The following is a 144,179-nucleotide window of genomic DNA, read 5'->3' on the forward strand; positions in this document are numbered from 1 at the left end:
TTCCTGGATGCTTCAGACCAGTAAGACTGGCTCTTGTTATACTGACCATGTAAGCACATGCGTAGGCAGGAGGGCAAGGTCAGCAAAATCCGGCCCATTGTGACAGACAAAATGTTGATCATGTAGGATTAAGTACTTGCAATTCGCAATTTGATTCCAGAAGCCATAAATATTACTTACCTTCATGTAGCATCAGTGTTTATTATGTTAGAATAAATTTAAAAGGATAAACATTACCAAGTAAAACTTTATCTACAAGAGAAACCGCTAACTTTCTTCTTTGAAAGCAATCTTACAAGCTGTGGTAGACAACATGGTTCCAAGAAGAGCAACATTATTTTATTTTTCTTCCTTCCAATACAAAAACCAAGAGTTTATAAAAGGTTAGTTGGATTACAAACTCACTTTAAGACTCTAGGATCCAATTATAGCAAATTGGAAAGACATTTCTAAATGTGGAAAGTTGGCAATACCTCTGTAATTTTACTGCTCAGATGTGGTCAAAGGAGGAAACACTCTGACTTTTGCGTTCCAGCACCAATTAAGCTAGGACCATTTACATTCATATCCTTTCCCCTGACCTACATTTAAAAGTCGCCCCATTTAATACAAATCGTGTTTATTGAATGCAAGTGTAATAAAAAAAACATTCATAAGGCACACATCATTTAACATGAAAAAGATAATGAAATAACTTTTCTATCCACATGAAAGGCTGCTTTGAAAAATAAAATCAATTGGTTTCTTCCAATTGCAACTAGATCTAAAGCTTATGATTTGCAATTTGGAACCAAAATGTTGGCTTGAAGGAGGAATAGCAAGAAGAAAATGGCAAAGAGGGTTTTTTGGTTGGATATTAAACAAATCGATCAAACGTAACAGGCATATAAGGGATAATTGGCATTTATGAACAAATTTTTACCATTATTTTCAAGTACAATATGGCCAATCAAACAGATTCTATTTATCTCCACCCATTCTATAATCATAACCATCTGATATGAAATGCACAATTTCACTTTTGATTTAACAAATGTCTTTATACTGACACGTAATGGATCATGGTGATACACTGATATCATTTGTACAATTATACCCAAGTTCAGTTTTACATTTATCTGACTAAGAACAATTTTAATCCAGGCACTAAATTGCTTGCTTAGATAAATTCCACTAATGGATTTACTCAATTGCAGTGCAATAATCCTCACTTTTCCTAATACCCATAAATTGTGATTAAAATTAGATATCTTTGTACACTGTAGTCTTTTCCTCCAGAAAAAGCAGAATATTTCCTTTTGTAAGATATAATAAATGTAAGAAAATGATTTAAATACTGAGTTGTAAGAATTTAATTGTTCTGTTCTTGTGCATATGATAATAAAACACTCTTGACTCGTAATATTGTCAAGATCAAGTCTGAGTGACACACAGTGCACTTTAAACAGTACGAACTACAGCAGACAGATGTTCACAATGAAACAGGTTTCTTTGGGCTTACCTTTTAGTGGAAGATATGGATCTAATTCATTTGTCCTATTCAATTAGCTACTCAGATTCTATTACAGGTTGGATTGTTTCTACAAACCAAGATCTAAGTTGATCAGATTGCATGCAATGAAACAACATCTGAATCCAAAATAAAGAAAAATGAATATTTAATCAAAAAATATTTGTTTTGTTTCCTTGCCGAAATATCATGTTTGTTTCCTTTCAGATACATTCCCCTGTAATTCCATGTACAATGGAACACAGGACTACATGATCTCTGTTTTCAGAGCATGTTCAGAGCACAAACCCCCAAGTAATCATTAATAGCAGGTACATGTGTGTTTAATGAATCCCTCCAAAAACAAATGTGTATTCCTGCATATATTTTCTGTACATAAAGGATCTTAGAAATTGAGTTAAATGTGCTGAATGCAATTTTTTATTTCATTATTCTCCAGTTTGGGTGCAACCAACAGCAAGGCCCATGATCTTATGTTGCAAGTGGAGAGCCTAGTCTGAAAATCACTTACATTGGTCTAACTGTCTCAGTCATTCCCTCTGAATGTGGCTTCTCTTCTATTGGAAGCCATGGCATCTTCAAACATTATAATGCCACTAATATCATGGTTATAGATAAGGAAGACCATAGCAGTTCATCTCACCACAACCCTTTCCCAAAGCACTCCCCAAACTAGAAATATCATACAATTTTCCCCTTCCACTGCAGCATTTAATTGTATCTTTGCAGCATCTAGTTGTCGAAATGCAACTGTTTCTCACATTACTAGTTAACCCAGCAATTAGCTTTAAGTGTTGAACTCATCCACAATGCAATAGTAAACATACTTCATTTGTGGCACAAAATGGTTTTCATCCCAGCTGTAGTTCGGTTATGTATTGTAAAAAACAAGAGTTTATAACAATAAAATATATTTGTATCCCTGAATGCAAAAACAAACATTTCATATAAATACTGTAAGACAGTAACAATATGCATGTAGAAAAGGCATAATAGAAGATGACAGTGAGGAATGAGTGTTGATAATCATTAGGCAAATCTGTTTAGTCTTCGCTGCCTTATTTCCTCTTCATTCAGATGTTGTGGATTCCCAACGCCGTATGATCTTCTGCTATTACTATCGGTCCCTGAAAAACATAAAAAGATGAGTGACTCAGATTATAATTGAAACTGACTTGAAACACAGTATGCTTGCTTTAAGACTTCCAGAGTCACTCGGGTTAATTACTACTTGTACCAGCTTCCATTCCTATTTACTGACTAAAGAGCTGCCAAAGCCATTATTCCCTTTGCTTGAAGAACTAAAGACATGTTTTTTAGTGGAACAACATATATCGAGGCTGCAAAATTTGTATAATAATGCACATAGTTCTTATTGCACAAGAACATTGAAATTAAAAAATGAGAACGTTGATTTGTACTTTAAGAAAAGCCTGTAAATCCACTACTCCCACTGCCAAACTTTCCCCTACAAAAGTACAAGAATTTTCACCCCAAGCTATTGTAAAGCAGTAAGTCCTTCAGCTTAGAGGTAAGTGGAAGTGACATCCGACACAGCACCAGAGGGTGACGTTGCCAGATGAACACAAGGTTAATTTCCAACTGGAACAATGAAGATGAACCTTCTGCTCCAGCTGGTGGGCAGAACACAAGGGAACGAGAAAGAGGTAGTGGAAGCATTAATGTGAAGTTATTGGGATGATTTTATTTTCGAAAAATCTGTTGGGAGGCATGGCAAAATAGAATTAAAATATAAACGGGACCACCTTGGTTCCACATTTGGTCGGCTTGGATGAGTTGAGCCAACGTGCCTGTTTTCATGTTGTATGACTCCAAGACTATAAATTTGTCCACTAAAAGGGGCTGTTCCACTGCGACGACCTAATCCGCGAGTTAGGAAGAGTATCTTCGACCTTCAAGCTCGAGGGCACTCGCCTGGAAAACCTCGAGCTGGATCGACCGTCTGCGTTGAAACCGCGAGGTGGATCGACCAACCGCACACACACACACACACATCGCAAAGGCGGGGGCCAGGGAAAGCAGGGGAGCGCTGTCTGAAATTCACACCCGCGATGAAGAGGACGGTAAAAGACGGCTGGCACAGTGTACGGTAAGTCCTTTAGAGAGCACAGGGGGGGGGGTGGGGGGAGAAGGGGAGAGAGCGGGAGAGAAGGGGGGGGGAGAGGAGTGGAGACACTTTTAAGAAGTACTAGACCAAGTGCAGACCCGTTGGGTCTGTTTCCCTAACGGCGTTTGCGGGGGGGGGGGGGGGTTGCGGCATCATACTCACATTAACCACCCCCCAAACACACAGGTGGGGGGAGGGGAGGTATGAAGAGGGGAGGGAGGGGAGAGGAGGAGGAGGAAACGGGACAGATTTGGGAGGGAAAGGAGAGCGGGGTAGGAGGTGAGAGAGGGGGATGGGGAGAGAGACGTGGGGGAGGGGGGGATGGGGAGAGGGGTGGGGGGAGAGTCGGGAAGGAGTGGGGAGAGAGGAGGGGGAAGGGGGGAGAGAAGAGGAAGAGCGGGGAGGGAGGAGGAGAGGGGTAGGGGGAGTGATGGAAGAGGGACAGAGGGACAGAGGGGTAGGGGGAAGGGGGCGGGGGGAGAGAGGGAAGGGGGTGGGGTAGAGAGGGAAGGGGGGTGGGGAGAGAGGGAAGGGGGGTGGGGGAGGGATGAGGAGAGGGAGAGGGGGAGAGGAGTGGGGAGGGAGGGAGGGAGGTGTAGAGGGGTAGCGGGAGTGGTGGAAGAGGGACGGGGGAGTGGTGGAAGAGGAACAGAGGGGTAGGGGAAGGGGTGGGGGAGAGAGGGGAAGGGAAGAGAGAGGGGTGGGGGAGGATGAGGGGTGGGGTAAGGGGAGAGAAGTGGAAGAGGGGGGAGGGAGGGGTAGGGGGAGTGGTGGAAGAGGGACAGAGCGCTATGGGGGAAGGGGGCGGGGGGAGAGAGGGAAGGGGGTGGGGTAGAGAGGGAAGGGGGGTGGGGGAGAGAGGGATGGGTGGGAGAGGGAGAGGGGTGACAAGAGGGAAACATAGAAATTAAGTGCAGGAGTAGGCCATTCGGCCCTACGAGCCTGCACCACCATTCAATATGATCATGGCTGATCATCCAACTCAGTATCCTGTACCTGCCTTCTTTCTATACCCCCTGATCCCTTTAGCCACAAGGGCCAGATCTAACTCCCTCTTAAATATAGCCAATGAACTGGCCTCAACTACCTTCTGTGCCAGTGAATTCCAGAGATTCACCACTCTCTGTGTGAAAAATGTTTTTCTCATCTCGGTCCTAAAAGATTTACCCCTTATCCTTAAACTGTGACCCCTTGTTCTGGACTTCCCCAACATCTGGAACAATCTTCCTGCATCTAGCCTGTCCAACCCCTTAAGAATTTTGTAAGTCTATAAGATACCCCCTCAATCTTCTAAAATCTAGCGAGTACAAGCTGAGTCTATCCAGACTTTATTCATATGAAAGTCCTGACATCCCAGGAATCAGTCTGGTGAGCCTTCTCTGTACTCCCACTATGGCAAGAATGTCTTTGAGCATTGGGTATTGTGACATCACACGATGGAACGTTCACCAGGGGCTGGGGCTGCTTCTATGGGTGAGAAGCCAGTATTTTTTGAAATATTGGGGGGGGGGGGGGGGGGGGGGGCTGCGGCATCACACTCACATTAACCACCCCCAAACACACAGGTGGGGGGAGGGGGGTGAGAAGAGGGGAGGGAGGGGAGAGGAGGAGGAGGAAACGGGACAGATTTGGGAGAGAAAGGAGAGCGGGGTAGGGGGTGAGAGAGGGGGCTGGGGAGAGAGATGTGGGTGAGGGGGATGGGGAGGGAGGGGAAGAGGGAGGGAGGGGGAGAGGGGTGGGGGGAGAGAGGGGAAAGAGTGGGGAGGGAGAGTGGAGGGGGTGAGGGGAGAGAAGTGGAAGAGTGCGGAGGGAGGAGGAGAGGGGTAGGGGGAGTGATGGAAGACGGACAGAGGGATAGGCGAAGGGGGCGGGGGGAGAGAGGGAAGAGGGTGGGGAGAGGGAAGGGGGTGGGGGAGAGAGGGATGGGAGAGGGAGAGGGGTGAGGAGAGGGAGGGGGAGGAGAGAAGGGGGAGAGAAGTGGAAGAGTGGGGAGGGAGGGAGGGGTAGAGGGGTAGCGGGAGTGGTGGAAGAGGGACGGGGGAGTGGTGGAAGAGGAACAGAGGGGAAAGAGGAAGGGGTGGGGGAGAGAGGGAAAGGGAGGGGAAGAGAGAGGGGTGGAGGAGGGAGGGATAAGGGGAGAGAAGTGGAAGAGTGGGGAGGGAGGGGTAGGGGGAGTGGTGGAAGAGGGACAGAGGGGTAGGGGAAGGGGCGGGGGGAGAGAGGGAAGGGGGTGGGGTAGAGAGGGAAGGGGGGTGGGGGAGAGAGGGATGGGTGGGAGAGGGAGAGGGGTGAGGAGAGGGAAACATAGAAACATAGAAATTAAGTGCAGGAGTAGGCCATTCGGCCCTTTGAGCCTGCACCACCATTCAATATGATCATGGCTGATCATCCAACTCAGTATCCTGTACCTGCCTTCTCTCCATACCCCCTGATCCCTTTAGCCACAAGGGCCACATCTAACTCCCTCTTAAGTTCCGATTGGACATATGTGAACATTGGGCATTGTGACATCACACGATGGGACGTTCACCAGGGTCTGGGGCTCCTGCAAAGGCATATGTAAATGAATCCATTCCGATTGGACATCTGTGAGCATTGGGCATTGTGACATCACACAATGGAACGTTCATCAGGGGCTGGTGCTGCTTCTATGGGTGAGAAGCCAGTTTATTTTTGAAATATTGGGGGGGGAGGGGAAGGATTTGATTAAAAACGTGTACTTAAACACGACGAAATGTAATGAGGAGCGGATACTTAGAAAGAAAAGTGAAATCTCTGCCGAAATGGAAAAGATGTCGGCGATTCTGCGTCTGGTTTCGGAGTTGCAGTGAATCAAAGGAAGAAATGCAGCCGGCAGCCGTCCATGTAAATGGATCCATTCCGATTGGACATCTGCGAGCATTGGGCATTGTGATTGGACATCTGCGAGCATTGGGCATTGTGACATCACACGATGGAAACGAATCAAAAGGAAGAAAGGCAGCCGGACGGACGGCAGGCGACAGGCACACAGTTTTATATATTAGATAGAGCATATATTAGATAGACCGGGCATTTTACCTACTGGTCGGTTTTCCCTGGTCCTGAAAACTCCAATGGGCCAATCAAAATGCCCGGTCAGCGAAGGAGATTGCCTACGGCTGCCCTCGACTGCCTGTAATTAAATAGCGACCCCACTCCACTGCACTACTAGTTAAAAAGAACCATGCCCTCCAAATTTTACTCGCGGAAAACCTTCCAACATGCTGAAATTTTTTCCGCGACCCAGCTGAGGCCGCGAGTGTGCGGGAACTTCCCTCGAGCATGAAGGAGAGTTCCAGTGACCCCATAGGACCTCCTAGGACCTTGTGTCGACCATGCTGTGAGTTTGAGTCGAGGGCAAACTCGTCTAAACTCGCAGATTAGGTCGCCGCATTGGGACAGCCCTTAAGACTACTAACAGAATAAAATTACTGCACAGAAAGGCAGCCACATGAAGCATTTGTCTCTCCTGACTTAGAGATTCTCCTCCACCCATTTAATATCCTGGCTGGTTGAATAGTCACAGGTGAAAAATGCAGGAGCAGCAGGTGATCATTTCCTTGGACCTATTCCTGCTCCATCACATATGAAGTGGAAATGCCTTTTTACATGAAAATTCCCAGGTTATGTAATGGCTCCCAGATACTTAAACATCACAGAATTAAACCACAGGTTTTCCATGCAAAATCGCTTAACACTAACTGTTTGCAAACCATGGATAACACTGCTATAACCTCAGAAAGATTGGAATCATATTATTCCATATTATCTGGATATGGTAACATTGTGGTTCAGTTACTGGATCCAGATACATTGGTAGTGACCAATGTCAGATGCATAAATTCAATCTGACCCCATCAAAGCTGAGAAGTCAAATACAACTATTTAAATAAATTTAACAAAATATAAAAGTTTGCTTCAGTAATAGTGCCGATTGTCATAAAGATTTATCTGGTTCACTAATGCCCTTAATGAAATTATATCTGCCATCCTTATCTGATCTGGGCAATATACAACTCCAAACCCAGTAATACAGTTAAATCCTCACTCTCTCTTCAGTTCAGCGACATCCACATCTCATGAATGAAAACACTCTCCATCTTTCCTTGTTGTGAAACCAGATTTTTGGTTGCACGTCAATATTAAATGAAGGCACATCTTAATGTTTTATTTAATGCATCTCCACCATAGTATTGTCCAATAGAAAACAGTAAAACCCTGGGAAATTAATAGTGGAGGAAAAGCAGATGTGATTTTACCAATGACTGCCAAGGATAGGCGGATTGGACTCTGCCTTTTCCGAATAACCATCCGTTGACATTGGGCATCGTAAATCCTATTTGCAGATCGTCAGCCTACTCGAACATTGCTGGTGTCTTCCTGATTTTATCAAAAAGACCCTACTTTATCCGACCTTATCACGGAGAGATCATTGATGATGTTGTGATGAGGTAGTCCTTGGTCCAAGACTGTTCAGAGGAACCCTACCCTAAGGGACTACTGAGGTAAACAACTGAAATTATCTTTCTTTCTGTTTGGTTGCTCCCTTAGTGTTCTCTAAGTTATGCTTTACTTTATGTCAAAGTAATGTTATGTCTGCGCGCCGCGCAGATTATGTCAAAGTCACTCACTTACTTCATCTCTGTAATCTATACATAACTAAAACTCTGATCTTGTTATCTTCCGGTTTGGCGGTTTCCTATTTGCGCAAATATTGCGGTTCGCGATAGTGCTACGATTTTTTGCCAGTTCACTCACCATTCTCTTGTGCTGCGAGTGCACCGTTTCTTTCCGATCAGTTGAATGTCGTAAAATTTAGTGAGGTTTAAAAATCTTAAAAACCGCGCCGCGCAGATTAGTCTCTTCCCCTGTCACTCCCTGGGACGGTCCGTCCCTTCCTGCGCCTTTACTGGAGCTTAGGATGGCCGGCGGAGGTTTCCAACCGGACTTTCGGAGGGACCCGAAGCAGCCCAGCCCCAGGCAGCAGCCCCGCCCCAGGCAGCAGCCCCGCCCCAGGCAGCAGCCCAGCGTCGGAGACCCGACTCAGCCCAGCCCAGCGTGGGAGACCCAGCTCGGAGTGGGAGATGTCGCCAAATGGAAAGTGGAGACTCTGATCCCGGTGTAGGAGAAGGACCACCGCCCGCTGTGAGTCCCCATCGTACCGCCAATTCCAGCCACTACCCCTTCTGGTCCCCCTCGATGGCGCCTCCCCCCTCCCCCTGATGCCCCCCATGGCTCCTCCCCCGTCTTTTCTCCGAGCTCACTCCCTCCCGCCCACACAGCCCCCCCGCCCACACACCCCTCCCCCTACAAGCCCCCCTGCCAATACTACCCCACCCACACACAACCCCCGCCCACACACACCCACCCCCCCTCACTCCACACACCCCGCCGCCCATACACCCTCCCACACATGAACAGGAGGGGGAGGGAGTGCTCGGGGATGAGGGGAAATGAGCTGCGCCTGTGCAGTTAAGGGCTATGGGTGAGTGGTGGAATATTGCGCTGGGGGAACCTGTTGCGTTGGGGGAACGGGTGAGTGGTGGAATATTGCGCTGGGGGAACGTGTTGCGTTGGGGGAACGGGTGAGTGGTGGAATATTGCATTGGGGAACGTGTTGCGTTGGGAGACCAGGCCTCCTGTGTGACTGGGAGCATATGTCCCGTGTAAAGCTGAGTTCATTTCAAAACCCAAATCAAGCTTTGATAACCAGGTTTCTAATAACTACGAAGGCACAAGAGACTGCAGCTTCTGGAATCTGGAGCAAAAAACTATCTGTTGGAGGAAAACTGATAACAATGTTCTCATTGACAGCACTGGTACTGAAGTTTTGCAGTAGTTTATTGATGATTGATAGAAGTTGATAGAAAGATAATTTGCCAGGTGCTTCTGCCTAGATCTGATCAATAGGATCTAGGCTTCCATAATGCCAAAGTGGGAACAACTTGGTCGGATAAACAGCTAGTACCTGAACACGTCATCACTGCCACAAAATGACTGGTGCTTTCAGTCATTTCTTCTTATCATCTGAAAGGAACCGCATTGGCTAAAAATTGGCCACTATGAAGGTGTTATGGCTAAGATTGAACTGGCATTTTGCACTTATGGCTGAAGATATTTGCTAGTTCTTCAACCTTCATAAAATTACGCTGCGACTTTAAAACAAGACATTTGTATTTTGCATTTCATCAGCACATAAATAATTTAGCCACGTATTCTCCCAAATGTTAAGGATTGGAACATCTGCAGTAAAATATGAGCATTTACCCCTTCCCAGGCACAAACCCCCCCCAAATCATAAGTATTTGTGGAGGTGGTCAATATTTCCATCAGTTACATTTCTGAAGACACATTCTTCCCACTCTTACTTTCATTACTTTTGTAAGTTAAACTGAGAAATTAAATTCTTTGCTGGCTGGACCTTTCGTCTGACAACAATGGAAGAAATGTGTACCTAGAGCACTTCCCATAACCTCATGAGGTCTAAAATATTTCATTATATTGTTTCGAATCCTGCTGTGCGCGAGTTGGATAAAACCTTTCTTCATTTCTAAAAATGTTCAACCAGCATGCATAAAATCAGTAATGGGTGGAACGGACTGAAGAGATAACGATATACTAACCCTAGTTCCACAGTTGTAACTTACAGCATAAAGTTGTACTGCAATTTAATATATAATGTGACCTCTACTTATTAGGCCTTCACCACTGAATACGAGGATTAAAAATATTTATGGAAAGCTGTTTGACTTATTTTGATCTATTTACATGGAAAAGACTCTCTCATCCCAATGCTACAAGCTGAATGTTTTTAAATAATTCAAGGATATCCGACTGCACTACTCCATCTTGCAATTCACTAAAGTATTTGTTATTCTTTTGTCTGCTTAATTTCCTAATGTCAGTGCTCATATGCCTCTTAGTTGATTGAAACCACGTATTTTTGTCCTTCACTGTTTACTTTGAGTAAATTCCAGTTTTCTATTCTCTTTTTTACAGCTACAACATTACTTTGTGGACACATTCCACCTCAAAACACTGACATCAGCAATCAATACAAAGTTGATACTAAAGTTCAACTATTTGGTGAAAAGTAACACAGGACCTTCTCACAAAACATATCTTTAACACTGGATTTCTGTGCAAATCAGGGTGGTCCAGTTTGGACTGAGCAACTTTAATGCAACCTCACTAAAGAATGTACCAGTTAGAAGGAACTGACCACCCAGCTCTTCTAGTTTACCATTTAATAAATTCACATATGATCACATTGCAATCTCAATCTCATCACCGTCAATGCTCAGCAACCTCTGCCCCCTTGCTTACCAGGTATCTATTTATCTCTGCCATGAATATTCAAGGATATTGCTTCCATCATCCTTGGGCGATGGGAATGAGATGAGAGGAAGAGAGCTCCAAAGACTCGCAACGCTCTCACAAAAACATTTTACCTCATCTCTTAAATGGGCAAAAATGTATTTTTAAACCGTAACAACTCCCAGATCTAGATTCTTCTACATGAAGAAAAGCTCTCTTCCACTCCAAGTATTAGTCCAGTATATCACTTACATGCAAGTGTCTGGTAATGACAATATCCAACAAGAGAAAATCCAACTATCACCCTCTGACTTTCAATGGCACTACCATCACTATCAGTATCCTGAACTGTTCTGGAGTTGCCATATACAAAATGTGGTGATAGGTGCAGGTCAGATGCTAGGAATCCTACAGTGAGTAACTCACCTCCTAAAGGGCCTGTCCCACTTACGTGTCCTTGGCATGCAAATTACGCGACCTCGTGGTCGTGTTGAGCCGCGACGGTCCCGCGAAGATCACGCGCGATTTCATGCGTACGCACAGCCGTCTGGAGTGCGTGACGTCATTTGAAGATGGACACAAAGCTGGAGTAACTCAGCGGGACCGGCAGCATCTCTGGAGAGAAGGAATGGGTGACGTTTCGTGTCGAGACTCTTCTTCAGTCTGAAAAGAAGGGTCTTGACCTGAAACATCACCCATTCCATCTCTCCAGAGATGCCGCCGGTCCCGCTGAGTTACTCCTGGCTTTTGTGTCTATCATCAATTTTCTTGGCCCCGCTCTGGGAGTAGAAGTGGGGGCGGATCCGGATCCTCAACGGCCGTGAGCCCCAGGCCAAGTTTGGCGATCGCTTGCCTGCTTCTGCTGCTGCTGTTGGTGAGACGTTGCATCGTGCCAGGGTCTTGGGCCTGTCCTACTTTGGCCGTCAGTTCCGCGAAGATTTTGTTCGCTACAAACATTTCGGAGCCCCGCACGATGCCGCGCACAACTACATACCCCTCCGCATTTCTCAGTGGGACCGGCCCTGCGCGGCCATACGATGCCCGTGCGCCTCAATGCGACCACGAAGTCGCGGAATTTGCGTGCCAAGGACACGTAAGTGGGACAGGCCCTTAACTCCCCAAAGCCTATCCTGCATCTACAAGATTTAAGTCAGGAGTGTGAGGGAATCTCCTCTACTTGCCTGGATGAGTGCAGCTTATAAGTAAGTTATGTTCATAAGTTCATACGAGCAGAATTAGGCCATTCAGCCCATCTCATCTACTCCGCCATTCAATCATGGCTGATCTATCTTTCCCTCTCAACCCCATTCTCCTGCCTGCTCCCCATAAGCCTTGAAACCCTTACTGGTCAAGAAACTGTCAATCTCTACCTTAAAAATACCCAATGACTTGGCCTCCACAGCCATCGGTGGCAACAAATTCCACTGACTAAAGAAATTCCTCCTCATCTCCTCTCTAAAGGTATCCTTTTATTCTGAGGCTGAGCCCTCTTGTCCTAGACTCTCCCACTCGTGGAATCATCGTCTCCACATCCACTCTAGTAAGTAAGTAAGGCCTTTTACTATTCGGTAAGTTTCAATGAGATTCCCCCTCATCTTTCTAAACTGCAGCAAATACAGGCCCAGTCCTGTCAAACGGACATCATACGCTTCAATTACACTCAAGTAGCTTGATGCCGTATAGGACATACCAATCTGCTTGATGGGCAGCAGTTCAAGAAGGTAACACCATCACCTTCTCAAGGCTAATAGGAATGGACAATTAAATAAGCTGGCAGGAAGCATTTGTGGAGGACATGGACAGTTATGTTTCAGATTGGAATCCTCCTTCACACTCAGATTTAGCTTTTTATTACCAACTTAATAAAAATCCCCATCCAAATTAATGCAACCTCCAGCCAAAAGATTAATTTTTCAATAATCCCTTCCCGTACCCTCAATGAAATGTCTATAAATCTTGGGTGTTTCATTCATTAGATCCTCGAGTAATTTAAATCCGCTCCTTCCTAACATGTATAACGCCAATAACAAACATCTTAGGATTTTTTTCCGTAAATTACCATGAAAGTCAAAATCATTGGAAGGATTTTTGTAAATATTTCCTTTTCCCCACCACCATCTTTGATTACCACAGGGCACTGATTCCCTGAATTCCATTGTAAACCACAACCAGTCATTGGAAGATAATCAAATCCAATTTCCTGCGACTTCCTTTCACCCACAAGGGGAATGCCCTTCATCTCCATTTCTTGCCCCCTTAAAAACAATATTGGTTGGTTTAAGGGAAAACCTCACAAAAACACAATCACTGGCTTGCAATTTAATGCCTTCTAGCCTCTCCTAATTAATTTTTTTTCCCCCCAAACAAAGACATCCCATCCTGGTCATTCCTACTTCTCCTGCTCCCATCGGGCAGAAGATACAGAAGCTTGAAAGCGCTTATCACCAGACTCGGGAACAACTTCTTTCCCTCTATTATCAGGCTTCTAAACGATCCTTCCATCAGCTAGAGTGCACCCTGATTTGCCTCTACCCCACTGTGGATATTGGACTTTGTCTCTGGAAATGGTCACTGCAATGCTGAGAACTATTTTGCATTCTGTATCTTTTCCTTTGCTCTACCTATTATACTCGAGTTTCGCTTGATTGTATTTATGTATAGTATTATTTGCCTTGAATGGATAGCATGCAATAACATAGCTCTTCACTGTTCCGCAGCACACATGACAATAATAAACCTAAACCATAAGAGGAGGCATGAAAACAATGTTAACAGATTTCTAGTTTAAACAAAGTCAATCAGTGATGGAAGAGTTAATATCTCTACGGTATTTTACATTCTTTGGTTGGAATAATCTGGATTTCATCTGTATGGATATGGAATTCCTGAGGCATTACGAGTGACTTAAGAGTATGTATTGCTGGGTCTCCAGTGGAGGCCCCGTGTTTTGTGAGTGAAGTGATTAGATCCAGATGTTTTCTAGCTCCTTAATTAATGGGAATATATATCTCTCTGCCAAGACAAAAAGGTTACTGTTAGCCACATTGAAAATATTAATCTCACAGTAATACAGGGAAACCCAACTTCTGATTTTTAATTGCAAAAAATATGATGCGCTTCATGTCAAAGCATGTGTTGTGTGTATAATACTGGGTCCACAACACAGAACTAAAACGATTCAGACCTTGTCATCAAAACCACGTGGAACGTGAGTATTTAAAAATTACCACATTGTTCCATGAATCTGGTTCTTTTCAAGACCCAATATATCTTAATCCTTACCCACTCTAAACCTATATCCTATTTTCTATAATGCTTCCTGAATCAGAAATATATCTGTCAAGTGAACACTTCTACTTGCAGTACCAGCCAAGGGTGCAATGTGCAATCCAGTATTAACCATTGCACCACCTTCAGAACAAAGTGCGATTCAATCCTACTAATCTGTGTATACTTCTACAACCTATTATACTGAATAGCTAAAGGTAGGCTGGACAGCAACAATCTTTCCCCAGGGTGGAAATGTCATGGACTAGAGGACATTTCTTTAGTGTGAGAGGGTTGAAGTATAAAGGAGATGTGAGAGGCAAGTTTTTTTTTTGTTGTAAGAGTGGTGCGTGTCTGGAACATGCTGCCGGGGGTGGTAGTGGAGGCACATATAATGGAGGCATTTAAGAAGCTTTTAGATAGGCACATGGATATGCAGGGAACAGAGATATATGGATCACATGCAGGAGAGTATATTAGTTTAATTTGGCATCATGATTGTGGATATTATGGGCCAAAGGGCCTGAATCTGTGTTGTAATTTTCTACACTCAACATAGCCCTTTAAATATTTTGTATAATTTCAATGAAACTCGTTTTTATTCTTCCAAACTTCAAAAAAGATAGGACCACTTTATTCAACCTGTCTTGCAATAGCAACTGTTTCATTCCAGAAGACAATTTAATGAATCTTTGCTGCACCTTTAATAAACCAAGCATGGTCCTCCCTTAGTAGGAATACGGACTTTTACTGTCTCACCAATGTTCCATAATAGTAGTAAGACTTCCATACTTTAATCTCCAATCTCCTTGTATAATGGTTAACAGCTGATGTGTCTTCCCAATTGCTTGCACATTGGCATTATGACTCACTTATAAGGATATTCAAATCCCTCTGCATCCAAAGATTTACTCATCCCTCTTGCTTTAAAAGCAGAATTGGAAAATTTGAGGTCCAAAACATTATAGATTACTGCATTCCGAATGCATATCCAAGTACTTTACAATACAAGAAACAAGAGACTATAGTTGCTGGAATCGAGAGCAAATCCTGGTCCTGGTGCAGGGTCTCGATTTGAGATGTTGACCATTCCTTTGCCTCCACAGAAGCTGTCGCCTGCCTGACCTGCTGAGCTCCTCCAGCAGCACTTTTTAAAAAACATATCCAATAACGTCTGTGCCTGCTCATTTAAAAAAATTTAAATTAATGAATCTGCTTCCCTTTCTGAGGCTATTCATTACAAAATCATGGAATGCAAGCCACCAATTTGAGTAGATTTGGTATCATATAGCTTCCTTGGTTAAAAAAAACTGATGAAATGCATTACTTTCCTCACTCTCCTTCGATCATAACTGTATATCTGTCACCTGTTATGTTTCTCCTATTCCTGTCTCTAATAGATCCACATTTATTTTTTCTAATATATTCCTTAGACAATTCAGTTTTCATATTTTTCTAATTTATTACCATATTCTATTTCATGTTCTAAAAATTCTTTGTCAATCTTTCCCTTATTTCGAAAACCCTCAAAGCTTACATTTTATGGTCTTTTCAGCAACGTTGCGAGCTTCATTCAAACTAATCCTCGATTTTCTTCTGGCTGGTTATAATTGGACTACATATTACTGTGGAGATTGTATTCCAAAAGTGTGTATACATTGGGATTCAGAATTTCTTTACGTGCTCAACATTCCCCAGGTACTACTCTAACTTCTAACTAAATTTCAAAATGTAACCTGGCCAACTCATCCCTTATACCTCTGTAATAAGCTATTAAAATTCATGACTCTAAAATCACATTCTCCCAATCATCCTTTGCTACACGATTAACTATGTTTCACTACAGAACGTTAAATCTGAAATAGCTTGTCCATTGTATTACAGTGCTATTCACTCTAATACAGCCCAGACTTAATCCTGTCACAGTAACAATCCAGTCAGCATATTTCACATAATGCATAAATAGGTGGTCTGTGATGTGAGTACTATCTAAACCAATCAATTTAAGTAACAAACTTAACTGGAGGGCTATAAATAATGAGCACCCATATATTTTCTGCAGAAAATTATTTTTTATCTATTTATTTTCCAGATACCATTGACAATGATCCTACAATAAGAATAAGCATAAAACCTGCGTAATTGCTACCTTGAGATATTCAAAAGTTTGTGAGAATAAAAAAGCAAAGAGTATTTGTGAAGAATCTACCTGGATAGTTCTCTTGCATCACTCCAACAGTAGGTGAAACAAGGACAGAGAGATCTGGCATATGTACAAGTCTTTATTCTGCCAACAGGTGGCAGTAAAGATAGCAGTTTCGGAAATTTAGCTGGAATCTGAGATAACGACAACATCAACAAAGCCTCAGCACAATAAGCAGATTTCATTATCGTTCAAGAAATGTATTCACTAAAGCATCAGAGAGAAGCCAAGGCAATGGACACCAGCAATCAGTGTATTGTTGATCTGGCTGAGCAAATGAGGATGGGATTAGCTGCCCAGTGCCAGCAGTTTCTTTAGGCATTTGTTCATCACAGAATGTGCTGTGGAATGAATGACCAATGAGATCCCTAATAATCCTGATTGAATTGAGAACTCAAACTTGCTGAAGTGGACTAACTTTTAATAACAAAATAAAAAGTGCTACGTAGCCACATTCTGGGATGATGACTAACTATTGGCAAATCCTTAACATGTGCTCTCTTTCACTATATGCACTTGGCACAAATACTTCTGAACCATTTTATTACAGATGCTTAACAACAATGTGTCTGCTCTGTTACCTCAAAAAACACGGCGGTACTATGTTCTAGGGAGGATCAATTTAGGGCAGGAGGTTAGAGACCAGTGATTTTGTCACAACTTAATACAGGTGCACAACCTTTTATCCGAAAGCCTTGGGACCAGACACTTTTCGTAATTCGGAATTTGTCGGCGTTCGGAATGGAACATTTTTGGCGTAGATTTTAATGGCTGGCTCAGTGGTAGAGTGCTCGGCTCATATCCGCAAGGTCGCGAGTTTGCGCCTTGATCCCGGCAGTTCCTCGGTCGCGAGTTTGAGTCTTCAATGTAGTTTTTTCTTGCAGAATAAATGTCTGTATGAAATGCAGTGTGTTGAATGAATTCCTGAATTTGTAAATGTGACCGCAGCATTGAATCACCTCTCGCACTCATGTCACCCTAGCGGGGCTACATGCCCTTAGGCGGCCTAAGGCGACATTTTCACACTCTTATATCCGTGTGCAGCAGAGGCGACGTGCGTTTGGCGCCAAACGTGAGCTTTGGCGTGCCATGTTTAGCGCCAAACGTGAGCTTTGGTGAGCAGACGACATCCTGGAAAAAATGTCCGGTTTCTTCCAGGCAGGCGATATACCCTCCCGGGCAATATACCCTCCACTTCTCTTTTATGAAGGGGATTTAGTTCTTTAGCCCTTTCTTCCAGGACCGACCGGAGGTTCCGCTGTCACCTCTGCGGGCCACCCTCGGTGAACGCTCACTCAACTTTGTCTTGGGATTCCTACTTTCCCGCGCAATGTACCCTCACCTTCTCTTTTATGAATGGGGATTTAGTTCCCCTTTCTTCCAGGACCGACCGGAGGTTCCGCTGTCACCTCTGCGGGCCGCCCTCGGTGAACGTCCTGTCTCCCTGTCCCTGGGATAGTAGGGGGCGATCAAACAGCACAATACCCCCCTCCCCCTCCAACTCCAGAGGAATCCGCTCCCCGATGGGCCGCTACGGCGACAAGTGGCAGTTCGCCCACAGCCCGAGCTGCGCCACCCCAAGAACAAGACGTACCTTGCACACCATCAGCTTCTGCCCCTACGGGGAGCGTGTTCCTCTGGAGCTGGAGCGGGGCTGGGCTGGAGTTGCTGATCTGGGATCTCCATGCTTGCAGTGGGCCTGGGGGTCGGTGTCCCGATGAGGGGGCGCAGCTCGGGCTGTGGGCGAACTACCACTTGTCGCCGTAGCGGCCCATCGGGGAGCGGCTTCTGGTGGTCCTGACGTCTCCGGCCAGTTTGCAGTTTTCCTCTGGAGTTGGAACGGGGCTGGGCTGCTGCTGGCTGTGGGTCTCTGGGATCTCCGTGCTTGCAGTGGGCCTGGGGGTCGGTGTCCCGTTGGTCCTGACGTCTCCGGTGACTGGCACAGACCTGCTGGCATCGCCAACGTGAAGACAGTGCAAAGCCCCCGCGCCGGTGCAATGGGCGGGGAGCTGGAGAAGGGAGGGAAGGGGTCACACACATGGCCGGGAAGCAGAGGGGTGTAGGTGGGGTGAAACTGAAGGGAGCGACAATCTGCTGCTGCCTGCCCGCTGAGTTAAAAAGTTCCCACGCAAGACTCACGATACACTGTGTATATAGCACTACCTGCACTTTAAACTTTCTTTCTGTATTTCACAGATAGTAAGTTGGGCTTATCAGGATAAAAATGGATGGAGTAAGTAGGCGGAAGACAGTCAGTCCCTGGGAATATGGCTTCTGAGTGGCTTGTTATTATCTCAACCCTCAAAAAACAGGTTTGAACATGTTGTGGAACCTTCACAGTCACAAATAAACAACTAGCACAGAACTATGCATGAAATGAAAGTATCTTCTTTGAAGGCTTTTCTGCAGAAATGATCGACACCTTCAGGTTCCTCGGCATTTATATCACCAGCAACCTAACCTGGTCTCATCACATTGACGTGGTGAGTGAGAAATTGTATCTGAAAAGATTCAGAAGTCCAAGAGGATTCTCTTGAAATTCTGCAAATGCACTGTAGAAGTTATTCTGCCAGGATGCATCTCAACTGCTCTGCGATTGACGGCCTGAATCGGCAGGGAGTGGTGAACACAGCCCAGTCGATCATGGGGTTGTTACTTCATTCCATCCAGTCTATCATCACAGTCCATTGCATCAGGAAGGCTGGAAGTATTGGCTAGGATAACCATTCCATTTTCTCCCTTTTACCTTCTGGTAGAAAATCCGACAGCTTGAAAGCCTGAGCATTCAGACTTCAGAAGAGCCTCTTCCCCATTGCTAACACACTCCTGAACCCAATACCTCTTTCACACCCCTTTCCAGAGGTGCTGCTGCTCTTGCCTCTACCTCATGACATTATTCTATAATTGCATTTTAATTTGTTTTGTACAACTTTGGATTGCACCACATGCTTACACCATTCCACAGTTTTGCACTCATCATTGAATTTATTCCATTTTTCAATACTGCATGTAAACTGTTGGCTGTGCTTCAAGTGAACACGAAATGTCATTGCATCCTGGTGCATATGACAACAAACTAATCTGAATCTAATGTTGGGAAGTTGGTCTAGGCGAGAACTCTGAAATTGGTTCATTGATCATGCCAGGAGATTTGGAGGTTGTTGCAAAAACAACGTACTTGGTATATCTCCACAGTTTTAAACAACCATGCTGCAAGTAGTCCATGTCTCTGAAGCTTTTTGGAGTAAGGGCATTACTGCTTCGAGTAGACCGTGAACTTTGTAGGATTTTTGTTCTTGCATACATAGATACATAGGCAATAGGTGCAAAAGTAGACCATTCGGCCCTTTGAGCCAGCACCGCCATTCAAATGCGATCATGGCTGATCATTCACAATCAGTATCCCGTTGCTGCCTTCTCCCCATATCCATTGATTTCGCTAGCCCCAAGAGCTCGATCTAACTCTCTTGAATACATCCAGTGAATTGGCCTCCACTGCCTTCTGAGGCAGAGAATTCCACAGATTCACAACTCTGTGTGAAAACGTTTTTCCTCATCTCTGTTCTAAATGGCCTACCCCTTATTCTTAAACTGCGGCCCCTGGTTCTGGACTCCCACAACATCGGGAACATTTTTCCTGCATCTAGCTTGGCCAATCCAGTGTCACGTTTCTATGATGAAAATACTTTCCAACTATGTTTATAAAAAAGAGTGCAAAAGTAGAGAGGAAGATAAAAGCAGATCAAATACAACAATTTTAAAACAGGATAAAAAGGCAATGAGCCACAAAGTTAACTGATTTACTTGGTTGAAATATCACAGCAGACGGGAAGTTTGTTTTTGAGGAAAGTTATTTATAAAACAAAAAGGTGTTTTAAGGCTAAACTTTACAAGATCTCACTCCTTTTGTGACAATCTAACTGGAGTACTATGGAGAATCAGGCTTGATGAACCACCACCTAATTTGCAGCATTCTTGTGAAAACAAGGATGCTAAAATCACTGTTAAGAATTTGAGTTTTAGTTGACAATTAAATGAGTTTATCGAGCTTGCAACACTTATATAATGATCGACAGGTGGTCAATAGTACACTTACTTACATAATGAGGGTAGTTTCTAGGCACTGTTATTGAAATGTGCCAGCATCCTGTACCTTGTTTCTTGTACTGATGCCAGTGAAAACTCAATAGCAATAAGGCCATAATAGCAATACTTGCTGCAGAACCTTAATCACAATTGTTTCAATATCCAAGAACAAAATTGTAGTCTAAATATGTTACAGCCGTAGCTTCTAATGCAACAAACCATCAAGAATTACAACATAGCAAAATAATGTGAAAAAAAATGAAGCACCAGTTTCATAGTCTGCAGTTCATGGGAGAGTGGAGTTCTCCCCATATTTACACTTCCAGAAAATTGGCTCCTTTATTCTGCCGACGTACTCTTAAACCAATTGAATCAAAATATGCTCAGCAGTAACATCAACAGTTCATTTTAAATGATGAATGCATAATTAAGTAACTCCATTGCCGTTAATGTAGATTAACAGCTATTTCATTGCAAACTGGAACAAGCTGAGTTGCTGGGAGGTAGGAAACCTTTCAATCTCACCAGCGTTTAAACCTGCTTCTGCATGCAATTTGCACTGACAGTTCCTAATGTGCAATCTCCTGCAGTCATTATTACCAGAGAAAGCACAGCAACTCGCAGAACGACTTGTTTAAAGCCAGTCTTCCACAACCCTACCTGCAGCCAGAAAATAGCTGTTGCATCAGCAGCACTGTGATTACTGATAATAAAGTCAAAATACAATGTCACGTCCAGCATTGCGCAAAATGCAAAGTGCTTTGTATTTTGCCCAAGACTTCAGCATCTGCAACTCCTTGCATCTCAGCATTGCACATCCTGGCCCATTCATTAGATTTTTCCATGCGGACATGAGAAAAACAAACAGTAATGAGGGACGGAGAATGAGAAGATTATATTGACAGGGTTAAATGATTTATGCTGCTCTATTTCCAATTTGCGATTATTAATCTCCTCACAAGATTCAAGAAATCAAGATCTTCATCTTTACCATGGACTCAGAACTTTGTGCCACTAATTTTCTATATCTTGATAATGGCTAATGGCAGAAGTGGAAACAAGTGGTCCCGTTGATCCTCTCAGGAAATATCAGTGAAATTAAAGTGTACAGAGTAAGAACTAAGAAGGGCGAATTGGAGTTGAAATATGTGCAGAAAAAGAAAAAGGAGACAAAACACTGGGCTAAGAGAAAAAAAATATTTAAAAATCTTCATATGGATTATGGATAGGAATTAGATGACACATTTAATTGTTCCATTTCCAGTCCATAGAGTAACATGGCAGGATCAAAACCCTCACCAAAGAGGAAGCTCAGTGTACTGTTAAGTAGTAGATCCATAAGAGATTAATTCAAATTTACTGCACAAATACAGCAATTTCTTGAAACTTACGGAGAGTGATTGCAAACTGCTAAATTTTTTTGGGGGGGGGGGGGGGGGGGGGGGGAGGGAATTCAAATTATGCAAAGATTTACAGTGATTCACAACTCAAAACTATATTCTCCCTAAATTCTGGACAATTTGCACAGGACTCACAGTGAAAGCATTACTCTTGCCAATATTTTTCAAAAGATTCTGCACTGACCACTCAAACCATTTGCCAAATTAGCTTTCTTTTGATGTTATGACCCAAGTACTTTGTGTCCGAGACAAATTGTCAAGACTAGTTTGCAAATATGTGAAACAGCCGTAGTTCAACATAGTTAGAGATCAGATGGTGGAGCCACATATATTACAGGGCACCAAGAACTATTTTGCACTTTACAAACTCATCCGTTCTAAAGTGCAGCATGACCTCTCATTTCAGAAAGTGAAGGGGGTGTTGCTGGTATAAATTAAGATGGAAGAGAAAAAACCCGATCAACAAAGATCTGCATTATCCCAGCTTCTGCAAGACCTGCCATTATCCTGTGTTATACAATACAATACAATTTATTGTCATTTGAGCCTCAGTGAGGCTCAAACGAAATTCTGTTTCCACAGCCATACAAACAAAGACAATTCCTAGACATACACACAATTTAGTTCACACAAACATCCATCACAGTGGACCCACTGTGATGGAAGGCAAAGTCTTTTCTCTCCCCTGTTCTCCATGTCTCTCCCGATGTCGAAGCCCCAGGCGGGCGATGATAAGTCCCACGGCCATTTTAGGCCGTGCCGGGCGATTTACGGCCCCGCTCCCGGTCTAAAAGTCACAATGTTGGAGCCCCCGGCGGGCGCTGGAATGTCCCCCGGCCATGAAGCCGTGCCGGGCGATGTACGTCCCCGCTCCGGGTCGTTCCAACCCCGCGACACGGGCTGGAGAAGTCGCGTTGCAGGAGCTCCGGGAAGCGGTCTCTCTCTCCCCCCGGACCCGCGAGCTCCCGATGTCCCAGTCCACCGGACCTGCGGCTGCGTTGCTGGAGCCTCCGAGCCCCAGGAGTCGAGTCGCAGCAGCGAGTCACCACCGCTCCCCACGCACCGAGGCCGGCCAGCCCCACGATGGTGAGTAGTCCGCAGCTCCGCAGTCTCCCGAGCCCCCGGGTCGTTCAGGTTGGAGGCCGCTCCACGGTGCTAGGCCCCAACGACAACGGAGACCCGACAGGGAAAAGGTCGGGTCTCCCGGACAGGGAAGAGATTTTAAACGGTTTCCCCCTCCCCCCCCCCCCCCCGCCCCCGCCCCCCACATATACACATTTAAAACCAGTGTTAAAAAAACACCAAACACTACATTTAACTAGACAAAAAATAAAAAAAAGACAGACAGGCTGTAGGGGCCGCTGCAACGGGTGAGTCGCGCCGCCAATTTAAAACTACAATGAAATTGGGATCTCTCCAACTCCCATCAACATCTATGTTCAAATTATTTTATGACCAGAATTAAGTCATAAATTGATTATACCAGTAGGGATAAAAATGCATTGTTATAGACGTGGGTACATTATTGCACGAATAACTGATGTTACAATAATCATACAACAAGCCTGGGTTGTGGATTGGCTCGTGCAGTTTAGATAACGTGTGTTTGTTGTGAAAACTGTAGTTACTGGCCAGGTAAAAATAAGTTTATTTTCACAGTATAAACAAGACTAAGTGAAGAACACTGAATGTCAGACAGAATAGAGAAGAGTTAACACATGAAGGAGTCAGGAATTCAAGTGTTGAATGAGCGACAGGTGCAAGAAAAATATTTATAGGTACCACAGCCACGACAATAGATCTTTAAGACTACAGAGCCTTTCTGTGTACAAGCTAGTCTTTTCCATTATTTCTGGAAACTCCAGCAGTCTAAAGATTGAATTAAATATTATTGTCATCGGCTCTGCGTCACCTGACAATATATGGAGGAGCCGATGATCCATTTCAAAGTACCTGCAACTACACGTGGAAATTTGCAGAACCACGGGACCCACAATTAAAACCCCACAATTCCATCCTGGAGTCATAATGGAATTCACTTTAAAAATTAAATGGAACAGACGTACAAATGCCTGTAATTAGAGTCATGGAGTCCTAGAGTCAGAGTGATACAGTGTGGAAACAGGCCCTTCAACTTGCCCACACCAGCCAACATGTCCCAGCTACATTAGTCCCACCTGCCTGCACTTGGTCCATCTATATTATTACTAAAAACTCTCATCTTGACCACTTCCGGTTTGCTTTAAAAATAAAAAATAAATTGTGCAAAACGGTACCCTATATCACTAGGATTTATTTACCACCTCACTCACTGTTCTCCTCTGCTCCAAGCGCACCAAGTTTTATTCCGATCGGTGGAATATTACAAACGTTATGAAGGTTTAAAAAATTGTGAGCAGCAGTTTGGTCTTCTCGCCTGTCAGTCACCATGAAGGTAACGCCCCTTCAGGGCGAGGAGAATAAAGTCCCGGAGGCGGGGCTGAGTCCACAAGCCGTGTGGAGTCAGGGGAAGCCGCTGTGTGGGGTCGGGGAAAGCCGCTGTGTGGGGTCGGGGGAAGCCGCTGTGTGGGGTCGGGGGAAGCCGCTGTGTGGGGTCGGGGGAAGCCGCTGTGTGGGGTCGGGGGAAGCCGCTGTGTGGGGTCGGGGGAAGCCGCTGTGTGGGGTCGGGGGAAGCCGCTGTGTGGGGTCGGGGGGAGCCGCTGTGTGGAGTCGGGAAAGCTGGTGAGTGGAGTCGGGCAAGCCGCTGAGTGGAGCCGGGAGGTGCTGTGTGGTGCCCTGGCCGATAGCTGCTGAGTGGAGTCCCTCCCCCCCACACACACCCCTTCCCCCCCACACCCCCCCTTCCCCCTCCCTCTCTCCCCCTCCCCCTCCTCCCCACACACCCCCCTCCCCCCACACACCCACATCCCCCCTTTACCCCCCCCTTACCCCTCCCCACAACACCCCACACCTCCACCCCAATGCAGAAACTTGTCGAATGCCTTACTGAAATCCATGTACACAACATCTACAGCTCTACCCTCATCGACCTTTTTGGTCACGTCTTCAAAAAAATCAATCAGATTTGTGAGACACGATCTCCCACGTACAAAACCATGCTGACTATCCCTAATCAGTCCTTGCCCTTGCCCTTGCCCATCCAAATGGCTGTATAACCTGTACCTCTGAATACTTTCTACTAACTTTCAACTACAGATGTCAAGCTCACCGGCTTATAGTTCCCAACATTTTCCCTGCTGCCCTTCTTGAAAAGAGGCACAACATTTGCCACCCTCCAGTCTTCCGGCATCTCTCCTGTAAATTTCATCCAGGGCTCCCGGTAACTGAACTATTAGCAATCATCTGGAATAGGTGCTCAATATCTCCATTTAAAAGTGCGAAATGTTAACTTAATTTCAATTAAAAAGATATTGATTAATGGATCAGCAAACTGATCCAACTGGGTTGAATGATTCTTTAGGGAAGAAAGCAGTTTTAAAACTATCTGCAATGATCAACAAGGGAGGCACAGTGTCACAGCAGTAGATCTGCTGCCTCACAGCACCAGAGACCCAGGTTTGAACCTGACTTTAGGTGCTGTCAGTGTAAAGTTTGTCTATTCTCCCTGTGACCATATAGGTTTCAGGTGCTCCGGTTTCCTCTCATATTCCAAAGATGCACAGGTCTGTAGTTTAATTGGCCCAAGTGAGTAGGATGTGAAAGTCGGATAACATAGAACTAGTGTATGGGTGATCGATGGTCGGCGTGGACTCGGTAGGATGAAGGGTCTGTTTCCATGCTGTATCTCTAAATTAAACACAAGTTCCACACCAATGGAGTTAATTTAAGTGCCTGCTGAAATGGCACAGGACTGCAATGGTAAAGGTGACATAAATACGTGATTGTTTAAAAGCCATAACCTGAGGTGTTTTAAAAGAGTGAATTTGATCTATGTGGCTGGAGAAGAATCAACAATATTCAAGCAATACTGGAATAGATGAGTGTTCCTAACAAGGGCATAGGTCAATCAGCCTTTGATTTGTTTTGTTTTTATATTCCTGGAGACAATAAGAAACCCTAATGAATTTTCGGCTGATTTACACGCGGTCCATTTAAGAAACTGTATGTCCAAAACAACCAAGTGAATTTGACCTCATGATTATTCATGCTATTGGAACAATGCTCAGCGTCAGCAAACTTCAAGAAAGACTATAAACTTATTTGAACTATTCAGAAATATTGGGGCCCGAGTTGTAATACCTTGAACATGCAAAATTAACACTGTACATCAGTTATAATTAACAATACAATACTATGAAGAACACACTTCAGTATAATGTCCCGGCCAGCCCCACCAGCAGACCTGGACAGAAGACCGAGGTCCCGCCCGGAAGGTAGAGTTCGCCCACTGCGGACCGAGGAAGGAGGACTTGCCTGGCCCGTCTGCCAGAGACCGGGGACTCGCCTGCCACGGATGGAGGATCTACCCGGTAGACCTGACTCGCCCACCGCGGATGAAGGATCCCCGCCCAGAAGATCTGGCTTGCTCGCCTGGAGTGGAAGGAGTCGGACGGAGGGCCAGTAAGCAGACCGGCTGTGGGAGGAAGTGTATTGCATCGACGGTGGAGTGGGCCGCTGGAGGCCCTGCAACAGCCTGTAGATCGGCTGGACCGGGCGCCACTCCGAGGCCAAGAACGTGGACTGCACACAGCCTACAGCGGTGGAGCAGTGGCGGAGGACACCACGGCTACGCTTGGCCAGGCCGACCCTGCGAGGCTGCCATGACAACGGGCCTTCATGGTCAGGACAAGAACTCTGCACTTACAACAACTGGGACTTGAAAATGGTCCAAACTGATGACTCTGTATACTGTCTCAGTGTACTACTGCTATACACTTATACTGTATCTGAGATGCTTATCTAAGATATATCTAAGTGCCTGTGTATAGTGATACTTGTACTGAACTGTATACAAAAATGAATTTCACTGTACCTCAGTACATGTGACAAATAAAGTACCATATCATACCGATTAAATCAATACAAGGTAATAAAGATGAACACAACTGAGTTTAGAGCATTATCCCAGTTCTTACTCAGGTGCATTCTCAGAGACACAATATTGAAATAACTAAATCTTCACAAAGGGGATAGGATGGCTTTGGTAGAAAAACTGCGTGCTAGAAAACAACTGGCAATATCCAGGACTGTGATTTTAACATGTGATGATCAGGTTGGATTTGTTCAGTGTTGAGAGATTTAATGGGTGTGAAACAAATACACCACTTACAGAGCAAATGCCTATTCAATGTGATCATGGCTGATCATCCACAATCAGTACCCCGTTCCTGCCTTCTCCCCATATCCCTTGACTCCACTATATTTAAGAGCTCTGTCTAGCTCTCGCTTGAAAGCATCCAGAGAACCGGCCTCCACCTCCCTCTGAGGCAGAGAATTCCAAAGACTCGCAACTCACTGTGTGAAAAAGTTTTTCCTCATCTCCGTTCTAAATGGCTTACCCCTTATTCTTAAACTGTGGCCCCTGGTTCTGTACTCCCCCAACATCGGGAACATGTTTCCTGCCTCAAGCGTGTCCAAACCATTAATAATCTTATATGTTTCAATAAGATACCCTCTCATCGTTCTAAATTCCAGAGTACACAAGCCCAGCCGCTCCATTCTATCAACATATGACAGTCCTGCCATCCGGGAATTAACTTGGTGAACCTACGCTGCACTCCCTCAATAGCAAGAACGTCCTTCCTCAAATTGGGAGACCAAAAATGCACACAATACTCCAGGTATGGTCTCACTAGGGCCTTGTACAACTACAGAAGGACCTCTTTGCTCCTACACTCAACTCCTCTTGTAATCAAGGCCAATATGCCTTTTGCTTTCTTCACTGTCTGCAGAATCTGCATGCTTACTTTCATTGACTGATGAACAAGGATCCCCAGATTCCATTGTACTCCCCCCTTTCCCCAACTTGACTCAATTTAGATAATAATCGCATTCCTGTTTTTGCAACCAAAATGGATAACCTCACCTTTAGGTCTGAAGTCACATAATGTGCCAGACTGGTTAAGGACAGTAGATTTTCTCCTTGACGGCCATTAACGAATGATATGGATTTTTACTACAATCCAGTAGCTTTATGGCCACCATTAATTAATGTTACAATTATTATTCAAAAATGCATACCATTAATTGAATTTAAATTCCACACCAAAGACAACTCTATTATTAAGCCATGCCTCCAGTTTACATGCAAGGTAATTTAAGCATTGCACCATGCTCCAGGTGCTTCACATTGGGGATGGGGCACCCATTATGCTATCTGCAGATTAAATGTGGATTTTAAGAGAAAATACAAAAGCACAATGTCAATCCCACAATCAATTACAAATATAATGGAAAAATGTTGTAATTGGGCCTGAAAAAAAAATCATTCTATAATTGGGAGAGATGAAGTAACAATCCGAAAAATATTTACCAATTTGTATTACATGACTGGTGCTTTGTTAAAGTATTAACATATCATCACATTCATATTTCATAAACAAATTATTTTGTAATTGGCTATGTGATATGGAAACCAAGTTTAACAACCTAAAAAATAGAAGCAACTATTGGGGTGTACGACCTACTGTCATCATCTAAGCTTGCCCGAATTGCTTCGTCCAATTGTTCCTCTTCGGTCATTCCTCCTGTATAATCATGCCTCTCTGTGTTAGATGCGGCATCATTTCTAGAAGCAAGGTACCCAGAAGAACCTAAGGTTTGCAAAGACAGTCTATTATCAAAACAACACATTGATGCAGGAAAAATTATGTACGTTTTAATTCAAAGTGCAATGAGTAAACCCAAAGATCCCGTTTAATGCCGCTCCCTAGTCAGTGTTGAAGTGATTGATGTGAACCACCTTCTTGAATGACTACAGTCCTGCAATCCTACTGAGGAGGGAGCTCCAAGATCTAGAACCACAGAAGTTCCCACGTCCTCCAAGGACATTGAGATATAGGGAAATTTGCTGATGCGACTTGACTGAGTCGCAGGCTTTAATTAAGTTGTTACTATTGTTGACATTGGTGAGGGATGAGAGGGGAGAAAGGTAGAGGGGCGAGAGGAGAGAAAGGGAAAGGGGCAAGAGGAGAGAAATCTGGAAAGAAAATACAATAGCTTATCTATAGGAAAGAAGGCAAGCATAGTCCAAGTTCAATCTGAAGAGGTAACAGAAGGGTCGAGATATTATACAGCGATTTCAGCAAGGCAGCAACTGCTGGCCTTAACATGTCTTCTCCAAGATGATCACACAACAATTCTTGGGAATATTTCCCCTTTTCCCAATCCCAATTAGAAAATCAAATGTGAAATTATCTTAGGACAGTAAATATAAACAAACCTTGGTTATTGAATCTTGTTTGTTGCCTTGGAAAGCTACTTGATGAAACTACATCTGTCAAATAAGAACAGTAAAAAATCTATTAGGGAGGACTGTGGTTGTAAAACATTTGTGCTAACACCATTTGAGATAAGTTCATTCTGGAAAATGCATTCATTATAAATTGTTCAAAAATACGTAACTAATGCAAGAATAACATGTCATATCTATTTTCAACAAAATCAGGCAAAGGTTAGCTAATCTACCAGTGTTTTATGTTTCCTTTATGACATGAGAAGCCATTGGCCCATCATGTCTACGCTAGCCCTCAGAGTAGGCCCATCAATTCTATTCCTCCACTTTCTTCTCTGTAACATATTTCCTCTCACCTGCCCATCAACCTCCCCCAATTCTCTTGCCACGCACCAATGTCATGGGTATTTTACAGTGGCCAATTAAACAACCAGCACATTGCACTGATATAAGAAAAGCATCCAGGGAAAACACAGGCAGTCAAATGGAGATTATGCAAACTGCACACACTTTCAGGGCTGAATCTGAGTAACAGGAGCAGTGCGATAGCCGTACTACCTGCAGTGCCATTATGCCAAGTGTTCCTGTCAAAGCACTATTTACTTTAATTGACTCCTACGTGGTCTTGCTTAATGGATGAAAAAAAATGTTCCTCCATTAAATAATCAGTGAGATTGAGCACCGGGAACATTTCTATTCACTTAAGTTATGACAGAGGATCTTCCTTAATTATATTCTTTATTATGTGAGTAAAGCTCAATTCATACTATAAAAATAAATGGATTAACAGCTGCCTTAAAAAGGAAGTGCTAAGAGGGATTAGCACCACCATTTCGACAGGCTCCATCAAAAGGTTGATACAAGGAACGGCAGATGCTGGTTTATTCACGGTCTCGCCCCAAAACGTCGCCTAACCATGTTCTCCAGAGATGCTGCCTGAACCGCTGAATTACAACGGCACTATATGTCTTTTTAAAAAATATCAATAGGTTGTCCAATGGAAAATATTTCACAATTGCTTGGAGTGGTGCAGGATTAAATTAAGAAACACAGTCCCATAAACTATTTTACTGCATTTATAAAATTGAAGCAAATGACTTTGTTTTTGTACTGACTTCCTGTGCAGTCTTTAGTGATCATGGATTGCTGTAATATATACTTGAGATAATTATGTTATGTGCAGCATGATAATTTGAAAAGTAGAAAATGCATTCTGGTGACTAATGAAAGGTTTTGAAACAAACAGTGAATTGTACTTTGATCAAGGGTGGAGAATTGTAGCCTACCAGCGCAAATTTGCATCAATTGCTTCAAGGGTCCGTTGATGTATATTAGCCCAACAATGATACCGGAAAGATGGCCAACAAAAGATGACCTAGGAAAAGAAAAGCAAGTTCTTACCAAAAGCCTTAGAATGACACTGATTGAAAACTGTATGCAAAACTGTTACTCTAGCAATTTTAATTAAGTTTCTTTGCTTCCTTTTTTTTAAAAAGAAAGTTGAGCCCATTCTTAGGAAGTCTATGGATCTATTCAAATTGCAATTTAAAAATTAATGAGAAAGTAAAAAACAGATCCTTTCTCTTCCACTAGAGTAAATGATCTGTAGCTACAAATGCTGAACTGTAACACCCACTCCAAGCTGTATAGTTGTATGCATTGTGCAAACAAAAAGAAAGCTTATTGATATGTAGATCTATTTCATTATAATAGGTCATATTATTAACATCAAATGATGCAACACTGAAATACTGTATCGTCAATCAAACATACAGTATATCTTTACAGATTTTTACAGCCACAATTTTGCTATCTTTTAAGCTGAATAATTTGATTTCAGTGGTGATCAGATAAAAATGTAGAGAATATACCGAACATAATTGAAGGTTTCGGCAAATACTTTTCCTTTAAATTCGGAACACCATGTTTTGTATGCAGCTTCATCGTCGACTAATAGTTAGCACTTATGTTTGGCCTTGCATATATAAAATTTGAACAAAATACCGTCGACCAATTCTGACTGCATTACACCCAGCCTTGTCTAAAACCAGTGAAGAAATGACCTTGTTTCAAACCCTTGTACTGTAGCCTTTCAATGTGATTTTTGCTGCATTTCGTCCAAGCTCCATACGCTTGTTAGTTCACAGGATAAACTCCATATATGTTCCCAAAATCCTACAGCTTCAATAAATAATCATGCAAGATTTGGGCGTGTGAATGACCCTGTTGCATCCTTTCCAATCAATCTGCATAAAATATATGTAGTCTCCGCACCAAATATTATCAAAGGGCATAGCAGATATCAGAAGTTTATTCTAGAAAACTTGAAATGAAGAGCATTTTTGAGCTTTCACCTCTCAGGATATGGCTCTTCAATTTAACATGCTCGCCCTCTTCTTGCAAATATATTTGCTCACCGGCTATAGAAATAACCACACACCCACAGGGCTAAACAATGATCTGATATACTGGCAAAATATATTGTGGAGGAACAAAAAAAAAAAGAAAAACGCTCACTTTTATACTTTCCCCAACTGACCAACTCTGTCATTTAAAGGCGTCTCCCTCACTGGAATCCAACAACAGCAGAAATTAAAATTCCATTATGTAGCACATTTCATTTCAACAGTCAACTACGTTTTTTCATGTATTCAGATAAACTCAGTTCCTCTGTTCCACAAAATTATCTTCTATTGTTTTCCTCAATGTTCTGCTACTATATACCCGGTTATATCTATTTTCCTAATCCAGTATTAAATACAAACCCCATTTAATGCATTCTGACAACAAAATAATTGGGACTACACTGTGAAAATATTTGCAATGATCCTTCTTGGAATTGGTGTTAATAAATATAATTAATGGTACCAAAGATTGTGCACTTACCCTGGGGCAATCAGATGAATCGCAACCAACTCAGCCCAACATGCATACTGCTCCCACACTGGGATGCCCATCACATAGGTGAGTCCACCTGGGTTGTAATAGCCGTTCACAACTTTCAGAGCAAACAAAACGCCTGAAATAAACATTTGAAAAAGACATTCAAGCATCCTTCCAAGTCAATACACAATTTGTCTTCTACAGATACCCCACAAGCATACTGGCCATTTTAAACAACATAGAAATTTATGTCATACTGGACCAAGATGGGGGTCTGCTCCCCCAACGCACCCATTCCCTACCCGTAGCCCCCACGGGATGCATGGTCCTCCAACTCAAGCCTTTCCCGAACGTAAGATTCCAGCACTTCCCTGCCTCCCTCAGCAGTGGGCTTCAAAAAAAATTTCCAATTGAATTTCCTTTATTGTCATTCAGACCTTTCAGTCTGAACGAAATTTCGTGCCTGCAATCATACATGCAATCATACATACAATAATACAATAATAGACAACAGAACAGACAGTAAACACAAATTAACATCCACCACAGTGAGTCCACCAAGCACCTCCTCACCGTGATGGAGGCAAAAATCTTAGGGCTACAGTCTCTTCCCTCCTCTTCTCCCTCTGCGCTGAGGCGATACCCCACCGGGCGATGGTAAATCAGTCCCGTGGCTCACCGAGCTCCGTGAACGGGCCGGTTCAAACACGGGCCGGTTCAAACGGCCCGGGGTGGTCGAAGCTGCCGCCCTCCAGTCCAGCGGACGCAGCTGTTGACGACGTCGTCCACTGGCCCGTGGCCGAACCCCGGACTCAGGCCGCCGCCTCAGCCGCTGGAGCACCGTTCCAGCCCCGAGCCGGGTCACTCTCACGTGAGCGTCTCAGCCCCGCGCCAGGCCGCCCTCACGGGAACGCCGTTACCCTCGAGCTGGGCCGCCCCGACGGGAGCGCCGTTTCCCTCGAGCTGGGCCGCCCCGACGGGAGCGCCGTTTCCCTCGGGCTGGGCCGCCCTCACGGGAGCGCCGTTTCCCTCGGGCTGGGCCGCCCCGACGGGAGCGCCGTTACCCTCAGGCTGGGCCGCCCTCACGGGAGCGCCGTTTCCCTCGGGCTGGGCCGCCCCGACGGGAGCGCCGTTTCCCTCGGGCTGGGCCGCCCACACGGGAGCGTCTCAGCCCCTCGCCAGGCCGCCCTCACGGGAGCGTCACAGCCCCGAGCTGGGCCGCCCTCACGGGAGCGAGCCCAGGGTGAGTCCTGACAGGCTGCCTCCGGAGCCTCGAGGTCGCCAGCTCCGCCATTAGGCCTCAGCGCAGACGGAGGCAGAGAAGGGGGATACGACAAAAAAGTCGCATTCCCCCGAAGGGAGAGACAGCAAGCCCTGTTTCAACCCCCCACCTCCCCCCCCCCCACACATAAACACAACCTAAAAAGCCAAAAACTTAGCTAGACAAAACGAAAAAAACAACACAAAAAAGTAAAAACAAACGGACTGCAGGCGAGCCGCAGCCGTTCACCAGCGCCGCCACTTCCGGAACAATTGTACTTGCCCTGCGTGTTGCAATAGCAATTAGCCCTCCACCTCCTGTGAGGTGAAAGGTTCAGCGTGTTCCTGTGTCGCAACATTGTATCAGTGTGTTGGAAGCTGGCAGGAAGGATTTTAACTGTAAAAATCTTGTTAAATTTGGCATTTTTAAAACTCTAATCGCGAATAACTTGTGAAATATAGGATTAAATTTTCAGTGAAGCTGATCACTGCTAGCCGAGCCATTGTGACGTCATCAGTTGAAGCTAGTCGTTTAAAATTCAAAGTCTTTTGATTTAAAAAAAAAAATTTAAACTCTAATCAGTAATGTCGAGAAATAAAGCATAAAATGTTCAGTGAAGGTAATCTCTGCCTAGAGGTTAATCAGAATATGTAAAATGTTATCGTTACCGCGTAATGTTTTTGCAAAGACGTAAAGACTCACACATATACACACAAATATAGTGCATGGGGTGATGGCTGGTTGGTGCAGACCCGGTGGGCCGAAAAGCCTGTTTGTCTAAAGTCTAAAGTTTATATCCAGAAAAATAGACCAGGCCTGCATCTTGCCAGAAGAGGGTAGCAGAAGGATGACTGATTTTCTGATTTCACCTACTACCAGTTAACCACCTCCACGTAGAGTCTTTGACGGCCAACTGAATTGGAGAAACCAAAGTGTATTGATTTTGTAAGTACAAGTGCTCAAACTTGCACTACTCTTACACATCAATTTAATGGAGTTAATATACAAGAAACATTTTTTTTTTTTAAATCTAGGAACTTTAGTACGGTGCTTCAACCCCTTTTCAAAATCCACATTAAGATAAGAAGGCAACCATGATATCAATTATTTTTCCCTGAGGGACCTTGGAGTCCACACCAGAGGCCTACTCTTGTCCAATAAAGATAACATTAACATTCTCATCACAAAATTCTAGCATATTAATCAAGCGTGACTTAATCTTTACAAATAGTGCTCATCCCGATAAACTCTAATTTGTTCGAGTACAGTGACACTAATCTTAACGACAGATAATCCAATAACTTCCCCAGAACTGAATTCAGAGCAGAGGTTAGTAATTAGTTGACTTTCCAGTTCCAATTTTCCTAAATAAATATGTCAACAATCCAGTGTCACATCACCAAAGTTGGGATCCTAGGAAACAGTAAAGAAGCATTTGGAATGTATTCGTCTTTTTTTAGTATCCTGGCATGAAAACCACCATCCTGGAAATTAGCCATTTCCCTTCCTGTCATTTATTTACTTAAATCAAATCCAATACATTTCTCCATTTGATTTAGTTACCTTGTGTCCTGGTTCAATGACATCTTCCAAGATAAATGCAAAACACTCCAATATGACATCTCTATGTGAAGAACTGTACTTATCTTTTACCGAGTCACATTTCCCTTACCCTTCAACATAGTTATAAAATCATTTACTCTCAGAAATTATATCAGTTGCAAGTTCTGTCTCTTTGTATTTGAGTAGTGCAGTGGCACAGCTCATAGAACCACTAACCCACAGCGGCAAAAACCCAGGTTCAATTCTGACTTTGGGTGTCTATAGCTTGGAGTTTGCACATTCTCTCTGTACCTTGACAACAGTACTCTGGTTTCCCCCCACATCCCAAAGGCATACACATTAGTAGGTTAATTGGGCACTTTAAATTGCCTCTAGAGTGTAGGTGAATGGCGTGGGGGGGGGGGGGGGGGGGGGGGAGGGGGAGAGTTGAAGAGAATGTTGGAATATTTTTTTTAATGGATTTAAGTAAGATTAGCATAAATGGGTGGTTGATGTAGGCCAAAGGACCCATTTCCATTCTGTATTTATATAATGGTATATGGACACACTGATCTGTTTTGTGGTAAATGCCTACTTATGTTCTGTGTGCTGAAAGCAAACCAAGAATTTCATTGTCCTATCAGGGACACGTGACATAAACTCACTTGAACTTGAACTATTTCTCCACAAATCTATTCAATTGTCTTTGCAGGTCTAAGAGAGCTTCTTCCCTGACAACAGTACTCAAACTAGATTTGCCTGTGCTTTCCCATAGAGGACACACAGAACTGGTTTACAAAAAAAAAAGACACAGAATGCTGGAGTAATTCAGCGGGTTAGGCAGCATCACTGGAGAACATGGATAGGTGATGTTTCAGTTCAGGACCCTTCGTCACGCTGCAGTCAAAGAAGGGTCCCAGTCCAAAACGCGCTTATCCATATCTTCAGAGATGCTGCCTGACCAGCTGTGTTACTCAAGTATTTAGTGTCTTTTTTCATTCCCATGGAAGTTCTAATTTCCATTGTTCTTGTGGACTAAAGCTGGTGGAACTGTTGTTATCCTGTAAACCAACAGCTGTGCTTGGTCCCGGGTTGCACCAGTGGCTTTCTGCAAGGGACTGGTTAAGCCTGGCTCATTCACAGCTGTCCCTAATAAAATGAATGAAAGACATCAGGCGCTAGGAAAAAGGTTACCCTATTTTCACTGTCTTTAATGTGTCAACTGTTAAACATATATGGTTTTAAATGTGTCCCGCGTGCTATTGATTGTTTGTGAATGTCAAACACATTATGACAAACATTCTAAGGCTTCATGACAGCTGGTGAAATGAGGTCAGGGCCTAACAAGCTGTCAAAGCCATTCATGGCTGCAGCAGGTGACTATACGGAGACAGTCTAATGCTGCCTGCCACCATAAGCACTGAGAGATTGCTTTCCAGTGCAAACTGTGGCAGGGACATGCAGAAAAACTAGAGCGGGCCAAGGAAAGCCGGGGCAACCAAAGTTCTAGTTTCTATCACATTGCTAAAACGTTTTGCGTTTGATTTCCACTTCCCTTTCATTTGTGTTGCTAATTTACTTCACACACATGAAAAAATAATTGGAGTTGTTCGGCAGTTATTTTAAGACTCAGTTGAGAGTCCACCACATGGCTACATCTGGGGACACATATAAGCCAGAACAAAATAAGCACAGCAAATGTTCTTCCCTGGAAGATTATTGAACCAGGTCAACTTTTTGTACGGCAGTCTGGTGACACTATTATCGTCAAAAGCTTTTTATTCCGGATTTATTTAATTATGTGAATATAAATATCCACCCATCTTCTTGAAATTCAATGGTCTCCAGATCAATACTCCAGGTCTCTGGATTCTAGTCTGGTAACTTAACATATAAAGCAAGGCCACTATTTTAGCTTTATAAATCTCTATCATGAACACAGCCACATATTTGGGGGTAGTTTAATGACATGTACTGATCACGTTGGATCTAATATTTTAGTTTAGTTTATCTTATTGATACAGCATAGAAACAGGCCCTTCAACCCACCGAGTGCGCGCCGACCTGCGATCGCTGCTCACTGACACTACTCTACACACACTAGGAACAAGTTACAATTATACCAAGCCAATTAACCTACAAACCTGTAGGTCTTTGGAGTATGGGAGAAAACGGAGCACCCGGAGAAAACCCATGCGGTCACAGGGAAAAAGTACAAACTCTGTAAGGACAGTAACCATAGGAAGGATCAAACCCAGGTCTCTGGCACTGTAAGGCAGCAACTCTACCGCTGCGCCACCATGCAACCCACTTTGAGTACCTCCCAACTTTGTAGGTTTGCCATTAACAATGCAGTGCATTGCAGATTCTTTAAAAATCAGCCTTGAAGATCACACTTTGGTTTGCGACTTCTAGTTTCTCTACCTATAAAAAATGTTCGTCTCACCAGATATGTGTAATGAACGAGGTTTAATAGGTTAGCACACCAAGCAATAAAATATCTTGAATATACATAGAAGTTTAGGGTGAGAGCTGAGTTGGAGTAGTTTTCTTAAATATGAAAAGGGCAAAGATTTCTTGCAGTAACATATCGCGGTGATGAACGCAAGATTCAACCAGTGAACCTACTTACCTGAGAAACCAACTGCACATTGCATTTTATAGGACTGGTCCTCCATCAGTTCTGCTAGGATTGTTTCCAGCAGTAAGTAGATAATTCCAGTCATCACTGAGAACACCGACAGCATGAAGGCAAACCAGTTGCTGCCAATCCTTTGCTCCAGTCGAATTCCTTTGTATAGCATTGACACCATGTTGAAATATAGGTGCCAGTCGTCGGCATGGTGAAATGGTGAAAAGAAAAGCCGTTTCCAGTCATTTCTGTTCCACGTTTCTTGCACGTTGATGCAAACATTCATTAATGGCTGAATCGGTGATAAATATAGAAAGATATTCAGTGCCATCGTCATCAGTGTGACCGGTGGGATATTTTCAAATCCCACATGGAATAGCTGGCTCAGGAGTAGAAAGAGTCCCAGGTTTCCCCCTCGTCGCCTGGAATACATGATTCCCTTTGGTCGATAAACAGTTTGAGCAGTGGTTAGAGTTCTTTGGATTAGTTAAGACTGTAATCAGCTGCAGATTGATCAAATTTACCTGAAATGACAAAAACACACAAGTTATACAGCACACATTAACAGAAATTTTGATGGAGAAATTTTAGCAATACATTGGCAAAAATAAAATCTTGCTCTACTCAATACTGCCATTTCGTACTATAATCTACTTGGCTCAATCTTTTTATTTCTTTTCTCTAAAATATCCACAATGCTTAATAACCATCCATTTTATTGTATAACATCAAAATCAAGTTGAATGAACATAAAAGCCTGCAGTTACTGGAAATCTGGAATAAAAAACAGAAAAAAGGCGCAACCATTCAATAGATCAGACAGCATCTGTGGAAAGTGAAAGAAGGTTAGCATTTCAGGTTGAAGACCCTTCATCAGAACTTGAAAAGGCAGAGAGCAAGTTGACATTGTTGGAGAGAGGGTGGGAGAGGAATGGACAGGAGAAAGGGAGCATCGCTGATAATGTGGGGCCAAGGTTGCCATGGTCGTTTAAATGGTTAACAGGGACATTTGGAGAGTGAAAAGGAACAAAGAATATTATAGTTATGAACTGAGGGCAGTTAGAGAGTGAGAACACAAGCAAGACCAGTTGAGATGCATCTGCAAACTAGACTTAACAAACAATTCTACCTCTAATTGATTTTAAGTCCGGCAATGATTTAATTGCCCTGCTGGTGCACAGAAAAAATGAGTTAGATCGAAAGGTTCAGACTTCAGGAACAGAGAGCTAACATGCTCTGCTGGCAAAAAATCAAGAGTCAACAGATAGTTTAACTGTCATATGTACTAAACAAAACAATAAAATTCTTACATGCAGCAGCAAAACAGATCTGTAATCACAGTACTCACTAGAGAATATAGTAAACAAAGACAATCATAAAAAAATAATATTAGTTCAAAACAAAGCAAAAGTCTGAAGTCCCTAGTGCAATCATGACAGTTTGTAGTTCGAAATGTAAGTGGTACTAGACCAAGTGAGACCCGTTGGGTCCTATCCACCAACGCTGGGGGGGGGGCGGCATCACAGGGGAGGGCTGGTCCCCGAACGCAATATTCCACCACTCACCCACAGGTCCCAATACTCACCACTCGCTAGAGAGAAGGGAGGTAGAGAGGGCGGGGGGTAGAGATGGAGATGGGGCAGAGAGGGGGGGGGGGGGGGGTAGAGAGGGAGGGTGGTAGAGGGGGGGGTGGTAGAGAGGGAGGGGTGGTAGAGGGAGGAGGGATAGAGAGGGAGGAGGGATAGAGGGAGGGGGGTAGAGAGGGAGAGGGGGGGCAGAGAGGAGAGGGGGGCAGAGAGGGGGGTCAGAGAGGGAGTTGGAGGGGGGTTAGAGAGGGAGCGTAGAGAGGGAGGGGTAGAGAGGGAGGGGCGGGTTAGAGAAGGAGGGGGAGGGCGGTAGAGAGGCAGGGGGAGGGAGGCAGAGAGGGAGGGGGAGGGGGGTAGAGAGGGATGGGGTAGAGAGGGATGGGGGGGGGTAGAGAGGGAGAAGGAGGGTGCGTTTTCAGGCTGTTTTTAACAACCTCGACGGGAATAATGTGAGTAGAATGTGTGAAAATGGGAAGGCTGTGGCCTAGTGTTGGAAGAAAATAGGAATTAACCAGATTGTGCCCAGATGACACAAACACACACACACATAGACATACACACAAACAAGAGAAGAGTTTTAGTATAATAGATTGTAGAGTTCACTAGCCAGATGGTTATTGGCAAGAAGCTGTTCTTGATCCTGGAGGTTACTGATTTCAGACTCCTGTACCTTCTTCCTGATGGCAGGAGTGAAATGAGAGCATGGTCAGTGTGGTGTGGGTCATAGATGATGCTGGCTGCATTTTTGAAGCACCACTTCCTCTAGATTCCTTTGTTCGTCAGTCCATAAGACATAGGAGCCGAATTAGGCCATTCAGCCCATTAAATCTACTCTGATATTCAGTCATGGCTAATCCATCTTTCCCTCTCAACCCCATTCTTCTGCCTTCTCTCTGTAAAATTTGACACCCTAACTAATCAAGTACCGATCAATCTCCACTTTGAAAATACCCATGGTCAAGCCCTGTACAGCCGTCTGTAGCAATGAATTCCACAGATTCAAAGACTTTGATGGTGTTCCTGAGCATTTGAGGCTGTGACACAACCAGTCAATAAGCTTTCTATTGTACACCTGTGTTAAAGTTCAAGATAGTATTTGTCAACATACCAAATCTCCTCAATCTTCTACAGAGTTAGATGCATTGATTTTTTAAATGATTGCATCAGTGTGCTGGGTCCAGAAAAGATGTTCAGGGATATCCACACCTAGGAAGTTGACGTAGTTGACTCTCTCCACTACTGACCTGTCATGGATCCTCAGCCTTCCACTTCTAAAGCCAACATTTGCTTTTTGTCTTACTGATATTGAGAGCAAGGTTGTTGTTCTGGCACCAGTCAATCAGATGTTCGATCTCTCTCCGATACTCTGACTCATCATTAACTGTAATTCGCCCAACAATTGAGGTGTCATCGGTGAATTTAAAGTGGAGTTGGAACTGTGTCTGGCTACATTGTATAGAGTGAGTAAATTAAATTTAATCTAAATAAGTATGTGGTATTGCATTCAGTTCAATGCAATTAGGTAAGAAAGTACACAATAAAGAGAAGGATTTTAAACGTTGTGGAGGAACAGAAGAACCTTGGAGTTTAGTGTCTGCAGCTACTTAAAGGGAAAATAAACATGGTGGGTAAAAAGACATGTGCGATTATTTTTCCCTATTAATATAGAATAGAAGAATAGAGAATTATGCTGAACGCGTGCTTGAACACTGCAGTTCTGAACACCAAATTATAGGCAACAACGTAATTGCAAAGGAAATCTATATTATTATAAAACTCTGATCTTGGATGTTTTATGTATTTGTTTGTTTGCTTGTTAATTTGCTTGTGTGTTTGATTCTCTTTTTTGTTGATTCACATCTCCTCGAAAACACGACGAGCTAACGGTGACATTTTTACATATTCCGGTAGAGATTTACCTCAAGATGTCAAAAATCGCCTCATCTGAAAATTGGATTCATTTTCTCTTGAGTTATTTCTTCAAATTCTTCTCAAATCTGAGATCTTTTTAAAATCTAACGAGCTGATGATGTCGCAATGGCTTCCGCAGCGCTCAGCCCCGGGCTCTAGATTGAAGCCGATGACGAGTTACGTTAACCCTCCCCCCCGACTCAGTCATTTTGTCGCCTCCCGACTCACAGACGATTCGCACCGCCCCACCCACAGCCCAGCCGCCCAGCAGCCCTACCCTCAGGGCTCTGGATTGAAGCCGCTGAAATCAAAGTATGCTCGCGCCTCGGCTCGGGTTTCCTGAGAGAACCCGAGTGATGCCGAGGAGCACCCGAGTGATGACGTCGCAAAGAGCCACACGCAACATGCTCGCGCCTCGGCTTCGGCTTTCCCGACAACAATCCTGAGAACTTTGTACTAGAGTCGGGCCCTGTACTAGAGCTCTCTCCTCTCTCCTCTCCCCGGACTCTCTCCGCTTTTCGCAAGCCGCTTCGCCTCCGCCCCTGGCTCCCCTCCTCCTCTCCCCCTCTACTCTCATCTTCCTCCCTCTACTGCTCATCAGCCCCCCTAGCCCTCAGCCTCTACCCCCCTCCTCTCTCGGTCCACCAGCCTCATCCCCCTCCAACCCCGCTCCCATGGCCTTCCCCCCTCTTCCCCACTCCTCTCGTGCCTTCCTCCTCTCTCTCCCCCTACCCTCCCCTCTCTCTCCCCTATCTCTCTGCCCCCCCTTCCCCCCTGCCTCTCTCCCTTCCCCCCCCCTCTCCCTCCCCCTCTCACCCCTTCCCCCCCATGTGTGTGGGGTGGTTAGTGTGTACGTGACGCCGCAGCCCCCCCTCCCCGCAACCATGCGTTGAGGGGACGGGACCCAACGGGTCCCCCTTGGTCTAGTGATTCATAAAGTTGTTGTCAAGATTATGAAGAAAGATTGGATTAGCTGGGATTATTTTCTTTGAAATAGAAGTGAAAGGAGACTTTACGTTTTTAACATGATGAGGGGCCTACATATAGGAAATAGGAAGGAGCGTTTCCCTTAGCAGCATGACACACCAGAAGGTACTGTTTTAAGTAATTAGAAAAATAGAGGGGGGGAAAGGAAAAAAACTCACTGAGTGTTGTGAACCTGGATCTCACTTCCTGAGAAAATTAAAGGGGACAAGATCCTCACCACATTAAAACAATATCTGAATGTGCATTTGAAGAACTGTACAGTATCATGGATCAAGTGCTAAAATGTGAGATTAGGCCAAATTGCTCTTTATCAAACAGCAAGGCCAAGAAATCTCCTTGTGACTCAAATTTTCTATGATCATATGATGGAAAGATTCCTGGGGCTTCCAGATATTTTTTTCCAATATACAATGCAAAGAAATAGAACTATCCAAACTAAAAACTAGAAATGTGCCTGATTACCACTGAGCATGATGTATCAATAAAGTAATATTTTACCATTCAGATAATTCTGCCCAAATCATCTGATTAAATAGGGAGATGATAGATTAAATAACCCCAGGAAGTTCAATTCATGACAGGTGGGAAGAAAGGAATGGCATCTCATCTGTAGCTAATATCCAACATCGGTGATTGGAACAAATTATGTGTGGAACAAAATTAAGAACAAGTATGTTCCGCAGAATTAACAGTATATAAATCTGTTCATTACAGGCATGTATGCTCATTCAGCTCATTGATAAAAACCTGTCTCTTGTTTTCTACATGCTTTCAATTTTAATTCTGGTTCTTCAACATAAGTTCAAGACATTTTTCATGTTAGAACATCTATATTGATTATCTACACCGCGCAAAATGTGGAAGAAAAATAAATCAGAAAACAGGAAAACTATAGCTCTGAAAGATTTCAATGAGGAATGGCTTATGCCTTTGATGCCATCAATTTGTCTTTAAGGAACAGATTTACCCACTTAATGGAAAACTAAAATGCCCGGGGAAATGGTGAATCCACAGCAGATGTGGAGCATTCAGTACTCTGACCCACTCTATCATCATTACCCTTTGTACACAAGACAGAAGCACATTCTTTCCTTTAAAAATAACTATCAGAGTGGACTGGTTTTAGTTTTTGTTTCAAGATACAGTGTGGAAACAGGCCCTTTGGTCCACCAAGTCAATGCCGATCAGGGATCCCCGGACACTAGTTCTAGCGTTATTACAAAACCTACCATCAGCGGTGCTACAGATCTGCCACTGCCTGTGCGTGCGATTCCGGAGGCTTTGGGGGGGGGGGGGGGGGGGATTAAAATGCAGGTTTGTATTGGTTGTCGGAGAGGGATTTCCTCGGGCTGCTAGCTGATGAAGAAAAATTGTTTGGGCACCATTCGCGGGTTTAAAAAAAATAATTTGCTGGACGATTGCGTTGCTGGATTAAACTTAAAAGCGACTATTCACGCCTTCAACATCACAGATCGCAATATCAGGACAAAACAAGTATATCATTTATTTAACATATTATCTTGCTTTTTGGTGTGGCTTCATTTTAATCTTATGAATAAAAATGTTATTTAGGCATGTTACGAATCGGCCATGTCTTGCCAGCCGATAAGAGCTTAAAATGTATGGCAACGGCAACATTCCAATCGATAACATTATAGAAACATCCACTCTCAAGATAATCAAATGTCTTTTTTTTTGCACAATCATGACATAAGAACATCTAAATCATCTATATTTTGTGTTATTGTCTATCCATGATCAATATTTTCATACTAAATATCCACAGTACAATTTTAGTCAGATGTATTGTGCAAAAATAATGATTTTGATTATCTTGAGAGTGGATGTTTCTGGATTAATTTATGGGAATTAAACATTAAATTCCTTCCATTTGGCACATAAATTCATGACAGTGAGATTTAAAAATCATGTTATATTATGAATTATTGTGTGAATGGGATCAGTTTGTTATTTGTTATTTGGATATATTAAGGCTATTTACATTTTTAGCCTTTTCTTAAGAAATGGATAGATTAATTTAATTAGATGAATTGAATTTAGATGAATTGATTAGATGAATTTAATTGTTTTGATGAAACTGATGAATATGAATTTATTGTTGGGTATTTACTATTTGTTTTAGCATTTAACTTTATAATTTCTACCTTATTTTCTAAAACTGCAAATAATAACTTGTTTCTGTTAATGCTGTTCAGTGTTTTTTTTTCTTTACATTTTAAACAGATGTCTCCGAAGAAGAAATGCAAAATTGTCAATCAAAATGTCCAGCAAAAGAGACTGATTTAGACAGCATTCGCAGAGATTATCCGAATTAGGAATACTCCAAATGTGATGATCTACAGGACATTCTTAATGGGAAAGTAGTGGGCAGAAAGGCATGTCATGCGTGGTTTGAAGAGAAAAAACTTGTAGTTTACAATGCCAACATTGAAAAGTTGAGGGAAAAAAAGGTGTACAGAGTTGCTTATTGGTTACAATCTGAGGAGTATAATGATGCTACTGATTATGATATGCCAATGTACCAGCTAGCAACTGATCTTCTCCATAAAGACTTGGTCTTTTGCTAGAAATTGTAATTTCTTTACCTGTCTGTTACGGACTTACAGCATATAATACAATAATATTAAAGTTCTGATCTTGAGAATATCACATTTTTTAATTTTCAAGGCAGTCTGGGTGTTTATTACTATTTCCGTCACAACGGTCAATTTTGTAATTAGTTATAATTAGGTAACTAACTAATTATATGCTTTAATTTCAGTACATCCACGTAAGATGTTTTATATTTGTTTCAGAATGATTCAATCTATAATAACTGAAAATTTCATTGTTCTCTTAATTTTTAAGAAAGTTATGGGCTTTTGACTGTCCTCGATCACAGCTTTTGTGTTAAGTCAATGGAAAAGCAATAGAGAACAAGATGCTAATTTCCGAGTATGAGAGTGCCCATAACTTTTTAAATACTGAAGATATCAAAGTGAATTAGGTATCAAATTAAAGTTATTTTTATGCTTTATCTGATGGAATAAATTACAAGCTTGATTTATAAAATCTCAAAATGTTGTAACTTTCCTACTAGTTCTATGTTATCCCTCTTTCGCATCCTACACATAAGGGGCAATTTACAGAAGCCAATTAACCTACAAACCTGCCCGCCTTTGGAATGTTGGAGGAAACCGGAGCTCTCAGAGAAAGCCAGTGCAATCACAGGGAGAGCGTGCACACTCCACACAGACAGCACCCGTTGTCAGGATCGAACCTTGCACTCTGGCACTGTGAGGCTGCAGCACTTTCACTGCACCAAGTTTGATGGGCTGAATGGCCTAAAGCGTGTAAGTGTTTAATATTGATGCCAGGTGTTATTTTATACTGTACTACAAGTGGCTAATGATATATCATTTCCTTTCAATGTTTGATATTACGTCCTGAACATTATGTTGCTCAAGAAGTTTCTCTTCCAAATAATTGCATTAGCTGTTAGTGCAAATGCGCAGAACAATGAGAAAAAAACTGGCATTTTTGCTGCACAACGAAGGGCGTAATTTAAATATGAAATGAATAAATGTAGAAGTAAACGAGTAATTATTTATACATGTCACTCCCCCTCCCCCCCAACTGGCAAATGCCCAACTTATGTACAGACCCTGCATATGAATGAGTATTTGGGAGATTGGAGATATGGATTTGCTGGCTGCTTGAAGCTGCAGGCATCTCCTGCGTGTGGGAGCTCAGTTCACAGCCGCATTTCCAAAATAAAAACATGAAAGTTAAGGAAATTGGGCAAGTTAATGAAGGTGTCTTACGGACAATCTGTATTACAGTCAAAGAGATGCTAGGCATCTTAAGACGCAAATATAGATACATCTCCTGGGACCAGATCAGTTATATCCAAGGACACTGTGGAAAGCTAGGGGCTACATTGCAAGAGTCCAAGCTGAGATATGAAAGTTCATTAGACACAGGTGAGGTGCTAGAATGTGGAAGCTGACTAATGTTGTGTCTCTATTTAAGAAGGGCTGCAAAGAAAAACTATTCGGTAGTAAGCCTAACATCCGTAATCGGAAAGTTACCGGAGAGGATTCAAGAGGATAAGATATACATACATTTGTAAAGACAGGTATTGATTAGGGATGGTCAATATGGCGTTGTGCATGGGAGATCATGTTTCACAAATCTGATTTTGCTTTTGGAAGAAATATGAAGATGATTTTCGAGGCCTGTGCTGTAGATGTAGTCTGTATGATTTTCGAGGCCTTTGATGAGGTTCTGCATGGTAGGCTGCTCTGGAGGGTTAGATTGCATGGGATCCAAGGAGAACTAGCTAACTGAATGTCGAATCTGCTTTATAATAGAAAGGAGAGTGTGGGGTAGATGGATGTTTTTAGGAGTGGAGAACTGTCACGAGTATTACAGTCAAGGGGGGACTAGGGCACGATCAGCCTTGATCACAATGAATGGTGGTGCTGGCTTGAAGGGCCAAATAGCCTCCTCCTGCATCTATTTTCCATGTTTCTATGAGTAGTGTGCTTCAGCGAATGGTGCTGGGGCCGATTGCTGTTTGACATCTATTTTGACGAATTGGATGAGTATGAATATAGCATGATTAGTAAGTTTTGCAGATGACAATTGGTGGTATCAGAGTCAGTGAAGATGGTTATCAAAAATTCTAGTGGTGTCGTGATCAGATGGGTAAATGGGCTGAGGAATGGCAAATGGCATTTAATTCAGATAATTATGAGTTGTTGCATTTTAGGCAATCAAACCAGGGCAGGATTTTCACAGTGATAGGTTGGGCCCTGGGGAGTGTTGCAGAGCAGAGGGATCCAGAAGTACAGGTACATAGTTTCCTGAATGTAGACTTGCAGGTAGATAGGATGGTGAAGAAAGCATTGGCCTTCATCAATCAAGGACTCAAGTATAGATTTGGTATGTTATGTTACAGTTGTACAAGATGTTAGTGAGGCTGCAACTGGCAAACTGTGATCAGTTTTGGTTAGCCTGCTATAGGAAATGTGCCATTAAACTGGTAAACTGTAGAAAAGATTTACAAGGATGTCATCAGGACTCAAGGGTCTGAGCAATAGGGAGAGGTTGGGCAGGCTTGGACTTGGTGCATAGGAGACCGGGGGTGCAACCACAGGAGATGCAACACCTGTCCCTTTACCTCCCCCCTCGACTCCAACTAAAGACCCAAAGACCCAGATGAGGCAGAGGTTCACTTGCACCTCCTCCAACGTCATCTACTGTATCCGCTGTTCCAGGTGTCAACTTCTCTACATCGGCGAGACCAAGTGCCGGCTCGGTGATCGTTTGGCTGAACACCTCCGCTCAGTCCGTCTTAACCTACCTGATCTCCTGGTGGCTCAGCACATAACTCCCCCTCCCATTCCCAATCTGACCTTTCTGTCCAGGGCCTCCTCCATCGTCAGTGAGGTCCAGCGCAAATTGGAGGAACAGCACATATTTCGCTTGTGTGGGTTACACCACAGAGGTATGAACATTGACTTCTCCAACTTCAGAGAGCCCTTGCTGTCTCTCTCCATCCCCTCCCCATCCCAGTTCTCCCACTAGTCTTACTGTCTCCAACTACATTCTATCTTTGTCCCGCCCCCTCCCCTGACATCAGTCTGAAGAAGGGTCTCGACCCTTAACGTCACCCATTCCTTCTTTCCCGAGATGCTGCCTGACCCGCTGAGTTACTCCAGCATTTTGCTTCTACCGGTGATCTTGTAGTGGTATATTAACAGATAGGTTGAATACACAGCCTTTTTCCCAGGAAATTGGTATCAAGGATTTGAGGGCATACGTTTAAAGTGAGAGGCAAAAAATGTTGTAGGAAACTGATGGGCAACTTATTCACGCAGGGTGCTTGGTACATGGAACAAGCTGCCAGAGGAGGTAGATGAGGCAAGGGCAATAACAGTATTTAAAAGACATTTAGACAGATACATGGATAGGAAAAGTTTAGAGGGTTACAGGACATATGGGACTAGCTTAAATGGGCATCTTGGTCAACATGGACGAGTTGGGCCAAAAGGCCTTTTTGCTTTGTATGACTCAATGATACAGAATCTTTGCAAAATCTGCCCTGGACTCTCCTTTCACTACAAAATGATTGGCTTTATCTTATTCATAAATATTCCTACGCCTTAAAAATTGAAATTCTGCATTCAGAAGTGGTCTACAGGAATGTATGTGTCCCCTTTGTAATGGCATGATATATTGCTATGTGTTTTAAAATGACAGAGATCGGTAATGAATTGAACAATGTAAAAACATAATTCTGCTTCCATAACTTATTTTATAGATATATTCATAACTTAGGTGGATGTGAATGTTTGTTCCAATGAATTGAGCACAGTGCTGCGATAACACAATGATAAACGTATTCAGCAATTCAATCATGGACCATGAAAGGCACTTTGGTTAAAAAAAACCCCATTAGGACAAGACCAGATGATCACAAGGATACATTTAGATACTGGTACACCAAAGGATAAACAGATGTTTTAAAATTAGGAATGTTAGATCATTAGAGTCATAGAGTCATAGAGTGATACAGTGTAGAAACAAGCCCTTCGGCCCAACTTGCCCACACCAGCCAACAATATCCCTGCTGCACTGGTCCCACCTCCCTGCGCTTAGTCCATATCCTTCCAAACCTGTCCTATCTATGTACCTGTCTGTTTCTTAAACGATGGGATAGTCCCAGCCTCAAATCCCTCCTCTGGCAGCTTGTTCCATACACCCACCACTGTCTGTGTGAAAAAGTTACTCCTCGGATTCCTATTAAATCTTTTAACCTTCACCTTAAACCAATGTCCTCTGGTCCTCGATTCCCCTACTCTGGGCAAGAGACTCTGTGCACCTACCCGATCTATTCCTCTCATGATTTTGTACACCTCTATAAGATTCCTCCTCTTCCTCCTGCGCTCACATCCTCTAGTCCCGGCAACATCCTTGTAAATGTTTTCTGACCCCTTTTGATTTGGACAAGGGAATCGAATGCAACATCTCCAAGTTTGCGGATGACACGAAGCTGGGGGGCAGTGTTTGCTGTGAGGAGGATGCTAGGAGGCTGCAAGGTGACTTGGATAGGTTGGGTGAGTGGGCAAATGCATGGCAGATGCAGTATAATGTGGATAAATGTGAGGTTATCTACTTTGGTGGCAAGAACAGGAAAGTAGACTATTATCTGAATGGTGGCCGATTAGGAAAAAGGGAGATGCAACGAGACCTGGGTATCATGGTACACCAGTCATTGAAAGTAGGCATGCAGGTGCAGCAGGCAGTGAAGAAAGCGAATAGTATGTCAGCATTCACAGCAAAAGGATGTGAGTATAGGAGCAGGGAGGTTCTACTGCAGATGTACAGGGCCTTGGTGAGACCACACCTGGAGTATTGTGTACAGTTTTGGTCTCCTAATCTGAGGAAAGACATTCTTGCCATAGAGGGAGTACAGAGAAGGTTCACCAAGCTGATTCCTGGGATGGCAGGACTTTCATATGAAGAAAGACTGGATAGACTCGGCTTGTATTCGCTTGAATTTAGAAGATTGAGGGGGGATCTTATAGAAACTTACAAAATTCTTAAGGGGTTGGACAGGCTAGATGCAGGAAGATTGTTCCCAATGTTGGGGAAGTCCAGAACACGGGGTCACAGTTTAAGGATAAGGAGGAAGTCTTTTAGGACCAAGATGGGAAAAACATTTTTCACACAGAGAGTGGTGAATCTGTGGAATTCTCTGCCACAGAAGGTAATTGAGGCCAGTTCATTGGCTATATTTAAGAGGGAGTTAGATGTGGCCCTTGTGGCTAAAGAGATCGGGGGGTATGGAGAGAAGGCAGGTACAGGATACCGAGTTAGATGATCAGCCATGATCATATTGAATGGCGGTGCAGGCTCGAAGGGCCGAATGGCCTACTCCTGCACCTATTTTCTATGTTTCTAGCTTGATAACATCTTTCCTATAACATGGTGCCCAGAACTGAAAATGTGGTCTCACCAACGTCTTATACAACTGCAACATGACCTCCCAACTTCTATACTCAATACTCTGATTGATGAAGGCCAAAGTGCCAAAAGCCTTTTTGACCACCTTATCTACCTGCGACTCGACCTTCAAGGAACCATGCACCTGTACTCCTAGATCCCTCTGTTCTGCACTACCCAGAGGCCTACCATTTGCTGTGTAGGTCCTGCCCTTGTTCGACGTTTCAAAATTCAACATCTCACAATTCAACTGTCTCTGCCTACATTCTATCTTTGTCCTTCCCCCTCCCATCAGTCTGAAGAAGGGTCTCCACCCAAAACGTCACCCATTCCTTCTCTCCAGAGATGTTGCCTCACCCGCTGAGTTACTCCAGCATTTTGTGTCCACCTTCAACATCAACATTGAATGGTATTAAATTCCATCAACCATTCCTCCACCCACCTGGCCAATCAATCTAGATCATGCTTCAATCTTTCACAACCATCTTCACTATCTGCAAAACCAAATTTGAACAAAGCTCACATTGTGGAAAGAGGGCGACAGAAACTTGCTTACAGTGCGCAGAATGCAGATTTGCCTTAAAATGGATGTTTTAGGCCATTGTTTAAAGCTACCCCTGTTTTGAACAGCATGCCGAGATTAAACAACAATTCAAAAACACTGGGCAAATTGTTTATTTTCTGCAAAAGACTTCCTAAGTCATGCCACCGCCTCCAAATGTACAAATATTAAGAATACCCTTCAAGCAAACTAAATGCCTCGACTAGGCCTGCCACGCGCCTGCATATTTGTTCAATAACATGAAAATAAATTAACATTGGAAAAAAAGAGGTCTATGAATAACATCTGCAGTTTCTTTGCTGTGCACAAAGTGATTTGTGTCAAGCATTTTAAATAATTCCAGAAACATAGTCCAGTAATTCCAGTCCAAAAAATAAACTTCCATCACTCTCTGCTTCCTTTTATCAACGCAATTCTCTATCTATGTTATGTTCCCTGCCAGTTTTCTTTCATAATCTATTTTCCCTTTCCTAATTAAGCCCTTTGTCCTCCTCTGCTGGACTCTGAATTTCTCCCAGTCCTCTGGTCGGCTGATTTTTCTGGCTAATTTGTACGCTTCATCTTTTGTTTTGTACTATCCCTGATTTCCCTTATTCTCCACGGATGCACTACCTTCCCTGAATTATTTTTTTGCCAAACTGGGATGAACAATTGTTGTAGTTCATCCATGCAGTCTTTAAATGCCTTCCATTGCATATCCACCGGCAACCCATTAAGAATCAATTGCCAGTCTATCTTGGCCAATTCACGTCTCATACCCTCAAAGTTACCTTTCTTTAAGTTCAGGACCCTTGTTTCTGAATTAACAATGTCACTCTCCATCCTAATGAAGAACTCAACCATATTATGGTCACTCTTGCCCAAGGGGCCACGCACAACAAGACTGCTAACTAACCCTTCCTCATTACTCAATACCCAATCTAGAATAGCCTGCTCTCTCGTTGGTTCCTCTACATGTTGGTTTAGAAAACTATCCCGCATACATTCCAAGAAATCCACTTCCTCAGCACCCTTGCCAATTTGATTCACCCAATCTATATGTAGATTGAAGTCACCCATTATAACTGTTTTACCTTTGTTGCACGCATTTCTAATTTCCTGTTTGATGCCATCCCCAACTACACTACTAGGTGGCCTGTACACAACACCCACTAGCGTTTTCTGCCCCTTAGTGTTTCGCAGCTCTACCCATATCGATTCCACATCCTCCAAGCTAATGTCCTTCCTTACTATTGCGTTAATCTGCTCTCTAACCAGCAACGCTACCCCACCTCCTTTCCCTTTCTGTCTATCCCTCCTGAATATTGAATATCCCTGGATGTTCAGCTCCCAGCCTTGGTCACCCTGGAGCCATGTCTCCGTGTTCCCAACTATATCATAGTCATTAATAGCTATCTGCACATTCAACTCATCCACCTTATTACGAATGCTCCTTGCATTGAGACACAAAGCCTTCAGGCTTGTTTTTACAACACTCTTGCCCCTTATACAATTATGTTGAAAAGTGGCCCTTTTTGATTTTTGCTTTGGATTTGTCTGCCTGCCACTTTTTCTTTTCACCTTGCTACCTATTGCTTCTACCCTCATTTTACACCCGTCTGTCTCTACGCTCACACATTTAAGAACCCCTTTCCCTTTAATTCCATCCTCAACGATCCCATTCGACACCCCACCCCCCTTATTCAGTTTAAAACCACCCGTGTAGCAGTGGCAAACCTGCCTGCCAGAATGCTGGTCCCCCACCTGTTAAGATGCAATCCGTCCCTTTTGTACAGTTCCCCCTTACTCCAAAACAGATCCCAGTGATCTAAGAATCCCTGCCCCGTGCACCAGTTCCTCAGCCACACATTCAGGTCTCGTATCTCCCTGTTCCTGCTCTCGCCAGCACGAGGAACTGGAAGCAAACCGGAGAAAACAACCCTGGAAGTCCTGCTGTTCAGCATTTTTCCGAGCTATTTTTCTAAAGTCACGCTGCAGAATATTCATCCCCTTCTTTCCGACATCGTTTGTGCCGACATGCACTACCACTTCCGGCTGTTCACCTTCGCCCTTGAGGATTTTCTGCACTCTGTCCGTGACATCCTGGATCCTGGCACCAGGAAGGCAGCACACCATCCTCGAATCCCGTCTGTTGCCGCAGAAACCCCTGTCCGTACCTCTCACAATGGAGTCTCCCACTACAATGGCGTTGCCTGACTTTGGCCTTTTTGGTTTTGGCTCAACAGCCCTACAGCTTGTTACCAAAGATACTAGAGGAGCTCCTCCAGTATCTTTGCTTGTTACTGCCGCTGACACGAAACGTCTCGTTCCTTTTCTCCAGAGATGCTGCCTGACCCGCTGAGTTACTCCAGTTTTTTGTGTCTATCTTCGGTATAAACCAGTATCTGCAGTGCCAAGCCGGGCAAAATGACTCGGCATTTAGGTTGCCCAGCGGCACTTTGGGTGGCCATTGGCACCCGGGCAACCGTTAATTTCGAGCCCTGAACATGTGCAAGGATTTCTTGCTGCGATCATTCCCCTTGAGAGTGTCATGCGGCTGCTCCGAGACGTCCTGCACTCGGGGTCAAGGGAGGGGTCACACCATACTGGAATCCCGACTGCTGCTGCAGAATCTCCTGCCTGCACTTCTAACTAACTAGTCTCCTACCACTATGGCTCTGCCTCACATTATCCTTCCCTGCTGTGCCCTGACTGCTAATGCTGCTCACCCCTGATGAACGGGGAGGGGGGGGGCAATGCTACATTCAAATAATGTGCCCTACTTGATATACCATGCAGTATTTCAAAACACTTCACCAATATGGGGCAGAAGTGGCTAAAATTGTGCAATTGAAAGTTATAGAGATGGGCGGAATTTGAGTGTGATTATGATGCCAGGAGGGCGTTGGAACGTTGAAGCATTGAAGCAGCATGCACCCATGAGATGCTGGAATCTGGTGCAACAAACAACCTGCTGGAGGTACTCACTGTGCGGAGCCGTGGAGGGATGCTTGACATATTGGGACATAAAACACCATAAGGACTGAAAGTGAAGAGGGGAGATGGCGAGTAAAGAGGAGAGGGGGAGTTGTGAGACAGTAGCAAGTGGTGGACCAATGAAGGGTGAAAGATGGGCATAAGAAGTCATATAGGTAAGAGGGAGGGAGGGATGGAATTGGTAGATAGATGATGAATGGCGGCAGATAGATGAGAGGGAAAAAAAGTTGGGGGGGGGTAGAAAGGGGCGGGAGTGAAAGAGGAGAGGGCATGGAGGGAGCGGGGGAAGTGGAGAGAAGGAAAGGGAACACATTTCTTCATACCTAGATTCAATCCAGTCTCCTTTGTCCAGTCCCTTTCCACTTACATTGAGGACATCTCTCATGCTCTCCATCATTTTGACAACGTCTAATTTCTGGTCCGAAACACCACATCTTTACCGTGAACGTTCACTCTCTTGCCACCTCTATCTCCCATCAGGAAGGCTTTTGACTCTTCTAATTCTTTTCCGACATCACTTGTTTCCATCAGCCCATCATCCTCTCCCTATCTCGTTCCACCTAGTCATCTAGTCTCTATCTTAACCCTCCCTTGTACTATTATGTACTGGCAATTATTGCTCTTCTCTCTCAGTCCTGATGCAAGATCTCGACCCAACACATTAATGTACATCTTATGCCTGCACGAATGCTACTTGACCCACTGTCTTCCAATCCTGTTTTTTGTTCTAGATTCCAGCAAACTTCTACAGGTGCACGGTAGAGAGCATTCTGTCTGGTTGCATCGTGGCCTGGTTCGGCAACTTGAACGTCCAGGAATTAAAAAGACGACAAAAAGTTGTGACCACTGCCCAGTCCATCACCGGCTTTGACCTCCCCACCGTCGAAGGGATCTATCATAGTCGCTGCCTCAAAAAGGCAGCCAAAATCATCAAGGACTCACACCATCCTGGCCACACACTTATCTCACCACTGCCATCAGGAAGAAGGTACAGGAGCCTGAAGACTGTAACGTCCAGGTTCATGAACAGCTTCCTCCCCACAGCCATCAGGCTATTAAACACAACGGATAAGCTATGAGCTCTGAACAGCAAAAGACTATTATTATTTGTTATTTGCACTATATTTGTTATTTATTGAACGTTTTCTTTTTCCCCCCCATTATATACAATGTTTACACATTCATATATTCTGTTGTGCTGCAGCAAGTAAGAATTTCATTGTCCCGTCCGGGACATATGACAATAAAACACTCTTGACTCTTTTAAACTGGATAACCATTCAAGTTCCAAAATCATATAAAGTGGGCATTGTAAAAAAAATTGTGCAGGATGGCCTTGTAAAAAAAGTAATGTAGGATTGCCCTTTTATTTTTGCATATTATATATAAAATTAGATTAGCTTAGTAGGCCAGAAGGAAAGGATATTACAGAGGCAGCTATACAGATGGTAGACTTAGTGGCAAAGAAATCTACGAACACTAGACAGTAGATTGAAGTGAGGCAGAGTAGTTTAATGAGAGTGTCGACAGCAGAGAAAAGAGTCTGGCTAAGTATTTTCATTTAGGATGACTTTAAAATACTGTGGTTTGGTAGAAGAACCAATGTGCAGAGCCAGAGCAGGCGATGAATGGTTGCGCCAGCTGTGTGTACATCATTGATGTTTAAATTGCACTTTGATTTGAAGGAGCCAAGATTACTCAAAAGTCATTTGAAAAAGTGAAAGTCACAGTTTCACTGAGGTCTGGGGTATAAATAGTGCAGATAAAGATGTGATCGAGGAAATCCATAGCTGCAAATGTATTGTGCCAGAAGCCCAGTAGAAAGTGTCAGGCAATAATAGGTCAGGCTTTTATAATGTAATTAACAAATCCAGCAATAATACAATGTGAAGAGCTGAGAAATCTATTTATAGTCTATTATGTGAAACTGTAAATTACACATTTAGAAACCCTTACATATTTGAGGGACTAATAATGTGTTTAGAAAAAAGTATGAAATAATATAATTCATATTGTTACCAATTATATGTTGTGCTGTACATTATTTTTGGTATATAAAGAATCAATGAAAAATAAATGTAATGAAATTAACCATAGTAAGTCGGTGTATGTATTTTCTTCATATTACATTACAAAAGTTTCCCTAAAAAGGACACAATCGTTAGCAAACTTCTCAGTCAGAATAAAAATGATGCTCAGAAGTTTAAAGACTAAAGTACAAAAGCAATGGATCGCCAAGAAGTGGTTTGGGGCAAAACCAATGAATGAGACGAGAGACAGAAACCTGTCAAACAAATAAAATATTGCATTCAGATGTTGTATTAAGGCACAAGATCAAATGTCCCAAAAGAGCAACTGGTCATGGAAATTATTCTACAGAAGTGATGAACAAAGGTGTGGACTCATAATCTCTCAATCACTGTGAAGGATGAACAAACATAACCTCTCACTGGAAAGACCAAAAGCTTTATTGTTGAAATATGAGGAAAAAGTAAAGATAACTTAACAGTATTTATGGGTGAGAAGAATTCACTCAATATACATGTTTTTGAAATCCATACAAAATTAGAATTGTTTCAAAATCAAACTATCAGGGGGAAGAAATCACACAGGTATACTTTCTGTCAGATCACCATGAAGTATATTCTCAATTCAAATTGAAAGCCTCAACTCAGTGTGGCTGTTCCCGACAGCCCCATCTCTCCTGTACAAAATCAGCAGCCTTATCACAAATCCCAAGAATTTTGTTTAGAATTGACAAGTAGTAAGGTAAATTCCATCCACTACCAAAGCACGTGAACAGGATTTAGAGGCAAGTTACAGTACACAGACTACAGACACAGTACAGCAGTTCCTCAAATCCTCTGCAACTGTAATCATAAACCCATGTAGGATCATCCATATAGGACAAAGACAAAAAATAAATGGGTAAATTGTCAAGTCAAACAACATCATGGCTTGGGTGTCTAATCATTATTCTTGCATAAAATTGAAAGATATGGAGATAAATTGGGAAAATTGACTTCAAGTAAAAGATCAACCACAACCTTATGGAATGGCACAACACAGATGAGAGGTTATACAGACCACTGCCAAATCCACTGGTTGTTTGCTCTCTAATTGTCCAATGCGTTTGAGTTCTTACAGTTTGTTTGGATCAATGTGAGCTTCAAGGTGAATGAGTTGACTGATCATGGTCTCATTGAAGGGATCTCTAGGGGGCACTGCTTCAAAAAGACAACCAGCATCATCAAGGACCCACTACCACCCCGGCCACACTCTCATTTCACCCTTGCAATTGGCAAGACGATATAAAGGCGAGTCAGAAAGCCGTGACCTCCAGGTTCATTAGCAACTTCTTCCCAACAACCAGTAGGCTCTTGGACACTGCGAACATCAACTAAACTACAAACTGTGAATTGTCTTTGTTGCATGAAGGACCAGGATTTTTTCACCAATATTGGGGTTTTTAACATTGAACTTTTTGTTTATTATGTTATCTATGTTTAGAGACCTGTTATGTTGCTGCAAGTAAGAAATTCATTGTTCAGTTTTCAGTATGTATTATAATTAAACACTCTACTCTCTCTCTTGACTTTTGATACATGAGGCCATTTAAATACATGGGGTCGACAAGATTGTAGTATAGACAGGGACAAGGGTAGAGCAGAATTGAAGCTGTTTTCCACAAGATACAAGAAGTGTTCAGAAGGCCGAGTTGTTTGCCTGCTGCCAGGGTTCAAACATGCAGCCAGGGTTGGAGAGGAGCTCATTGAGGGAGGGGAAACATTCACACATCATGTCTCACACAAAGATAAGAACAACATAAGCAGGACAGAAAAGTTTTACTTAGTTACTGTGATATAGCCTCTGGCAACAATGATCAAAACATAATTTATATTTTTCAGTTAGTTTGAAGAGAATGGGTCCAAGACCAGTACTTTAAACTTAAACTTAAACAAGGACAACTGGTATTTTAAACCAAACCGTGGAAAGATAGGACATGTTGCTCTTGAGTTTACAAGCATTTCAATCAAGTCTCACTTCAAACAAGAGAAACATACAAGATGCAAAGGGTAAAGTGAAGCACCATTTTGCAAAATTCTGACGTACGGTTTAAAAATAAGAGGTTTTCACCTTAAGCCTATGTCCTTTGATTCTTGATTTCAAGTTCAAGTTCGCATTTATTGTCACTTAACCAATTAAGGTACAGAGAAATTTGATTTACCATACAGCCATACTAGGTGAAAAGAACACAATACACACATAAAATAAAATTTAACATAAACATCCACCACAGTGGAATCAACATTCCTCACTGTGATGGAAGGCAATAAAGTTCAGTCCTCCTTTGTTCACCCGTGGTCAGGGCCTTTGAACCCTCCGCAGCTCGCCGCTACAGATGGTCCGATGTTCAGGCCCTCTCGTCGGGATGATCGAAACTCCGACGTCGGGTCGGATCGCAACACTTGGAGTGCCCGAGTCAGCCACTTCTTACCGGAGACCGCGGTTTCAAGTCCACAAGTCCCGCGGTCGGAGCACTTCTTCTGGCGATCCTCAGCAAAGGATCGCAGCTCCGCGATGTTAAAGTCCGTGCAGCGCTTGTGGCTTGAAGGTCCATGCCGGACTCCAGGAAAGGCCGCACCAATCCAGTTGTTAGGCCGCGGGGGGGGGGGGGGGGGGGGGGGGGTGGGGGGGGGGGGGGGTAGATATGAGACACTGAGAAAGTCGCATCTCCGTTGAGGTAAGTGACTGGAAAAAAGGCTTCCCCCTATTTCCTCCCCCCTCCCTCCGCACCTAAACTAACCAAGAAACAATGAAACACACATAATAAAAACAGTGCAGGGACGTGACAAACTGCTGGCGAGGCAGCCATAGCTGGCGCCACCCGATGGTACTCTGCCCTGGGTAAAAGACTGTCTATTCCCTGCATGGTTTTATACACCTCTATAAGATCACCCCTCAGCCTCCTGCACTTCAAGGAATAAAGTCCTAGCCTGCCCAATCTTTGTCTATAGCTCAGGCCCTCAGTCCTGGCAACATCCTTGTAAAATGTCTCTGTTCTTTCCAGCTTAATGACATCCTTCCTATAGCAGGGCCACTAACACTGAATACAATACTCCAAATACGGCCCCACCAACTCTCCCTACTTCTATGACTTTCCAAAATGCAACATCTCACACATTTGCATGAAATTCATTAGCCATTCCTCAACCCATTTGCCCAGCTGATCAAGATCCTGTTGTAAATTTTGATAACCATCTTCATTGTTTACTATACCACCTACTTTAGTGTCATCTGAAAACTCATTAATCATGTTTTATACATTCTCATCCAAAACACCAAACAGCAATGGGCCCAGCACCGATTCCGAGGCACATAACTAGACACAGGTCTCCAGCCCAAAAAACAACCTTCCAACATCACCCTCTGCTTCCTTCCGTGAAGCCAATTTTGTATTCTGTTTTTCAATGTGGATGTTGTGTAAACTGCTGAGAATTTCCAGTATCCTTTTTTAACTTTAGCTTTTCAACTCTAGAAAGATAATTTGCATTTGTTTAGTTTCTTTAACATCACTTTCCATAAACAAACTGTCAACTGGGAAAGACTTAATGGTTAATAACTATCCTGATAAAAACCTTTCAGAAACTGTTTCTCAAATCTCACTATTCCTGGTAAATATAAGGGGCACATAAGGTCATCGGGTCAAAGGGCGTGATGCACGGAGCAGCTCAATCCATGTAGAGGATAATGCTGCCTCGGCACACACTGTTAACACATGGAACACGTACCTTCTTACCTGTTAAAAAACGCCAAAATTGTCATTTTTTGCGCTATAAATATTTGTGGGTACTGTCATTGAAAGCGGGAAGGTATCAGTATCTTTGTTCTGAACCCGAGCACCAAGGTGTAAGCGGCCGAAGGAGCGCATCCCTCGGGACAGCCCCCACTCTTCCCCCGGGGTCAGCGCTCTCCGGCCACGGCCGTCCCGTCTCCATCTGTGGGCCGTACTGTCACGGGCAGTGGGTCGGCAGCGCCCACACACGAGGCCGGGTGAAGCGGGGCCGGGTGGAGTGGGGCAGGGGCCGGGGGGAGCGTGGCAGGGGCCGGGTAGACTGCCCGGGGTCCGTGAGTGTGCAACCAGTCCGGATGCTGGGCCAGAAGAAGGGCCCGCTGTGCTGCCAGCCATAGTAAATGCTTACCTGCAGTTTATCGCGTGTACTCCAGTTGGCGTAGCGTGGCAACAGTACGGGTCACGGGTCGTGACCTCGACTGCGTGCAACCTCCCTATAGAACCACATAGGAGAAAGAATCTGCTGATGCACATTGCCTGTTTGCTTATTTCTTTATCTATTTATCTACATACTCACAATACAGTTAAAATACTTGTTTTAACCCTGCTTCAAGAACTGTTTGAGAAATATGTCGTAATTGGGTTTAAAAAGTGAATTAAATCAAAACTATCTCGCCAAAACTCAGATCTCAAAGGGAAACAGATGTCAATGTCGTTAACAAGACTATTTTTGATGCATGAGAATGCTGAGTATACAATATTTTTCAAAAGCTTGTTTATCAAATCCTTCTCCCAAAATTTGTAATGTTCTCTAATTCCACAAGGCCTCAGAGCTCCTGACCTCTTGCATATCTTTGATTTTATTCACTTTAACACTGGTGGCTGTGCATGCAGGGGATGAGGCCTTAATCTCTGAAATTTCATCTGTTATATTCTATGCCTGCTGCTTTAAGACTCTCCTGCATTTTCGATAAATGATCATATTATATAGTTCACTCCTTTTCCCCCACTTTTCCGTAACACTGCCCATGCAAGTATTTCCGGCACTGTTTATATTTTAGATCTGAAGTATGCATTAAGTTTTACATTCTTTTCCATTCTTATGTGTCATCCCAAATTTTTGCATGATTACATTCCTGTAAGGCACCTGACATTGTTTGGTGACATTAAAACCCTGATTTTGTGTTTTTTTTCAAGAAACTGTTTCCTTTAAACTAATGATCCTCTTCAGAATGTTGTTAAAATGACAAATAGGCATTTATAACTTTCACTTTGAGAAGTTTTACTCAGTGTCTCCTTATCAACTGGTATTTTTAATTTCACTATTTAAACTTTGTCAGCCACCATACTACAGGAAAGATGGCTTTAACCTGGGGGGGGTCCATTTTCTGGGACTGGGAGGCTTGAGTTATGAGAGACTGGATCGGCTGGGACTGTTTCCTTTTACTTTGGTTTAGTTTAATTTAGAGATACAGTGCAGAAACAGGTCCTTCGGCCGACCGAGTCTGCACCAACCAAGGATCCCCACACATTAACACTACCCTGCACACAACACACAAGGGACAATTTTACATTTATTCCAAGCCAATTAACGTACAAACCTGTACATCTTTGGAGTGTGTGTGGAAACCGAAGATCTCGGAGAAAACCCACGCAGGTCACGTGGAGAAGGTACAAACTCCATACAGACAAGCACCCATAGTCAGGATTGAATCCGGGTCTCTGGCGCTGTAAGGCAGTAGCTCTACGCCACCGTGCCACCCTGAAGTGAAGGTTTAGAAAATCATGGTCTTAGAAATGGTCAAAGCCATTTTTCTCAGAGTGAGGGAATCTAAAATTAGGACCTTGATTTAAGATGAGAGGGGAAAGATTTAAATGGGGTCTGAGAGGCTAGTCTTTCAGAGTGTGGTGGATGTGTGGAACGGGCCACCAAACAAAACTGTAGAAGCTGGTACAGTTACAACATTTGAGGCATTTGGACAGGTGCATGGAGGATCTGGGCCAAATGCAGCTGAATGGGACCAGCGTACCTTCGGGCCAGTTCATGGTTTCAAGGTCAGTTTATTGTCACATGTACCAGTTAAGGCACAGTGAAATTTGAGTTACCATACTAAGTGAAAAGCAATAAGACACACACCCACACAAAATAAAAGTTAACATAAACATCCATCACAGTGGATTCCTCATTGCTCACGTTGATGGAAGGCAATAAAGTTCAATCTTCTTCAGTTTTCATGAAGTATTATTCCATGACTCCTAATATGTTATCATTCCCATGTGTGAAAGCTGTGCAGCATTTCTTAAACTCCAGTATGGTTTAAAGATTTTATAAAAAATGATTTACAGAAGATAGACAAAAGTGCTGGAGAAACTCAGCGGGTGAGGCAGCATCTATGGAGCGAAGGAAATAGGCAACGTTTCGGGCCGAAACCCTTCTTCTGTCTGAGTTTCACCCGCTGAGTTTCTCCAGCACTTCTGTCTACCTTCGATTTTCCAGCAGTTCCTTCTTAAACTAATGATGTTCAGATTATTTTAGCAGTTGTTTATGTGCATCCTCAGATCCCGTGCATTAACAGTAGATAACTCGCTGACATCTCTCCCTCATGACAGTATTGCTGCATTAAACGTGGGAGCTCCAGCCTCCGTCCGCTGGCTGCCACTTATCGATTATAATGACGCTACAAATCGATTAGTTGGCGGAAGGGAGGAGGTGCTCGGTGTGCGTGAGGCGATCTGTGGCGCACTTTCCGTAAATAAGGTATCCAAGTAAAACCAGGCGCTAGTTTGGAATTTAAAGAGCGGTACATTTTTCAGCTCCTGTAAAATACAACAACCGGCGGCGGGTTTTACAGGAGGCTGACGACAGCGGGTCGTGATAGTGAAAGTAATGCCAGCCCGCGGCCTACTCTCGAGTCTCGGCCTCGCGTGGGCGCGGGCTCGCGTTAACCGGCGCTGAGGCGCGCGCTGGCAACGGCGGCTGTTTGAAAACACAAACGGTACTCACTGTGACGTCAGAAGGCAGAGCCCCGCCGCGTTGTGTGAGTGGACCCGGGGGGGGGCGTGGGGCGGGGCCGGGGCCGGGGGGGGGGGGGGGCGGGGCGGTGCCGGGGGGGCGGGGCGGTGCCTGGGGGGGGGCGGTGCCGGGGGGGGCGGGGCGGGGCCGGGGGGGTGGGGCGGGGCCGGGGGGTGGGGCGGCGCCTGGTGTTGAGTGAGCCGGGCTGCAGCTGACGTGTGGAGCACCCTCTGCTTCCCCCTCTCGCCCTGTCAGGTTGGACCACGTCAAAATAAAACCGAGGAGACAATTACATCAGCCGAGGATGATGATGGGGAGGGAGGATAATGCTGCATCTCTTGGCATGGTGGAAGGCGAATGGTTTTCTCAGGTAGAGGATTTGGGAAGAAACCCCACCATTAGCCGCTGCTGAATGTTGTTTAAATGACAAATAGGCATTTATAACTTTCACTTTGAGAAGGGTGTAGGCAAAAGGGTGGAAGCATCATACTGGGTGGCGGAAGAGATTAATTGAAAGAGGAAAAAATCTTGAGTTGAGTAGGAAGGAACTGTATACAGATGCTGGTTTAAACCAAAGATAGACACTAAAAGCTGGAGTTACTCAGCGGGATAGGCAGCATCTCTGGAGATAAGGAATGGGTGACATTTTGGGTTGAGACCCTTCTTCAGACTAGTTAGGAAAAAGGGAAACGAGAGATATAGATGATGATTTGGAGCAGGGGCCTCCAAACTTTTCAGACTGAGGGCCGGATTATACATTAAGCACATTATTGCGGGCCGTAGGAAAAGAATAAAGACAGCTTACTAGAGAAAACCGTGCAACTGCAGACATAGACCTGGCAGCGGTCGCTCTTGTTTGACTCCCCAATCACTTCACACAAGTGAATAATTCATTAAAAATTCTATGTGACTGATGAGCTAAAATAAGAGTCAAGAATCAAGAGTGTTTTATTGACATACTAGACCACACGGGAGGCCTGGTCCCCCAACGCAACCCATTCCTCAATGCAATATTCCACCATTCACCCATAGCCCCCATGGGAGGCCTGGTCCCACAACGCAACCTGTTCCCCAACCCAATATTACACGACTCGCCCATAGCCGACACCTGCACAGGGGCTGTTCATATCGCCTTATGTAACCACCTCCCCCCCCCCCCCCCCCCATTTTTAAACTTTAAAAAAATGCATTTGCACGTGCTTGCTAGCAGAACTCGGTGTACTGTGACCTTTTAAATCCATTTGCACTTGCTAGCTAACAGAACTAAAAAAATGCATTTGCACTTGCTAGGGCGAGCAGAACTAAGTGTACTTGGATAGCAACAATGTTGCGAGCAGGAATACAATCCCATTGTGGCGTCACAGCTGTAAGCACATGGAAAAAGCAGTTATTTTTTCCAAGTTTCTGCACATTTGTGAACATTTTCATAAATAACTCGAGAAAGAATGCATGACGTTTTCAGATAAGGTGATTTTTGACCACGGCGAAAATCTCTCGAAATATGTAAAAATGTCACCATTAGCTCGTCGTGTTTTCGAGGAGATGTGAAACGCTCACGAACATCACATACATACAAATACATACACATCCAAGATCTGAGCTTTATAAGTATACTAGACCAAGTGGGACCCATTGGGTCCCGTCCCCTCAACGAACGGGTACGGGGGGGCGGCCTTCGGCGTCACACACACACACAGTAACCACCCCCCTTGATATTATATTAATATTATTCATCCGCTCCTTTTACCCCATTGCCCACCCTATCCACTCACGCATAACCCCCAACTGCGCAGGCATGGCTAGAGAGGGGGGGAGAGAGGGTGAGGGCGGTAGCGAGGGAGGGGGAGACGGTAGTGATTGAGGGGTGGAGGGGCACGTGGCGTCACATGGGAGGGCTGGTTACCGAACGCAATACTCCACCTGAGACGGGGGGGGGGGGGGAGAGAGGGAGGAGGGGCAGAAAGAGGGGGGTAGAGAGGGAGCAGGAAATAGAGGGGGAGGGGGGGGGGGTAGAGAGGGAGGAGGAGGGGAAGCCCACCCGCGTGACAGACGATCGGGCTGGGGAGTCGCAGAGGACGTAGTCCCCCGTGACAACCAGAGATCGCCAGGTGGGATCGGGATCACCAGCGAGGAAAAGGCGTCATGATTCCCCGAGTCCCTGTGATTGACAGAGGAATTGCAGGTCTCAATAGATGGCCTCTCCCAGAGGAAGTAATGGCCACCCGGGACACCTTGCCAATGCGCTGTCCCACACCCTCACCCGCGCCTGCGCGGTGATAACGACCACCACCGCCATGTTCTCGAACTTCAAGTAGCCCAGCAGAGCGCGCAGAACGACCTGAGCAGCAGTTTAAAAACGCTAAGTGACAAATTTAAAGAAGTGAAAGTTAAGAAGCCAAGGAGTCACCTTCCAGAGGGAAGTGATTCAAAAAGTTTATGGCCAGGGTGAGAGGGCTCAGAGATGATCTTACCCGCTCGCTTCCTGGCCCTTGCAGTGTACAGTTCGCCAATGGAGGGAAGGCTGCAGTCTATAACTTTCTCAGCTGATCGGACGATTCGCTGCAGCCTCCGGATGTCGTGCTTGGTGGCTCAGCCAAACCAGATCATGATGGAGAAGGTGAGGACAGACTCTACGACGGCCGTATAGAATTGGACCATCATTGCCTGGGGCAGACTGTACTTTTTCAGCTGCCGCAGGAAGTACATCCTCTGTTGTACCTTTTTGATATGCTTGTTGAGTTTATTGTCATGTGTCCCGAGGTACAAGGAAAAGCATTTGTTCGGTTGTTAGAAGGAATTTCCACCATTCAGTTTGTAGGGTAATAGTTATTGACTGAAGGATTTTATTGAAGACTAGACCAAGGGGGTCCCGTCCCCTCAACTCGCGGTGTGGGGGGGGGGGGGTCGGAGGTGGAGAGGGGGGAGGGTGGGGAGAGAGGGGGGTAGAGGGGGAGGGAGGAGGAGGAGGGGTGAGGGGGATGGAGGGGAGTAGGGAGAGGGGGGGGAGGGAAGTGGGAGAGTGGTAGGGGGGATGGAGGGGGAGAGAGGGGGGTGAGAAGGAGAGAGGGAGGGAGAGGGGAGAGAAAGGGGGAGGAGGGGGGGAGAGGGAGAAGGGGCGAGAGGAGGGGAGTGGGGGGGGAGAGGATGGGGGAGTGGGGGAGAGAAGGGGGAGAGGAAGGGGAGGAGGGGGGAGAGAGGGTAGTGGGGAGGAGGGGGGAGAGGAAGGGGAGGGGGGAGAGGAGGGGGAGGGAGAGAGAGGGAGAGGGCGGACTTGAACTCGGCAAGTGCGCGGCATGGACCGGGCCGACTGCGAACGGGCGGCGGGCATCGGTAGCTCTCGGGACCACTATGGACCTCGTGGGACATCGCGGGACCTCTGAAGCCCTCAGAAGTCCAACCAAATTACTGTGTGTTCACCGGCTTCAATCCAGAGCCCTGGGGGGGAGGGCAAGGCGCTGCGGACGGCCGGCCAGGTGCGAGTTACGCGGGGGGGGGATCACTTTACTCGCAGTTTCTCGCGTTGAAAACTGCGCAGCTGGCCGCGAGGAGCAGAGGCATTGTGATGTCATCCAGCTCTCTTCAGCTTGTTAACTTCAAAAAAGATCTGGTGAACAATTTTAGTAAAAAACTCAGGAAATAATGAATCAAATTTTAAGATGAGGCTATTTTTAAAATCATGAGGTAAATCTCTACCGGAATATGTAAAAATGTCACCATTAGCGCGTCGGGTTTTCAAGAAGATGTGATTCACAAGCAAACAAATAAACATCCAAGATAAGAGTTTTATAATAATACTAGACTAAGTGGGACCCATTGGATCCCAGCATCACACGGGAGGGCTGGTCCCCCAACGCAATATTCCACCTCTCCACCAATTCCAATATTGGTGGCGAGTGGCCAGGGGGGGGCCTGTTGTGCTGGCTGCTCATTCACTCACGGCTGGAGGGCTGGCAGTTGACACGGCTATTCCTTGAAATTCCATTTCAAGCAAGGTGCAAGGCCACCAAATTCAAGTGCAGTTTCATACTATTTCAAGCAGGGTGCAAAGGCCACTAAAGGCAGTGAGTCGTGACCTCTCCCTCCTCCACTTTCCAGAGACTGAGCCACGCCCACACTTCTGGGTTTTAGTCCCTACCCCCCTCCCACCAGAAGGGGCGTGGCCTTCATGGCATGATTGACAGGAGAGAGAATCTCAACATTTTTTAAACATTAATAACTCTTTTATTTTTCATCGGTGGAAAAAATCCTCGGCACCTGATGAGCGGAGGGGGACTGAGTAAGATGGCCAAAAATCACAGCCATACGTGGTAGCGTTTTTTTCTAAATTCAATATAAAGCACAAACAGGACATGGTCAAGATTAGACTTTTAATTATATAGAAGGCAAGGCAACTTTAATTAGGCAAGGCAACTTTAATTAGGCAAGGCAACTTTAATTAGGCACGGTAACTTTAATTAGGTAAGGTAACTTTAATTAGGCAAGGCGACTTTTATTAGGCAAGGCAACTTTAATTAGGTTTAATTAGGCAAGGCAACTTTAATTAGGCAACACAGCTTTAGCATTTCCAAACCGAAAGCGTCATAGCTTTAGCAGTTCCAAACTATATTTTCAAAACACATTAGGGGAACTGACAGGTCAGTAAAACTACTCACAGTTTAGTAGACATGTGTTCAGTGTTATTCACAGCTCAGACTGAGAGACGTGACCCTCTTGCTGCCTCATCTTGCAGACTTCTGGGTTTTATAGTCCCTCCGGAAGGGGCATGGCCTTCAGGAGAGAGAATCTCAACATTTTTTAAACACTAATAACTCTTTTATTTTTCATCGATGGGAAAGTTTTTTCTAAAATCAATATACAGAACAACAGGAAGTGGTCAAAATCAGACTTTTAGTAATATAGATAGATGGTGGCTATTATGAAGGGTAACCCATTGAATGCAGATTTTGGTGAGGACCAGGGGAACTCTTTTCTTGCTCTCTTCAGAAGAGGGTGAAAACTCGTGCAGGAAATAGAGGATATGTTGCCAATGGTTCTGTCAATGATGGTAGAGGGGAAGCCAAGGGTCAGAAAGAAAGAAGACATTGATTTGTATGAAAGTTTCATTATCAGAGATTAAGGGATTTGGAGAATGGAATGGGGTCCTTACAGGAAATGGAGTGGGAAAAAGTTTTGTCAGGATTGTCTTGGTGATCTATAGGCTTATAAAGGATGTTTATTTATATCATATCCACTCAGATGAGATGAAGTGATCCCAAAGGGAAAGAGACGAATGAGAGATGGACTATATGAAAGAGAAAGGAAATTGGAAAGATCTGGAAAAAGTAACCGGAATTGAAGAAGTTGGTTCAATGTGAGAAAGAGTTCAGAGTGATGAAAGATTTTTGGTGTAGGGGAGCTGGTTGAGCCTCTGTTGAAGGAAGAAGCTGTGAGCCACACATAATCCAGCTGTGGGATGGAGGTATAAAAAATGTGCATCTTAATGCTCTGTCAGTTCTGACCAGGCTCCAAATTCTGCTGAAATTGGGAAAGTCAAATTAAGTTTACTATATCACCAATAAGCAAGGAAAGAGTCACATTTTTCTGCTTCAGTTTTCCTTGAAATCGAGGGCAATCCAAAACCATATCTGCATAAACCAAAGCAGGTGTGGATACTTGATATACAAATTCTCTAGATATGAGACCTTGAATCATGTGTCAACTCAATGCCACGGGATATCAGAATAATACATTCCAGTCCTACTAACACTGTTATTGGGACACGCCAACTACAGCTGTTACCTGACATCCACATCATTAGTATGAAAGAAATAAGATGAATTGGTCATGAAGTATATGGAATAGAATTTGGGCAACAATTCTTTAGATAAGCCAACATTTTTACAGAGTGGACGATTGGGAAGTGAGTGATTCCAGATACAACTCCAGATACAACTCCATCCCCAATAATGCCAAGCTGACAGTTTCTACAGGATTTAGTTAATAAATTATTGGAGCTGAATTAGGCCATTTGGCCCATCGTCTACTCTGCCATTCAATCATGTCTGAGCTATCTTTCCCTCTCAACCCCATTCTCCTGCCTTCTCCCCATAACCCTTGACACCCTTACTAATCAAGAACTTATCAATCTCCACCTTAAAAATATCCATTGACTTAGCCGTAACTGCCTTCTGTGGTAAGGATTTCGGCAGATTCACCACCCTCTGACTAAAGAAATTCCTCCTCATCTCCTTTCTAAAGGTACGTCCTTTAATTCTGAGGCTATGGCCTCTGGTCCTGGATTCTCCCACTAGTGGAAATATCCTCCACACCTACTCTATCTAGACCTTTCACCATTTGGTAAGTTTTAATGAGGAACCCCCACATCCTTTTAAACTCCAGCGAGTACAGGCCCAGTGCCGTCAAACTTCCGGTTGTACTTCCGGTTGTACTTCCGGTGGCGCTGGTGCCAGCTGCCTCCACCTTCAGCCCGGTATCTTTTTGTTTTTTTGTTTTTTTTTGTTATGTTGAAGTGTGTTTTTAATGTTTTTTTTAATGTTTTAATGTGGGGGAAGAGGGTACGGTAAGGGGGATACCGTCCTTCAGTCACTTCCTGGAGAGGACGCGACTATTATTCGAGTCGCGTCCTCGACCCCCCCAGCGGCCTACCTACTGGATTGGCGCGGCCTTTCCTGCCTGGACCGACCAGAGCTCCAGCAGCGGCGGGACAGCGCTGATACATCGCCGGGCTGGCGATGCCTTACCGGGGATCGCCGTCTGGAGCCCGGAGTGCTGGGCCTGCGGCACCGACATCCTGGAGCTGTGGTTCGCGGAGCTCCCAACGCGGGCGGCACTGACAAACATCGTGGGGTCCTGCGACTCTGCCCGGCTCGGTCTGCGGACTCGGGAGCTGCGGACTCCGGTGGAAGGCGACTGATTGGGAGGTCCGGGCCGCTGAGGAGGATTTTCACCGTCGGGGTTCGGCGTCGGCGTTCCATCAGCCCGGCGAGAGGGCCTGAGCATCGGGCTGCCCAGGGTGGCGACTGCGGGTGCTCGGAAGGCCCCGACCACGGGTGAACATCTGGGAAGATCGGAGGGGAGGCTGGCAGGACTATGGTGCCTTCCTCACCAACTTTCTGTGTTTGTGCTTTTTTTTAAATTCTATTTTATTTTTTATATGTTTTATTATTTATTATTTATTTATTTTTATTTTTATGATACTGACTAAAGGGAAATTCATTTCGTTGTCTCTAATTGAGACAATGACAATAAATTTGAATACAATACAATACAATACAAACGCTCATCATATGTTAACCCAATCATTCCTGGGATCATTCTCGTAAACCTCCACTGGACCCTCTCCAACGCTAACACATCCTATCTCAGATATGGGACCCAAAACAGCTCACAATACTCCAAGTGTGGTCTGTCTGGTGCCTTATAAAGCCTCATCATTATGTCCCTGTTTTTGGAATCAAGCCCTCTCGAAATAATTGCGAGCATTGCATTTGCCTTCCTTACTACCGATTTGACTTGCAGATTAACTTTTTGGGAATCCTGTAACAGTACTCCCAAGTCCCTTTGGACTTCTGATTTGTGAATTCTAGTTATTTCATTTTCAAAATGATGGTAAATTCTCATTTTTAGGATGTGGGGTAAAGGTACTTGCTCCCATAGTGCTGTTAGTTAGGAAATCCAGTATTTAGCCTGAGTAATGAAAAAATGAAGATATATTTTCTAGACTGCTCTGCTGAGGAATCTGCATTTCCTGGTATTCCCTGCATTTGTCACCTTTGAACGTTTGGAGCAATGGATGAGGTGATGGTCACTTCATCAATTTTGATAAATGTCTTAAATATTATTAGGGAGTGTCTCTCAGCCACACCAATGAGCTAGTACAGCACCACATTTGTGATCTTTGCGTAGGAAGTAGTAGAACCATGATAGAAGCAAGGGCAGATTTTACTAGTCTCACATTGATATGCATGCTCCTCAGTTTACTTTAGTGCCACCCTCTCTACGGTATCTGCAGCATATTGATTCTGTTACTGTCCCAAAATGCATACTGTATATTTCTGTCGTGAATTAAATCATCAATTGAACCTCAGCCCTTAATCCCAGTCCAGAACAGCTGAGATAGGGATGGTATTTTGATTCCGTGACTCCTGATTCTAGACAAATAAACCAGGAGAAATCTCATCAATACATCTGTCCAGTCAAGGCCTGTAAGAATTTTAATTGTTTTAATGGGATTTATTAAGCTCTTTAAAAGTCTGGAGGCAATAGGTACAATCTGCTTCATCTTTTTTCACCAGATCAAACCAATCCATACCAGAAATCTTTGCGGTTCTCTCTCTATTCCAAATATATCCTTTCCTTGGTGGGGAAGGCAAATCCCTGTACAACATTCTGGTTGTGCTCGCACCAGAGCTTTGTCTAATTCTAATGCATCATCATTGGGCTTGAACGAAAATGATCTTGCAAGAAAAGACCACTCATTCTATCATTATGTTATTGGTATTGGTTTACTATTGTCACGTGCACTTAGATACAGTAAAAAAAAACTTCTGTCTACGCTATTCAATTAAATCAGATCATACTATACATGAGTACAATCAAGCTATACATAAGTACAACAGGTAATGCAAAGAGAAAAATACCAGAGTGCAGAATATGGTTTATTGCATTGTGATGTTACAGTTCCAGAGAAGAAATCCCATGTCCATAATGAGGTAAGTTGGAATATTGGGACTACACCTTAGGTTATAAGAGGACCATCAGTAGTCTGATAACAGGAAGCTATTCCTGTTAACAAATATATTAGGTCCCTATGAACACCAATGTTTCATTATGTTCATTTCAATTTTGCACTGCAAAAGAAACACTTTGCATGTTCATTCATTCTATTAAAATTGATGTCATCACATTTTTAACACATATTCTGTCCGGTTATATCCTTGATGTCCTTCTTATAACTACACAGCTGTTTTTCATGTAGATTGTGAACAGTTGCAGCACTTCATAATCACAACCTCCCTATCTGAAAATGATCTATTTATTCATAATTTGTTCTGAACTTTAACCTATCCCTAAACCATGTTTGTACACTACTCATCATCATGTGTTCTCATTTTATTTAATGACCTTTTGCGTAGTGTCTTATCACGCCTTCTGAAAATACAATTACATCATATCCAGTGGTTCTCCCTTATCCTGCCTGTTACAACATCAAAAGACTAACAGATTTGTTAAACATGATTTCCTTTTATAAATCTCTATTGACTTTGCTCTATCCTGTTATTATTTTCTAAGTGCCTTGTTACCACATCCTTAATAATAGGTTCTAACATTTTTCCGACTACTAATTTTTTTTTTTGCTTTCTCTTCTTTCTTAAATAGTGGCGTTACATTTTATATTTTACAATCTGTGGAAACCATTTTTCTGTGAACAACCCCACTCTGATCTTGTAAAGTAGAGAGGTTGATTGAAAAAACAGCTGAAAAACAATTGGGCCAGAAACTCTGTCACAAGGAACTCCTACAGAAATTTCCAGGGCCTGACACGATTCACAATAAACATTATCCACCCTAGTTGTAGCTAGAAATTATTACAGTCAGTAATGTCTTCCCCTTTATTCCCCCTTAATTCAATTTTACCGAAGTTTGTTTCTACAATTTCAGGTCCATGTTGTCTCGATATTAAGGCTAGTCTCGGTATTAAGGCTAGTCTCGATATTAAGGCTAGTATTTCTCACCTCACCTCACCGTGCCTCTGGAATTCCATTCTTTTTTAACCAATTTTGCTGCCGTAATCCAGAGATGGGAGTTCACATCCCAGAACAACAGGTGCGGAATTTAAATTAGCTTAATGAAATAAATCTGGATTTAAAAGATTTTTACTGGTTATGTTAACTGTGAAACTACTGAATTTTTATTAATTCCCATCTGGTTTATTAGTACTCTATCGGAAAGGAATTTTTCCTGCCTTATTGAGTCTGTCTTACATTGACTTCAGATCTACAGCAGTGCCATTAACTCTTAACTATTCTCTGACATAGCCTGGTAAGCCATTTGATTTGAAGATGTTTTGGGAAGGACCATTGGCAGGGATGTATACTGAGGCAAGCATCAACTTTTTTTTTCATTATAGGACTGTGGAGTTTGCTGGCTGAGCCACCATTTAATTACCCATTCCTTCTCAATTGCCCATGAGAAGGCAATGATGTGCTGTCTTTGTAAACCGCTGTAGTCCTAGAGGGAGGGAGATCACGGATTTTGAGCTTGCCATGACAAAGGAACGGCAATATATTTTCACTATCATGTGTCATGGAGGGCTACTTCCAGATTGTGATGTTTGCATGCTATTGCTGCTCTTGTCCTTCAAGCTGGTAGAATTCATAGGTTTGGAATGTGCTAATGGAAGAACATCTTTTCAGTGAAGGACGATCATTGATTTTGTCAAAACCTGTTCATCTTCTGGAGTGGGGAGATTTGCACACAAAAATGCTGCTAAATGGCAAATTCCAGGGTGCAGGAGCATGTGCTAAGGAATGAACGAAAGCTTTTTGCAACAATTGTAAGGGTTCGAAGATAGACAAAAAAAAGATGGAGTAACTCAGCGGGTCAGAGCATCTCTGGAGGAAAGGTGGCGTTTTGGGTTGAGGCTCTTCATGGCACGGACCTCAATCTAGGGGTCCGTTCCATTAACCTACTGCTTAATGGGCTGTGCTCTGTAATAGCCTTTCAAATACATAATTTGTGCATTGTTTAAGGATGAAACATGTGGGTGCTGATACATTGTAACGTATTGAATTGACGGTACAATGAATGTACAGAGAGAATATACTGATATATATTATGAATAAAGAATTTTTTTGTGAAAAATAGGCCGATGACACATGCAACCAGTGAATATCATATCTAGCAATTAAAACTATGTGTGTGTGTGTGTGTGTGTGTGATTTTGCCTTTGATTCACATCTCCTCGATAACCCGACGCCGAAACGGTGAAAATTTTACATATTCCAGAAGAGATTTACCTCATGATCTCAAAAATCCCCTCGTCTGTAAATTTGGTTCATTATTTCCCGAGTTTTATATTAAAATCTTTCACAAATCTGACTTTATTTTAAATCTAACCGCTGGCCAGCTGTTGACGTCACAATGCTTTGCTCGCACCCCACCTGGCTCATGGCCCAGCCCCCCCCCCCACCCCCGGCTCTGGATTAAAGCAGCTGCTGTCAACGCGCAGGCACACTGTTTTCCATGAGTTACATCACCACCCTCCCCCCCCGACTCTCAGTCATTTTTTCGCTTCCCGCTATGCTGTCGACTAGCACTCGCCTGGCTGTCCACAGCACAGCACCCACCCTGCCAACAGCCCAGTGGCTCAACACTAAGTATGCTCACGCCTCGGCTCCCACAGCGCCCAGCCCCGTCCACAGCCCAACCACTAAAAAAGAAGTCTGCTCGCACTTCGTCTCGGGTTCTAGAACATTGTGGCGGCGGCCGTTATCGTCGCGCGGGCGCGAGGCAGCATGATGGGAAGGTGGCCTTGGCGGCCATTACTCCCTCTGGGAGAGGCCATCTATGGAGACCTGCGATTCCTCCATTGATCGCAGGGACACGGGGAATTGTGACTCTTTTTCCTCGCTGGTGATCCTAATCTCACCTGGCCCGTCACAGGGGACGACCTCCTCTCCTTCTCCCCGCCGAATTGTCCGTCATGCTGGTGTGTGCGCTTACCCTCGCACAAGCCACGATCGGCAGGCCCCCTCCCTCCCTTTCTACCCCTTCCTCTCTAGGGAATCCCCCACTCCCCCTTCTTCCCCCTTCCTCTCTCCCCCCTTCTCCCCTTCTGCCCTCCCTCCACCTCCCCCCTCTCCCCGCTCTCCCCTCCCCCGCTCCTCTCCCCCCTCCACATCCACCTCCCTCCCCCTCCCTTCCCCTTCTCCCCTACTCTCCCCCAGTCCCCCGTCCCTCCTCCCCTCTCCCCTCCTCCCTCCACCTCCCTCCCCCCCTCTGCCCCCACTCTGCCCTCTCTCCCCCCTCCTCTCTCTCTCTCTCCTTCCCCCTCCTCTCTCCCCCATCCACCCTCTGCCCCCTCTCACCCCTCCCCACTACCCTCCCCCCGTCTTTTTTCTTTGGCTGTGCCGATTAGAGGATGAATAGTTAGGAACATCCGGAGCCCTTCAGAGGCTTGGAATCTTTTACATCTGCTACTTCCCTCATTTTAGTCCTTCAGTACTGCATTGAAATGTCAGCATAGATTATGTGTTCAAGTCTCTGGAATGAAGCCTTAACCCGCAACCTCTGGTGCTAATCCAAGTGCTACTGCTGAGCCAAGACTTACGCTGCTTCAAATCACTAATGTATAGTGGAAATGAAAATAGTACAGGTATAACTAACTCCTGGGGAATCCTGCTCATGTCTTATTTCAAATTGAAAAATGCACCCTTTTCTGTGCATCCAAATTTTCAGACAATTTACCGGTTAGGTTACCTACATTGTTGACATGTTTAGCCCTTAATTAATGAGGTAGAAATTTAAAGAATAATCTCATGGGTTAGTGCTTGGAGACCCGCTACTTTCTGTGTAATAAAATATAATAGTCACAGCTTCTATAAAAGAGAAAGTAAGATGTGAAAGATCAGGATAACATCTTGTCACTTTAAGAAATCGGCATTTTCACTTCTAAAATGATAATGTTCCTTCAATCAAAGTAAAAAGGGCATACTTTTAAAAGATTGAAAGTCATACGGCCATGTGATAGGAGCAGAATTAGACCATTTTGACCTTCAAGTCACTCCTCCGTTCAATCACGGCTGATCTATCTCTCCCTCCTAACCCCATTCTCCAGCCTTCTCCCCATAACCCCTGAAAATAATGATGCTTCCCAGTCACCGTTCAATTTTTTTATTTGTTGCATGACTATCAACTGAATTTATTTATGGACATAAATAATAGGGATATTTGCATAGCAAAACTTAATAGCCTTGAAAATCAACATTGCATTACAACACACACTAAAATAACCGTGCAATGGACCAATGCCAATTTGATCTAGGGCTAGTATACATATACATTTTCAGATATTTCCACCTTGCCCTAAGATTCACTTGAACTTTCTCTGAAACCTCTCTTTCCTTTCTTGATATCTGGCTCCATCACAGGAGACAGACTATCGACTGACAGCTACGACAAATGCATTGACTCCCACAGTTATCTGGACTTCGACATGTGTAGAGTAGAGAGCATATTGACTGGTGAATACTGCCCAGTCCATCACGGGTACTGACCTCCCCATCATCTAAGAGATTTACAAAAGTCACTGCTTCGAAAAGGCAGCCAGCATCATCAGAGACACATACCACCCTGGCCACACAACTCATTTCACTCCTGCCAACGAGAAAAATATATCGGAGCCTGAAAACTGTAACATACAGGTTCAGGAACAGCTTCTTCCCTACAGCCACCAGGCTATTAATAACTACAGCCTCCAATTAAGCTCTGAACTACATAGACTTGGGGGCATTGGTTTTGTCTTTTTGCACTATTATTTGATTTGTTTGTGTATGTATGCATATATCTATATTACTAAAAGTAAGATATTGACCGCTTTTGACTCACTGCGATGTAATTTCCGAGAGAACGCCGCCACTTACGGCCGTCATTTTTGGCCACCTCGCTCAGAGCCCCCCACCGCCAGACTGGACTGGAGGATTTTTCCCATCGATGAAAAATCAGAGAGATATTAATGTTTTAAAAAATGTTGCCATTCTCTCTGCTGCCCCTGCTGGTGGGAGGGACTATAAAACCCGGAGGTGGTGTGCCTCACTCAGTCTCTGCAAGATGGAGGAAGCAAGAGGGTCATGTCTCTCTGAGCTCTGAATAACACCGAACACATGCCTACTCAATTGTGAGTGCCCTTAATGTGGTTTGAAAATGAAAATATGGTTGGTTTGAAGTAAAAAGGCACTGCAAATGGTTGTTTGGGGGTTTTGGGTTGAAGTAAAAAAGGACTGCAAATGGTTGTTTGAGGGTTTTGGGTTGAAGTAAAAAGGCAGTGCAAATGGTTGTTTGGGGGGTTTGGGTTGAAGTAAAAAGCAACTGCAAATGGCTGTTTGGGGGGTATGGGTTGAAGTAAAAAGGCACGGCAAATTGATGTTTGGGGGGGGGGGGCGTTGGGTTGAAGTAAAAAGGCACTGCAAATGGTTGTTTGGGGGTTTTGGGTTGAAGTAAAAAGGCATTGCAAATGGTTGTTTAGGGGGGTTTGGGTTGAAGTAAAAAGGCACTGCAAATGGTTGTTTGGGGGGTTTGGGTTGAAGTAAAAGGGTACTGCAAATGGTTGTTTGGGGGGTTTGGGTTGAAGTAAAAAGGCACTGCAAATGGTTGTTTGGGGGGTTTGGGTTGAAGTAAAAAGGCACTGCAGATGGTTGTTTGGAGGGTTTGAGTTGAAGTAAAAAGACACTGCAAATGGATGTTTAGGGGGTTTGGGTTGAAGTGAAAAGGCTCTGCAAATGGTTGCTTGGGGGTTTTGGGATGAAGTGAAAAGGCACTGCAAATGGTTGTTTGTCTAAAATTGACAACTTCCTGATTGCACTATATTGATTTTTGATAAAACGCTACCATTTACGGTTGTGATTTTTGGCCATCTTACTCATTCCCCCTCCGCTCATCAGGTGCAGAGGATTCTTCCCATCAATGAAAAATAAAAGTGTTATTAATGTTTTAAAAATGTTGAGAATCTCTCTCCTGTCCATCACGCCATGAAGGTCACACATTTTCTGGTGGGAGAGGGAGGGATTATAAAACCCGGAAGTGTGGGTGTGGCTCAATCTCTGCAAGATGGGGGAGGGAGAGGTCACAACTCTGTCTGAGCCGTGAATCAACTGAACACACTGAATGTCTACTGAACTGTGAGTGTGGTGTTTTGTGTGGTTTTATGGTGGTTTTATGATGGTTTTATGATGGTTTCACCCTGCTTGAAATGGTATGAAACTGCATTTGTATGTAGTGGCCTTGCACCCTGCATGAAATGGTATGAAACTGCATTTGAATGTGGTGTCGTTGCACCCTGCATGAAATGGTATGAAACTGCATTTGAATTTGGTGGCCTTGCACCCTCCTTGAAATGGTATGAAACTGCACTTGAATTTGGTGGCCTTGCACCCTGCTTGAAGTGGTATGAAACTGCACTTGAATTTGGTGGCCTTGCACCCTGCTTGAAGTGGTTGGAAACTGCACTTGAATTCGGTGGCCTTGCACCCTGCTTGAAGAGGTATGAAACTGCACTTAAATGTTGTGGCCTTGCACTCTGCTTGAAGAGGTAAGAAACTGCACTTGAATTTGGTGGCCTTGCACCCTGCTTGAAATGGTGGGGAAATGGATTTGAATTTGGTGGCCTTGCACTCTGCTTGAAATGGAATTTCAAGGAATAGCCGTGAGTCAACTGCCAGCCCACCAGCCGTGAGTGGGCTGCCAGCACATCAGGCTTGAGGGACTGAGCTGCCACCCCAAGAATATTGCGTCGGGGGACCAGCCCTCCCATGTGAACATGGGACCCAACGGGTCCCACTTAGTCTAGTACTGTATATATCTATTTATCTATTATACTAGACTAAGTGGGACCCGTTGGGTCCCAGCATCACACAGGAGGGCTGGTCACCAACGCAATATTCCACCTCTCCACCAATTCCAATACTGCTCGCCAGTGGGGGGGAGGGGGCTGTCTGTTATGCTAGTATGGGTGTTGCGGGCCGAAGGTACTGGTTTCCAGAGGGCTAGTATAGACATTGTGGGCCGTATGGATGCTTAGGCAGGCATCCAACTGTTGAAACAATTTTAAAAGCCAAGCCAAGGCAAACAATTGGGCTGCAGACACCCTACAAACAAAATTCATTTTGTGAACACAAACTTGTTAAAAAAAAGGCGAGGCAAACAATTGGGTTGCAGACACCCGACAACCAAAATTCATTTTGTGAACACAAACTTGTTAAAAAAAGGCGAGGCTATTGCTTTTCTACAAGAGACACATCTGAAACAACAAACTCAGATCAGATTAAGGGCAAATTGGATAGGTCAAACCTATTACTCCTCATTCACCTCTAAAGCAAGAGGCACGGCTATTATAATTCGGAAGGGTATACCTTTTAAATTAAAGAAATCTATATCTGATAAAGAGGGAAGATATGTTATAGTCACGGGAGAAATTTACAATACACCATTAACTATGATAAATATTTACGTGCCTAATTTTGATAACCCACAATTTTTTAGGAAAATAATAGATTTAATCGCAGAGCATAATTATCAAAATATAATAATGGGGGGAGATTTTAACTGTGTTATAGATCCATACTTAGATAAATCAATAAAGCTAGGGAAGCGTCTTGTTAAAACTAAGACCTGTGAATTTTTAAATACTTATATAAAAAATAATAACATAGCTGATATTTGGAGAATAGCAAATCCAAGCGGTAGGGAATACTCATTTTATTCATCAGTTCACAAAACTTATTCGCGAATTGACTATTTTTTATTGGACACAAAATTAATCCCGTATACGAATAAACCATCATATCATAATAGTATTATTTCTGATCATTCACCATTGACTTTTATACTTAAAATTGAGGGAATGCCGAGTATAAAACCTTTTTGGAGATTCAATGTACATATATTAAATAACCCGCAGGGTTATGAGTATATAAAAGAACAAATAAAACTTTTTTTCGAAATAAATGACACGCCGGGTATTTCTGCACCGCTATTATGGGAAACCTTCAAGGCATATATTCGCGGCGTCATAATTTCTTACCAAAGTTTTCAAAATAAGGAAAATAAAAGAGAACTTCAGCGGATAGAACAGAAAATAAAACTACTAGAACTGGACAATGCAACTGACCCAACCATAAATAAACATAATAAGATAACTTTATTGAAATATAAAGTCAATAGAATACTATCGGCTAGAGTAATAAGATTATTCCAAATTACAAAACAAGCACACTTCGAATTTGGGGATAAGCCACATAAACTACTTGCGAGGCAACTGAAGCAACGAGAAAAGGAAAAAACTATTACTAAAATTAAATCGGATAAGGGTGAGTTTTTAACACTGCCTAAGGATATTAATAAGAGGTTTGCCCAATTTTATCACAATTTATATACATCTAAAATAAATACAGATGTAAGTAAAATTACAAATTTTTTAGATAATTGCAAGCTTCCAAAATTGGATAGTTTAGAACAAGAGCAATTTGGAGCACAGATTACTAGTGAAGAAATAAAACAAATAATAAACTCACTGAAAAATGGGAAGACCCCAGGACCAGACGGTTTTAGTAATGAATTTTATAAAAGATTTCAGGAGTCAATTATACCAAGATTATTCAATTTATACACGCAGGCTTATACCGTAAATAAACTACCAGAAACCCTAGCAGAAGCAACAATAACACTTATACCAAAAAAAGATAAAGATTTAGATGAACCGGGTTCTTATATAGCTATTTCACTACTAAATACGGATCAGAAAATTTTAGCAAAGATTCTAGCTAGAAGGCTAAATAATTATATTAACAATTTAATAAATACGGATCAAACGGGATTTATACCCAAAATAAAATCATTTAATAATTTGAGAAGGCTTTTCAATATAATGTACTCTCATAATGAGGACAATGAAGATATTTCAGTTGTCACGCTGGATGCAGAGAAGGCATTTGATCAAGTAGAATGGCAGTATTTATACAAAGTACTCCAAAAATTCAATATGGGAGAGAATTTTATTAGATGGGTTAAACTACTTTACGATAGACCTACGGCAAGAATATTAACTAACAATACGCTATCTCCAAAATTTTACTTATCAAGGGGTAATAGGCAAGGGTGTGCCTTATCACCATTGCTATTTGCCCTTATGATAGAACCGTTGGCCGAAAGGATTAGAAATCACCCGAATATTCACGGATATAACACTAAGGATTCAAAGAATAAAATTTCGCTATATGCTGATGATATTCTTTTATATATTGCTAATACACAAACGAGTATACCCACCTTATTAACACTAATTGAGGAATTCGGCTCTTTTTCAGGATATAGAATAAATTGGAATAAAAGCGAAATTATGTCTTTAAAACCACAGGATTCGAGACACTTACTAAAATTCCCCTTCAAAATTGCAACAGAAAAATTCAAGTATCTGGGTATTCAAATTACGAGAAGACACAAATCATTATTTAGTGCCAATTTTATACCACTATTAAATAAACTGAATGATATGATTAAATTTTGGAAAACACTTCCGCTCTCATTGATAGGTAGAATTAACGCTATAAAAATGACTTTCTTACCACAATTAATATATTTGTTTCAAGCGATCCCAATATATATTCCAAAATATTTTTTCAAAAAACTAGATTCCACTATCACTAATTTTATATGGGATTACAGAACACATAGAATTCAACTAAAGCATTTGTGCAAATCTAAAGAAGTTGGGGGTTTATCATTACCTAACTTTATGTATTACTACTGGGCAGTGCATATTAAGAACATAATGTACTGGCTGGATAGTTCCACTCAGCAGTTGGAGTGGATAAGAATGGAGAAAGAGGAGTGCTATCCGCACGATATAGGAACGATCCTGCTCTCACCGATAAAATTGAATAGTATAATATATAAGAAGAACCCAATTATTCACAATATAATAAGAATTTGGAAACAAATAAAAGTATCCTTGAAATTAAATAATTTATCAGTACTAACCCACTATTGAACAACCCCGCATTCAAACCTTCTCTCATCGACAACACATATCAACAATGGGATAGACTGGGGATTAGGAAAGTAGGGGATATGTATGAATTGGGCAAACTGTTATCATTTCAACAATTAAAATTTAAATTTAAATTGAAAGATAATCAATATTTTAAATATATACAGGTATGTGACTTTATGAAGAAATATACACATAGATTTCAAACTATATTTTTAGACCCTTTAGAAGAAGCAATGAATATTAAGGCTGATTCACAAAAATTAATATCATACTTTTATAATAATATATTATATAGAGAATCACCCTCAACAGAAGCACTAAGGGAAGATTAGGAACATGAGCTAATGATAAAGATCTCGAAGGATAGATGGGAAAAGTATATGATGAATACACATAACTGTTCTATTAATACAAGACATAATTTAATTAAATTCAAATTATTACATAGACTATATTATTCAAAAACGAGGTTGAATAAATTTTATCCAAACGTCTCTCCCAGATGCGATAAATGTTTGTTTCAAAACGCTAATATAACACATTCATTTGTAGGATGTACAAAGTTGAATAAATTTTGGAGTGATATATTTGATATATTTACAAAGCTCTTCAAGTCAAGAATAGAACCCAAAATGGAATGGATTATATTTGGAATAATAGGAGAAGATACCAATTTAAATAAAGACCAAAATGTTTTTTTTAATTATGGGTTAATAATTGGAAAAAAATTGATACTTAAATTTTGGAAAAATACAACCATACCAACTGTTAAAATGTGGATTAGGAATATGATGGACATAGCACGCCTTGAAGAAATGAGACTCCGACTAATAGATAAATATGACCAATTCTTAAGGAGTTGGTCTCCTTTCATCGACTTTTTGGAATCATGTGATGCAGCGGTACCATAAGGATTGCTGATTTCAGTTCATGACGTGGATAGATCTACATCTCCGAATATAGATTTGAAAAATTCTCTTTTAAGGGGCCTTCTCTTCTATTTCTACTTTCCACCTTTTATTTTTTATTTTATTTTTTTATTTTTATTTTTTATATACACACTTCACATTTTTCTACTCTCTACCATCTATTTTTCCACTCTTTCCCCTTTCTATTGTTTTCTTTTTCTTGTGTTACGACTCCCGAATGCAAGTACTTCAGAGCCACGTAACACAAGTCAAAAAACCAGGTTCAGGTTCAAAAACAGTTTTAATTATTCACTGGAACACAAAACTCAAACCTGATATAAACAAGCCAGTCAGGGATATGGATAAACCGACAAACAATTTAACAATGCTCCAGCCAGCCACACCATGGGCCGTCGAACCGGAGATTCCAAAACCTGCCCAAAGAGATACAACCCTGAAACCAAAATACACGAAAACTCTAAGGTCAGCCCTTATCCGTCCCAATACAATATCTGTTAACAAGGAATGGTGAAAATACACAAAGTTCTATGCCATGTGGTCAGGCTGCCTCGGCCCCCACCAACAGACTGCTTATCAGTCAGAGTCCACGACGAAGAGAAGGAATTCTGGGAAGCTCTGGTCTTTATACTCCAGATGAGTCACCCGTCACCTGACGCAGCTGGGCCAATCGGGTACAGGAGCCTTTAACCCCTCGATTCCAGACTCACAGCCACGAGGCCTGTACTTGGGATAGAAACAGAGAGGTAAGTACATAGCATTCACCAGGAGGGGGAGCGCCTAACACCCCCACCCAAAGATACTGAATAAGTTTCTGAAAATGAACAAAAAAAAAACACCACCAAATTTCAGCAACTATTCAGTAGCAGACATCACTGGCGCGACAATGCATCAGCCAATACATTATCTTTGCCACGGATATGTCTGATCTCCAAGTTGTAATCTTGCAGCTGCAAACTCCAGCTCATTAACCGCCGGTTCTTATTCCGCATATTCTGTAAGAATACCAAAGGATTATGATCCGTGAGTACGATGACAGGGACATTCGAGGAGCCAACATAAACCTCGAAATGAGTCAGAGACATTACAACCGCAAGGGTTTCTTTCTCAATGGTGGAGTACCACTTCTGATGACGATTAAACTTCTTAGAGAAGTACGAAACTGGATGCTCCACCCCATCTGGATCATCCTGTAGAAGAACTCCACCAACCCCACGATCACTAGCATCTACTGCCAGCTTAAATGGACGCTCAAAATCAGGTGCCGCAAGCACAGGTGCGCGCACCAGAAGACTTTTGGTCTGATCAAAGGCTTGTTGACACTCTGCGGACCACACAAAAGCTACCTTCGGACTCAGCAAATCCGTCAAAGGGGCAGCCACCGCAGAGAAGTTTGGACAGAATCCTCTATAGTACCCAACCATAGCCAGATACCTACGGAGTTCAGTCCTAGAGGTTGGAGCAGGAAATGCGACGATATGCCCCACCTTTTCCTTGAGAGTGCGAACCTGACCCCGGCCCACTACTTTACCCAGATACGTTACCGTGGCCTGGCCAAACTCACACTTCCCCAGATTGATCGTTAGGTTTGCCTCCGCTAGACGATGAAATACCTCCTTCAGATGACCGATGTGTTCGATCCACGACCTGGAGCACACAACCAAATCATCAAGATATGCCTCACAGAAGGACAAACCAGACAATACAATGTTCACCAACCGTTGGAAGGTTGCCGGCGCATTGCGCATCCCAAATGCCATTACCGTGTACTGAAGAAAGTCATCAGGCGTAACGAACGCAGAGATCTCCCTCGCCCGCCTAGTCAAAGGGACTTGCCAATAGCCTTTTAACAAGTCCAACTTAGACACAAAAGATGCACTTCCCACACGATCCACGCAATCCTCCATCCGTGGAAGAGGATAGCAATCCGGCTTAGTTACACTATTTAATTTCCGATAGTCCGTGCAAAACCTGTCCTCCCCATTAGCCTTCGTCGCCAGTAGACACGGAGAACTCCACGGGCTACATACTAGGTTCAGCAATGCCATGCCGCCGCATATAGTCAACCTGACTTCTTAGACGATTACGCTTGTCAGGGTTGACCCGATACGGATGCTGTTTAATTGACGTAGCACCGGCCACGTCAATGTCATGCTGCAGCACAGACGTCTGAGAAGGCACATCCGAGAACAGTGACACATTTGACTTCACCAAAGCAAGCAGGTCACCCCGCTGACTTCCAGTCAAATGAGCCAACCGCAAGGGAAGCGTCTCCAAAGCCTCAGAGTTACACAGCTTTCCCTGCGTCACTGCCACAGACAACCGTGCCTCCTCCACATCACCACCCGTGTCAGGGGGCAGCACCACTGCAGCCAAAACAGGCTTAGAAGGACATAGCTCCGACCCATCAACCTCCACAGGCTCCTGCTCATGGTACTGTTTCATCATGTTAACATGACAGAGCTGAGTCTTACGCCTCCGATCAGGGGTACCAATAACGTAATCCCTCTCACCAACCTTCTTAACCACCTGATAGGGACCGCTATACCGAGCCTGCAGACTGGAACCAGGAATAGGCAACAACACCAGGACCTTGTCTCCTAGAGAAAAATTCCTACTAGAAGCCTTCCTGTCGAACCAGTCCTTCATCCTAGACTGAGCAGAGGCAAGATTACCCATTGCCAGTTCGCATGCCCTCCTCAGTCTAGAGCGAAAAGTACAGACGTGGTCTAAAATACTTACGTTTTGTATCCTCCTGCAACCATTTCTCCTTCAGGACCCTCAACGGACCACGTACAGTATGCGCGAACACCAGGTCAGCAGGACTGAACCCTAAAGACTCCTGCACGACCTCACGCACCGCAAACATAACTAGATGAACCCCCTCATCCCAGTCTTTTTCAAACTCCAGGCAGTAAGTCCTCAACATAGATTTCAAAGTCTGGTGAAACCTCTCGAGAGCTCCCTGGCTCTCAGGATGATACGCACTGGAGTAACAATGCTTAATATCTAACAACTTCATTACCTGACTAAAAACCTTCGACATGAAGTTGGTACCTTGGTCACTCTGCACAACCTTGGGCAAACCGAACAACGAAAAAAACTTAGTGAGAGACTTAACAATTGCAGGGGCAGTAATTCTACGCAAAGGGACCACCTCCGGAAAGCGGGTAGTCGCACACATAATTGTTAATAAAAACTTGTTGCCCCCCCTTGTCCGAGGTAGAGGGCCCACACAATCAACTAGAATCCGCTCAAACGGCTCACCGACCACAGGGATTGGATATAAAGGCGCAGGAACAATCGATTGGTTCGGTTTTCCTGCCACCTGGCAAATGTGACAACACCTGCAGTGCTGTTTCACGTCCTTTTTCAACCCTGGCCAAAAAAAATTCCGTAAGATGCGGTCATACGTCTTATTGACCCCCAAATGTCCACCCAGAGGACCATCATGAGCCAAACAGAGTATCTCGTCCCTATACCGACGAGGCATCACAATCTGATCAACCACGCTCCAATCATCATGCCCAGATATATCCAAGGGAGACCACTTTCGCATCAGTAAGCCATCCCTTAGAAAATACCCCTTTGCTGTGGAATCCATATCCCCCTCAGGCACTGCGCAGTCGCACAGATCAGATAAACCTGGATCACTCTTTTGCTCCTCAACCAGCCGGTCACGTGACAGTGACACCGGCACATTTCCAGACACTATCCCATCTTGAGATGGAGAAACACCCTTCACAACACAGGATCTATCATCCTGATCCCCAAAAATGCTCTCACTCAGGTCCACCACATCCTCAAACTTCGCCTGGCTCTTAGCCATAGCCCTCGTGACAGCACAAGCTGCGAAGACCTTTGGATGCTGCATAGCCAATCTATCAGGACTCTGCACCATCGGAACAGCCGTCACCTCAGGAGTGACTAAAACTCTACCTCCTGCCAAGTCATTCCCCAAAATCACAGAAACTCCCTCAACGGGAAAACACGGCCGTAACCCAACAGTTACCCGGCCTGAAACCAACTCGGACTCGAGACGCACGGTATGCAAAGGCACTACCATGTCATCCATCCCGAATCCTACCACTGGGACACTTGACCCAACCGATGATTCCCCAGAAAACGGCAGTACACCATCCAATATAAAGGACTGAGTAGCACCAGTATCACGCAAGATGGATACTGGAACTCTATCACCCCCATCCTCTAGAGAAACAAAACCATTCATGATGAACGCAGAATAATTCCTACACTCATCAGACTCAGGCACCTCAGGTACGACAGGTGCCTTCTGTGCACCCACCAAAGCCACAGGCTTTGCATTTTTCTGCTTCAGAACGGGACACGACTTTAACATGTGCCCTCTCCTTCTACAATAGTAGCACACAGGACCTTCATCAGTCCTTACATTTCCGTCAACCTTATCAGCTCGGACCTCCCCCTGTATCAACGTGCTGCCATTTGCAGGCACAGAAACAGCTTTGACACTGCCACCGGCGACACCACCACGATCAACCGGCCGTGCACCAATACTATAGGATCGCCCAACAAAATCAGATTTATGAGTCAATACATACTCATCTGCCAACACCGCAGCCTTAGACACCTCATTCACCTTCTGCTCATTAAGGTAAGTAGTAACCCTCTCAGGGAGACAGTTCTTAAAGTCTTCCATAATTATCAAGGCCCGCAGTAGCTCAAAATCCTTCACTCCTTGAGAAGCGCACCACCTGTCAAAAAGTGCCTCCTTCTCCCTAGCAAACTCCACATAAGTCTGACTATCAACTTCCTAAAGCGCCGGAACTTCTGCCGGTACGCCTCTGGAACTAATTCATAAGCCCTTAATACTGTAGACTTCACACACTCATAGTCCAGACTGCTTTCAACAGATAAAGACGAGTACACCTCCCGTGCTTTACCCACAAAGACACACTGCAATAGCAAGGTCCACACGTCCCTAGGCCACTTCAAGGACAAAGCCACCCGTTCAAACACTGTGAAATACTTGTCCACATCCTCCTCACGAAATGGGGGAACCAGGCGGATGTTCTTGCTCATATCAAACTCCCGTTCCCTAGAAGAAACCCGGGAATTATCTATTTCTTTTTCCCGCAGCTGAAATTCAGCCCTTTTGGTTTCCTCCTCAAGCCGTTTCATTTCAAGAACATGCATGAGCTCTTTCTCTTTTAACAAAGAGGCAATTCTCTGTGACTCAAGCTCCATCTCCTTCAGTTTAATGATGGCCTCCATGTTCTGAACTGGCTGAACAGAAGGTGGGGGACTGTCTGCACCACCAGGCAAAACCCCAGCCTCCACCAACGCAGCCCACAACTCCGATTTAATGGAGTGTTTCTTTGAATGCTTGTCAATAGTCACGGCATAGTTCTCAGCCAGCAAAATCAAATGCTCCTTCGTACATCTATCAAACAACTCCCGACTAGGAGCCTCAACAAATTCTTTCACCTTAAATTCCATTCTAAAGTAGCCCTAAACCACCAGCTAAAACCTGGGCACTAATGCTACCACAAACAGGGAAGAAAAAATTCCCCCACAACACACAGACTTCCTCAGTCCAGAAGCCTACCAAAAAATACCCCCTAAAAACGTCTAGGGTCCTCAAAACTTAGGACGAGCCCCCATTTCGTTACGACTCCCGAATGCAAGTACTTCAGAGCCACGTAACACAAGTCAAAAAACCAGGTTCAGGTTCAAAAACAGTTTTAATTATTCACTGGAACACAAAACTCAAACCTGATATAAACAACCCAGTCAGGGATATGGATAAACCGACAAACAATTTAACAATGCTCCAGCCAGCCACACCATGGGCCGTCGAACCGGAGATTCCAAAACCTGCCCAAAGAGATACAACCCTGAAACCAAAATACACGAAAACTCTAAGGTCAGCCCTTATCCGTCCCAATACAATATCTGTTAACAAGGAATGGTGAAAATACACAAAGTTCTATGCCATGTGGTCAGGCTGCCTCGGCCCCCACCAACAGACTGCTTATCAGTCAGAGTCCACGACGAAGAGAAGGAATTCTGGGAAGCTCTGGTCTTTATACTCCAGATGAGTCACCCGTCACCTGACGCAGCTGGGCCAATCGGGTACAGGAGCCTTTAACCCCTCGATTCCAGACTCACAGCCACGAGGCCTGTACTTGGGATAGAAACAGAGAGGTAAGTACATAGCATTCACCAGGAGGGGGAGCGCCTAACACTTGTCTTGCTTACTTCCTTCTCATAAAAAATTTTTTTTTAAAAAAAGGCGAGGCAAACAATTGGGCTGCAGACACCCGACAACCAAAATTCATTTTGTGAACACAAACTTGTTAAAAAAGGCGAGGCAAACAATTGGGCTGCAGACATCCGACAACCAAAATTCATTTTGTGAACACAAATGTTTTAAAAAGGGCTGCAGCCACTTTACAGCCGCATCAAGGGGACTCACCGTGTAGTAGACGTGCGTTCAGTGTTATTCGCCTCTCGCTTCCTGGGTCTGGCAGAGACTGAGTGAGGCACGACACTTCCTGTTTTTATAGTCCCTCGCCCTGCCGCCAGCGGGGGCAGCAGAGAGAATGGGGAATTTTGTAAAAACATTAATATCTCTCTAATTTTTCATCGACGGAAAAAATCCTCTGCACTCATACGGCGGAGGGGGCTCTGAGCGAGATGGCCAAAAATGACGGTCGTAGGTGGCGGCGTTCTCTCGGAAATCGCAGCACAGTCGGCCAAAAGCGGTCAAGATCAGAGATTTAGTAATATAGATAGATACTTAAAACTCTGATCTTGGAAGTGTGTGGGTGTGTGTGTATAATCACATCTGCTCGAAAAAACGACGCTCTTACAATAACATTTTTACATATTGCTGTAGAGTTTTATCCCGTTGATTCAGAAATTGCCTCATCTGAAAAATTAATGCATTATTTCTCAAGTTATTAATCAAAATGTTCAAAAATTTCATATAACTTAGAAAATGAAACCGCTTTGGCTGACGACGTGACAATGGCTGCATGTTGTGTTCACGCGATGCGAATCACGTGGCCCGGCCGCGCCGCTCGTAAGACCTTTGAAAAAAAGCACGCTGTCTTCTTGCTCACCCCCCCGACCACCCTGACTGCAGCCTGAAGCCGGGAGCGAGGTTCAGGTACCAGCCCTCCCCTCTGACGATGCGCCCCACCCCCCCACCCCCCCAACCCCTCAAACTCTACCCTCCTCCCTCTCTGTGCCCCTGTGTCCCTCTCTGTGCCCCTCCCTGTGCCTCTGTGTCCTTCTCTGTGCCTCGGTGTGCCTCTGTGTCCCTATCTGTGCCACTGTGTCCCTCTCTGTACCTCTGTGCCCCTCTCTGTGCCCCTGTGTCCCTCTCTGTGCCTCTGTGTCCATCTCTGTGCCTCTGTGTCCATCTCTGTGCCTCTGTCTCCCTCTCTGTGCCTCTGAGTCTCTCTGTGTCCCTGTGTCCCTCTGTGTGCCTCTGTGTCCGGCTCTGTGTTTCTGTGTCCCTCTCGTGCCTCCGTGTCACTCGCTGTGCTCCTGCATTCCTCTCTGTGCTCCTGCATTCCTCTCTGTGCCTCTGCGTTCCTCTCTGTGCCTCTGTGTCCCTCTCTGCCTCTGTGTCCCTCTATCTCTATCCCCCTCCCTCTCTAGCCGTGCCTGTGAGTTGGGGGCTCTGCATGAGTGGATAGGGCGGGAGATGGGGTAAAAGGAGTGAATGCATAATATTAATATATTAGTGTGTGTGTGTGGGAGTGGGAGGGTGGTTAGTTTGTGTGTGTGTGAGGGGTTGGTTAGTGTGTGTGTGACGCCGCAGGCCGCCCCCTCCCGCCACAACCGCCCGTTGAGGGGACAGAACCCAACGGGTCCCATTTGGTCTTGTATACATAAAACTCTGATCTTGGATGTGTGTGGGTGTTTGTGTGTGTGTGTGTGTGTGTGTGTGTGATCTTATTGCTAAAAAAAACGACGCTCTAACAGTAAAGATTTTACATATTCCTGTAGAGATTTACTCCGTGAAGTCAAAAATCACCTTATCTGAAAAATTAATGCATTATTTCTCCAGTTATTAATCAAAATGTTCAAAAATTTCAAATAACTTAGAAAATAAATGAGATGGTCTCGCTGATGATGTCACAATGGATCTGCCGTCTGCTCGCGCTGTGAGTGACATCACCCCTGTTATGTCTTTGTACTTCTTGGCTCCTTAACTTTCGCTACTTTAAATTTATCACTTAGCGTTTTTTTTTGTTTTTTTTGTTTTTTAAAAATGTATTTATTAGAAGTAGACATATTATAAAATGTAGTTACATATTATAGTAAAAAAAACTTTTCATATACATCAGTCATACATTATTAAAATTTTCCATTATCAATTACTTCTGCTTCTAGTGTTTTTATTTTTTATAGAAAGAGGAAAAAAGAGAGGGTAGAAAGTTACAAATAAAAAAGAAAGCAAAAAAAAAACACAACAGAAAAACAAGGGAGGTGGAATGGGTTACCTGTAATACATCAATGGAGATAGGTTCGTAGGTTATAAAGTATAGCTTTTCATCTATTCCTGAGATCAAGTTTCAGCTGGGTCCTCGTGCTGTGCCAATCTATCCCTTCAGATAGTTAATGAATGGAGCCCAAATTTTATGGAAAAGATCTTGTTTGTCCATTAAGACAAGTCTAATTCTTTCTAAGTATAGGGTCTCCGACATTTCCGTAATCCACATTTTAATTGTGGGGGTTGTAGGGCCTTTCCAAAATTTTTATATTAATTTTTTTCTGGTTATTATACTGGAATTGAGGAAATTTCTTTGGTTTGTTGTGAGTGTTAAGCTTTGTTCTGATATTCCAAGTATTATTAATTTTGTGTCTGGGTCCAGTTTTGTATTAATAACTTCTGAAGTTATTTCAAAAATATCAGTCCAGAAATGTTTAAGTTTTATACAGTTTGCAAACGTATGTGTTAAATTAGCCTCTAAATGTAGACATTTATCACAAATAGGAGAGATTTGTGGGAAGATTCTATTTAGTTTTATTTTAGAGAAGTGTAGTCTATGTAAGACCTTGAATTGTATTAAAGTATGTCTGGCATTTAATGAACATTGATGTATTTGTTGTAAACTTTCGTCCCACATATCTTTCGTGATAGGATGACCTATTTCATTTTCCCATTTGTATCTATATGGTTCGGTCGGTGGTACCTCGTTATTTAGTAGGGTGTTATAAATATAAGCTATTAGTTTTTCAGTATTAGGATGCTTGTTCAGACATTCATCAAGAATTTCTGATTCCCTATTCCTGTAGACTTGTGTATTAGATTTAACATAATCTCTAATTTGTAGATATCTGAAGAAATTATTTGAGTGCAGTCCATAATTCTGTTGTAACTCTTGAAATGAAAGAAAAGTACCTTTCCCATAAAGATGTCCTATATTTTTGATTCCATAATTTTTCCATTGTGTGAAACCTTTGTCCATAAAGGATGATTTGAATAAAGGATTATTTACAATGGGAAGGCAGAGTGGTATATTATTCAATTTTAAATCTTTTTTTATTTGTTTCCAAATTCGTATTCCACTATGTATTATGGAGTTTTCTTTATAGGTTTTTTTGTGCAGTTTTGTGGGGGCAAATATGATCGGTCCAATTTCAAAAGGTAGACAGTCTTCCTTTTCCATCATTAGCCAATCTGGTTGTTGATCCATTTCTTCCAGCCAGAAATTCATGTTTTTAATATGGACTGCCCAAAAATAAAATAAGAAATTTGGCAAAGCCAGACCTCCATTTATCTTTGATTTACATAAATGTTTTTTACTTATTCTATGATTCTTATAATCCCAGACAAAACTTGTAACAATGGAATCGACTTTTTTGAAAAAAGTTTTTGGGATATATATCGGAATTAATTGAAGCAGTTGCGGTAAAAAAATCATTTTTATAGCATTAATTCTCCCAAGCATAGAAATGGGGAGTGTTTTCCAGTATTGAATATTCTTATGTAGTTTATTCAGTAAGGGTGGGAAATTTAGTTTAAATAAAGAGGTATATGTCTTAGTTACATAGATTCCTAAGTATTTAAATTTATCTTTAACTATTTTAAAAGGGGATTGTTGTATTGTATGTAAATTGAATTTTGTTATTGGCATGATTTCGCTTTTATTCCAATTGATTCTATATCCCGAAAACTGACCAAATTGAGTTGTTAGATTTAATAGGTTTGGAATACTAGTTTCTAATTTTGTAATATATATTAGTATATCATCTGCATATAAGGAGATTTTATTCCTTGTGTCTCTAGTATTGTATCCAAATATTCCTGGATGGTTTCTAACGCTTTCTGCTAGGGGTTCGATTGCAAGAGCAAATAATAGTGGGGATAGTGAGCATCCTTGTCTACAGCCTCTAGAGAGATTAAATTTAGTTGATAACATTTTGTTTGTTAATATTCTAGCTGTTGGATTAGAATATAACAATTTAACCCATGTACAGTACTTCTCTCCTAGTTGAAATTTTTCCATCACCGAAAATAAATATGGCCATTCTACCTGGTCAAATGCTTTTTCAGCATCTAACGAGATAATTGCTAGCTCTGCGTTAGGGATTCTATTGGAGTATATAATATTAAATAATCTTCTCAGATTATAAAATGAATACCGTTTGGGGATAAACCCTGTTTGGTCGGGATGTATTAATTTGCTGATCACTAAGCTATTAGATAGAATCTTAGTTAATATTTTCTGATCAGTATTTAAGAGGGCTATAGCTCTGTATGAACCTGGGTCTTCAAGATCCTTGTCCGTTTTTGGTATAAGTATGATTGTAGATTCATTTAGAGTTTCTGGGAGTTTCTGTTGAGTATATGCGTATTTGTACATTGTCTGTAGGCGTGGGGAAAGCAAATCATATTTTTTTAAATAAAATTCCGAATTTAGACCATCGGGTCCTGCCGACTTTCCGTTTTTTAAGGACTTTATTGATTCTTCAATGTCTTTTATCGTAATTTCAGCCCCTAGCAATTCTCTCTCTTTCTGATCTAGACCCGCAAACTTACAATTCTGTAAAAATGTTTCCATTCCCGTTGATTGTTCTGTTATTTTAGATGAATACAATTTTTGGTAGTATTGTAGAAATCTATCATTAATATCTTTAGGCAGTGTTAATGTTTCTCCCTTGTCTGTTCTAATTTTGTATATTGTTTTTTCCCCGTCCAATTTGCGAAGTTGACGCGCTAATAGTTTTTGTGGTTTGTCACCAAATTCAAAATTTAATTGTTTTGTATGTTGATAAAGTTTTATAACTTGGTCTGAATAAATCTTGTTTAATTTATATTTCAATACTGCAATTGAAGTGTTCCACTGAGAAAGTTTAAAGATTTAAAAGTTACAAAATGGATTCAGCTGTAGAATTAGAAGCAAAATAGCCCTGTCCCATGGTACGAGTTAATTCCAAGAGCTCTCCCGAGTTTAAAAAAAATCAAACTCGTGGTAAGCACGGAGAATGAACGTAGCGGGTACGTCGGAGCTCAATAATGTCTCTTAGCGGCTCGTAATGCTAACGGCAGGTACTCGGGAAGACTCGCTAACGGCAGGTAGGCTTGGGAAGACTTGTGTAGATTTTTCATGTTGAAAAATGTCCGAGAGATCCCGAGATGTTTTCGCCATTTCTCTAGCGAGATAACAGCTAGCGAGATAACAGCACAACTTTTCCTTTATGATATAAACATCAGGCACTTGGCGTACTCTTTACTATAAGATTATAATTTACGTCAATATGGTAAAAAACATATGTTTGATCTGCAGAAAAATAGCCTCTTTAGTTTAACCATATATAGGCTAATCTTTCCTCTCGGAAGAACCTGTCAATCTTAACAAGCAAGAGGCTGCACAATGCTCTGTAAGATAAAGTATTGCTGAATCCTGATTATTGGGGTATAAATATATCTGATTGAACATTATCGGATGAGCTGAAGACCGCCGAGAAAAACATCGCGGAGCAGCGGGACTGTGGAGCGGCCAGCTGCAGGCGGCGGCGCTGAACTTAGGGATCTCTCGCCGAGATCGCTAGTTGTGGAGCTCCATCCGGCGCGGCCTTGTTGGCTTCGGAAGCCGCGGCCTCCATTACGGAAGCAGCTGTTCCAGATGTCCCAAGCCGCTGTGAGGATTCTCCCGACGCCAGAGCTACATCACCCGGCAAGAACGGCCTGGAACATCGGGCCTCCGTAGAGGCAACTGCGGAGGCCTCAATAGGCCCGACTATGGGTGAACTGGTGATGGGGACTGGACATTGTGCCTTCTCCCACAGTGGGAACCATTGTGGGGGGATGTTTTTATGTTTATTGTTAAATCTCTTTAATGTTGTGTCTAATCTTTATCTGTGTGCTGCATGGCAAGACAAATTTCACTACACCATTTGGTGTACATGACAATAAATGTCCTTTGTCCCCTTTGTCCCTTTGATTTGATAAAGGACCTCCAGGTTAATGAGCCATGAGGAGGCAGTGGCCATAACATGGTCAGGTTTAATCTACAATCGGAGAGGGAGAAGGGTAGATCGGAGGTATCAGTGTTGCAGTCGAATAAAGAGGACTACGGGGCCATGAGGGAGGAGCTGACCAAAGTTGACTGGAAAGATACACTAGCAGGGACAACAGTGGAACAAAAATGGCAAGTGTTTCTAGGAATAATACAGAAGGTGCAGGATCAGTTTATTCCTAGGAGGAAGAAAGATTCCAAGGGGAGAAAGGGACGTCCGGGACAGTATAAAAATTAAAGCAAAGAAGTACAATGTAGCAAAGATGAGCGGGAAGCAAGAGTAATGTTTAAAGAACAACAGAAGATAACCAAAAAGACAATACGGGGAGAAAAGATGAAGTATGAATGTAAGCTAGCCAAGAATATAAAGCAGGATAGTAAAAGCTTCTTTTGCTATGTGAAGAATTAATTAAGACCAAAGTTGGACCCTTGAAGACAGGAAAAGGTGAATTTATTATGGGGAACAAGGAATTGGCAGATGAGTTGAACTGGTACTTTGGATCTGTCTTCACTAAGGAGGACACAAATAATTTTCCTGATATAGTAGTGGCCAGAGGATCTGTGGTGATAGAGGAACTGAAGTAAATCCACATTCGGCAGGAAATGGTGTAGGATAGACTGATGGGGCTGAAGGCTGTTAAATCCCCAGGGCCTGATAGTCTGCATCCCAACGTACTTAAGGAAGTGGCTCTGGAAATCGTAGATGCATTGGTGATAATTTTCCAATGTTCTACAATCAGGATCAGTTCCTGTGGATTGGAGGGTAGCTAATGTTATCCTACATTTAAAGAAAGGAAGGAGAGAGAAAACAGAGAATTATAGACCAGTTTGCCTGACATCGGTGCTGGGGAAGATGCTGGAGTCAATTATAAAAGATGAGATAGCCGAACATTTGGATAGCAGTAACAGGATCGGTCTGAGTCAGCATGGAATTATGAAGGGGAAATCCTGCTTGACTAATCTTCTGGAATTTTTTGAAGATGTAACTGGGAAAATGGACAAGGGAGAGCCTGTGGATGTAGTGTACCTGGACTTTCAGAAAGCATTTGATAAGATCCCACATAGGAGATTAGTGGGCAAAATTAGGGCACATGGTATTGGGGGTAGAGTGCTGACATGGATAAAGAAGTGGTTGGCAGACAGGAAACAAAGAGTAGGGATTAACGGGTCCCTTTCAGAATGGCAGGCAGTGACTAGTGGGGTACCGCAAGGCTCGGTGCTGGGACCGCAGCTATTTACAATACACATCAATGATTTGGATGAAGGGATTCAAAGTAACATTAGCAAATTTGCAGATGACACAAAGCTGGGTGGCAGTGTGAACTGTGAGGAGGATGCTATGAGAATGTAGGGTGACTTGGACAGGTTGGGGGAGTGGGCAGATGCATGACAGATGAAGTTTAATGTGGATAAATGTGAGGTTATCCACTTTGGTAGCAAAAACAGGAAGGCAGATTACTATCTAAATAGTGTCAAGTTGGGAAAAGGGGAAGTACAATGGGATCTGGGGGTCCTTGTACATCAGTCTATGAAAGTAAGCATGCAGGTACAGCAGGCAGTGAAGAAAGTAAATGGCATGTTGGCCTTTATAAAAGAGGAATCAAATAGAGGAGCAAAAAGGTCCTTCTGCAGTTGTACAGAGCCCTAGTGAGACCACACCTGGAGTATTGTGTGCAGTTTTAGTCCCCTAATTTGAGGAAGGACATTCTTGCTATTGAGGGAGTGCAGCGTAGGTTTACAAGGTTAATTCCCAGGATGGCGGGACTGTCATTTGCTGAGAGAATGGAGCAGCTGGGCTTGTACACTCTGGAGTTTAGAAGGATGAGAGGGTATCTCATTGAAACATATAAGATTGTTAAGGGCTTGGACACGCTAGAGTCAGGAAACATGTTTCCGATGTTGGGGGAGTCCAGAACCAGGGGCCACAGTTTAAGAATAAGGAGTAAGCCATTTAGAACGGAGACGAGGAAATACTTTTTCTCACAGAGAGTGGTGAGTCTGTGGAATTCTCTGCCTCAGAGGGCGGTGGAGGCAGGTTCTCAGGATGCTTTCAAGAGAGCTAGATAGGTCTCTTAAAAATAGCGGCGTCAGGGGATATGGGGAGAAGGCAGGAACGGGGTACTGATTGGGGATGATCAGCCATGATCACATTGAATGGCGGTGCTGGCTCGAAGGGCCGAATGGCCTACTCCTGCACCTATTGTCTATTGTCTATTGTCTATTACCCCTTTGTGTGGGGATAGAGTGAACCTATAGTCTGTATATTACATACTGTGAGAGTTTACTGCCACACCCGCCTGGCGAAATAATGATTTTACTACTTGATTACTAACTTTATTGCGATTTTGTCTGTTTGAAGTGAAACGAACCTTAACACTACTGGGTCTTCCCCTTCCCACCAGGTGGCCCCAGCTACTCTCCACCCATACAATAGTCCCCATGCCCCGTCCTCTCTGAACACCCACCATTCCCCCACCAGACATCACCTCGGCCTCCATCTACTCACTTGCCCACATCCGACCCCAACCCACAACCCTGCCGTGTGCAAAGCCTCCAACATTATCGTTCCCCAGCCCCGCACGGCCCGATTTTATCTTCTCCCCAAAATCCACAAACATAACTGCCCTGGCAGATCCATTGTTTCTGCTTGTTCATGTCCCACCAAATTGATTTCCACATACCTCGACTCCATCTTATCCCCCCTGGTCCAATCCCTCCCTATCTATGCCCAAGACACCTCACATGCTCTTCGTCTCCTCAATTACTTCCATTTTCCAGGCCCCCACTCCCTCACATTTAATATGGATGTCCAGTCACTCTACACCTCCATCCCCCACCAGGAGGGTCTTAAATCCCTCCGTCTCTTCATCACCCTCAGAACCAGCCAATTTCCATCTACCAATAGTCTGCTCCGCCTAGCAGAGCTGGTCCTTACCCTCAACAACTTATCCTTCAACTCCTCCCACTTCCTCCTAAGTGTAGTTATGGGCCCTTGCTATCCCTGCCTCTTTGTAGGATACGTCGAACAATCCCTGTTCCAGGCATACACTGGCCTTATCCCCAAACTCTACCTCCACTACATTGATGACTGCATGGGTGCTACCTTCTGCACCCATGCAGAAATCACTGACTTCATCAACTTCACCACTAATTTCCATCCTGCGCTCAAATTCACTTGGACCATCTATGACTTCACCCTACCATATCTAGATCTCACCGACTCCATCACAGGAAACAAACTATTAACCGACATCTACTACAAATCTACTGACTCCCATAGCTATCTTGACAATACTTCTTCTCCCCCTGCTTTCTGTAAAGACTCTATCCCCTACTCCCAATTACTCCGTCTACGCCGCATCTGCATCCAGGATGAGGTGTTCAATTACAGGGCATCAGACATGTCCTAATTCTTTAGGGAAACGGGGGTTCCCCTCTTCCATTATAGATGAGGCTCTCACTTGGGTCTCCTCGATACCCCACAGCTCCACTCTTGCTTCTACTCCCCCCATTCATAACAAGGACTGAGTACCCCTTGTCCTCACCTTCCACCTCATCAGCCGTCGCATACAGCATATAATCCTCCAACGTTTTTGCCACCTCCAACGAGAACCGCCTACTGGCCACATCTTCCCATCTCCACCCCTTTCCGCTTTCCTCAGAGACCGTTCCCTCCGAAACTCCCTGGTCAATTCGTCCCTTCCCACCTAAAGCACCCCCTCCCCAGGCACTTTTCCCTGCAACCGCAGGAGATGCAACACCTGTCCCTTTACCTCCCCCCCTCGACTCCATCCAAGGACCCAAACAGTCTTTCCAGGTGAGGCAGAGGTTCACTTGCACCTCCTCCAACCTCATCTACTGTATCCGCTGTTCCAGGTGTCAACTTCTCTACATCGGCGAGACCAAGCGCCGGCTCGGCGATCGTTTCGCTGAACATCTCCGCTCAGTCCATCTTAACCTACCTGATCTCCAGGTGGCTCAGCACTTCAATTCCCCTCCCATTCCCAATCTGACCTTTCTGTTCTGGGCCTCCTCCATTGTCAGAGTGAGGCCCAGCTCAAATTGGAGGAACAGCACCTCATATTTTGCTTGGGTAGTTTAGTTAAAGGCTTCCTTTAAGATGGGAGATGGTAGGGAAGGACATTGACTTCTCTAACTTCAGATAGCCCTTACTTTCCCTCCGCATCTTCCCCTTCATTCCCAGTTCTCCAACTAGCCTTACTTTCTCCAACTACATTCTATCTTTGTCCCATTCCCTCCCCTGACATCAGTCTGAAGAAGGGTCTCGACCCATTCCTTCTCTCCCGAGATGCTGCCTGACCCGCTGAGTAACTCCAGCATTTTGTGTCTACCATATTTACATATTCTGTTGTGCTACCTCAAGTAATAATTTCCTTATTCTGTTTGGGACATATGACAATAAGACACTCTTGGCTCTTGAACTACGTCAACCACCTTTCCTTTTGCAAAAACACTATCCCCTACTCTCAATTCCTCCAGCTCCACTCCAAGGTGAGGCTTTCCAGTTGAGGACATCTGAGGTCCTCTTTATTTAATAAATGTGCTTCCCCCCCATGCTGTCATAGATGGATCCCTCACCTGCATCACCCTTGTGTCCCTTAGTTTTGGTCTCACTTCTTCCCCCTCCCAGATGGAAGAATATAGTTTCCCTTGTCCTTAGATAGACAGAAAATGCTGAAGTAACTCAGCGGGATGGCAGCATCTCTGGAGAGAAGGAATGGGTGACGTTTCGGGTTGAGACCCTTCTTCAGATTCAGTCTATCTTTGGTTTAAACCAGCATCTACAGTTCCTTCCTACACAAACCCAACCCAAGCCTTTCGCCCCCATCAGCCTCTTCATCCAACATATAATTCTGTGACATTTCAGCCAACTTGAGTGTGATCCCACCTCCAGTCATTCCCACCCCTTCCCATCTTCCACGGAGACCACTCCCTCCGCAACTCCTTGGTTCTCTCACCCCCTTCCCACCCAAACTAACCCCCCCCCCCGCCCCGTCCTGTCCTGGTAGTTTCCCCTACAACTTCAGTACTTTGCGCCTTTTTTTACATTTCCAGATCTTTTTCACGGCTGCCCTAAACTGCATATAATTTTGGAAGGTGCTTGTGAATCACAAACCGTTAACTGTGTGATGTAGCTTATTAACTAGTTCCTTAAATGGCATTTCTCAGCTCGGAATTGTTGCTGGACGCGATGGAGGCTTTGGGTGAACAGTGATGAGTGGTGCCAGGATGCACATTGGAACATTAAAGATGACAGTGAGAGAGGTTGGCACTTGGAAGGAGGATCAGATCCTCCAGAATACCATCTCCCATCTTAAAGGAAGCCTTTAACTAAATGTTGATCAGTAACTGGTGTATTGTTGCATCTGAACAGGTATTGTCAATTGTGATATTGATAATATCAATTAAGATAATACCTATAACTTAAATTCAGATACCTGTAACAAATCCAGAAACCTGTTTTGTTTCAATAAGGCTGGCATTTCTCTTCATGGCTTTTGCAGTTTCATACTTGTACATCGGTTGGCCAATGTTGTAGCAACAACATTAAACTTGGATTGTTTTCTCTGTAAATAGGGAGACCTAATAGAAGTATATAAGGTTACGAGAGGCATAGAGATAGGATAGACAGTTAGAAGCTGTCTTTTAAGGTGGAAATGTCAAGTATTAGAGAGCATGGCTTTAAGGTGAGATTTCTACATGGTGGTATGTGCCTGGAAAGAACAGCCAGGGTGGTGGAACTAGATGTGGAAGTGGTGTATAAGAGGCTTTTAGATGGGCACATGGTAATGGATCACATGCAGGCAGAGGACATTAGTTTAACTTGGCATCATGTTCAGCATGGACATTGTGGGCCGAAGGGCCTATTCCTGAATTGTACTATTCCAGGTGTTGCATGACAATTGTTATTGCTTCTGCATACCCAATATTGTACATATGTAAGGTCCTTTATTTGGAAGCTCACGTTATGCATTGCATACTGTAAAGTCAAATTCAATTCAATTATACTTAAAACATGTGCTCAACAATTTAATTTCTCAGCCATTACTTTTTAAACTTTTCATTTGAGACTATCCAGGGCAATTTTTTCAGAATCTGCATCTGTCCCATGCACTTACTTTGAAAAGATATTGAATGTCTTGTCGTTTTTCACTTGTCTGATGTGCAGTGTTCATTAAATGATGTGACAGTCAGGCTCACAAGAACTAAACGTTGAAATTCCACCTTTTTTTCCTCACTGCTTCCATACTTTATATTTAAAAATGCAAATTTGTTGCACGTACAATTATTTTTGTACCCGTGCCTGATTAAAGGACAAAAAGAAAATCTCTTTGAGAAGATTAAGAAGAAGAAAGTATGATTAATATAAGGTTATTTTTCCTTTCAACCTTATCTTTAGCAGTATTCATTATGTTTTATTTGCAACTGCTTTCCAGATACCAATAACATTTGAACAACCACACTTTGCCCATGATTGCTTTATCTTCAATTATCCTCTTAATTTAGATGCCTAAATATTTTTCCTCTTTCATTTTTTTTCATGATCCTTACCACATTTCAAATGCCAGTGTGATTTTCTTTTGTCCAAGCTTGCTCTCCTTTCCCTAGATAATTAACTATCAGGTTACACTTTCTTCCCATTCCTTTCTTGCATTTTCCAGGGCAATCAAATGGAAAGAAGACCATGTGACAAGGCCATTACAAGACCAATTGCAGTGAGACGCAATTCTAAAAATATGCAATTTTCCTTGAAAGCACCCAAGGAAATTAATATTTAATCTCTTAAGGCAATTGGGCAAGTCCCAGGAGTCTGCATTAATTCCCAAGTTCCAAAAATGTCAGATTCTGCGTGTTGAAACTGCTAAAGGACAGTACTCACAATTACTGCTTGCTTCAGTAATCAGTTCTGAAAAGAAATACTATTTCATGAAACAATAACAAAGCTTTCTATTCATGCTTTCTAATTATCCCATCACTTTCTAACTCAAATCAATTGGACAGATTATGTCCTTTTAATCAATTTTATACTACACTTGTGTTTCCCCTAAGCTTGCATTCTGAAGTAAATATAATTCCAGAGTTCTTTATTTCTGTCTCACCAGATCATCTGTGTTGCCCGTAAAAAGGGTCAATCAGATGTAAAATCAGACATGAAGTGCTGGAGTAACACAACGCGTCTGGCAGCATCTCAGAGCCATCAGACTCATGTCACTATCAGAACATGGATAGGTGACCTTTTGGGTTGGGACTCCTTTTCTGTCTGATTGTGGGGGGGGGGGGGGAGGGAGAAAGAAAACTGGTAGAGAGGAGGGGAAGAACAAAGTTTGCAGGTAATAGGTTAATATATTTCAGAGGGAGGTTTTGATAGGAAGATAGTTGGACCAGAAGTGTAAAGACAAAGGGTGTGAGACAAAAGAATTGAAGAGTTGTGAGTGATGAAGCTAGAGGAAGGAATCAGTGGAACGGGAGGAGGAGAGAAACATATGCAAGTCCAGGTGGGGCACAGGAGGGGGAAGAGGTGTGACAGGAAGGGTGGGGAGTGGAGAAGGGAGAGGGGTGGGGGTTGGTAATTAACTAAAATTGGAGAATTGAATATTTAGACCATTGAGTTGTAAGCTACCCAAGTGAAATATGAGGTGCTGCTACTCCAGTTTGCATGTAGCCTCTCTCTGGCACTGGATGTGGCCCAGAGCAGAAAGGTCCGTGGGAATGGGAAGAGTGGTTAAAATGGTTAGCAACCATCCAGAAGGCCTTGGCTGATCGAGCGCAGGTGTTTGGTGAAATGGTTGCCGAGTCTACGGTTGGTCTCGCTGATGTACAGGAGGCCACATTGGATATGGTAAATGAGGTCAGAGGAGGTGCACATGAACTTCTTGTCTCACTTGGAAGGGCTGCTGGGGTCCTTGTTTGGACATGAGAGAGGAGCTTAGGGACAGGTATTATGTCCTGTGCGGTTGCAGGGGAAAGTGCCTGGGAGGCAGGCACGTGCCGTGAGTAATTACTCAGGGTAGGTAGTCTTTTAAAAAAAATGTAAACCGCACATGCGCAGATTGTTCTCTCCGTAAAAAAACAAAACAAAAAAACCCCAGTAACAATTCAATTTGCCCATGGCTTCCTAGTCTCCTTTATTCTGAATTACTGGGGGGTGGGGGTGAAGGGTGATGGCAGGTGGAGAGATGGTGGGGAAAACGGGAGCACAGGGAAAACTTGAATCAGTTGTCATCTTATTGAAAGACAACACTTGTTCAAGGGACCAATTGGGGGAAGAGTTCCTTTCACAGCATGTGGAGAGCCTGTGCCAGGGGTAAAGTTGTGGGGAGGGCAGGAGTGTTGAGAAGGAGGGGGTTGGGGATAATGCCAGTAACTCACTCACTCACCGCTGCCGCAGCTCTCCGGGCGCGAAGCCACCGCACTGTAGCCGGGGATAGAAGCAGCTCGGGGAGCTGCGAGCGGCCGACGGGACCCGACAGCAAAACTGGCCGCCACTTCAGCGCCTTCTGCCGGCCCACTCACCTCTGGCAGTGCTCTCCATCTGAACACCCCTCACCTGCCACTCGCTCATGTCAGCCGCTTCCTGCAAAAATCCTTAAATTCCCACAGCCAAGTAACCTCAATCACACTGTCGGAATTTAAGGACATGAGTGAGGCCAGCGAGTGGCAGGAGAGAGGTATTTAGATGGAGAGCTGCCAGAGGTGAGCGGGGGCCGGCAGAAGACGCTGAGGTGGCGGCCGGTTCCACTGTCCGACCCGGCTACCGCTCGCAGCCACCCGAGCTGCTTCTCCCCTCCGCTTCAATGCGGTGGCTCCGTGCAAGGAGCGTCGCAAGTGGGTTACTGGTCCCCTCCATCACAACGCTCCTATCCTCCCCGCAACTTTACCCCGGGCCAGACTCCTCAAACGCTGTGAAAGGAGCTCTCCCCCCAACCCCCACACCCCGGGAAATACGGTATTTAAAAACATCACCAAGAAATGTACTTACCACATCATTGGTACACGAGCTCCATTCTTTTCTCTCTGTTTCCTAAGATACACTTAAAAATAATGCCAATCCATATTTGAAAACCCCGCCAAGAAACTAGCGCTGCACCTGCGCAGTGCTGCAAAGGCAGAATTTCAGCTGCCTTCAGCTCCCCTTGAAATTGACGGCTTCCAGCAGCGCTGACGGCACGTGGGCTGCACAGACCTTCAAGGGTTACAAGTGCTGCGGATGAAAGGCACGGAGAATTATGCCTACCTAAGAGATCGATCTCTTAGATAGGCATAATTCTCCCATGCCTTTACTATTTATATTTCGTAATTACTATATTATAATTTTAATCAGGGTAGGCAGTGCCTACCTTGCCTACCCTGACGGCACGTGCCTACTGGGAGGGGTGGTTAGGGTGGGAAGGGATGAGTGAACCAAGGAGTTGTGAAGGGAGCAGTCTCTCTGGAAGGGAGAAAGGGGTGTGTATGGGAAGATACAACTGGTGGAGGGATCACATTGGAGGTGACAGAAATATCGGAGGATGATGTGTTGGATGCGAAGGTTGGTGGGGTGAAAGCGGAGGAGCAGGGGAATAACCAAATGCCTTTCAACCCCACCTCATCTGTATCAACCTATTACCTTCCAGGCTTTGCCCTGCCCATCCTCTATTCCAGCTTGCTTCTCCTCACTATACATCCTGAAGAAGCATCTTAACCCAAAACATCACTTGTCCATGTTCTCCAGAGATGCTGTATAAATACTCCAGCACTTTGTGACTTTTTCTCTAAACCAGCATCAGCAGTTCCTTGCTTCTGCATACAAATAGTTAACATATCTTACCTGTTCTTCTAGACAAAATTAGTACAATGCTATATGATGTAAGTTTAAGTACCTGTAGCTATAATGTTTTGTTTTGCATTGAGCACAAATTTCAAGCACACTGTGGTGACATTAATTGCCACTGCCTGAAGGTTGTTTACAGGTAAAACTAGTTAATTATGAATTGGCGGTGCCCTATTTCAATGAAGACCTCTGTTTCGCCTCAGGGCTAATCTTCCATATCCTTGTGGTCTGTATTTGCATTATCAGCGTGTATTAGAGATGAGAAACACTGAGATATAAATCCTTTGAACAAGCTGTTGTAACAACTTTAATGTTACAGAAAATGAGCCAAAAGATTAGTCAGATGTGAACTTTCCCAGGTGTTTCAACATTTAGGTACATTTTTCAAATGGGTGTTGTCTGTTTTGAATGTAATTGAGTCGTTAGGCAAAAGTAGAAAAATAATAATCAGGAATAGGTAATAGGAAAATGTTACTTTCATCCAATTTGATCATAAGGAATAAATAACCTTTTGCTAGTGTCCATATTGCCTGTGTTCCTGGTGAAAGATAGTAGGAGGGATGTGGAAAGTGTATATAGTAGTTTGTGAATGGAAAAACTGAAAGGTTAAATGTGCAAGAGCAAAAATAATGAAGGTATTTGGTAAATTAAACATTTAAAGGGCAAGGTAGTGGCATGGCATATTAAAGTTTATCTGCACACACTAGTGGGTCACTTTTGCCATCTCACTCACTCTTTACTATGGTCAGAAATGCAACGTTTATTTTAAATTTGGGCACGGCATGTTAAACGTTCCTATTCTATATGGATGTACTTTTGTTCAATGATTACTGGTGCATGTGCCCCTGCTCACCCTCAACCCCCTCCTTCTACCCCACCTCCGAATCATTGAAGCTACAGCCAAGAAAGCCCACCAACACCTCAACTCAGAACAACTCAGAAGACTAAGGAAGTTTGGCATGTCTTCACTGACTCTTACCAACTTCTACACATCCTATCAGATGTATTACACATTGGTTTGGCAACAGCTCTGCTCACGGCTGCAAGAAATTGCAGAAAATTGTGGGTAAAGTTCCGTCGGTCACACATTTCTCTTTCCAGTTCGTGCGCTTTAAAAAAAATGTGCACTTTAATTTTTAGGGCTATTTAATGGGGCTGCCCCACTGTACGAGCTAATTAAAGTTCTCCCAAGTTTAAAAACAAATCAAACTCGTAGCAAGCACGTAGAATGTACGTAGCGGGTACGTCGGAGCTCGAGACCTCTCTTCGCGGCTCGTAACGCTAACGGCAGGTACTCGGGAAACGCGGTAAGCTCGGGAAGACTCATGAAGATTTTTCAACATGTTGAAAAATATCCAAGAGAGCCCCGAGTACCTACGAGCAACTATTACCGTAATTCCCCGAGTTCGAATCAGGGGAAACTCGGGTAACTCTTGAATTAGCTCGTACAGTGGGACAGCCCCATTACGGTAATAGCCGCACATAGGTACTCGGGGCTCATGTCAATAATAAACCAATAGCAACCTCCATCTTCACTGATGTACACACTCTTGTGTAGCAGTAGGGAAGTGGGGCACCAAAAGGCTGTCATTGAGGATTCTTTAGGATTCAAAAGCTTCCAAAAGGAACATTTTCCAGTGAAATAAAATTATTTGTGTTTTGTTTTGTATTAAAAATTCTGCATGGTGTCCAGAAGAGAAGCAGCAGCCTACTGTAGACCTTGTATGCTGCTTCTCTGATCTTTTAAGTCATTGTTTGGGCTAAATAAAGGCACACATTTTGACATCGTCCAAGAACTTCTATTTGATGGCTTTATTCTCGAATTATTAACATGAAGTTTTTAAGTAAAAGACACTATGCTGAATTTTGAGATGATATTTTAATTTTTGGAAGTATTAGGCACAATAGAAAAGATTTATCCCAATCATCAAGGATAATAGTTTATTTTCATAACCAAAAAAAACACCATGCTGGATGAACTCAGCATGTCAAGCAGTTTAGTCAATATTTCATTTTGTTCACAATTTGTACTTTATAGAATTTCTTTAATTAAGTCTGCAGAGGATAATTTGGCAGCAGCAGATTCTTCCTCTACCCATTTGAGGAGGAATCTGCGAAGGAATATCATTTGGTATTCAGATTTATTGATTGAAAATCAAGTATTTTATTTTTAATTACATTCTAACTTGAAATATTAACCTCAGGAAACATTACCACTTCTGACTAAGCATTCTTTTAGATTTCTTATATTTAAATCAATTTCTTTACTTGGTTTTACTGTCCCAAATTAAATAAATGATCTTCATGTAAAATGAGCATAAACTCCGAATTATCTTTTCCACTGACAAGCACAAACAAGAGTGCTTATAGTTCGAAGCTCAAAATAGCTTGTAACCTGTTTGGTAAGGTTAAAACTATCATTATATCGTATGCATCGTAGAAAGGTTGCTGATAATATCGTATTAGTGAGAATTAAAATATAATAAAATTATTGTTTGAGCAAGACCAGCTTTCATTGTCTGACCCCAATTGGCATTAATGCAGGTATTTTCTTCAACTACCATGTCAATGCTGATGAGATATCCTATATTTAGATCCAGTGGTAATGAAGAACACATGCAAGTGATGAGGAACCAGATATATCTGGATGCGGTCAATTAAGTGACTACAAAGAATGTGAAAAATACAAAGGGAACACGACCTGTAATTTACAAAGCCCCTATTTTGCATGTTATTTTTAAGCTAATCAATTTTTAAGCTATTCCTCTGACCACGAATATGTAAACCAGAAAGTTGAGCAATAATAGTGACTAAAAGCTTGGTCACAGAGGAGGTTTTTAAAAGCAATGGGATTTTGGAGGGAACTATTCTAAACATTGTATCAAAGCAGCAACATGATTCACCTCCAGGAAAAGAGCAAAGAGAAAGTACAAAGTGGGTGGATACGGTGGCAAAATAGTAGAGCTGCTGCCTTAAGGCCCTGTCCCACTTTCCTGAGTTACTCACAAATTCTCCCGAGTTTTCCCCTTGATTCAAACTCGGAGAATTACGGTAATAGCCAGCCGTAGGTACTCGGGGCTATATATTTTACTCGTGGACATTTTTCAACATGCTAAAAAAACGTCCCGACTTACCTGATGCCCCTAGTACCTACGGCTGGCATTTCGAGCCGCTACAAAATATCTACGGACTCCTACGGCCTGCTACAGACTCGCTACGGTCTCGTACGGACTCGCTACGGACATTCTCCGAGTTTGAATCAAGGGGAAAACTCGGGAGGATTCGTGAGTAACTCGGGAAAGTGGGACAGGCCTTTACAGCGCTTGCAACACCAGAGACCCGAGTTCGATCCTGACTACAGGTGCTGTCAGTACGGAGTTTGTACATTCTCCCCGTGACCACCGGGGTTTTCGCCGAGATCTTCGGTTTCCTCCTGCACCACAAAGATGTACAGATATGTAGGTTAATTGGCTTGGTGTATGTGTAAATTGACCCTAGTGTGTGTAGGACGATGTTGATGTGTGGGGATGGCTGGTCGGTGCAGACTCGGTGGACCAAAGGGCCTGTTTCCACGCTGTATCTCTAAACAATGCTCAAGAACGAAAAATATTTAAGAATGGATTAGGACTGGTTCCAGGGAAGGTAGGTATGATCATGGATAGACACAAAGATACAGTATGTATTAGGTAAGTGGGATTTAACTCAGAGTAAGAGGGATGCGTACTTTTTCACAGGATGGTGGGATCATACCACAAAATTACTGTGTATCATTTAAACAAAGTGGCATGACTATAGGTCTTAAAAGATGCTTTTATAAATGTAAGAAATTAGACAGAAAGTGCTGAAAATACATAGTACATTAAGACGCCTGTGGACATAGACATAGTTAATTGTTTAAGTAGGCAAGATTTTATGGATGAAAGAAAACCAGGCTGAAACTAAATTTCTTCACTGTCCCTCTGCCTGAATTTCATAGTATTTTCTGTTTTATTTCAGATTTGGGTTATGACAATAGATAATAGGTGCAGGAGTAGGCCATTCTGCCCTTTGAGCCAGCACCGCCATTCAATGTGATCATGGCTGATCATCCCCAATCAGTACCCCGTTCCTGCCTTCCCCCCATATCCCCATACCGCTATTTTTAAGAGCCCTATCTAGCTCTCTCTTGAAAGCATCCAGAGAACCTGCCTCCACCGCCCTCTGAGAATTCCACACTCCCCACCCTCTGTGAGAGGGTTGTTATCTATTCTGTCTCCTTCCTCTTCTCCATTGTCGTTTGGTTATAGTTTATGAGTGTCTGATATGAAAAGGAACAGTAGGGAGGTTGTGATGCAGGAAAAGGAAGAGAATATTGAAGCATCTCCTTACAGCATCTACAGCTTAAACTGAGCAAAAGGTAGAATGCAAGAAGAAACATTAGTTATAAAGATACTGTAATGTTCATCGGTCTCAGCTCCTCTATTGATCATGGGCACAAGAATGGGCATTCTAATGTCTTAACCTTCTCCAGTTGGATTACAATGCACAGATACATCTGCCCCTCATTAGTTTATTGTTGTTGAATCAGGTTATATGCCATGTTGTTCTACAAGGGAGAGGAAAGTATGTAATCTAAAGTAAGAAATAATACAGAAAGTGCTGGAAATACTTAACACGTTAAGCTGTGCCCTGTCATGATTTAATATTTATTTAGAGAAAAAATGTTGGAGTAACTCAGTGGGTCAGACAACATTTCTGGGGACAAGGAATAGATGAAGATTCAGGTCGAGACCCTTCTTCAGACTATGAGACACCCAGTCACCGAAATGCAGGGCCGGATTTAGATGAAGAGAGGCCCTAGGCTATTCCACTTGTGAGGCACCTCCCAATCCCCCACCCCCACGACGTGAGGAAGATGGAAGAGTCCACCAGATTGACACCGATGTGCAGACGAGCGTGGCCCATGAGGTAAGGGCTGGAAAGCTGCACTTTTAATTTATTGCCAGTGCTAGTGTCGAGTTATCAGCTTAAAACACTATTATTCTGAAATGGAGGGCAAGGAAAATTACTGGTGTTGTTTAGAGACTACAGTGCGTTGTGACAGCATATGTAAGAAAGGCCTATGACAGTGTCAAAATTATTATACACCAGGCCCGTACAAAGCTTTTCAAAAAGGGGGGTGGCATGGCAGGAATACAAAAAATTTATGTGAAATAAGTGAATGCAACGCATATCACAAGCGTGAAGCTCAAAGACCCTTGTGGCCGGGGCTTTACGGTTTTGGATGCTCTGGGGTTTTGGATGCTCTGGGGTTTTAGATGCTCTCTGGTGCATTCTGAGCCTTATTTTGGAGCATTTTTGCACCAAATTTATGACCAATATTTCAGAAATAATTTTGGTTGAGTCAAGAGTAATGAGTGGTTGGAATGGAATGAATGGAATGATTCAGCCTATGAAGCCTATAGGTAAATCCGGCCCTGCCGAGGCCCCCCTAGATCTCGTGGCCCTACGTTTAAGCTTGTGAAGCTTGTTCGTAAATCCGGCCCTGCCGAAACGTCACCTATTCCTTTTCTCCGGAGATGCTATCTGACCCGCTGTGTTACTCCAGCATTTTGTATCTATCTTCGGTTTAAACCAACATTTGCAGTTCCTTCCCACACTTGATTTAATATTTGGCCATATGTGCAACCTTTAAGTTCAGAGTGTTCACCACAAGCTTGCGGGTGTCAAGGGTTATGGGGAGAAGGCAGGAGAATAGGGTTAAGAGGGAAGGATAGATCACCCATGATTGAATGGCAGAGTAGACTTGATGGGACAAATGGCCTCATTCTGCTGCCATCACTTATGAACCTTGTGACCATATGAGTGTAGCTCTATACAAATCCTAGGAATGAATACTGATTATTGAATATTCTTGGTAAAGTGGATTGGATTCAATTTATTGTCATTGCACTTTTCAGTGCAACGAAATGGTTTAGCCTGCAGTCATAACATAGAATAAATAACAAGACAAACACTCAACACAGTTTAAAGTCCCAAAGTCCTTGTCTCTTCCCTCCTTGCTCTCCCTCTGCGCTGAGGCAATCCAGGCCTCCGATGTTGTGACCCCGCCAGGTGATGGTGAGCAAGTCCCGCGGCTGAATCCGTGCTCTGCAAACGGGCCGGTTCAAACTCCGCGGCCCGGGGCGGTCGAAGCTGCCGAAGCTGCCGCCCTCCAGTCCAGCGGATGCAGCTGTAGTTGCGGGAGCTCCGGAAAAACAGGTCACCACCTGTGACCTGCGAGCTCCCGATGATGTCGTCCACTGGGCCCGCGGCCGAACCTCCGAGGCTACAAAGTCGGGTCGGAAGTTGGGTCGCACCGCAACCACAGCCCCGAGCCAGCCTCGCGTTGGTAAGTCCTGGCTCTGCCTCCGCAGCCTCGAGGTCGGTCGCAGTTGGAGGCCGCCAGCTCCGCGATAGGCCTCAGCGCAGACGGACACGGAGACGGGGGATACGACAAGAAAGGTCGCATCCCCCCCCGAAGGAAGAGTCAAAAAACATGCCACACCCACCCCCCCACACACACACAACTAAATAAACCAAAATAAACTGCAACAACGGGACAAAAGAAAACAAAAAAAAGAAAAGACAAACGGACTGCAGGCGAGCCGCAGCTGCAAGGCAGCGCCGCCACTTCCGAATGTGTGAGAAGTCATGGTGAATTGTGTTGCATTGAAGCTTTTGGTATAGTTATTAAAATGTGAGTATTGGAAATGCATTCTTCAATATGAGCATTGACTTTCTTGTAAACTGACATTCAGGCTGTGAATCTTTACTCTTGAGATTGGGTTCCATAGCCAGCACTTTCCACTATCTTCTAAGCATGGGTTTGAAGACTTCATGACGTCCTCTTACTTTCCACGAATACATCAAAGTGCAGCATTGGAAATATTGCAGAACCTGCATTATTCCATGTTGCACTGGTTTCCCAGGTCATATTTTTTATCTTGAACACCTGCCATTACCTGCTCCACTCACAATGCTCCTCTTCTCTGAAAAGTGAACATCAGCTTTAAGCAGCTCGCCTTGTAATGTCTTCACAAATTCATGAGCCACAACACATATAACCAAAGAGGTAGACACAAAATGATGGAGTAACTCAGCGGGACTGGCAGCATCTCTGGAGAGAAGGAATGAGTGATGTTTCGGGTCGAGACCCTTCTTCAAACCAAAGAGGTAATGGCTTGTATGCAAAGCAACACACAAAAGTTTTAAAACTGTAAGCCCATACCGTGCACTCGACAGACTGAATGTACCAACTGCCTATTGTTACGTAGCTGTGAAGCAGGCACTCTTCATGCCAAAGGAGTAACAGTACGAAATTGTTCATGCTTAAACATAGTATGTAACCTGAACTGGTATGAGTCACTCAAGATATCTCATCATGCTAAAGCCTTTGGCCAGTTGTTGGCTGGATGCTATAATAATTCAAAGAAGCATGAAATATAAATTTGGCATGTTTCCAATGTTTAGTTGAATTTGTTAATCATGCCTCAGGATCCTAGGGGCTATTGTATTTATCCTCTCCTTGCTTATAAAGGTTCCTTTTAGAGGAAGTTACCATAAAGGTTTTAACATTTTTTTTTTAAAGATCAAAAATGATCAGGATGGAGACACAAGAGTCTGCAGATGCTGGGACCTGGAGCAAAAAGACAAGGGGTTGGACAGATTAGTATTGTTTTCATGGAGTGCCGGAGATTGAGGGGAGACCAGAGAGAATTTATGAGACGCATAGTTAGGGTAGTCAATCCAAATATTTTTTTCCCAATCGCATGGTGGGTGCCAGGAACTTGCCGCTAGATGTGGTGGTGGACGCAGATATGATAGTGGCCTTGAAGATGCTTTTAGATAGACACATGGAAATGACATATGGAAGGATGTGGATTATGTGCAGGTAGATGAAATTCATTTAAATTGCCATCACGTTTAAAACAGACATTGTGGCCTGAGGGCCTCTTCCTGTGCTGTACTGTTCTATGTCCCAAATACTACTCTAAACCTTGGCCTGCTGATGCCAATGATTCAAATGATCAGTGTAGCTTATGGAAATCTGTTGCAGAACACATGATTTTAGAATTACAGCTCTGAAAAGAAAATATCACTGGCTTGTTGATACATAGTGGACCCAAAATTTGATGTAGGAAGCAAAAGTTAATAAAGTTAATACTTGCAGTTTTGCTTCTGCTTGCTGATCTAAGACATAATCATTAATGGATGTCAAATAGATTGATCCTGTAACAATTAAATAGATCAAGCCATTGAAGCCAAAACAGCTTTTGGTAAAATATTTTGTCCAAGGAATCAGATAAAGCCGTAAGAATCTCATATTTGTTTTAGAATGAAGAAGAGAATAAAGCCAGTGATATTAAAAACTAGATTTGTTACCAATGTGGCTTACTTAATTTAAACCGCTTGCTCCTATCTTAAAATGAAATATTAATAATAATAAAAGATAAATAATTGTATCTACTTCTTTATCAGACTAACTTCTTTCTTGACTGCCATGGTAAAATGTTATTCAATATCAACCGCCTGTCATTATCAAGGAATAATTACACAGTTGGTACCTAAGTATTTTAATGTTAGAAAGTTTCCTTTTAAGCAACTGCTGTTAATCCTCAGAATATATTTATTTTTGTTGCTCTTTCTTTTTTTTTTTTTTTTTTTCAATTGTTACCCCAGTGGAGAACTATTCTGCATCCATCCCCTCTGCTATGACCAACGTTTTCCTACATTTTTTGTAATTTTGCCAAAATTAAGTAGCATGTTTATTTCCTGCTTTCTTTTTCAATCCTACATGACAAAATACCTTACTTCCACTTGCCAGATCCTTTTCCATGCTTGTGCAACAGTTTCCATTTATTCATTTGACTTCATTTTTTATTGTATTCACAGCATTCAGTTGCATTGCATAATTAAGGCCCCTCTGTCTTCCGCCAAGTTACTCTGTACAGAAATATCCTATTTATCAAGTCGAGTCAAGTCAAGTTTATTGTCAGATGCACATGTACAATGAGGTGCAGGCACAATGAAACATCTTGTTTGCAGCAGCATCACAAGCTGGGACAGACACATAAACAACAGTAGTGCATCTGGTAGAGCTTCTGTGTCACAGTGTCCCGGGTTCGATCCTCAGGTGCTATCTGTATGGAGTTTGCACGTTCTTGCAAAACATAATTAGAGAAAAAAACCAAGTCATGATAGTGCAAGTAGTGTTCTGTACTGTTCTATTGTTGAGGCAGGAGGTAGGATTAGGGTTGTGATGATAGTGTGGGTAAATAGCTGTTCCTGAACCTGGTGGTGGTTGATTACAGGCTTTGTATCTCCTGCCTGACATTAGTGGCAAAAAGAGGGCATGGCCTCATCCTTGATGATAGATGCCACCTTCTTGAGCCAATGCCTCATGGATAATTTGGATGGTGCGATGTGTCTCTCCAATTGTGTTAAGGGTCCTTTCAGAGTACTGAAAATGTACTAATCACCGTTACAAACCATGATCCTTCTTAAGCATCAATGTGCCATTTGAGTTGGGCAACCACACTAACCTCTTCCATTTGTTGACCCTCAGTGGAGCAGCTCTCCAATTGGTTTTGCTCTTTGACATCTAAACTCTCCCAGAGAATTACCAGAAGTGACATTTCTTCCCATCCTTAGTTGTTGGCTAACGGCACCTTAACTTTTTCCTTAGCTAACAGTTTAGCATTCTGCCTTTGGCACAATTGTCATTGTACATACGGTTGGGTTCCATATGTATGTTGATGTAATCCAGATCTATGTTTTTTTTCACCACCTTTACACTCCCTTTATGTTTCCAGAATCTTGTCTGTTTAAATGGGCTACAATGTTCTAGTGACACATTTGGAAGAACTAAGTGCCTACTTTCATCAAATGTTGCAAACTCTATTTCCCAGCATTCATTTGCGCACGCTTCTTGATCACCATCTCAAAAGGCACATGGAGTTTGCAAACGCTCTCCGACCTGGTCTAAGGCTAAACTAGGTCTTTACATCCCCTCCAGCATAATGATCACACCATTGTATCACCTCAGGCATTCTGCTGGAACCCCTTTTTTACACTGTTGCCATGTACTAAGTGGGCCTTTTCAGGACGTCCTGAAACAATATATTAAATCATCTAATGTCTGCTGTCTACATCTTAACGTGAACTCACTCACCCATTACCTTTGTCCTTGGTGACCCAGATTTACTGCAGGTTCTCCAATATGTCCTCACTCCAAAAAATAACACATTGAACCTAGCTTCTGAAAAGTCAATTAATGAGAAACTAATTTCAAATTATCAGAATGGATTGTACAAAAAACCATTGTTCTACATACTGCAACACAACCAACTGAGGTCAATGTCTAAACACTCACGTATAAAGTTGCAGTTCTTTGTGTTTACAACTTGTCTTTATCTCAGCTGGTCATCCCACCCTTTACCCGCAAGCCTCAGTCCTCTGGCCCTAATAGCAGGCAGATTCCTCTTTCTTATTGTCTAATCACTATCATCTTCAGCATTGGCCACGGCCCAACATTCATTAACTCCATCCCAAAACACCTCTGTCTTTCCAATCACAAATATAAATAGCAATTATATGGTCAGTTTTAACAGGCTTCAAAGTGCTTCACAGAACCATTATGTAAACCAAAATGACTGTGAGCCAAATAAGAAAACATTAGGGCAAGAGGCCAAAATGTTGCTTCGAGGTACTTTTAAGAGCTTAAATAAGGAATAGAGACACAGAGAGGCTAAAAGTATTAGAAAACCAATTCCATAGTTTAGGATTGGGCAACTGAAGAATATCCTTCATTGTTAGAGTGACAAACACAGGGATGCTCAAATACTAAAATTAGAGAAATGCAGATATCTTTAATTATTTAAAAGGGTAAGGTCAAGGATTTGAAAACAAGGATGAGAATTTCAAACTTTGGTTTTGCTGGAGCAGAAACTTAAGTACGTAGGTTTTGGGTAAATATCGATGTGAACCATCTTGCTTTCCTTCCTTGTGGCTTTTCTTGAAGTCAAGTATCCTCCTGAAATTCTTATTCATTGCCTCTGATTATTTTTAGTTTGATTATTTATTGTGCATCACGAGACAGTTTAGACAATAGACAATAGACAATAGGTGCAGGAGTAGGCCATTCGGCCCTTCGAGCCAGCAGCGCCATTCAATGTGATCATGGTTGATCATCCCCAATCAGTACCCCGTTCCTGCCTTCTCCCCATATCCCCTGACCGCTATTTTTAAGAGCCATATCTAGCTCTCTCTTGAAAGCATCCAGAGAACCTGCCTCCACCACCCTCTGAGGCAGAGAATTCCACAGACTCACCACTCTCAGTTTCTATCTTATAGATGCTTTACAAATTGAAAGAATTATTGTAAACTACTTGGATGAGAGGGTGTGGTAAACTAGTGGGAGGAGGACACTGGGGGATTTGGTTCATTTACCTTTAGTAATGAATTGCAAATTAAACTACTTATTTTTTTCTCATTTTTAAGGTAGCTGTAGAGAAAATGTACTTCACCTTCAAGCAATACAAGTAAGATTTCTAATATAAATTATAGTGTGATCAGTATCACAAGGTTGATAAATTCCTTGAAAAAGTATGTTGCTGGCTTTCTATTAATAGCAAAAAGTGATTATTTCATCGATTTGTAATAGTAGGAATTTCTAATGTTAAAATATAATTGAACATTACAGTTACATTACAGTTAAAATATATATTAGATATTCAAGAGTCAAGTGTTTTATTGTCATATGTCCCAGACAGAACAATGAAACTCTTACATGCAGCAGCACAACAGAATATGTAAACACGCACACACATATATACATCTATATATATATATATATACACATATATATATGTGTCTATGTGTATATATATATGTATATGTGTATGTATATGTATGTGTATATATGTGTGTATATATATATATATATATATATATATATACATACACATACACACACACACACACACACACACACACACACACACACACACATACGCACACACATACACACACACACACACACACACACACACACACACACACACACACACACACACACACACACACACACACACACACACACAAAATAAACAAACAATAATAGTGCAAAAAGACAAAACCAATGCTCCCAAGTCTATGTACAGTAGTTCAGAGCTTATTTGGAGCTTATTTGGAGGTTGCATGTGCAGGATGGCTGCAGGGCAAATTCACGATTTGTACTGAAGACACAAGCTAACACTAGTTGCCCATATTGCTGCTTGATTTTCAGTGTGAAACCACGTGTTATAGTGACAGACAACAGTGCATCTGTTCATTTCCTGATAGGAAGAATGAATGGGAAAACAGCCCATTCTTTTTTCATGCCATGTATGCAGTAAGCATATGTGGCAAGCCTTGGAGTAAAACTGAGCAAAAACATAAAGCAACAATATGTACTCATGAAACTTCAGACTAAATGTAAGAATCACATTTTTTAGTGTATATAATAGAGGACGGTTTTCTTTTCTTGCTGTGAAGAGATAGTTACAGAATATTGCCAAAAATAATATTTCTCAGTTTCCTGGTGGGCTAACCATCCAAATTTTCCAGATTTTATCATAATGCATATTCTTGTTGGATTTCTGCCTCACGGTCATCTGAGCGGCTTCAGGTGGGAGAAGGCTTGGTGTGGTGAATGAAAGGGGGCAGTGGTTGAAATGGCAAGTACTATAAAACAACAGCAACAATTAAATGACTTCAGTTATAATTTAAAACATACTTGAATGTAAGTGACGACAAAAGATTAAAATTATTCATATGCCTGTGACATATAGACACTAGACAATAGGTGCAGCAATAGGCCATTTGGCCCTTCGAGCCAGCACCGCCATTCAATGTGATCATGGCTGATCATCCCCAATCAGTACCCTGTTCCTGCCTTCTCCCCATATCCCCTGACTCCGCTATTTTTAAGAGCCCTATCTAGCTCTCTCTTGAAAGAATCCAGAGAAACCACCTCCACCGCCCTCTGAGGCAGAGAATTCCACAGACTCACCACTCTCCGTGAGAAAAAGTGTTTCCTCGTCTCTGTTCTAAATGGCTTACTCCTTTTTCTTAAACAGTGGCCCCTGGTTCTGGATTCCCCCAACATCGGGAACATGTTTCCTGCCTCTAACGTGTCCAAACCCTTAATAATCTTATATGTTTCAATGAGATACCCTCTCATCCTTCTAAACTCCAGAGTGTACAAGCCCAGCTGCTACATTCTCTCAGCATATGACAGTCCCGCCATCCCAGGAATTAACCTTGTAAACCTACGCTGCACTCTCTCAATAGCAAGAATGTCCTTCCTCAAATTAGGGGACCAAAACTGCACACAATACTCCAGGTGTGGTCTCACTAGGGTTCTGTACAACTGCAGAAAGACCTGTTTGCTCCTATACTCGATTACTCTTGTTATAAAGGCCAACATGCCACTCGCTTTCTTCACTGCCTGCTGTACCTGCATGCTTACTTTCATCGACTGATGTACAAGGACCTCCAGAGCCCGTTGTCCTTCCCCTTTTCCCAACTTGATGCCATTTAGATAGTAATCTGCCTTCCTGTTTTGGCTACCAAAGTGGATAACCTCATATTTATCCGCATTAAACCTCATCTGCCATGCATCTGCCCGCTCCCCCAACCTGTCCAAGTCACCCTGCATTCTCATAGCATCCTCCTCACAGTTCACACTGCCACCCAGCTTTGTGTCATCTGCAAATTTGCTAATGTTACTTTGAATGCCTTCATCCAAATCATTGATGTATATTGTAAATAGCTGCGGTCCCAGCACCGAGCCTTGTGGTACCCCACTAGTCACTGCCTGCCATTCTGAAAGGGACCCGTTAATCCCTACTCTTTGTTTTCTGTCTGCCAACCACTTCTCTATCCATGTCAGCACTCTACCACCAATACCATGTGCCCTAATTTTGCCCACTAATCTCCTATGTGGGATCTTATCAAATGCTTTCTGAAAGTCCAGGTACACTACATCCACTGGCTCTCCCTTGTACATTTTCCCAGTTACATCTTCAAAAAATTCCAGAAGATTAGTCAAGCAGGATTTCCCCTTCGTAAATCCATGCTGACTCAGACCGATCCTGTTACTGCTATCCAAATGTTCGGCTATTTCATCTTTTATAATTGATTCCAGCAGCTTCCCCACTACCGATGTCAGGCTAACTGGTCTATAATTCCCTGTTTTCTCTCTCCTGCCTTTCTTAAAAAGTGGGATAACATTAGCCACCCGCCAACCCACAGGAACTGATCCTGAGTCTATAGAACATTGGAAAATTATCACCAGTCCCATCAGTCTATCCAACACCATTTCCTGCCTAATGTGGATTTCCTTCAGTTCCTCCGTCACCCCAGACCCTCTAGCCACTACTATATCAGGAAGATTGTTTGTGTCCTCCTTAATGAAGACAGATCCAAAGTACCTGTTCAACTCATCTGCCATTTCCTTGTTCCCCATAATAAATTCACCTTTTTCAGTCTTCAAGGGTCCAACTTTGGACTTAACTAATTATTTCCTCGTCACATACCTAAAGAAGCTTTTACTATCCTGCTTTATATTCTTGGCTAGCTTATCTTCGTACCTCATTTTTTCTCCCCGTATTGTATTTTTGGTTATCTTCTGTTGTTCTTTAAAAATGACCCAATCCTCTTGCTTCCCGCTCATCTTTGCTATGTTGTACTTCTTTGCTTTAATTTTTATACTGTCCCTGACGTCCCTTGTCAGCCATGGTCGCCCCTTTCTCCCCTTGGAATCTTTCTTCCTCCTAAGAATAAACTGATCCTGCACCTTCTGTATTATTATTATTATAAGGAGGCCATTTGCCCATCAATCTATTTCCCCCACTTATTTCTACCCACCTTATTATTTCATACATTCCCATTAAGATGCCTTCAATTCTCCTACCATCCAACCTCAGTACACCTGTGCTGTAACAGACCACACGGTGGGAGATCTTGTTTGTTATTAATGATTATCTGATATAATTGAATAAGGGGTTAAATATGTGCAGTACTAATGGAAAAACGGCCAATAAACATACACTACACAAGAAACGTTAAAAGACACAAAACACACAAAACCTTGGTAAGACACTGGTACCGCGGTAAAGTTGTTACCTTTGCCAGACACCCGAGTCCAGTCCTGACCTTGGGTGCTGTCTGTGGCTGCATGGGTTTCCTCCCGCGTTGCAGGGACGTACCAGTTTGTGGTTTGTTGGGCTTGTGTGGGTTGTGTGGGTTGCTGGTGGACTGCTGCCTTGCAGCTCCGGGTGCCCGGGTTCGATCCTGACCTCGGGTGCCCCCTGTGGCCGTATGGGTTTCCTCCGGGTGCTCCGACGCACTGGTTCTGTGCTACACACTGTGTGTTGTCCCTAGTGTGTGGGGTGAAGCTGGTGTGCCAGGGTACCCAGGAGGGTGGGGGCCTGTGCAGTCGGGGTCAAACCGCGTCTGTGGCACAGTGGGGTGGCAGCTCTGCTGGCGGTTTGTGGGATTTGCGGAGGCCAGTCGGGTGGAGGCTTGCACGTCTTTGTGGGGCAGAGGAGGGGGGAGGGTAATGAGGGGGTGTGAGGGGGTACCTGGAGGTGCGGGTACCACAGCGCCTGAGGAAAACCCACTCTGTCACAATGTCTGTCTTTGTAATGTGGGAGGATAGATAGAAGATACATAGAACCACTTTGGTAGTTCTATCCTACACACGGTGAATTGTCGCCAGTGTGTCGCATACATTTACGCAGTGATTCTATCTTACCTCCCACATAGTGTATGGGTGATCGCTGTTCGGCATGGACTTTTGTTTCTACGCTATATCACTAAATGAAACGAAGATAAAATGGTCCAAAAACACCATTCGCTCCATCCACCTGGTGGTCATTCCGTGATACAACAACAAACTCGGTCTACAACAGATTCAGTCCACTATAACTGAAATCTGTTATAAAGAGGTCCATTAAAACAAAGGTTTACTGTATACTACAGGCAATTTACAGTAGCCATTTCATCCAAAAATCAGCACATCGCTGTAAAGTAGGAGGAAACCGGATCGCATGGGGAAACCATGGAGGGAGAATGCGCAAACTCCACACAGACAGTGCTCAAGGTCAGAATCAAACCTTGCCTTGCTAGAACTGTCAGGCATCTGTGGTGCCAATGTAACATAGGTGTGATTAAAGGTGATCAATTGTTTTTGAGTATGTTTATGTCTTTCCTAAATTATGTGTGAACAACATGTGGCATGAAAAATCAGTGCTGAGTGCTAAAAAACAATTAGTGAGCATACGATGGAATTTTGCTGCATTCAGATTCCCTTTTTCGTGGACAACAGGACAAAAGGCAAGAGGTACAGAAGTATGAAAACGCACACCTCTAGATTCAGGGGCAGTGTCCTTCCAGTTATTATCAGGTAACTGAACCGACCTCTCACCAGCTAGAGACCATCCAACGACCTCATTGGAGACCTTTGAACTATCAGACTTTATGGGACTTTATCTTGCATTAAATGTTGTACCCTTTGTCCTTTATCTGTACACTGTGGACGGCTTGATTTTAATCACGTATGGTCTATTGTTTGACTGGATAGCATGCAACAAAAACTTTTCACTGTACTTCGGTGCACATGACAATAATAAACTAAACGACTAAAAAAGTGGGCACAAATCTCTGGGAGTTACCATAGAGGAAGGAAAATGGTATGTTGACTTTTATTGCAAAAAGGTTTTAGTTCAAGAGTACAGGTGTCTTGCTACAATTATAAACAGCCTTGATGAAAGTGCATGTAGAGTATTGTATACAGGTCTACCTAAATGAATACACTTGTTATAGAGTGCAGCAAAGGTCCATCAGCCCAATTCCAGATGCTTTCTAATTGCTACTAAAAGTTTACTAGTCTCAGCATTAGGAAATTATTGATATCTCTTTATAAATCTTTTAATCAAACGATTCCCAATTCAGCATTGTTTTGCTGACCATTTTCTGGAACCCAGGTTATATTAACATTGGGTGAGACAGCTTCACTAATGTTTCCATTTAAGTGTGAGTCAGCAGTATCCTGAGAGATACCAAGACAATCCATCAGACATGCGGTCAGGCAGAGGTCAATTACTGATATCAAATACAGAGCTCCAAAGTGCTACCCTAATCATTACAGCAGTGGATTTTTAAAATGCTGCAACTCAGCAAAATTATATTGAATTCACCTTTCAAATTTAGCTCTGTTAATCTGACATGGGAAACCTTTCTTGTAAATCAATGACTTTCAACGCCTATTTAATCATGCAAACTTTGATCACAGAACTAAACCATAACCTCCTGACTCTGATAAAGCAACCTGACGTTTTTTCAGTAGTAATTTATTATTTAATAATCAGTTAATATCCTCTCGACAATGTGGGGCATAAGACCCATAAGGAACCAATAAATAATATTACAATTATTCATTGTTGGATTTTGATAGGAGTTTATATTTCTATCACAAGTAGATTATATCTAAGGCCCATCCCTCATTGCAGGATGAACATCAAACGTTGCAACTGAGTCGGCAGGAGCGGCACGGTGGCGCCGCGGTAGAGTTGCTGCCTTACAGCGCCAGAGATCTGGGTTCGATCCTGACTATGGGTGCTATCCGTACAGAGATTGTACGTTCTCCCCATGACCTGCGTGGGTTTTCCCCAGGTGCTCCAGTTTCCTCCCACATTCCAAAGACGTACATGTTTGTAGGCTAATGAGCTTGGTAAAATTGTAAATTGTCCCTAGTGTGTGTTGGATAGTATTAGTGTACGATAATCGCAGATTCAATGGGCTGAATCGCCTGTATCCGCTCTGTATCTTTAAACTAAACTAAACTAAATTAAATTAATCTTGATTGATTATTTTAATTTGCAAATAACACGAGATATTAGTTCGGCGGGGATATTAGCCGCAGCTACTTAAATGCTTTTCATCTTTTCTATAAGATTAAAATCATGTCTGTTGATTTTTATGCAAGCACAATATTTTTCAAATGCACCCGTCTTGGCATTGCATTTCATTGCATGAATGATGTAGTTTCTGTCCATTGCACAAACATTTGGGTCTGGGGTCTGGGATTAGTTGGCAGGAAAAATGGATGCAGGAGTGGCCAAGAGGGAGGCAGGTTGTTGATCCAGTTCACAGCAATAGTGGCTTGATACTGTAAATATGCACATTCCAAAATCTTGCAATTTACGTGGGACTTTAATTATGCTACCATTAATATATGGCCTAATTAAGGCCCCACTTAAATCACCAAATTACATTATCACTACAGCCTAGAAATTCCAACACATCGCCTGTTTTATAGTGCAAATAACTAATTCATAATTTATGGCTTACACTCTCAATATTGGCAAATGTAATCATGCTTTTCAATGTCTACAAAATATACACATCTTCAAAGCTTGCCCAGCATGTAGCAATGATATCAGTACAATCCATGTTTATTATTAAAACACAACATGGGCCAAGTACTGGTTAGATCAGCTCACCTGCTAGTGCAGGTTGGTCAGAGACATACAAGAGTCATAAAATAATGTAGCACAGAAACAAGCCCTTTAGCCCACTATGTAGATGCCAACCTTAAATTACCCATCCATATTCATTTCAATTAATGTCAATTGGTCTGTAGCCATCTATACCTGATGATTCTAGTGCTCATCTAAATATTTATTAAATACTAGACTAAGAGGGACCCGTTGGGTCCCAGCATCCCACGGGAGGGCTGGTCACCAACGCAATATTCCACCTCTCCACCAATTCCAATATTGCTCGCCAGTGGGGGGGGGGGGGGCTTTCTGTTGCGCTACTATGGGTGTTGTGGGCCAAAGGTACTGGTTTCCAGAGGGCTAGTATAGACATTGTGGGCCGAATGGATTCTTGGGCTGGCAGCCAACTGTTGCAACGATTTTAAAAGCCAAGCCTAGGCAAACAATTTGGCTGCAGCCACCCGACAACCAAAATTCATTTTGTGAACACAAACTTTTTAAAAGGCGAGGCAAACAATTTGGCTGCAGCCACCTGACAACCAAAATTCATTTTGTGAACACAAACTTTTTAAAAAGGCGAGGCAAACAATTGGGCAGCAGCCACCTGACAACCAAAATTCATCTTGTGAACACAAACTTTTAAAAAAGGCGAGGCAAACAATTGGGCAGCAGCCAGCTTACAGCCGCATCGAGGGGACTCACCGTGGAGTAGACGTGCGTTCAGTGTTATTCGCAGCTCAGAGATCCGTGACCCTCTCGCTTCCTGAGTCTGGCAGAGACTGAGTGAGGGACTACACTTCCAGGTTTTATAGTCCCTCCCCCCACCGCCAGCGGGGGCAGCAGAGAGAATGGGGAATTAAAAAAAAACATTAATATCTCTCTGATTTTTCATCGATGGGAAGAATCCTCGGTCCCGGAAGGCGGAGGGGGGCTCTGAGCGAAGTGGCCAAAAATGACAGCCGTGGGTGGCGGTGTTCTCTCGGAAATCGCAGCACAGTGGGCCAAAAGCGGTCAAGATCATACTTTTAGTAATATAGATTGTGAGAGTACTTGCCACTTCCCACGCGGATGATAAGGACTAGATTCGAACAGCCCTCCGGATGAAACGCTCCTCTTGAGATCCCCTCTAAATTAGTTGTCCTTTACCCTATATCTATGCTCTCTAGTTTTACATACTCTGAATTCTGGTGAATTCCATCTGTCTGATGTATGCCTCTCACAACCTTGAATGCCTCAAACAGATACCTCCTCAGTCTTCTCACCTCAAAGAGAAACAAACGCAGCCTATCCAGGCTCTATTACTGAAACACTCCATCTCAAGCAACATACTGGTGAATCTATTCTGCATTTGGACAAGGGCTCAGTGGGCCTAGCAATGTAGAGGACCTTCAAACGATTATTAAATCAAATTAATGAAGAAAAATGGCAGATAGTTTGAAATAAATCAGGAATCCATGCATTGGTTCTGAGGGCCAACATTGCGTAATTATTGACGTGTTTGGTTATTGACTTTGAAAGGACTGTCTGAGACAATATTTAGAATTTGTTCATTTTTGAATGGGAAATTATTCTTTTGCGAAGAAAAAAATGAGTGTTGGACTTTTTGCAAATTTGCAGATGACACAATGCAGATGGTAGTGTGAACTGTGAGGAGGATGCTATGAGAATGCAGGGTGACTTGGACAGGTTGGGTGAGTGGGCAGATGCATGGCAGATGCAGTTTAATGTGGATAAATGTGAGGTTATCCACTTTGGTAGCAAAAACAGGAAGGCAGATTATTGTCTAAATGGTGTCAAGTTGGGAAAAGGGGAAGTATAACGGGATCTGGGGGTCCTTGTTCATCAGTCAATGAAAGCAAGCATGCAGGTACAGCAGGCAGTGAAGAAAGCGAATGGCATGTTGGCCTTCATAACAAGAGGACTTAAGTATAGGAGCAATTAGGTCCTTCTGCAGTTGTACAGGGCCCTAGTGAGACCACACCTGGAGTATTGTGTGCAGTTTTGGATCCCTAATTTGAGGAAGGACATTCTTGCTATTGAGGGAGTGCAGCGTAGGTTTACAAGGTTAATTCCCGGGATGTCAGGACTGTCATATGCTGAGAGAATGGAGCGGCAATCTGGAGTTTAGAACGATGAGAGGGTATCTTATTGAAACATATAAGATTATTAAGGGATTGGACACGCTAGAGGCAGGAAACATGTTCCCGATGTTGGGGGAAGTTCAGAACCAGGGGCCATGGTTTAAGAATAAGGGGTAAGCAATTTAGAATGGAGATGAGGAAACATTTTTTCACACAGAGAGTTGTGAGTCTGTGGAATTCTCTGCCTCGAGGGCGGTGGAGGCTGGTTCTCTGGATACTTTCAAGAGAGAGCTAGAATGGGCTCTTAAAGATAGCGGAGTCAGGGCATATGGAGAGAAGGCTGGAACGGGGTACTGATTGGATATGATCAGTCCCCATGATCACATTGAATGGCGGTGCTGGCTCAAAGGGCCGAATGGCCTACTCCTGCAGCTATTGTCTATTGTCTATGGAGCAACATTGCCTTACAATGCCAGAAACCCAGTCTGTATATTCTTCCTGTGTGTGTGGGTTCCCTCTGGGTGCTCCGGTTACCTCCCACACTCCAAAGGCATTCTGGTTTGTAGGATGATTGGCTTCCATAAATTGTCCATAGTGTCTCGGATAGAACTAGTGTATGGGTGATCATGGTCGGCACGGACTCGATGGTCCAAAGGGCCAGTTTCCACGCTGTATCTCTAAACTAAAACAAATGTAAACAATGTTTACTATGTTTCTATGTGCTGGAGGAACATAGCAGGTTGATCAGCATCTGTGGGTGGAAAGGAATAGTTGACCTTTTGGATCAAAAGCCTGTATCAGGATTTAACACTGTGTTTGTTATCATGAAAATGTGTTCCAAGCATTTTGTCAGGTGGAAGACTCCATTGGAGATAGCATTATCACTCTTTCCTGTCTTCTATATTAAAGTCACCAGAGAGGATCAGCTCGCCTGCTAGTGCAGGTTGGTCAGGGACATACTTAGTCAGAGAATAATGGAGGTCAGAAACAAGGCCTTCGGCCTACTATGTAGATGCCAACCTTAAATTACCCATCCATATTCATTCCATTTAGTGGCAATTGTGGGGGGGGGGGGGGGGGGGGGGGGGTCTGTCGCAATCTATACCTGGGATTCAAGTGCTCATCTAAGTATTTATTAAATATTAGAAGAGTACTTGCCTCCACCTCCCACTCAGATGATGTCTAGACTCGTCTAGAGGGATTCTGGCTCTGAGAAGACTCCTCCTTTGCTTTCAGGGTTGGAATACATGCACTGACTCCACTTTGGAATGAACCATAGGTTGAACTTCTGTAGTTTGGCATCATTAGCATCTGACTACAGAAAAGGGCGGCATGATGGCACAGCAGTAGAGTTGCTGCCTTACAGCGCCAGAGACCCGGGTTCAATTCTGACCATGGGTGCTGGTTGTATGGATTTTGCGTGTTCTCCCCGTGACCACATGGGTTTTCTCCGGGTGCTCTGGTTTACTCCCACACTCCAAAGATATACAGGTTTGTAGGTCAATTGCCTCTGGTAAAATTGTAAATTGTCGCTAGTGTGTAGTATAGTGCTAGTGTGCGGGGATCGCTGGATGGCTTGGACTCGGTGGGACGAAGACCCTGTTTCCACTCAGTATCTCCAAACTACTCTTTGAGCAGAAAAACTGTCCTCTTTAAGTCTAAACATTCACTGGGTCGTATAAGAAGTCCATCATGTAAGAATTGTCCGTAACCTGAAGTTTCTGTAAATCAGAAATGGCATCGGCTAGGATCACAAAAACTGCACTGGTAGGTTAATTACTATAGATTAATACAGATCTTAGTTAATTTAGCATCTTGGTGAGATCTTAGAATTAGTTAAATAATGTAAATATCTATTACAGATTCAAATCATGGCAGACCATGTGAGTTGCCAGACCACAGAATGCCAGACTAGCAAGTTTGTTAGAGTGTCTTTCCTCTCAGCTGTTAAGCTTTCGGAAAAGCAGGAATATTTCAATCTTAGAGTACTCTTTGTTAAGGCAGTGTCTTATTTGCTCGACCCACTATTATCAACCTGCATTCACCCACACTTAACAATTTCACCCCTCACCATGCTCACTTCTCTTTAAATGGTCACATAGCTCTTTATTTGGCACAATAGCCTTTTAAAGAGGCACGGTAAGATTGTTTAAATAATCAGTCTCTACAAAGTTACATGGTATGAGCAGGCTTCTCCAATCGAGCAGTGACGTGTGAGAGTTCAGTGAGTGCAATCATATTCTCATATTCTTCATATTTTAGTCAGTTGTTAATGCCTTTTGTTCTCTCCGTCACATACATTTTGTGACCATCCCATGACTTGGGAATCTTCTTCATTCTGTCTTTTCCTTTGTTACTAAATGTTGCGTTCTCCAATCAATGGTTCAGTGATTTCTGCGTCTTCCTCCACTCCGAGCTTTACTTCTTACTCCTTATCCTTATTTTATCACAATCTGGTGTGGAACCAGAGGAGCTATTGTTTCATGAAGTATCAGAATTAAAAATTGTGCTTGTTAGCTCGAGTATCGAATTCTCTCACCACAGAATCTCACTTCATTTACAACAGGAGGGCCCCATATTCAGTGTTAAGGAATGTGACAGTCCTGACATAAAATGTTCCCAACTTCCTAATGAGCACACATGTTAGGCTGCTTTAAGTCACGTGCACTCATCTTCCATGGACATAATGAAGTTGGTTCGCACTTGACACTCTCAGTCTTTTGTCTATTTATAACTTATTACAAACTTGTTGAAGATTTGAGGATAGATCAACTACTTCTGAGCTGTTTCATTTCGCATTTTATTTCCAGTTTTCTATGACTTGGTTAGCATTGAAGTAGTCGGAATAGATTATGAATAGGTTGGGATGCTTGCCTTTCCAGCAAAGCCCATATGCTGAAAAATGAATAAAATTTAAACGTAAATAAATCCTAGTGGTGATAACGTAAGATGCATTGCTCTTCAAGTCTTATGAGTTGCTCAAGTTATGCAAATAATTAATGCAACAGTATCTTTTGTTTCTCAGAACTGGAATGGTAGCAAGTCACTGTTCATCTGCGGCAGTATCTAGAGAGAGGAAGAAGAAGAAAGCCATGCATTCCATACAAGTGTGCATAATGTAGTCATCACTCTTGACCAGTTTTCTCAAGGAATGATGAATCAGGCAACCAAAGTGTAAGCTGCTCAAATCTTCACGATCTTACTCACATTACATTCCATAACTCCACCCTCCCCTTAAAGTCCTCCCTCTTTGGTTTTGCCTACCTCTGTCACCTTTCCCCGAACTGTCTTCTTCAGTCTCCCTTGGCCACCACATCTTCTCGTCTTCACCCCATCCTTTAATCCTCCTGGTAGTTTCGTCTAACCCTTACACTGTTGCTCCAATTCCAATCTGGAACTTGATCCATTCTCTTCTACCCACCACCAGTAAGAGTGAAGAGTCAAGATTGTTTAATTATCATTTGCACTGGGAAAGGAATAATGAAATTATTATTTGCTGCAACTTTCATACACACCATACCAAGTTGGGTCCCGTTCCCCCAACACAATATTCCACCACTCACCCATAGCCCCCAACTGCGCAGGCACGGCTGACGTTTTTAAAGTTTAAAATGGCAATAACTTGTAAAATATAAGATCAATGTGAACGCATCTCCCTCTCCCTCTTCAGTCCCCTATTCCCCTCCTCCATTATCCTCCCTCTCGCCACCTTCCACCAACCCTCCTCTGCTTCCTCCCCCATCCCCTCCCTCCCCTCCTCTCTCTTCCCCCTCCCTTCCTTCATTACCTCGCCATCCCTCTTCCTATCCCTATCCTCCTCCATTCCCCCTCATCCCCCAGCACTCCCACCCCCTCCTCTTCACCGTCCCTCTTCTTTTCCCTCTCCTCTTCCCGTCCCCCACACAATCCCTCTCCTTTCCCCTACCCTCACTCCCTCCCTCCCTCCATAACCCCTCTTCCCTCCCTACCCCCCTCCTCCCTCTATCCCCCTCCTCCCCCACTCCTCATCTCCCCCATTCACACCCCCCCATTCTCCCTCCTCACCTCCCCCACTGCCCTCCTCTGCCTCTATCCCCCACTCCCTACCTCTCCCCTCCCCCTCCGTTCCCTCTATCCATTTCCTCCCCCACTCTCCCTCCTCACCTCCCCCACTTTCCCCCCCTCTCCTTCCCTACTCCCTCCTCTCACTCAATCCCCCAGTCTCCCTCCTCACCTCCCCAGGATCTCCATGTAAACCACTGCCTGGCCTGTTTGTTCCACCACGTCGGCCATGAAGTTGTAGTTGAGGTGGGGGCTGTCGGGGGGACGGGCTGAGTGGTCTGGAGCCACGGGAGGGGGAAGGAGAGGCTGAGGCTGTGGCCTAGTCCTTGCCCCGGGTCCCCCTCCTCTCCCTTACCGTCGCGGGCCCAGAGCAGCAGCCTCCGGACCGCGCAGCGGCTCGAGCCCCAGCCCAGGAACCGGAGCCGCGCTCAGGGTCCAGTCCATGTCTGTGTCCGCTCCTCATGCTTAAAGCCCACGCCAGGACTCTTTACCTTCCCTCTTCTTTCCCCTCTCCTCCTCCCCTCCCCCACACCCTCCCTCACCTCCCCCTCCCTCTCCTTTCCCCTACCCTCAGTTACTCCCATCCTCCCTCCAAAACCCCTCTCCCTCCCTGCTCCCCCACTCCTCACCTCTCCCCTTTCCCACCCCCCCACAATAAAAATTGCAATGTTGTTTTTAAATGAAATCTCCCCCCTATCCTACCTCCCACTCATGATTTTTCATGTAAATGAGATTCGGGATCCCATTGTGATGTCATTGTGACGCGATGATGGGCAGGGCAAGTGGAAAAATGGTTTAAAAGTGGCTTTTGTAAAGTTTAAAATGTCAATAACTTGTAAAATATAACATCATCTAAACAAAACTTGTCCCTTTTACATCCCAGGACCATGGTGAGTAAGGCCGGCCAAAAATTGTAGCGATATCATGTACCATTTTGGTGGAGTTTTGAATTGTCACACACTCACACGCATACTTACAAACAAACAGAGTGTTTTAGTAATGTACTAGACCAAGTGCAGACCCGTTGGGTCTGCTCCCCCAATGCACCAGTTCCCTACCCTTAGTCCCCACGGGAGGCAGGTCCTCCAACTCAAGCCATTCCCGAACGTAAGATTCCAGCACTCCTCTGCCTCCTTGAGTAGGTGGCTTTAAAAAAAATATTCCAATTGCACTTCCCCTGCATGTTGCAATAGCAATCCACCCTCCCCTTCCTGTGAGGTGAAAAGTTCAGATTGTTCCTGTGTCGTCACTGCTAGCCAAGCCATTGTGACTTCATCAGTTGAAGCTGGTCATTTTAAATTCGAAGTCTTTTGATTTTTTTAAATTTTAATCAAGAATTTTAGTCGAGAAATAAAGCATAAAATGTTCAGTGAAAGTGATCTTTGCCTCGAAGGGAAAAATGTGAATCAGAATATGTAAAAATCTTGTTAAAGTTGGCATTTTTAAAACCTTAATTGCAAATTACGTCAAATATAGGATGAAATCTTCAGTGAAGTTGATCACTGCTAGCCGAGCCAATGTGATGCCATCAGTTGAAGCTGGTCGTATTAAATTCAAAGCCTTTTGATTTTTTAAAACTTTTAATCAGTAATGTCGAGAATAAGTTCACAGGCTCCTGTACCTTCCTCGTAATGGTAGAAGCAAGATAACTGCATAGCCAGGGTGGTGTGTGTCCATCATGATATTAGCAGCCTTCTATAAACAGTGCTTCCTGTAGATACTTTTGATGGTGGAGAGGTCAATATGGGGAGGTTAATATAGATACTTTTGATGGTGGGCTGAGCAATGTCTACTTGCTGCAGCCTCCTTTAATCTTGGGCATTCAAATTACTGAACCAGGCCGTTTAAATAAAACCAAGAAACTGCAGATGCTGGTTTACAATAAACGACACAAAGTGTTAGAGTAACTCGTTGGGTCAGACAACATCTTTGGAAAAAACTATAGGTGAAATTTTGGGTCAGGACTCTTCTTCAGACTAATTGTGGGGGGGGGGGGGGGGGTGGTAGCTGGAAGAGAGGAGGGGCAGGACAAAGCCTTTATACAGGTTTATACATTTGAGGCGGGGTTTTTTGATAGACAGATGTTTAGACAAAGGCCAGAGATGAAATAACAGAAGGTGTGAGACAAAAGGGTTGCGAATTGTGCAGCTAGAGGAAGGAGTGGATGTGGAAGGGGAGGGTGAGGGGAGAAATTGGGGCATGGGGGAGGGGTTAAAGAGGGGGTTTTGTGCAAAAGAAGAAGGGGAAGGTTATGCCATTCTCGAAAATTGTAGAAATAAATGTTCCCAAGTGGAATATTCCTTCAGTTTGTGTGTGGCCTCACTCTGGAAATTGGGGAGATCCAAGACAGAAAGATCAGTATGGGAATAGAAAAAGGAGTTAAAATGATTCGTAACCAGCTGATCTAGCAGGCTTGAGTTGAGTGTAAGTGTCTGATGAAACAGAGCCTACACCCGGTCTCATTGATATATAGAGGGGGCCACATCGGGAACACAGGCTGCAGTAGATGAGGTTAGGCAAGGTGCATGCGAACCTCTGTCTCACCTGGAAGTACTGCTGGAGTCCCTGGATGCAAGTGAGGGAAGAGTTAAAGGGACAAGTGTTCCATCTCCTGTGGTTGCAGGGGAAAGTGCCTGAGCGAGGGGGTGATTTGAGTGGGAAGGGATGAATGATGAAAGGAGTTGCGGTGGGAATGGTCTCCATGGAAGGTGGCAAGGGGTGGGGGATAGGAATAAGTGACTGGTGGTGGGATCACGTTGGAGGTGACGGAAATGTCGGAGGATGATGTGTTGGATGCGAAGGCTAGTGGGGTGAAAGGTGAGGACCAGGGGAACTCTATCCTTGTTCCACCAGGGGAGAGGGGGAGTGAGAGCAGAACTGTGGGACATCGAAGAAACACGGGTGAGGGATCCAGCTATGGTAGCAGGCAGGAAACCATGTCTACTAAGGAACGAGGACATCTCGGATGTCCTGGAATGGGCATAGAGTAGAATAGAATAAACCATGTAAGTTTTGGATTTCAGGTAACCGTTCTGCTTGTTCCATTAGAGCTGAGAGATAACAGGTGTAGCAAAGCAAAATGGAGAGGAAGGAAAGAGAAAGCTGTTTGCAAAGGGAGACAAGAGATAGGGGATTGGGGAATGGGAGTGGGGGAAAAGGGATGGGGAGACAGAGCAGTAGGCAATAGTGACAGTCTTAGAAGGAGAAGAGAGCAGTTCGCCCCAGAGCCAGGACGGATGTATTTTTTCTCTCTCAACTACATAGTTTTCCTTGCTCTCCTTTTAACCTTCCTTGCTCTCTTCCCCATCATCTGGCTCCCTCTCTCTTCCCCTCTCACTCTTCTTACATTTTTTTGCTCTCCATCCTTCCCCCCCACCCCCTTCTCTTTTTTTTTCCTTCCAAAAACTTTATTCTGCACAATCGCATGATACATCACATCAAAACACAATCAGAAGTTACAATGTATCAAATAGTTATTATAGTACCTGTACAATAATTCATTCATTATTTACAACACTCTCAACCCCACGTGGTGACCAGCGCCTACGGAAGGCCTCCAGAGTCCCCGTGGACACTGCATGTTCCCTCTCCAAGGAACCCCCTTCTCTCTATCTTCTGAACTCTCACTCTCTCTCTTCCCCCACAATTAACCCCACTGTGGGAAAGGTGAGACATTTTGCATTGAGTTGTGGATGTGAATGAGATTGTGCAAGCTCAGGACAAGCCAGACTGAGGAGCAGCCTTCACAACAATGTGTGATAAACTGGGCCGAAGTGTCGAGGCACTGGGAGATTTGCAAAGGAGCAATTAGTACGTCGCCAGAAGATTGTAGTACAAATAATTCCGCTTGTACACTTACAGGTCCTCCCCTGCTTGTGAATGCCTGACTACATACTGTCCAAACACACAAACAAGCGTTTGAGAAACTGGTGGAGTCTCGACCCGAAACGTTACACTTTCCTCCTCTCCAGAGGTGCTGCCTGTCCTGAATTACTCCAGCATTTTGTGTATATCTTTGGTGTTAATCAGCATTTGCAGTTCCTTCCTACACATTTCGAATGAATTTCCATGCTGCTACCAGGTTCCAGGCATCATCTGCTATGTGATGACTTAGTTCATGGCCATATTTCCGACTTACAAACTGTTCGACTTACGAACAATTCACTGGAACACTGTAACATGGTGAGAATAGTATATGTTAATACAGCGATGCATTACTATAGATTAAAGGTGTTGATCACATTGTCATGTTATAATGTTTAATATATAAATGAACATTAATCATTTCTCTTGCAGATTGGTTCAAGTTCTGCATTTTGTCTTTTTATACTCTGATTTTAAGGTGCTGTTATGCAGTAAATTGTTTTTTATACCCAAATATAAACTTCATTCAGAGTTTAAAAAATATACAAAAAAAGATACAAAAACTCTTCATACATTCTCAGTTTCATTCAGTAGTGTCATTTTCTGTAGTATTCGTACCTCCTGTATCTTTGAACAAAACACCCTTGACACTCATGTGGCTCCCTGGGGTGATATCTCTTCCCTTGTTTGAGGGGTGTCCGTGCTAGACTCTGACTCTTCAACAGCAGAAGGACTAGACTGTTGTACTCCCCCACAGGTGTGTTCCTCAGCACATACTCCTGCAGTCTGGGATGGGCCAGTCAGCAATACTCTTTGATGTATATTTCGATGTACTGGGACGCGCAACTAGTATTCGGCAGAACAAAGAGCATATATCACGGAGCTGATGATCTTCCGACAGCACTTGATGTCCATCTCCGAATGAGTCCCAGGGACCAGCCTGTAATCAGAGAGAGCTCTGTTACCGAGCTATTCAGAATGAACCATGACAAAGATCCTTGCATCATTCTCCAGACCCTCTTCGCAAACTCACACTCTGCGAGGAGTAAATTAGTCACTTTGGCGTGTTTAAACATCACGGTTTTGTAAATTCTTTACTGAACCCCACGGTCACTACATCCCACCACAACCATTCACATTTAAACTATCAGTTCTTTATTGGCGAGGAAATCATTTAACCCAACAAATCTGTGCCCCCTGGCAATCCCATGGAGTATTCCTCTTTTATTGAAAGTGTGAAGTTTTTGAGTGAGGTAGTGAAAATCTCAAGCTTTCCCCAGCCAGGTATTCTGCTACTTGTTAAATATTAAATGCTCACTCACAGTCCAGGATGCTTCTACCTCTGTCCATGTAACTCACCATCTTGGGAGGAGTCATCTCAGCAAACAAATGTGTTATTCAACTTTGCAAACTCTGCCCACAAGATAACCTCTAGACATCAGTTGGCAATAAGTGGAACAGATCCCTGTGGAAGTTAAGGGAATACAATATTTCAAAATGTGTTTTTGAGTCGGCTAAATCTCTTAAAAGTTGGATGCAATCCTTAAGGGTTTGAAAGCTCTCGTATACAAGCAAGACTCAAAAAGGGTTGATGGGTAAATGTAGGGCATGCCTGCTATTATCTTTTTATTATTGAAATCTACAGGATAAATTCTTAATGTTTATTTATAGAATAGAACATCAGATGCTCATTCATGTTCAGAGGGGAAATAACTAACAAATCAGTCTGGCCTTGAAGTGGTTGTAACCAAAGAAAACATTCTTCTTTGGTCATGTGAATTTGTTTGAAAGGCTACATTTGCAGTAGGTGAACTTAGTTGTTCTAGCTCCTTACAGATGACATTACGAAAAGTATATTTTATAATCTTACATTATTGCAGTGCAGTGAAAAGGTAGTCCTTTCATGGAACATGCACCATTAGGCCAAGTGTTCACCTGGCTTCTCTGCATAAAGCTTGCACCAACTATCTCAGGGTGGTTTTGCCTTGACGATCTCCAAATGGTATTAAGCTCCTTTTGTTCAGATATAAAGGGCAGAATGTCCATTTGACATACATGCACTGCATGTCTGCTTTTGTCCTTTAGCAACATGGTGAGACCTTACTCCACCTTATAATGGGTTGCGTTCTTGTCTTCCGTACTCCATTCTGAGGAGGTAATTACAACTGAGGAACAGAGCTTAAGTTCCAGTCCCATTTTATCAAATACATCAATATGAACAATTTATTCTCACGGCGAGACAATGAACAGTTTTTCCCTGTAGGGAAGGGCCTAACTCTGCATGTACAATGTTGGTAAAACTAGAATCACACATTGAATACATGCCCTGTGCTGTGACTTGCTGAGCAAGGAGTTTAGGATCCTACATACTGTAGCAGAAACCCATTGTGGATTGTTTTCCCTTTCAAGTCATCTTCATTAATATATGTACGTCTATCTCTGCCTCATAATGATTATATGGGATATTAATGGAACAGTAAATTCGAACCTGATCTTTCATGTCTTAACATTGAATTTAGGATAAACAGATGGAAAGAAAGTATTGCATCTGCCAGCTGAGTTTAAGTAGTTTGTGTACTTCATTTCCAATGGGTATTAATGCACAGCTGAAAACTGTCCATTATTCGACATTCTGCAATGAATTATCAAATGAAACATGCCAGATTGAAATTGGAGTGCTTCTGATGAAGTACCCATTAAAACAGTTGAATCATAAGACATATTTCAATTGGCTTCTGCTCCAATCTGTTACAAATCAAAATCATACAGCGTGGAAACAGGCCCAACTTGCCCATGCAGACCAACATGCTCCAGCTACACTGGTCCCATCTGCGTTTGGCCCATATCCCTCTAAACCTAAACTATCTCTGTACCAGTCTAAATGTTTAGAACATAGAACATAGAAAATAGGTGCAGGAGGAGGCCATTTGGCCCTTCGAGCCAGCACCGCCATTCATTATGATCATGGCTGATCGTCCCCAATCAATAATCCGTGCCTGCCTTCTCTCCATATCCCTTGATTCCACTAGCCCCTAGAGCTCTATCTAACTCTCTCTTAAATCCATCCAGTGATTTGGCCTCCACTGCCTTCTGTGGCAGGGAATTCCACAAATTAATAACTCTCTGGGTGAAAAAGTTTTTTCTCACCTCAGTCTTAAATGGCCTCCCCTTTATTCTAAGACTGTGGCCCCTGGTTCTGGACTCTCCCAACATTGGGAACATTTTTCCTGCATCTAGCTTGTCCAGCCCTTTTATAATTTTATATGTTTCTATAAGATCCCCCTCATCCTTCTAAACTCCAGTGAATACAAGCCTAGTCTTTTCAATCTTTCCTCATATGACAGTCCTGCCATCCCAGTGATCAATCTTGTGAACCTACGCTGCACTGCCTTAATCACAAGGATGTCCTTCCTCAAATTAGGAGACCAAAACTGTACGCAATACTCCAAATGTGGTCTTACCAGAGCCCTATACAACTGCAGAAGAACCTCCCTGCTCCTATACTGAAATCCTCGTGTTATGAAGACCAACATTCCATTAGCTTTCTTTACTGCCTGCTTTACCTGCACGCCAACTTTCAGTGACCAGTGTACAAGGACACCCAGGTCTCACTGTACCTCCCCCTTACCTAACCTAACCCCATTGAGATAATAATCTGCCCTCTTGTTTTTGCCACCCTCCAGTCCAACGGACGCAGCTGTAGTTGCGGGAGCTCCGGAAAATCAGGTCACCACCTGTGACCTGCGAGCTCCCGATGATGTCGTCCACTGGCCCGCGGCCGAGCCTCCGAGGCTCCAAAGTCAGGTCGGAAGTTGGGTCGCCCCGCAACCACAGCCCCGAAGTCGGCCAGCCTCGCGTTGGTAAGTCCTGGCTCTGCCTCCGCAGCCTCGAGGTCGGTCGCAGTTGGAGGCCGCCAGCTCCGCGATAGGCCTCAGCGCAGACAGACCCGGAGGCGGGGGATACGGCAGGAAAGGTCGCACCCCCCCCCCGAAGGAAGAGTCAAACAACATACCACACCCACCCCCCCACACATACACAACTAAATAAACCGAAATAAACTGCAACAACGGGACAAAAGAAAACAAAAAAAAGAAAAGACAAACGGACTGCAAGCGAGCCGCAGCTGCAAGACAGCGCCGCCACTTCCGGTATCTATATTATATCTATATCTGTATCTATATATTTATCTATATTATACTGCATCTGCCACGCATTTGCCCACTCACTCAACTTGTCCAGGTCACCCTGCAACCTCCTAACATCCTCTTCACAGTTCACACTGCCACCCACTGCCTGCCATTCTGAAAAGGACCTGTTCACTCCTACTCTTTGCTTCCTGTCTGCCAACCAATTTTCTATCCACGTCAACACCCTACCCCCAATACCATGTGCTCTAGGTTTAGTCACCAGTATCCCGTGCGGGTGGATAGAAAATTGGTTGGCAGACAGGAAGCAAAGAGTAGGGTTTCTTAAAAGTTGTGAGGTTCCTATTAAATCTTTCCCCCCCTCACCTTAAACGTATCTCCTCCAGTTCTCGATTCCCCAACTCTGGGCAAAAGTTGGGAAACCCCTCATCCTCCTGCACTCCGAGGAATAAAGTCCTAGCCTGCTCAACCTCTCCCTGTAGCTCAGGCCCTCGAGTCCTGGCAACATCCTTGTAAATCTTCTCTCCGCCAATTCCAGCATAACAACTTATTTCCTGTAACATGTTGATGAAAACAAAACACAATACTCTAAATGTGGCCTCACCAATGTCTTATACAACTGCAACATGACCATGAGAACATGAGGATTGGAGCTTCTTACAACAGACAAGCATTTCTGAAGATAAGATTTGTTCACCTCTGATTGCAGCCACAATTATTTGACCACCGCTTGATCCACATGGAAGTCGTTTGTTGATTCTCTTCTCAAAACCCAATGGGCAACAAAATTGAATAATTTGGCACAAAAATCCAAGAGAATCTGTGGGTGAGGGCGAAAACTTCAAACCGGAATTGTCTAAACACCATTCCACTGATTTTTGTTATCTTTGAATGTATTTTTGCACCTAGTTTAACACATAACAGTTTGGATTTGTTTGGGTGTTGTTTGCAAGTGATATTGTCCCAGCATAGAGGATGGGAAAAATGATGTGGGCGGTGTGAATATGTCACTCCTCTTCATTTGATTCTTAAAATGAAATGGCTGTCTGTTCCAGGCAGGAGCTTCCTCTGCCCAGAGTTGTACCGTCTGTGCAAAATGGGCAGAAGTCCAGTTTTCCTTGCTGCAACACCGCCGGTTTAGTACACAAAGCAAAATGATGATTGACCCCACAGATTGTGAAGGGTCCACGCCTTGCAACTGAGAGAACACATTAAAGATTTTCACCGGGCCCACAGACCTTAATTATGAGCAAGATTTAAAATCTGATTACCGAATCAGCAAAAACCCACACATACTGTAGATTTTGCAGGAAGCTGGGATAAACGGCCTCTTCTTTTAAAATATTTTGAGCGTGCATCTGTTCTTCCATCATCTTCAAGGACCACTTTGAACCTAGGACATGCCCTGCTGGGCTTATGCCTTTATACTCGTACTGCCAGAGCCCAACCTGCACACAATCTGTACATTAAGGACAATTCTTTGGAACAATAATTACCCATCCCAAGAGAAAGGAATGCCAACATGCCAGTCAACTACCATGGTGGCATTTAACTGAGGAGGATAACAAAGGACCAGGCAAGTGATTCAGAGTTAAATGATGGACCAAGAAACTAATTCACTTCAACATTAAAAACTGCGCCAAGCAGCAGTAAGTGATCAGCGCCATCAGGTGTAAAATGGGAAGAAGGAATCCCAAGAACAATGAGAAACCTAAGAAAACCAAAATGAGTTTTAACTTGTACAAAATCTGACGAAGCACATTTTAATATTATTAACACCATAATCTGTATATGAGTTGACCCTGCTGCAAGGAATTTCAACCACTGAATTCCTGCATACGAGGAATTTATGTGCAAACTCCCCGAAGATGATTATCAGAACAAGCTTCCTAATCCATTATATCTGTCCCAATTAGCAATGTCACATCTGAAGAAAGAATCTCAAATCATAAAGAGAGGCAGAGCGCAAGATAGCAGCCAAGTTTGTGCAATGTCACGTTAACTCAGAATAGGAGTAACAAACTGGGACACAAAATGAGGTAATTTTCAGTGCGAGGTAAAAGATGGGCCGAGTCATCGTGGGTGGAGTCTCTGATATGTGCAAGTGGCATCAGCTGAATCTGTCACTGGACTTAGCATGAGGAAGTCATGAAATGGATAGGTCTATTGGTCATCCTTAAGTTTTTCTTCATCCATCGAAAGAAGTGGATTAAATGAATGGAACATTAATTAGTACTCTTTATTGTGGGGAAACGTTTTTAATATCTTTCAAAACAAAGTTTTGTGGAGAACCTTGATGTAACATGGTTGTAAAGAATGACAAAATGTAATAGGTCCATAAACGTAGACCACGTCTTTTGGAATTGGTTTGCTTTACCTGCTAAGAGGAATCTCATCTCTTCCAGATGTAATGTTTCAAACATATTTGATGTCCACATTTTTATTGTTGGTGTGGGCGCATTTTTCCAGAATTTAAGTATAAGCTTTTTTCCCATTATTAGCCCGTAATTGAGTAAATTCTTCTGATACACGTTTAATTCAGGGATACCTTCCGATATCCCAAAAATGATCCATTCTGGTTTTGGTACCAGTTTTATTTTAATTAATTTTGAAAAAATATCAAATATTCCAGGACCTATTACAAGCATGAGGTGCAATAGTAATTTTAAAAATAAATAAATAAATAAATGGTATCAGGACCTGGCAATGGGAGGTAAAACAACAAAAACAGACTTGGTTGGTAGTCTTTCTGCGGAGTTTAATGTTATAATAGAGCGATTGTCCTTATTTTCTTTTTCTTTCTTTTCTAGGGTCTACTTTCTTACTTTACTTCCTTCTCTAACTTCTTTTCTAAGGGGCTTTCTTTTCCCAACACTCTCTTGCACTTCACGACTCTTGCGCACCTTCTTTACTTTCCTTACTTCTATCTTTTTCTTAAAGCTTAAAAAAAAATGAAGCGGTACAAAAAATGTATTAAGATATATGTGTTGTGTGTTATTGTAATTTACCGTACTTCTAATAAAAAAAAATTTAAAAAAAAAAAAAAAAAAAAAAAAAAGAATGACAAAATGGACTTTCAAACACCTGTAAAATATTGCAACGTCTCATTTGTAGGAAGGAACTGCAGAATCGTGTTTGCACCAAAGGGCTATGGCAGGTAGACCTAGACAGGGGCCTGTGTTTGAGGACAAGAAGCTCACTAATGCAAGGTATAAGTATGCTGTTCGCTTCATCTGTAAAAATGAGCAAGCTATGAGGGCTGATTCCATGGCTAAGAAGCTGCTAAGTAACAATGCTACAGATTTTTGGAAGGAAGTGAGAGCTCTTAGCAGTTGCAAAACATCTCTACCATGTACTGTAGATGGAATCTCCGGAACAGCTAATATCGCGGAGTTATGGCGACAACATTATAGCACTTTATTCAAATGTGTCCAAGGTGACTTGCATAGGGTGGACAATATTGAGAGTAATGACTCGATGGTGATTATGTCACATGAGGTGTATCATGCCATGAACAAGCTGTCCAACAACAAAGCAAGTGGCTTGGATCATATTTCTGCTGAACACCTTAAGTATGCGAGTATGAGGGTAGCTCCTCTCCTAGCTATTTGTTTTACTGGCTTTATGATTCATGGCTTGTTACCAGACTCAATGTTGTCTGTCCTGTTAGTGCCGGTCATTAAGGACAAAGCTGGTAAAGTAGGCAGCCTAAATAATTACAGGCCCATAGCTTTAGCCAGCATATTGTCAAAAGTCTTAGAAAGAGTTCTGCTGGATAGAATAAATGAGTTTGTTAACTCCACAGATAACCAGTTTGGCTTTAAAGCTAAACATGGCACTGACTTATGCATATATGCCCTAAAGGAGATTGTAAACAAATATAGAGGCAAAAACTCTTCAATCCTTCTGTGCTTTATTGATGCTTCCAAAGCCTTTGACCGTGTTAATCACAGAAAGCTGTTTGGTAAAATGAGTCAAAGAGGGGTGCCTGAATACATTGTTAGAATTCTGGCCTACTGGTATGCCCACCAGACTATGCAAATAAAATGGGGCAATAGGGTCTCAGCCCCATTTGGGGTTAGCAATGGTGTTAGACAAGGGGGAATTTTGTCCCCCAGTCCTTTTTAATCTATATATTGATGATCTGTCTAAACAATTGAAAGCCTGTAACACTGGGTGCGTGATTGGTAATATTTTAGTGAACCATACTATGTATGCAGATGATCTTGTGGTCTTTAGTCCATCTAGCGCTGGTCTCCAGCAGCTCCTTACTATATGTTCTGTGTATGGTGTGGAACATGACATTAAATATAATGCTAGTAAGAGTGCTGTTATGGTCTGTAGAACCAAAGAGGATAAATGTCTAAAATATCCTGTTTTTAAATTGTCTGACAACAATCTTAGTGTCTGTAATAAGATAAATTATCCAGGGCATATTATTACAGAACAAATGACAGATGATGAGGATATTTATAGGCAACGACGCATGCTGTATGTACAGGCAAATATCCTCTTGCGTAAATTTGGTGCATGTGCAGATGTGAAGATGTCGCAATTTAGAGCATACTGCACACCCCTCTACACTGCGCACCTGTGGTCGAACTATTTAAAGACAAGTATGCAGAGACTAAAGGTGGCATATAACGATGCCATGAGAACACTGCTAAGGCAACCTAGATGGTGTAGTGCCAGTAATATGTTTGTGGCTGCAGGAGTCAGTACTTTAGAAGCTATCCTAAGACACCACATGTATAAATTCATTTGCAGGATAAATGACTCTAAAAATGTAATTAATGTGGCCTTGTCAAGCGTAAGGGTTAGCTCTACACGCTACGAATCCCAGTTGTGGAGACACTGGTATCGTTGTCTCGTTGTAGGACATTGATCATCTTTTAATCTGGATTTTTAACTTAAGTATTGTGGGTTTTTGTTAAATATATATTATGATGTTTTTATGTGATATACCATGATTTTATATATATTTATGATATTTGATATGCAATGCATTTTTAATGTAATGTTGCCCCTTGTCTGGACCTTGAGTCCGTAATAAAGTGTTTTATTATTATTATTATTATTATTATTATTATTATTATTATTATTATTATTATTATTATTATTATTATTATTATTATTATTATAAACAGAAATGCTGGACTAACTCAGTGGGTCAGGCAGCAACTCTGGAGAAAAGGAACAGGTGACGATTTGGTTTGGAAACCCTTCTTCAGACTGAAAGATAGAGAAGGCCAGAACTAAACAGGGCCAGCAACAGATGACCTGAGCAAGGGTGGAGTTCATAATGGCCTCATTAGATTTCTCTAATTGCAAGTAATTGCCGTTTGGTCATTTGTTCTGGCCATTTCTATCTTTCAGTCTCAAGAAAATGTTCTAACCCAGAGATGCTACCTGACCTGCTGAGTTACTCCAGCATTTTGTGTTTATCTTGCAACATCTTATGTTGTTATTGATGGCCAGCAGTGAATTCAATGAGGATACTGTAATATTGTAAATGGGTAAATGTTAAAGATACCAAAAAAAAAATGCCAGTCACCAAAATAAAATATATTGTGGGCAGTGTTTTTCATCGTTCTGCCACTGCTTTGTGCTGGGCTTAGCTCCATTTGGCACAGCTCTTCTATGTATCTGTCCCTGGCATGTTAAGTGACAGTAACACCCAATGCCACCTGAGACTGTGGGCAATTCTTGCTGCTTCTTTCCTTTTAACTATTAAACTATTCTTTTCTGACAAAGTGACACCAAAGAAGCCGGATTGGTGTGTAAAAAAAGGAGTTTTACTTATTCAAGTTTGAATGCAGTAAACTGACACCTCTGTTAGCATTAATTCTGGATGAACTTCCCTTGTACTGGGCCTGTTTACATTGACAACTGAAGATGGGTGCGTAGGAAACTGTGGGCTACTTGCAGAATGCACAGCAGTGCGTTCTGGATCTGAGCACGTGCATGCAAACAACAAAGGTGTAATGTGCGAGAGGTCAGATATGCTTTGGATTTATTTTGGTGAACTGGTGCACCTTGCTGACCTGTACTTTAAAGAGGAGGCCAAAGGGGCTGTCCCACTTGGGCGACCTAATTGGCAAGTTTAAAAGAGTTTAGGAGAGTTTGAAAAAATGTCATGTTGAAGACCTCCTTCGACCTCCTTTGACTATGTTGAAGACCAGCTTCGACTAGCTACGACTAGCTACGACTAACTTCGGGAAAATTGGACACCGAATAGTGGAGAGTGAAGACGACCTCCTTCGATCTCTTTCGACCTCCCTTCGACCTCCCTTCAACTATGATGAAGACTATCTACGACTACCTTCGACTACCCTCGATTACCTACGACTAACATGCCGACCTACCACGACCTACTACGACTAAACCTACGAGTAAAAAAAGTATCGATTTTTTTCATGGTGACCTTTTTTTACTCGCGGGCATTTTTCAACGTTGAAAAATACGCCGCGACCTAGCTGAGGCCTCGAGTACACGGGGACTACTCTCGAGCATGTAGGAGAGTTACAAAGACCTCCTACGACCTCGTGTCGACTATGCTGCGAGTATGAGTTGAGGGTAAACTCGCCAGAACTCAAGGATTAGGTCGCCCAAGTGGGACAGCTCTTTAAGTTTTCTGATATATTTTTGTTCTTATTTTATATATGTTTAGTATGTTTTGTTTCTCGTTTTGGTCATCTGTTTTCAAATGTTGAGCTGTCAGAGGCTTCATGGCAGATCTGATAAAGAGTCCAACTTGAAACATTAACTCTTTTTCCACAGATGCTGTCTTCTCCGCAGTGTTTTTCCAGCATTTTCCAGTTTTTATTTCCATTTTTCGAAGAGGTGACCAAGAAGATTGATGAGAGCAGTGCAGCAGAGGATGTCTACAAAGACATCATCAAGGCCTTTAATAAGGTATTGCATGGAAGGCTGGTCCAAAAGGTTAGATGGG

The 144,179-nt window shown here is 43.3% G+C and overlaps 1 protein-coding gene across 3 annotated transcripts; it reads right to left on the reverse strand.

Moving 5' to 3' along the window:
* Window positions 1-317: 317 nt before the first annotated feature.
* On the reverse strand, window positions 318-62,549 carry rhbdd1 (rhomboid domain containing 1). Of its 3 annotated transcripts, none has more exons than XM_033031983.1 (7): window positions 62,477-62,549; window positions 37,644-38,167; window positions 32,212-32,344; window positions 30,612-30,700; window positions 29,314-29,367; window positions 28,559-28,684; window positions 318-2,637 (listed from the first exon to the last, which is right to left on the reverse strand). In XM_033031983.1, the coding sequence occupies exons 2-7, from the start codon at window positions 38,074-38,076 to the stop codon at window positions 2,540-2,542; spliced, it is 933 nt and encodes a 310-aa protein (XP_032887874.1). In that variant the 5' UTR covers window positions 38,077-38,167; window positions 62,477-62,549; the 3' UTR covers window positions 318-2,539. The 3 variants fall into 3 exon arrangements, with proteins under 3 accessions (XP_032887874.1, XP_032887876.1, XP_032887875.1); XM_033031985.1 differs by having other exon boundaries at window positions 28,555-28,684; XM_033031984.1 differs by lacking the exon at window positions 62,477-62,549 and adding an exon at window positions 38,773-38,879.
* Window positions 62,550-144,179: the final 81,630 nt, after the last annotated feature.

Source organism: Amblyraja radiata, chromosome 13, assembly GCF_010909765.2.
Source record: "Amblyraja radiata isolate CabotCenter1 chromosome 13, sAmbRad1.1.pri, whole genome shotgun sequence".
Lineage (NCBI taxonomy): Eukaryota > Metazoa > Chordata > Chondrichthyes > Rajiformes > Rajidae > Amblyraja > Amblyraja radiata.

Coding starts and splice junctions, on each gene's coding strand:
- rhbdd1 (XM_033031983.1), bottom strand. CDS start 38,076: ATGTATTCCAGGCGACGAGGGGGAAACCTGGGACTCTTTCTACTCCTG. Junction 32,345..37,643: donor ATGTGCAGTTGGTTTCTCAG/GTAAGTAGGTTC, acceptor TGTTTATTTCAG/GCGTTTTGTTTGCTCTGAAA. Junction 29,368..30,611: donor ATTGATGCAAATTTGCGCTG/GTAGGCTACAAT, acceptor CTTATTTGACAG/ATGTAGTTTCATCAAGTAGC.